At 43.2% G+C, this 144179-nt stretch overlaps 1 long non-coding RNA gene across 1 annotated transcript; it reads left to right on the plus strand.

Moving 5' to 3' along the window:
* Positions 1-51412: 51412 nt before the first annotated feature.
* LOC106739270 (uncharacterized) lies at positions 51413-84437 on the plus strand. Its single transcript, XR_001372500.2, has 3 exons — positions 51413-51697; positions 65163-65295; positions 77849-84437. It is a non-coding gene; the product is annotated as an uncharacterized LOC106739270 (long non-coding RNA).
* The last annotated feature ends 59742 nt before the right edge of the window (positions 84438-144179 follow it).

Here is a 144179-nt window from a genome sequence, read left to right on the forward strand (position 1 = left end):
TTCCTTAAATACCAGAAAAGGCCTCAAGTGATTTCAGATGATGGAAAGGTTTTTACTACTATGGAAAATAATCCAGCTCAAATTCTTTGCAAAGGGATTACATATCTATTCCCAAAACATCATTTTCCTTCTTTTCACATATTTACTATGTTCTCTCAAATCCTTTCTTGGGACCAAAGTATCTATTCAACAAGTAACAAGCTTCAGAATATGTTATACTTATGAAGGGTTTTTTTTCGGTTGGTTTTTTTGGGGGGTGGGGGGTTGTTTTGTTATCTTGGAGAACTCAGGGAGGATTGGTGGGGTCCCAGAAGAACAAAAATGATGGCTTAGTCTAAATCTCATACATGGAAAGATAGTGGAGCATAGAGAAGAGTTTGAAAACCAGCATCTATTTGTTCAAGAACAATCAGACTTAAAGAACATAATTTTCTCCAGTGACCAAGAGAAAGGTGGTTAGGTGGAAGAGCAGTAGATGTAGTCTATGTCTATTTCAGTAAGGCTTTACAAATATTTTCCCATAAGCAAGTTAAGAAAATTCAGTGATGGAGGGGTGTGAAGTGGGTTTCTTAGGGACACATCTGTTCACCATCTTAATTAATTAATTATTTGGAAGTTGTAATTAAGTGTATGATTTCTGCACATGCCACCAAGTCCTGAATCTGCTATGGTCTTATCATTAAAGTATAATATGTCTATATATTATATTATATATATATATAATAAAAACATTTCTACTGGTGGGGAGTCAGACTATTACTATTAATATATAATAAAAAATTATAATATACTATATATATACAGTATATTAATATAATATGTAATATGCATTGTATGAATATATATTAATATAATGTATTAATATAATTATATATTAAATATTAATTGTATAATATATATTATATATATATATACAATATATATAATATATTAAAGTATAATATTGCCTTGCAGATCTTTTAAAGGCCCATTTTCTAAAAGCACTTTATTTTAATTTTCTCTCAAACGGATTTAAGCCCAATCCTTTATTTTATGAATATGGAACTAATTTTTATGACTGTGCTGGATTTGTACATATTGGGCACATCCAGATGAGGACACATGTGCCTCTTGCAGCATCTCAAACTGCTTTGAGATGCTGCAAGACGCACTTGCAGGAACAAAAAAATGTTCCCTGCGCTGCAAATTTGCAACATGGGGACAAAATTAGACACCTGGATATCTAGGGGTCAAAAAATACTCTGGAGGAAAAAATCAGGGCAGGGCACAGTCAAGGACCATAGACCAGTCCAGAAGCAACCAGAGGTTCAGGTCCTCCACAAAGACACTCTAGGAGTCAGCCAGAGCATCTCTATGGTTGGCCCTTGCTCCGATGGTGAAACACTCTGCCTGCCCATGCAGGGCAGGCAGCATGCCAGCCACAGGGATCTAGACCTGGGCTTTGTGCTGATAAGTAGTGTGGGGGCTGGAGGAGGGGGGAGGGGACTTTGTGGGGTACCCCTGCCAGCCCCAATCCCCAACCGCTCCCCCAGCCCCCTGGTCAGTGCCCCACCTGCCCCCATCCCCCACCTGCCCACCGATCCCCCCCATTGCTGCCCCACTTGGTCCCATCCCCCACCTTCCCCTGAACCCCCCATCACTGCCTCAACTGGCCCCAACATCCTGGCAATATAAACAAACAAACAAACAAACAAACAAAAGCCCCACACTCACTAGCAGTAGTCACAGCCGTTGAGATCACTGGCGCCTCCTGGCCAGTAAGCAGGGGATGGGAAGGGACATGTAGGAGGAGGAGGGTACCATGGGGCAACCCCCACAGGCCCCATCCCCCACCTGCCCCCTGAGCATCCACAATGGCTGCCCTGCCCAGCCCCAGCATCCCGGCAATAATATATATATTTTTTAATCCCAAACTCACTTATAGTAGCAGCTGCTGTTGGGGTCACTAGGGCCTCATGGAGAGCCCCCCACCCCCTGCACAGCATGGAGCAGTGGGGGGCAGTGGGGACTGGGCCTGGCCACCTGGCACCTGCACTGCTACTTCCTCATAGTCTATAGCACTGTCATGAAGTATTTTACAATGTTTTGTGCCATTGATTAAGATACCATTCAGATTTATATTTCACCAAAGAATCACAGTATTTTCCACCTTAAGCATGAACTTGTGGGAAGGCAAACTGTTTAGTGACAATCTGTTGAGAAGCTCATTATTACCATATTAAGTATCTACAATACCTACACTTAAGTAATATTTTTTTCTTCTCCAGTTCTGGCAATTCGGGCAATTATGTCCTCATTTATAGCATCACAATGTTCATTATGGGGCAAGGTATCACAGAATTTGAATTGTGGCAGATAGCACCCTCTGAAAAGTCACTGCCATAGACCCACATGATTAAATTTCCATCTCTTAAACTGCAGTTTTCTGGTACTTTAAGGAGATCAGAGTAACCTCCATGTCTAGGCTCCATCTGTAGGTAATATCCTTTGAACTGGTCATCAATTTTCTCACCAATAAAGTATCTTGCACCACAGTACTGGCAAACTAACAACATGTGTCCAATATTGAATAGTGATGCTCAATACAGGCTAAAGCATGGATCATGGAGTAACTTGTGGTCTCTGGACAGAATTGCATTGAACTTCCTTCATTTTTATAATATTTGACAACAGCTTTCCTGTGTTCCTGACTTTCATGGTTACCTGTTAGTAAATATCACTGCTGCCCTTGCCCCTCACTCTCAACCTACAGCCTGCGCCCCGCACCGGTCTCCTCTCTCCTGGCCCACAGGGCCAGGTATGAGGGTGAGGAGTTTGTGGGGGTGGCTTGGGGGTGCGGGGTTTTTGGATGGATTGTGGGGGAACTGTGGTTGTGGGGGGGGGTCATATAGGAGGGCTGCTCAGGAGGGGTGAGTCTTCTTCCCCCCACAGGGTGCAGCTCCCCCCACACAGCTGAGACTTCCCCCCCACAGGGCCACAGCCCCCCAACAAAGGCCCACAGCTCCCCAACAGGGGCCAAAGCCCCCCAACAGGGGATGCAGCCCCCCAAAGAGCCTACAACCCTCCACCACAAGACCCACTTGTCCCCTGTCTGGCTGCTGCCCCCACTCGCTCCCCCAGCCCTCCCAATTATTCTCCCACTTGGTCCCAGCCCCTGATCACTGCCCCACCTGGCCCCAGTGTCACTGCACTCACTGGCTGTAGGGGCCAATGGGGCCTCATGGAAGACCCCTACCATATGGTATGGGGCAGTGAGGGGCAGAGAAGATTAGCTGGCCACCTGGCACCTGCATTGCCACTGCCACATTGTGTGGATGTCACTGGCTTGGCAGGGTGCTGCACAGTGCCGCACACTGTTGGGCAGCTCAGGAACGCTTGAGCTGAGCAGTGTCTGACCCGGGTGACAGCCAGAACAGCGTTTTGCTGCCAGAAGGTTTTTTTGTTCCTGCACATGCATCTTGCAGTCTCTCAAAGGGGGTTGAGCTCATCCGGACGCACCCATTGACTATATTATATACTTAGTTTAGCCCTTCTCCAAAAAAAGTTTGGCAGGTATTATCAACATTTAAAAAGTTCTGACAACAAAAGTTTCATTGATTGATCAAGATGATCAATAACTGAAATATTGATACTTTAAAAAGTCAAATAAAAAGTAATATTTTGTCTGAGTTTTCTTTCAGATAAATTATAACTTTTCAAATACTAATTAAAAAGGTCCTGAACATTTTAGAAATATAAATCATCCTTCTGAAAGAAAGGTTGTTCCTTATTTGAATGGGATACAACATTAACAATGACATCATTTGGCATACATAATTAAAATCAGTTTGAAACTATTCTTTGAAAGCAAAAATGAAATATTGTCCAAATCATTCGTATTTGTATAGATGAACCTTCAGCACGAAGGTTGGATGGTCAGTATTTTTTTAAATTCATATGCATGTTTTGCTTAATAAAGCCTAACTTCCATGGAAGCATGTACTTACTTGATTGGCCATATAAAAATTGATTGCCTCAATCCTGCTAATAATTACGCAAACATTTTTACCTTTAAAAGCACATGAACTGTCACTGGAGCTACCCAATTCTGAAAATGATCAGACCAGCAAGCACTTTTTACTGGAATATACACATTCACTTTTCTTGGGGACAAGAAAAAAAATGGAAGCATAAAGATAGTTAATATTCTTTTTTTCCCCATAAAACTAAGGCTATGTTATATTTTCATTAGTAAAAGATCTATGGGAACTGGATTACAGATAAATTATATTCTTTCCAACAAGTTCAGAAAGATAAAATTTAAGGTCACAAACTAAAGAAGTTACTAAATGTGGGTTTATGGTGTTCATGACCACATTCTACTAAATATTAAAATACATAAGAATGGGATTCAACAATATCAAATCCTTTCTGCTATTTCCTCCATTACCGGAATAATTAGATTCTGTATATGCAATGAATATTCCTTTCCAAATGACTTACAAAAAGTTTATTTAATCCAAATATTATATCTGAGCAATAAATTTAATACTGTAACTGCAGGCAACCCCTCTCATATTAAATTAATGCATTTGACACTATGATAAATCTTAATTAGCTGAATTTACAGAGGAATTTAACTCAGGATTTATTTAATAATAAAATATGGCAATTTTTGTTAGAAAATGAAGATGGCACTGTCTATGAGCCAGAGGGTGTTGTGGGGAGTGAGAGTGAGACAAGAAGGGGAGCTACCCAGACTCATTATGGCATACTATATACTGAGAAAGTTTTTGACTATTGTAATTTGGGGAATTGTGTCATATTTATAAACAAAAAAATTCATGAAAATCTATGCCAGTTGAATTTAGATCTGGCCAAATTTTTGAGAATTCTTTACTCAAACTCATAGATTTAAGCATCCCAACACAATTGACAAAGTTTGCCAAGTAGTTTTGGCTGGAACAGGATGACTTTGGAGCAAGATTTATACCAAGAACAGAGGAGAAGAAAGAGAAGGTACTTTACAGTAACTTGTGGTCAAGTGATATGATCCATGGGCCCATTCCTTCTATAGGTGCATGTCCCCCCTCAAGTATTGGAGTTCAGACAATTTGCTTAGAAAACCTATATAAATTACTCATAGTCTTATTCTATTTCACATATTAGGCACATAGATGGACTTAGAACCACAAGTGCTGTATTGCAACCTGTTTGAATTCCTGAAAAAAAACAGTCCCAGCTGCTTTTTCTATGACTCAGTAGTCTAAAAGTAGATGCATTAATGGATGTCAACAGGGTGAAATAGAACCATACTTTGGCATCTAAGTGTACTTAGATGCCTAATAGGTGCAATGAAATCTGGTCCTTAGTCTCTGTAATTACAGGACCCACCCAAGCTGTCTCAAAACTCATATTGAGAGGTGAAACTACATTTATTTTTATTTTTATTTTTTTTTGTAATTTCAGCCTAAGAAAACAACCATAGGCATTTTAAAAGGCTTAGTTCTGTTAAAAGTGTGGAAAACAAGATCTTTCACTTGAACAAAAGTAGAAAACATTCTGGTTATGTCTGCTTCAGAAATCCAGACTTTGTGCTTGAAAATCACTTGTATGTACTCTCTATCCACTTAGGGAAAGATATGATAAGAGAGTCACTGAAGACAGAGAGGAGAGACAGAACCCGTTATTTCTGTTTTCATTGCATGTTACTGATGTGTTGTCAGTGTTGAAGTCTCATGAACTGTGGTGCTGGTAAAATGTCTCAGCCAGGAGATCCCAACATCCATCTTGCCTTTAGGAATGACTGTAGGCTTGGCTTGGTGGCAAGAGCTCTGGATAGGTATATTGTCTATAAGGCATGGCGCTAATGTGCTTGTGACCTGACAAACAGGGTGTTAATGCATGTATGTCCATGACAAGGTAGGGGCACAGCACCATGTAGGCACCACTAGCCCAATACAAATTCTCATCACTTCTAAGTCTTCTTTTATACAGTACTCAAAATAAATTATGTATTATATTCCACCTACAGTGCTTTAGCAAAACTTTTGTGTGAGCAGTATATATTAACAATGTTCCAGTGAGGCCTACAGAAATCACCCCCTAACAAACACTGAATGTGTTTTTCCTTGTTAGTCAGGCCTTTCCTGGAATGGTCAGTCATGCTACTACCCAGAGCCTGTCTCCCAAAGGAGCATCATGTAGGCTCAGGAGGCCAATATGGTCTACTATTGGCAGAAAAGGGTTTGCTGTGTTTGGGACAACCTGAAAGATCCCAGGCTTCACCTTATCCTGAGACAGGCAGGCCCTGACCAATAGGTCTCCAGTCTGTAAGCTGGGAACAGCTTCTGCTTCTAAATATAAACCTAACTCTTACTCTAACGTACTGTTGTTTGCTTTAGTTTATGCCAATTTTGCAATCATTTTTATCTATATGTGTATTTGCCATGATGACTTGAGTAACTTAATTTGCCAACTCTCTAGAAAAAAAATGATTCAACAAGTAACAAAATTTAGTCTAGCTAGCCTGAATTTCATCTGCTTCTTATAAAGGTTTTAAAGATGTTAAGATATTTTTTAAAAGGTTTAAATATTTTAGAATTTTGTTCATATAAAATCAATATAAATTTTTAATAGGGCAAAATTTAACTAAGATTGTGCTCAGAAATAGATAAGAACATCAATAATTGCTTTCATTTTTCACTAAATTCTATAATTCTACACCACCATATTGAAATTTTGATCACAGTATTCAACAAAGCACTGAATTTAATGCTTAATATTAGTTGAAGATTAAACAAAATATATTACATTTTTAGGAGCTATTAACACTTCATCGCGCCCCCTCATCCCCCAACTCTGATGAAAATAAAGAATTAAGCTGGGTTTTAACTTTTACAAATTAAAACTTTGATTACCTCTAGGAGTTGTATTTTTACTGAAAATTATGCCATGCACTGACACCATCCTAGTAAAAATAAATAACAGCTTACAGAAAATTGTCATTTATTGTTTGCAGGGCACTGTAATGGAAATACTTTTTTTAGTCCACATGTAGATGTGCTCCCTCTTGGCAGCAGATTTGCTCCCATCCTGCTCTGCGCCCTCTGCAGCAGCCAACAGGAGCTCCAGGCTCCCACTGGGTGCTAGCCTTGGGGCTGGCAGGGAGCACAGGGTTGGTCCCATAGTGTTGTCCCTGGCATAGACCCCAATAGAAAAGTCAAAACTGACTAAGCTAATTAATTACCTGTACTTAAGAAAACACATGTGAAAGGATTTAAGAAAAACTTGGGTAGATTTCACTCTTCAGAGCACAGAATGTGAGAGGGTGTGTTACCTGTCAGCTTTGTGTTCCTGGGGAACCCTGGCACAGTACGCAGCCTATCTGACTCAGGAAGGAGTACTCCCTCCCCCCCCCCCACACACCTCTGCCTGAACCAAAACTGATAAGAAGAAGAGTTTACGAAAGGAAAGCAAGATACAGTGAGAGACACACCTAAGCCCCCTCCCGATAAGGGTAAGAAGATCACAGCAACTTCCTCCAGTCTCCTTTACATTGAAGATGAGACAGGGTAGCAACTTCCCCCAGTCTCTTTTACATCAGAGATGGGAAAAAGAAGGCACCTTCATTAGCATCAAGAGTGGAGAACAGAGTTGTAAGGTGAGGACTACACTGAACCCTGGGACCAGAGAAACAGAGAAGTGCTGCATGATGGGGGTATCTCTGCTCCAGACATTAATTAAGCCACACCTGTACATATCCTGCTCCGCATTTATCAGACCATTTCTAGTGACAATTCCTCTATCAGTACCCAAAAATACTGTCTCTGCCTGATTGCATTATGAGCTCCCTCTGAGTAACAACTCCTAGAGCCAGGGGTAATCAGTTCCTATTGTCCAGCATAAATAAATCCATTGCTTTCCCTTGAACCATTGTTGTTTTCCTATAAGAACCCTCTCTCAAGCTCAAGTGTGTCCTGGTGCTTGGATCCAAAAAGCTGCACCAGTTCCACTGTGACTATACCCTCCCCTTTTCTTCCTCCATTGGTTGCACTGGGGGACTCTGCCTGTCAACAAACACCTGGGAACCTTGGAGTGCTGAAACCCCAACTCTTTCTCTCTCTATCCCTCTTTTGTTAAAGCCCACTTCCTAAACCTAAGATTTGATCTAATCTTTCTCTCTCCTTCTTTCTCACTCCAGGCATAGCTCTCTAAACCTGACTTTCATTGATCAAACCTGAGCTAGATTTCCCAAAATACCCAATTGAACATGTGTAATGTTGTTACTGTTTGTTTGTTTTTCCTTGTATGGCTATTACTACTATCATCATCCTAAGTTTCATATACCTGGCAATAAAATAACTTTTATGGTCAAGCTGGTTGCTATACTCTCTCTAAACCTTGTTTACTCTTCCTTCTCCACTTCCCCCCTTGCTCTACAGCAACACTTCTTTTACCTAAGCAAAAGATCCCTGTAAAGCCCAAAGATCCTGTGGGATCTACTCATCATGGGAGTTACTACGAGGACACTTGTGACAAGAGATTGGGACATGCTGAGTTTGAGGCACATAAGGGTATCAGCTGAAAGTGCTGATCAGACCCAGCCTGCTCAGATGTGTCCTGTTAACTTATGTGCGTGTGTGTGACTGCATTTTATTATTGTCCTGCTAAAATAAGTTCTGTGCTGGGTTGTGGTACATAAAGGGGTCAGCTGAAATGAAAGTGCTGATTAACCCAGCCTGCTCAGATGTGTGTGTGGGTGTGTGTGTGGGGGTGTGTGTGAGTGTTCACCTGACTCTGTGGCTGGAGGAACCCAGCCCTACTGAAGCTAAGCCCTGCAAGGTAGCTCCATTGGGAGTAAGGATTTGCAGAAGGGAGAAATACAGCTCTGTAGAGAAACACAAGTGACACAAGCAGCACATTGATAGAATTACAGAGATCCCAGAAACATAACTCTAGTAAATGAGTGCATCCCAAAGTGACAGCCAAATCTGGTAACAGGTGCCATCTTTGAACATGGCAACAATCACTTTTTAGTACTGATATCTTCTCTTCTAAGTATGACACAAAGCTCATCTTGGTGTCTAACCCAATGTTTTCATGGTCAAAGAATCCAATAAAGATGTTTCCAATATCATAGTGACAAAAGAAAGTAGATTACTAAGCTCCACATAATTTAAAATAATTGGTACCGTATACTGCTCTACCAAAATAAATACTGAGCTTGTCATATGTGTGAGTTTGCTACTGTCTTATTTTAATTCATAAATAAAAGTTACTGAACTGCTCAATTTTTTTGTACTTTTTTATTTACTGTGTATTACTTTAATCACCAGTTACTGTTATTGTATTAACTGTAGTTTAAGGCATTTGATTTTTTTTTGTTGTTGAGTCATTATGTTTACAGCCAAACTCACAAGTAAATGTTTTTGTCTTCTGTTTTTCAGATTAAAGTCTGATTGAAATACAGTGAGACCATGGCAAATCATGTGGGGAGAAAAATTGCAATACCTGGAAAGTCATGACAAGAATGTCATATTGATTTAAGCAAGTGATCTGTCAAGATGAAAATGATCCCCCCAAAAATACTACAACTTCAAATGGAGGAAAACAAATCATGGAAGCAGCAGTGATTAGGAACAATATTGTCATAAAAAGACTGAGACAAGTTTTGACCAATACTGAATATGTGTACCATGTAAACCAGTGTTATAAGTAATATAGATTGAAAAAAAGACTAGAGAAGGCCACCTTGTTCTCAGAAGAAGGTGACCATCAACCTACCAGTAGTTTTTCTTCTGAAGAGGAGACCCAATGAAGAACCCACTTTTACATCCAGCCAAAACATTTCCATCTTCATAAGAATCATCAGCAAATCTTCTTTCCGTTATCTGTGGCCAGAAAAGCCATAACAAACACAAAGCAGTTCCACATTTTTGGCAGCTGCTCTTCTTCTCCAGGATGATGTTTTCTCTTGAGCTGCAGACCTGGAATAAGACTCTCAAGTGTTTGGACCAGATGCACTTTATCACAAAGTATGCCTGGAAACGTACCTGAAGAAAGACGACACCACTCTTAAGTGATCTATTACCCAGAAAACGTCCTTCTTGAAGTACGGCACCCAAAACTGGACACAGTACTCCAACTGCGGTCTGACTAATGCCGCAGTTAGGAGGGGAAGTATCACCTCCTTGGATCTATTTGTCATGCATCTGCTGATGCATAATAAAGTGCAGTTAGCTTTGCTGATGATTTTGTCACACTGATGACTCATGTTTATTTTAACATCCACTATGACTCCAAGATCCCTTTCTGCTTCTATGCTGCTTGAAGGGTAATTTTCCAGCCAGTAGATGTGCTGAATACTTTTGCACCCTAGATGCAGCATTCTGCACTTGTACTTGTTGTACTGCATCCTATTGTGTACTGCCCACTTTTCTAACCTGTCCAGGTCTACCTGCAATTATTCCCTACCCTCCAGAGTGTGCACTTCCCCCCACAATTTAGTATCATCCACAAACTTGAACAGGGTACACTTCACACCTACATCCAAGTCACTGATGAAGATATTGAAGAGTACAGGTCCAAGGACCGAACCCTGCGGGACCCCACTATCCACATCCTTCCAGGTCGATACCAGCCCATCTATTACCACTCTCTGGGTGCAACCACTAAACTAATTTGCCACCCACTGGACCATGTAAACATCTAAGTCACAGCCTCTTAATTTATTTATGAGAATAGGATGAGATACCATATTGAAGGCCTTGCTAAAGTCCAAGAAAATGACATTCACCTCCACTCTTGCATCTAAGCATTTTGTGACCCTGTCATAAATGAAACCAGATTGGTCAGGCATGATTTACCTGCTACAAATCCATACTGGTTTCCCTGCTGCATTATTTTTTTCTGCAGGATTCCCACAAATATGATCCTTCATAATCTTTTCAAAGATCTTTCCAAGGATGGAGGTGAGACTGACTGGCCTTTTATTACTCAGTTCCTCCTTCCTCCCCTTCTTGAAGATAGGGACCACATTGGCCCTTTTCCAGACCTCTGGGACCTGACCCAAGCAACACGAGTGCTCAAACAGCTGTGCCAGTGTTTCTGCTATGACACCTGCCAATTCCTTCAGTACCCTAAGATCAGCTCATCTGGGCCTGCTGACTTGAACACATCCAATCCATCCAATTGACTCTGCACCAAATCAGCATCGACAGTTGATAGGCTGGTGTCCCTTTGATGCCCATCTAATAACCCCTTAGGAGACTTGAGTCCTGTTCAGGAACACTGAGGCAAAAACTCATTGAATAGCTGAGACTTCTCCCCCCTCTCTGTCACTAATTGCTCCTCCTTGTTCAGTAGGGGTCCTATGCACAGCTAGTCCCCTCACGGGGGACTGAGTCCCAGTGTCACATAAGGCAGCCCAAGCCTAGACCCTTGGACAAAAGGCCGAGGTCTTGGTGCATGGGGCCACGGGTGGGCAAGGGACCTGAGGAAGCTCCTGCCAGATAAGAGCAATGTGCCTGTAAATGAAGACCCCCCACCTGGGACCCTTGGAATTGTGAGTTGCCCAGAGAAAGAGATTCCCACAGGGAAGGTGGAGTTACCCTTATCCTTAGGTCAATGGGTGCTCTGAGGGGCCATCCCTAGAGATCTTGTTGGGACCTGGGGAAGCACTGAAGGGTTATGGGTATCTGATATTTCTGTGCTTCATATTTTGTATATTTGTAAATTTACAGTTATAAGATCTTTACTGGGCCTCTGCTGATCTGTGTACAAGTTATTTGCATTTAGTGGATGTTCCCCTATACTTACCTGCACATACCTGTACTTATTTCTTGTTCTCCTGTTACCCTCTATGTTTAGCAGTTTTTAAGCCATCCATTTACCTGTGCAGGGCCTGATGCCCTTTTGAGGTAGCAAAAATCCTTGGAATATAACATCACATAAGAATTATGCATTTTATTTATAGAGATGTAAGTATTATTAGTTTTGGTATTTTATTATATTGTGTAATATTATGCCTTATATTTTATGTACCTTTATGTTTGAGTATTTGGAGTTTAGAAGAGTCTATAACCCTGCTTGGGGAATCTTCTCGGACCCCTTGCTATCACATACCTGTATTTACATTTCACTTACCTGAAACCCCAGTGGTGGTGACCCATTGTAGAGAGTAAGGTATATGTATATATAGTTATACTGTTATCCATATCATAGAATCATAGAATCATAGAAGTAGGGTTGGAAGGGACCTTGTAGGACTTCAAGTCCAACCCCCTGCCTGGGCAGGAGAAAAACTGGGCTCAGGTGACCCCAGCCAGGTAGGCATTGAGCCGCTTCTTAAAGACCCCCAGGGTAGGAGCCAGCACCACTTCCCTTGTGTATATATATGTATTTTCCTATGTTTATATTTATGCCTATTTTAACCCATTTATATAAATATTAATTACTTCATATATAGTTTAATATTGTCCTTACCTGGCTCTATAGGGAGTGGGAAGACTGCACTTAACTTGCAGTTCTCTCCTGTGGCACCTCTGCCTGATGCCAATTCCCTTCCATCATAAAGGGGAGTACCCTGGGTATGCCTGGGCTACAAACACAAAGTTGAACTACAAGAAAAATCAGAGTGTGTTCTCTTCTTGGTGAAGAACGGGATTCCAGGTGAAAGCTCATCAGCCACACCCACTCTTACAAGGGATGGATGTCATACTTTATTTTTAAGAGCAAAAATGCCACTGATGCATATTGGTTTCTTGCCAGTAATTCCACAGCCTGTTACAGATTATGCAACTTTTTATACAGCCCTTAAAAACCTTTGAAGTGTTCACTCTCCATTGAATCAGACATCTCTACCTGTATTTTGTGATAAGCAAGGATTCTATATATTTGCAGATATAATACTGTGTAACCCATCAGAGTTTATAGGCATTCTTCCAATGATGGGAAATTTTCATTGCACAAAGGTTGTCATGCACATTATTGGGAAGTACCTGCGTCGGAGTGGTGCTCAGGGTGCTTTGATGGAATGTAGTGGATTTGGTGTTAAAGCTGTAGAATCAGTTATGAGAGGTAGTCACTATGTGAGGTTACTCAAGGGATTTCTCATCTTGTAAGAAGTCATACAAAAACTGAAATGGGATGCCTTCTGGAAAATCACTCCCTCTGACAAATATTTCACAGTACTTGAAAACGCAGAAAAACTGAAGACATCTCTCATAGGTAAGGATGCAAAGACACCTCAGGACACCTTTGAAAACTTTCACTGCTGATTAATGATCTCTATGAAGATTGCAAGGCTTTCAGTGCTTCCTGTCAGGTGAAATCTGAAATGTGCACGTATTGGGATGGTTTCATTAAGCTAGTTCAGATGCTGAAAATCTGGTAGCTGCTAATAGAAAAAGTGATTGAGAATCACATTTTCAAGCTGTACAGGACCTCCTTCCTATTTTTAGAGAATTTGACAACATTAATTACTTTCACTATGCATTTTGGCACCTTGGAAATATGAGAATCTCCAGGCACAAGATGCAAATGTGTACCAAAAAAGTGTAGATGGCTATTTTGTTGTCTGACAACAGAACAGGTCATTCTGTGCAGTTTCTCCTGATATGAATATGGAACAAACTATTCAGAGTGCTCACAAAAGTCCTGGTAGAGGTCTTGGACAGATGGGGCAACAAAGATATATTAAAAATATATTAATGAATGGGAACTTGTTTATCATGAAAGTCTCACAATCAGCAACACATTCTGAGAATTAACAGGGTCTGACAACTAGATATCATGAGATATCCACTCACCATAAGTTGCTTGGGAGTTTGGCCTCAAATATTACATCACGTGTTTCCTGTGTGTTCCAGTTCATGGAGGGTAGAGGGAACCCATATATCACATTCCATTAGATGCAACTTCACAATTTCATAAGCAAGTAATGTGTCCCAAGAGAAGTAGCTGAAAGACTGCTTTCTTTCAGAGAACATGCAAAGGAGGCTTATATGTAGGTTTAGAGATGAATGTTTCATTAAGAAAATAAAGCAGATTTCAGCTATCATTTAGAAGGTAAAATGTCCAGGATTTGTTTCTGATGGAGATAAACAGGTAGAAAAACTTAAAGCAACTGCAGCATCAGAAAAGAAATCCTGCTCTGCAGCTGAGAAAATCTTACACATAGCAAAGGATCAAGGAGAGTTTGTTAAGAACATACTGAAGTACAATCTACTGCCATCTAACATGCTATTTGATGATTTTGGCCTTCTTATTTAATCAACCAAGTCAGCTTGTTTAGGGGAGCTTGAGAAGAAACTGCAACCATCAGATAACAATTTTGATCACAACAGCAAAAAAAACCAAAACAAACAAAAAAACAAACAAACCACAAACAACCTGTGATAGTTGTAGACTTTATTTGAAATATACCAAATCTGAAGCAAAAAAAATCAAAACTTTTCAATAACTTTTTAATAATGTTTGGAGGAAAGCTATCCATGTCCAACTGATTCAGAGGGTAGATATCATGTCTGAAAGTTATGTGGAGAAGTCATTGAAAGAAGGTGTACAAGAGAGGAGAAAGATATTACGAAGGACAGACTAGGGACAGACATTCGAAAAGCCTGAGTTTGAATTTAAAGCAACATTTTCAGATTACTCTAACTTGGCTAGGTTAAATCAGTTTTGTAACCGGACAGACATCCCAGAAATGCAGGCACATGCCTGCAGTGGCTCAGGCTAGATGCTGGGAGGCACTAGCTCGGCCCTCCCTTCCTTCCACAGCATGGAGCTGAGGAGGACATGGTCAGGCTCCCCCAGGATGCTGTGTTTAGCTGAGCAGGGAGTTAATAACAGTGTTTATCTCCCAATTAAGAAAACAACAGAGGGATATTACCAGCTACTTGTTGATTCTTCCTGTTAATTCTACCTGTTGATTCAGCATGGACCATAGCCAGCGTGTGGTCTGCTAGCTAATACACAGAGACCTCCTCAGCAAGGCAGAGGGGAGGAGGGAATTCTGGCTTAGCAGGGGAGTAGGGGTGCAGCTGGTAGTCTCTGGAGCTGCAGCTAGGGAGCAGATGGGAGGGACCAGCCCTGCTGTGGAGCAGAGAGCCTCACTCAGCCCAGACAGCATGCCAGGATTCTGGAGGAGTCTGGTTTATCTTAAACCAGGATGGGGTCTGGGACAGACATTGCATAAACTGGTTTGAAGCAAATCAGTTAAGTCTGATACCACATTCAACCAGGTTTATCTCAAACTGGTTTCAGCCATTCTCAGACTGGTTTGTATGCACTGAACATTGGTTCCATTACAGGTTTAAACCAGTTTCTGATTGCTTAAACCAGCTTATGTATAATGTCTGTTCCTATCCATAGAGTTTATAAAACTGGATCCTGACACTCCTTTACCTGTTCAGATGGAGAAGTTTGCCTTCAGCAAACAAAGAGTTATTACAACTGTCAGCCAAACAATATTTTAGTGAAAAAGGAAGAGAAAGTAGCATAAATGCTAGTGTTAAGTGATATGAACTATGATAGGAGCAAGTGAAAGAAGGGAGGCCATAATGATCACAGATGATGGAATTCAGGTATGCAATCTTCTGTTTGCTGCTCTAGAAGAAGCAGATACTTGGTTGGTCATCCGTTTATTTGATGCAGTTTCATTTGGTTTCACATTTATCATAGTGCTGTCTAATGATATAAATGTTTTTGTCCTTCTTCTTCGATATCTGTTTAAACTGTTTGAAAAAGGACTTTTGGAACTTTGGATTAAAGTAGGCTTGGGTGATAAAATCAGATGTGTTCTTTTCACACACTTGGACAGAAACTAGGACCAACTTTGTGCCGTATTATTAAGGCTCAAATTCTCACAGGACATGATGTTACCAGCAAAATGGGAACAAAACGGTCAGCATTGAATGCATCACCAGAGAAATTCCTTTTAGGTTTTGCTGAAGATAGCATACTTTCTGAGGACATAGTTAACAGAGCCGAAGAATACCTTGTTAAGGTCCTACAGCCATCACTTAATTGTAAAACATTTGATGAGCTTTGTTTTGTGCTGTACAAAATTAAACCAATCTCACAGTTTACCCCCTAATCTTTGTCTATTCAAAATGGACCTCTCAGGAGATGCTTCTTTGTGGCATGTGAATGCTTCCACCTGGATGATAGCAGCTGCAGAAGTATATTAAATCTGAAAGATTTTGGGTGGTATGAAGACCTGAGTGCAGCTCTTTTTCTGGACAAATGTCTCCATTCTGTTCCTGATGAATTATTGCTGAAATGTAACTGCAACATTCAAAACTGCAAGATACAAGTGCCAAAAAATTACATTTCTTGTACTGAATACTGCAAATGTGGTGAAAACTGTATAAGGAAAACCAAGCAGTTTAATGAATAATGAGTCGAATCACCCCAAAAACATTAAAAGAAAAATGCTTTCAATAGTCACGTTAATTTGTTTAATATCATGTTGTATGTTATAGCACTTCTTATTAATTCCATATGTATATTCCAGTTTTATACAGCACTTAGATTTCAAACTGGTATGTGAGGAAAAAATGTCATAAATAATGTTGAGTTAATTTGCCTTCCGAGAATTGTGAACCCTACTTTCTTTTGTCACTATGACATTGTAAACATCTTTATTAGATTGTTTGACTGTGAAACCATTGGGTTAGACACCAAGATTACCTTTGTACCCTACTTAGAAGAGCAGATGCCAGTCACAAAACAGTGATTGTCACCATGTTCAAAGATGGTGCCCTCCCACATTCTGTGCACTGAATGGTGAAGTCTACCCAAGTTTTTTGGGATTTTTTATCCTTTCACGTGTTTTCTTAAGTACAGGTGGTTACATTAGTCAGTTTTGACTTTTCTATGGGGGGGTCTATGCCAGAGACTGAACTACCATGTACACAGGGCTAGAAGAGCTCTGCTGGCTGCTGCAGCAGCTGTCTCCTGGCCCTGTACAAATTGGGAGGGGCCTGATGTGCATGGGGCCAGGAGCCAGCTACTGCTGTAAAGCTCTCTTGTCCTATGCATTTGGGGACAAGCTCTGTGCTACCCCACTCTGGGGCAGTTCCCAGCCACCTCTGAGCTGGACAGGGAATTCTCCTCATGCATGCAGCTCCTGGCTCCCACTCTGGGATTGGAGCAGGGCTGGGACATTTTTCCTTACCCCCGACAGCTGTCTGTTGCTGGGCTAGACTCTGATCAGAGCCCGGCTGAGGCAGTGTCCTGCTGCCCCATCATCAAGCAGCTCCCAGCCATGGCTTCACAATTAGAGTGGGGGCTGGGAGCTGCCTGCTACTGGAGGCAGGTCCTCGGGGTGGGGATTGTTCTCCCATCCTCTTACTGCCCAGAAACAATTTTCTCCTAGTCAGGTATCTAACCAGGTGCTACTGCACAATAGCTACCACACAGTAAAATGACTACCTGTAGAAAACTGTGCAGTAGACTAATCTACTGTGCAGTAGCTCCTGTGCATGGTTACTTAGTGATGTTTTACTGTGCAGTAGATTAGTCTATTATGCAGCAATGCATCTCATGTACACAGACTTTGTTAGAATGCTAGTTATTCCATGAAGAACTTGAATAAAGCATTTTACATTGTAAGAAAACTGATTTTCTTTGAAAGAGACATTACTTTTTAGATTTCTTAATTGAGTTGAAATGACAAAAAGTTACATCTTCTTGCCTTGTCTTTATTACAATTCAACTTTGCAGAATTCAGTTGTTGAATTATGCTACACCTTTCCTGTAATAAGGTACCTCAGAATAATGATGTATTCATAATAGCTTGTAATGGGGGTTTATGGTGGCCCTAAAATAATTGAAAGCCAAAATAAACTGTTCTATTAATGAAAAAAAGGATTTTACGCACTGTGATTTTAACAGCCGGAATTTTTGCTATTATGTATGCAGATATTAGCTTTCAAAGCATAAGTATTTGCAGTTAAAAATGCTGATTGTTATGCAAGGTCTAACTAAAAAACATCAGCAAGACAAAAGTTAATTTTGCAGCTACTCCCAGATATTGTATTTTTGGATAAAGTGTTTTTTTGTTTGCTTTTAATGAAACTGGACAAAAAACAACCAAGGGAAAAAAAAGCACATGAAAGATGTTATCCTATTCTATATTTACTAGCAATAGCAACCATGAAAGAAAACACAATGGGTACCTTAAAGAAATCTAGCTAATGTAAGCATCAAATATCTTTCCAGTATTTCTGGGGTGAAATTTTTGCCGCAGTGAAGTCAGTGACAAAAAAGAAGCTATTAATGTCAATGCGGCCATGATTTCATCTATTAGCTTGTTCTTCACATACCCAATAAAAGTCCCACTTGAATTGTTTCTTTTTCACCTAATGTCTGATCACAGGAATATTTCTCTTGAGAGGTGGTGGCATGCAAGGTCTATAGTCATGCCCTAATTCAGACTTCATTTTTATAAGAAAGTTAGTATTAACTGAAACAAAACAACAACCTCAAAACTCCTCATGCCAGTATATGATGGCAATATCCTTCATCTTGAAGGATCCCAAACCCCTTGACAGTGGCAATGCACTTTGCAATCAGTACCAACAATCACCATTAAACAGTCAAAGAAATGATACTACATTCAAATGATGCTTCAGTGCGTGAGGAATAAATATTGTTAGACAAAATACAATGACTCAGATCAGAATATGGCCAAAGCAGGGTTCTTCATGGAGAAAGAATGAACTGAAATATTTAAAACAAAATTCAAAATGTCTGTTATCAATAGCATCTCATCTGAAAAACAGCATTGTTAAAAATCATGTAACCCCCTAACCATACGAAAAAGCTTTCGTCTTTCACACCCAAGATCATGAACTATTGAAGTTGCTGATACAAATTCCACTAGTCTGAATTTTCCTTGTAGGTCTGTCATCTAATTTCTGTGCAGTATGATTAAGCAACACAATGGAGCATAGTACCAATGTAATTACTCACTAGAGAGTAATCTGAAAGAATAACATTGTGTTGGCCCTAGAGTGCTGGGAGCATGACAAAGACAAAGGAAGTAAGGCAAAGGGAGCACAGCCATTATCACCTGGGAAATCTTTGATGTTATTAACTATTTGGCAGTTAATTAAAAAGTAATGTGATATACCATGATCTGACTTTAAAAGTATTTTTGTGTGTGTCAAAAAAAATGATATAATTCTTTATGAACAGTGATGGAAAAAAACAAGAGATGGTTCTTACTGAGAATCCCAGATCTAATCATCTAGAAACTCAATGGTGTTTAAAATATGATTTACAATATAAGCTTTGTTTAATTGAACCCAGTTCTCAAAAGTCATGATCAACAGTTTCAAGATATATTTGCACTTTATAGACTAAACAAAGTAGCTATATATTTAGAGTACAAGCTAAAGCTTACTTCATCAGATGCTGTCATCTGATGCATGCTGTCAGCTTCTGACTATGAGCATCAGCTCATGAAAGCTTGTGCTATATATTTACTTTGATTAGTCTATAAGGTGCAAATTTACCCTGCCTTTCAAGTGCCTCAAGCCCAGTGCAGTCTCTTTGGCAATATACAGACAATACATTTTGGATACCACATAGACTGTTCCTGTCACAATGTCTTGGATATTGCAGAAAAATTTCAGGTACATTCAAGTTCATCCAGAAGTTGTCAGCTATTGAATGGTAATGCTGATAAGTTTAAAAAAGCAGTCTGATTAAGTTTGACATAATATGCTATCCATCTGCATTTAATTTGCTGTCATTGATTGTTGCACAATATGTTGGTCACACTGAATACTGGACATAAATAATCTAATTTTTCACCCATGGTAATACTCAGTAAAGAGACAGAGGTCACCTACATAGCCCTACCACTTTCCTGATTATTTTCTGACAAGAGCCAGTGCTATTCATTTATTATTCCTTTAAAAATAATTTTGTATCAAATAATGCTAATAGTGTTGCTAATAGTCCTTTTTTAATTATAATAGGATTTTAATGTTTACAATGGTAATTATTAAAATGAAGCCAGACAAATGTAATATGAACCAACTATGACCAAAAAATATATTTTCCTCTTTACCTCATGAGAAAGCAGTTGTGTCAGTTTGGACTGGTTCATGGTGCTTTTGAAAACCATGTTTCTGGAGAGTGAAATATTTAATTTCCCCTTAGAAAAACATTTTGAGGGGATTCAGTATGTGACTTATTTTAGGCTGCTTTGAAACTGATGGAGATCTCTAGTCTTTAAGGCTTATTTTGTTAATCAGCCTCATTTGGTTTATATAACTCAGTAATCCCAATATGTTATTGAATAGATGAAACACAACTTAAGTCTTCTAAGGAGCTTGATCCAGTAGGTTCTAACAACTAAGCCCCAAGCAGACTACATTTAAGATGTGATTAAACAGTTAATCATGTTTTAAGTAATCTGACCACATGTTCATGCAATTAACAGTACAATAAAAACAGGCCATAATATGTATAATGGTGATTGGTTCCCACTACGTCTTAAATTAAATGTCTGGACAGGCTAATCAGCAGGTCCATGCTCCTAGATTCTAGAGTGCTCCTTTGCTCTGATTCATCCCCCATGACTAGTGCTCCCAGCCTTGGTAGGACACCAGAGTTAAGATCTCTAATGTGCTCATGAGGCTGGGATTGCCGGTCAGCTAACTGGAAATGACTGGAAGTGTTTTAAAATAAACCTGGTTGAATGTTGTATCAGACTTAACTGATTTGGGTCAAACCAGAACACATCCTGGTTGAACTGATTTGGGTCTGTCCCAGAGCCCATCCTGGTTCAAGTTAAATCATAGTCCACCAGCATCCTCGTATGCTTTGCAGGCATGGGATGGGCTGTGCTGGGCTGTGCTGTCTGCTCTAAAGAGCAGGGCTGGCCTCATCCCTCTGCTCCCTAACTAAAGTAGTGAGGGCTGACTGACAAGGAGGTGGGCGGGGGGGGCAAGCCCAGCTGGGGATGCAGGCCAGTCTACAGGGGAGGAAGGGACTGCCCCCGCCAAGCAAACCCCAGCTGGGGTGTGGGGCCAGGAAGGGGGGGGGGGGGTTAAATACCCCTTCCCCCACTCAAACTTACTGATGGCTGCAACTGTGGGCTACAAATCCCAGAGGTACCGGGAAGCAGTAAGCGGAAGAGATGAGCAACCCTGCAGAGTCCTGTTGCTGTAATTCTGGACTGCAAATCCCAGAGACATTGGGGGCAGCAAGAAGAGGAAGTGAAAAACATAGCCAGAGATCCATGCTCTAGTACCCCTTGGCTTCTGGCCTGAACTACTGTAGGCATGTGGCTTCATTTTCTGAATCAAAGGTAAATGTAGGTTCACTTCTGTTCCAATTTAATCTGTACAGTTTAGACTAATCTGCAAAGACTGAATCAATTCAGCCTCGGATTTTTTGACTGTCTTTACTTAGCCTAACTGAATGTCTGCCCAGGGCGCTAGAGTATCACATAAAAAGTGGCACCTCACTTTTCAGGCCATCTTCATTTTAGATGCAAACAATGAATTTGATGAACAGATATCTCCCCTTAGGAAAAATGCTAGGCTCTGGATCCTAAGCATATGGAGACATGGCCTTCCAATCTCCATTCATATACCTTAGCTCTGGAGCAAGGCAGGATGCATTTCTCTGCTCAGAATTTCCCAGTCTGGCTCTAGGCAGCTCTGTGCTCAGGGTCTGAATTCTGGATGCCACTCTGGGAATCATGCTGTACAAGTGAGAAACTGTAATACCACATTTGCAGATATTTAAGTGTTTTATAAGATCTAACCCTTAGTTCCCACATTCCAGTCAGGTTTAAGCAGGAAATGAAGGGTGTGCCACTCCCATTGTGGAAGTTCCAGACATGCAGAGAATAATTCTTGGTGTCTATTGAGTTTATATTGAGTTTTTGTATCTGGCCTTTAAGGAATAGACTCACATAAACAGATCCATAGCTAACTATTACAGTGACCTAGGCAGATCAGGGTGTGGGGGGAAACATTGTGCCAAGTCCAAGAGAGCAAGGAATAGGACAGTCCTACCTTGGGCTCACTGTACTCTGGCTCATGTTACTGCTATACCTGCTGTGCAGAATCAGGCTACTGCCACTGCAGGATAGGCTCCCTGGATGCTGGTAGCAGCTACAGCAGCATGGGCTGATCAAAGAATGGCATTCTGATGCCCAACTTATCCACCCTTATCTAAACTTCTGCCCATAAAACTTTTGTTTCCACAGTTCTTTTCCTATTGGTCAATTGGGGATTTTGTCCTGTTTTAGGAGCAAAGGTGGCATCATCTCATGAGGGAGGGGTCAAGAAGATTGTGTGCATCATGACAACTATTTTGATTTGGATTAAACCCTGTACAGGCATTCCATTTCTACTTGGAGAGCCACTGCTCTCCTGGTAATAGAAATCATTCCTGGGACAGTCTGTCCTGGGAGAATGAACAGTCTGCACATTTCCCATGACTTAATTCCTCCCAGAAATGGAGGAATGGAGCCATAGGAAAAGGCCCCTGTGACTTCCAAAGATGGGGATCACCCCACTATGAAAAAGCCTCAGGGGGCACAACTGTAATCTCTCCTGTTGACTGTCTGCCCACTACTCCCTGCCCCCTTCTCTGTCTGGAGTCCCTGGAGTGAGAAGTGGGCTGGGGTCCATACCCCAGTACTCCCTTCACTTGAGTGGAAGATCTGATTCCCCACCCATTCCCTACACTCCAGTCTTTGCTGTTTCACTATGCATGAAGGACCACAAGGAGTGGAGCAGGAATTGTTTCCCACACCTTCCCCAGACCAGAATCACTCATCTTGGAAAGGTACAGAAGGGGGTGGCTGCAGGCTAAACAATCTCCCAGAAACATTTTTACCAGTAGAAATAAATATCATTTTGTGGTCTTATCATCTTCAATACAGAGCCAAGGAAGAACAATGTGGTAGCATGCGATAACATTTTCCATTTAATTAGATCTCAGCTAGGCTTAAACATATATGTATAGACACACATAAGCAGGTGGTCTGAAAGAGGCAAAAATGATAGGTTCTTATCCAATTCACCGCTTTATTAAGGTTTATCCTACTGGCTCAGTTAATATAAAATGTCATAGCCCTGAGGTAGGGTTGTAGCAGTCGTCCAGTAGACAATACAGCATAAACCATACAACTTACTACCTCTTGATCTGGTTTTCCGCACCAGACCTCCTGTGCTTTCCTTTTACACATTTTTGCTTCAGAGGAGTACTCAGCCTATTATATCCTGCTTGGGCAAAGGATGTATCATTGCATCCACTGTTTTCATCTCCAGCAATTAACTAGCAGATTTCAATCAATCAGTATATAACTGTATTTTATTAAGGTTGCAGTTAGTAACAATGAACTTTACACATATTAACAGGCTGACTAATTGGCAATGTAAAGCACAGTTGCACTGATGTTTTTAATCACAACATCAATACATGACAATATCAAATAACCTTGCAGAGGAAAAAAAAAGGTTTAAATTAGAATAATGCAAATAAGTCACCTCTGAATATACACGTCAACATCACTAATTTAAATCAACTCTGTAAAGTAAATTAATATTATCTTATTAAAACACTTCTACCTGAGAGCTTCTTCATATAAATTAGTGATTAGAGTAGCAGCATGAGTCTGATGGTCATTGAGACTCTGGCCTCAGTCTGCACAGTCCTAGTATATCTTCTAAGTATACAGGCAATGCTATTATTTCTAGTGGTACAAGTCATGGATGGTCACCTAACTTAGTCTAATGAGTAGAGACCTACAGTACTCATGAACTCACAGATTCTGCAAAATCTGGCATTGTCCACAAAATCTGGGTAATGCCTGAAAAATCTGCTGAGTCCATGAAAAGCACAGGGCGGGGGGGGGGGGGGAGGGGGAGGGGGCACACACCTTATGGAGTGCTGCAGCAGCTCACTGGGCAGAGGATGGGGGAGGGAGTCTGCCTCCTGTAAGGGCTGCCAGTAAGATGGCATTTACCACTGACTGTGAGAGTTGCCTGTCATGTGGCCCTGCCCCTCTCTGACAATTGGCAGCAAGGGGCAGGACTGCATGATGAACAACCCTCACAGTCAATCAGCAGTGAGGGGCAGGGCCAACAGGGCCCCTTGGCCAATCAGAGGCATGGGGGGCCCACCATGATCTGCCCATGAAATGGATGCCCAGGCCTGCTTTCTACCCATGAAATTGGGTCACAGCCCCCACAAATTAGGAAGGTTCCTAGTAATGAGAAAAGGAAAAGGAGGGTGCATCTACATGTGCAATTAGTGTGCACAAATAAACTCTGGAGCTTAGTACTCTTCATGCACAGCAAATGAAGCCTGGTCAGAGCAGCCTGAGCTGGCAGGAGACCGGGACATCTGCCTATCAGCCCAGAGTTGCACCAACCAGGCTCCAGAGGAGCTGTGAAGCAGAGAAACTGGTTGAGGCACAGGGTTACTTTAGCATGGAGGCTGCTCATTCTTCCGCCAGCTGCTCCATAGCACATGGAACCCCGGGTCACCTGCCAGCCCTGGATGGTCTGACTGGGCTCCATATGCTACAGAAGGGCTGGCTGGGGCTGAAACAAGGGTGTTTCAGCATGGGGCCAGCCTAATGGTAGCCCCACACTGAAGCATCCTCATACTGCAGCCAGCCCCATCACCATCTACACATGTGCTGAGGTGCACAAAACAACCTCACGACAGGATAGTACTTGTGTTTAGCCAGAGGACCCTCCAGGAGCATTCATTAGTCTACTGTGACCGAATAGAGCTACATGTATGGACAGTGATGTCTTACTGTGGAGCTAATTAACCAGCTTTGCAGCAAAGGTCTCATGTAGATGCACCCAGAAAGTTTGAGAGATTCAGTCAGGAGAAGAACATACAGACAGAATGAAAAAAAAGTAGAGATGATAATTGGAATATATGGTATCAGTTTAAAGAGATGAGACCTAATCTTCTTTTCACACTGGGTTTACACTGCTGTGGCTTCACTAACTTGTTTCCTGATACTGGCATAAACAAAACCATAATCCAACTCCTGCTCTTTATCTAAAAAGCTATAGTGAAGGAGTTATCCCAGACAGTTATATAAAACACTTAGGTGATATTCACAAATACAATATAGAAGGCAGCCATTGTGCTTTAATGGCTGGCAAAAATTTAGGAGGGAATGACATTAATAAACATTTGCCAGTAAGATCTAGATAAAGGAGTAGTGATATTTAGGCCATATTATATATGGAGCTTTGTATATAAAGCATACTTAGCCTAACTAATGGATGAAATCCTGTTTATGTGAGTTTCAAACAGGACCTACATTTATATCAATTGCTGTATATTAAAGGCTTTGCATAGTTGCTAACTTAGAGTTTCTTGCAGTAAAGATGCAAATGGTATACTTGAGTAGTAACTTAAATTTAGCAAGGCGGGATATTCTACATTCCATAAATTTGTTTATGTTTGTAGTACAAATATACTACTAATTAGATGCATATTTTCAGTCTTTGATTTCACACTGACGGTCAAACATTCTCAAGAAGGCAGATGCCAAGCTTTGGGCTAGAATCAACAGAAAAAGATCAGTTTGCATATGGATAGATATTGTGGTTCAGATATATTCTCTTTAATTTAAATGTAACAGGAACACTTTTAAATACAAACACTGTCACATCTCCTTCCAACATGCATATTTATATGCTGCTTTATAATACACCTAAATTTTACCCTGCTTTTAATGATATCACATGCAGTATTTTCCAGAATATATATGGCAATCCACTGTTGAGAATATCTGCATACGTACAATGAATAAAATACATAAAAGCAAATTAATGTCATATCTTACAAATACTATGTAAAACAAAACTATAAAATGAACAGCGGGAACGCTGCTCTAAATGGATAAAGATAAATCACATTTTAAGAGTGTAAACTGCTCAGATAACATGTTGAACATTCCCTGGATACCAGAGTTAATAGCAGCCAAATAGATCACTTACATTAACCACTGCTAATACATTTTAGGATGCTTTAACCTTCCATTTTCCTAAAAGTTTCTTTCACACACTGGTCAAGAGTTTAGCCCTTTTACTGCAAGTATAAGAAAAATAAACTAATGCTTTGTGACAGACATTGATGAAATAGGTATGCTTAGCTGTAGTTCTTAATAGTATAGTTTCATAGTTTCATAGATGTTAGGATCGGAAGGGACCTCAATAGATCATCGAGTCCGACCCCCTGCAAAAGCAGGAAAGAGTGCTGGGTCTAGATGACCCCAGCTGGATACTCATCTAACCTCCTCTTGAAGACCCCCAGGGTAGGGGAGAGCACCACCTCCCTTGGGAGCCCGTTCCAGACCTTGGCCACTTGAACTGTGAAGAAGTTCTTCCTAATGTCCAATCTAAATCTGCTGTCTGCTAGCTTGTGGCCATTGTTTCTTGTAACCCCCGGGGGCGCCTTGGTGAATAAATACTCACCAATTCCCTTCTGTGCCCCCGTGATGAACTTATAGGCAGCCACAAGGTCGCCTCTCAATCTTCTCTTGCGGAGGCTGAAAAGCTCCAGTTTCTCTAGTCTCTCCTCGTAGGGCTTGGTCTGCAGGCCCTTGACCATACGAGTGGCCCTTCTCTGGACCCTCTCCAGGTTATCCGCATCCTTCTTGAAGTGTGGCGCCCAGAATTGCATGCAGTACTCCAACTGCGGTCTGACCAGCGCCCAGTAGAGGGGAAGTATCACCTCCTCGGACCTATTCGTCATGCATCTGCTGATGCACAATAAAGTGCCACTGGCTTTTCTGATGGCTTCGTCACACTGCCGACTCATGTTCATCTTGGAGTCCACTAGGACTCCAAGATCCCTTTCCACTTCCGTGCCACCCAGCAGGTCATTTCCTAGGCTGTAGGTGTGCTGGACATTTTTCCTCCCTAGGTGCAGCACTTTGCATTTCTCCTTGTTGAACTGCATTCTGTTGTTTTCTGCCCACTTGGCCAACCTGTCCAGGCCTGCTTGCAGCTGTTCCCTGCCCTCCGGTGTGTCCACTTCTCCCCATAGCTTTGTGTCATCTGCAAACTTGGACAGAGTACATTTCACTCCCTCGTCCAAGTCACTGATGAAGACATTAAAGAGTATAGGTCAAAGGACCGAGCCCTGCTGGACCCCACTGCCCACACCCTTCCAGGTCGAAACCGACCCTTCTACCACGACTCTCTGGGTGCGACCCTCCAGCCAATTCGCCATCCACCGGACTGTGTAGTCCTCCAAGTCACAGCCTCTTAACTTGTTCACCAGTATGGGGTGGGATACCGTATCGAAGGCCTTCTTGAAGTCTAAGTATACGACATCCACCCCTCCTCCTGTGTCCAGGCGTTTCGTAACCTGGTCATAGAAAGAGACTAGATTGGTCAGGCATGATCTGCCTGCCACAAACCCGTGCTGGTTTCCCCTCAGCATAATTTGTCCTGCCGGGTTCTCACAAATGTGAGCCTTGATAATTTTTTCAAAAACTTTGCCAAGGATGGAGGTGAGACTGACTGGCCTATAGTTGCCTGGGTCCTCCTTCCTCCCCTTTTTGAAAATGGGGACCACGTTGGCCCTTTTCCAGTCCTCCGGGACTTGGCCTGTGCGCCACGAGCTTTCAAATATTCCCGCCAGTGGCTCTGCAATGACGTCAGCCAGTGCCTTCAGCACCCTCGTATGGAGCTCATCCGGGCCTTCCGACTTAAAGGCATCCAGTTCTTCCAAGTGACTCTGCACCATCTCAGGGTCTACACATGGAAGTCTGGCGCCTTGCTGCTGCCTCTCTACAACCCCAGTGAGAGCCTTGTCTTGTCCCTCGCTGAGGAACACTGAGGCAAAGAACTCATTGAGGAGTTCAGCCTTGTCCCCCCTGTCCGTCACCAATTGCTTCTGCCCATTTAGCAGGGGTCCTATTCCTCCCTGGGTCTTCCTTTTACTCCCTACATATCTAAAAAACAATTTCTTGTTGTCTTTTACTTGGGTTGCCATCCTCAGCTCCATGGTAGCTTTGGCCCGTCTAACTGCCTCCCTGCAAGCACGAGCAGAGGAGGTATATTCATCTTTGGTGATCTCTCCCTGTTTCCACTTTTTATGTGCTCCCCTTTTGGCCCTTAGGCTGCCCTGGATTTCTGTGGTCAGCCAGGGAAGCCTCCTGGCCCCTTTCCCTCTTTTGCCTCGCTCGGGGATTGTCTTGCTTTGTGCCCAAAGGATCGTTTCCTTAAGGCACAGCCACCCTTCTTGGGCTCCCATCACTTCAAAACTCCTACTCTGCAGTGCTTCCTTGACTAATCGCCTGAGTTCATTGAGATCAGCTTTCCTAAAGTCTAGCACTTTCATCCTACTAGTTACCTTACCCACTCGATGTCTTATGGTGATTTCTATTATTAGGTGATCACTGTCCTCCAGATGGCTACCGATCTGGAGGTCCCCTACCATGTCATCCCCCATTGCCATTACCAGATCCAGTATGGCATTCCCCCTAGTGGGTCCGTGTATCTCCTGTGTCAGATGGAGGTCCTGTACACAGGTTAGAAACCTGCATGAGTGGTGGGACTTTGCTGTATGCACAAGAGGTAAGGAGAAAATGAACTACCCACAATATTAAAAGAAAAAGGAATCCCAAACCTGTAAGCGATAGCCAATAGGGGCATGTAAAAACAAGCCATATTCAATTTGGATTCAGATTCGGCCTAAATTGGGGGACAGTGATTCGATTTGATGGTTTGGATCACTGTCCCAATTTGATCCAGCCAAATCCAAAGATTCAATTTGGCTGCCACTGAGCATGTGGGGAGGAGGCATGCCCCTCCCCGGCTCAGTGATTGGCTGCAGGGGGACCCCGGGTACCCCACCAGACCCAGGAGGCACCAGTCGCTGAGCTGGGGGGGGGGCGGGGGGACCGAAGCACTTCCAGTCCACTTTTGGGTCCACTGCCAAGAGCGCTGGGGACCTCCCCGTGTTCGTGTGGGACACTCTATCTGTACTAGCATCTCAGCATCCATGACCCGTCTGGTACCTTGAGATATGTAGAAAAAACATTTAAAGCTGTGCTATGTCCGGATCATCAAATCTCTCCAATTCAATTTGGAGAGATTAAAGGGTCTCCTAATTCAATTCAGATTTGGAGATTTGGCCACCGAATTGGGCCAAAACTCTGTCGAATTGAATCAGTGACCAAAGCTTCACACAGCCTTAATAGCCAAGGTGCAGCAACTGATATTTTATGCTTCTATTTTTTCACCTCACTAGACCAGTGGTTCTTACCATTTTTTGTACCCAGACCCATTTGTAAATATTGATGGCTGCCCCAACCCAAAAGCCACAGTTTCCCACATTTTTCTCCTTTATGTCATGACCCAATGATTGTGTGTGTGCTTCGGCACTGCAGAATTATTTCCCACCACATGGAGCTTTCTTTGCACGGTGCAATTCTTAGCTGCAGAGAGAAAACCCCAGTGCAAAAGGAGTTCCCGTCACCCGTATGTAAATTTGTTTCCCACTATTGGCTGTTTCTAAATTATTCCCACATGGTGGCTAGCGATTGGCTTGCTAGTCGTATAAGAAGTTTGAGCAGTTTCCGCCCAAGTGGTAGAGGACTCCACAACCATCTCGTGGGGACTCTGAGCACGCGGCAGAGTAATACAAACTTTGTGTGCGTCTCAGAGGAGTTCGGCGGCCTGATCAACCATCAGCCTCTTCCCGTCTCGTTCGTTAAATTCTTAAGACATATCTACGGTTTTGCGCACTCGTCAAGGATATCCAGAGCTCTGTCGTGTTTGTTTTTGCAGAGCCTAGCAAACTCCGTGAGTGTGTCTTCGGTGGAGCCTAGCAAACTCCACTTGTGTTTGTCTGTAACTGCAACTCAAGAAAGTTTTTCCTGCCTGCACCGTGACCACCTACGGTGTAAGTAAAACAATCTTTAATTAACTGCTACGAGTCTGTGCCTAATTCTAGTCCGTCGTGCAAAAGTACCAGCCCTACCGTTGTGGGCTTCTGGCCACAGCCCGCCGCGCGCCCCCGAAAGCCTCGGACCGCTCCCGGCCCACACACTTTAAAGAAGAATCCCCTTTTAACATTTTTGATCCATTTTTAAAGTATGCTCACAACACCTTTATATATTCTTGTGACCCACTTTTGGTTTATGACCCACGGGTTAAGAAATGCTGCACTAGACTACAAGGATGAGATAAAAGAACTAAGAGGCCCATAATTAAAAGCATTTTAATTGTATTTGTGTACAGGCAATACTTGGGAACTGCATAACTCAGTTGGTAGAGTGACTGGCTATGGAGTAGAAAGACCTGATTTCAATTCCAAGTGAAGACAGTGGGTCTCCATTCATTATTTCTACTTTCACCATGTCCCTAAAACCCAGCCTCCTATCCAAGGGTACAGAGAGCTACCTAGAAAGTAAAGGCAGATGGAATGTGATGATAGCCACATAACTTTCCTTTTGTGCTGAAGTTAAAGAAAAAGAAGAGTCCTGCCTCCTCTTCCTTAATGTAAACAATGATACTTTTGCCTTTACAGCACTGCCACAGCATGTCTACAGTATGCTGGACTGTACTGAGGAGTACTGCCATGAAAATACACCCTGCCTACTTGATCCAGCTTTGTGCACCCTAAATCAGGGTCAGATTAACACATAGGCAAACTAGGCACATGCCTAGGACCCTGAGTTGTGGAGAAGCTGTCCTTCCCTCTGTGGCAGCAGTTCAAATGGCCTGTTCTGCCTCCCTTCCCTTTCCTTCCCTTCCCTTCCCTTCCCCTCCACCAGCGTCGCTGCCATGGTGGCTGCTTCCTAGTAGCAGCTCTGAGCCCTGCTCCCCAAGGGCGGCAGTGCCAGGGTGGCGAGGAGGGTCTCAACTGCCCAGGGCCCATGAGTGTTTGCCTAGGGCCCACTAAAAGGTTAATTTGGCCCTGTCCTAAGTGCCAAAAAAATGTCAAGTAGCCACCATCGTACAGGTCCTCTAGTATGCACATTTACCCACAAGAGACTCAGTGGCACTGTACACACCCTGGGCACATGCCGAAAAAAAAATAATAAAAGATCCATAACACACTGTCAGCACACAGCAATCTTAGAGTGTTGTTTTTCAGTAGCACTAGTATGGTCTGATACTGCACAGATATTCTTCAGGAGCCTTTAGGGGCTAGGGGACAGAGGAACTAGAATATAATTTATATTAAGTTCCATATAGAAAGAATATAATTTATATTATATATTATTATATATTTAATTTATATGATATATTATATATAATATATTATTAATATAATATATACAATATATATTGTTAATATATATATAATATATATCTATATTGTGTATTATATATAATATAATAAATAATATATTATATATTATATATATTATAATTTATATTATATATTATATAAATATAATTTATATTAAGATCCATATAGAAAGTTTCTTGTTCTTCATATAGATAACTTTTCAAAAGTCTCCTACCAAAGGCCCTGACCCTACAAGTGCTTAACTCCATATACTCTGACTATAACAAGACCGTTCAGGGAATGTATATTTAAGCATGTGTGTGCAAGTCTTGTACAGAATAAAGGCCAAAAGTATAAAGACAAAATATAAAAAACACTACATCAGTTAATTATGATAACGCAGCATTTTTGTTTAATGTGAAACATGACTGAAATCTGTGTAAATTCTCATTTATCCATGTAGCAATAAAGGGCATGTTAGGTGTTAGTTTTTCATTCATTTCTGAGGAAAATGTTCAGTACACTAAATCAGGATCCTCATATTTTAAAGCTTCAAACCTTTTTCCTTTTTTGTGTGTTTCTATTGTTCCCTATAGCGTGGTGTTCATGTGAAAATCTTTTACATATTTGTACATATATTTACATGTTTGCAGAGCAAAAAGACTTGTTCAGAAAACTCTGGTCCATAGTGAGGAATACTATGGGATTCAGTGGAAGTTTTGCACACACAGCAGTTACACAATCAGGCTCTTCAAAATTAGAAGGTAAAATACCAGGTTTTTGCTAAAAAAAAAAATCAAGCCATTAAGTAAGATAGCTCTATGACTTCATAGAAAGCCAGAGCTCATCCCTATAATCATAAATCAAGCATATTATTATTGAAATAAAGGAGATTTCCCAGTACAGAACTATTGATGTTTCCTTATGTAGAGATAAGGTTTGTTTTTTGTTTTTACTAATCTCAGTAATTTAATATTGTAGAATGAGCAATTAAAAATACTGTTCACATACAGGGAGTTTTCACTTAAATGATTTGAAATGTGCTACCTTTCACGCTTGGATCACATTCACATACTGCAGAGAGTGAAGACATGTAAAAAATATGGAGATCAAGTCTGTCTTTATATGGGCATTCACTCAGTCCTGTTACTTTAATGAGAGTTTCAAAAGGGAAAAAATAGATTTAAATCTCATGGATTAAGTAAGACAACTGCTGAAATGCAAAACTACAAAGGCATATAGAAAAAGATTGATTGGACAGAACAATAGTATTAACATTATGATTAGCTAACTAAATTAGTCTCTAAATGCTCTGTGTAGAAGAGCAAATAAAGCAATTTATATAAAAATATATTGTCAGTATCCTTTCTGTCAAGCCCAAGCTGTTTCTGTAATGCATGCTTGAAGTAGAAACAGTCTGTGTATTATAAAGCTTTATCATATGCAGAGGTAAAACTCAGCAGTTTGCTGAGGTAGTGGCTTAACATTTCATGTTAACCTCCTAGGTGTCTCCATCCCATGTGAAAAAAATATGCCTCCGTGGTCTAATCCATTTTAAATATGCACTAACCAAGGCACTAAAGTTATGCTGATACCACCACTAAATTATGAATAGGCAAATTAGAATTTGAATTGTGCAGCTCCAGCTGGAAGTGGGTCAAGCCACAGAGAGTTTCTAGTAGTTAGGTGATCTGGAAGACAGTGTTCTGACAGATCCCCTTGATAAAGTTCTGCATTTTGATGAAGGTTTCAAAAGTATATTGATTTAAACTCAGATTGGGTGTTCAGAGGAAACTCTTTTCTCATGTAAATGAACAAAAAAGATTTCTGACCTGCTTACGGAAAGGTCAGACTTTTCAAAAACAGGAGCCTAACATGAATATCCTTTATCCATATTTAGTACCTAAATAAATAATGTGGTTTTCAAAACTACTGAGAACCTAGCGCACTCCCACTGAAGCTAGCAGAGCATGTTGGATGCTTATCACTCGTGAAATTAGGCAATTCAACTAGATGCATAAATATGAACATAGGAATCCAACTTTAGTATCTCCTTTTTAATCTTGGCCAATGAGATTTTTGTTTGTTTTGTTTGCTTGGTTTGATCTGGGTTAAATGGCTGTGGGTTTGTTGAAGCACCTACAGTATTGAAAAAGGAGGATCCAGGGAACTACAGACCAGTCAGCCTCACCTCAGTCCCTGGAAAAATGGAGCAGATCCTCAAGGAATCCATTTCTAAGCACTTAGAGGAGAAAAACGGTGATTAGGAACAGTCAGCATGGATTCACCAGAGGCAAATCATGCCTAACCAATCTAATTGCCTTCTATGAATGATGAGATGACTGGCTGTGCGAATGCAGGGAGACCATTGGATGTGGTGTACCTTGATTTTAGCAAGGCTTTTGATATAGGAATTGTTCCTGGAGATGGTGTTGTTCGATGTCTTCATCAGTGACCTAGAAGATGGCATAGTGCACTCTTAGCAAGTTTGCAGGTAACACCAAGATGGAGGAAATAGAATATACATTGGTGAGTAGGGCTAGGATTCAGAGTGACCTAGACAACTTGGAGGATTTGCCTCAAAGGAACTTCATGAGGTTCAACAAGGGCAAGTGCAAAGTCCTGCACTTAGGACAGAACAATCCCATGCATCAGTATAGGCTGGGGGCTGGCTGCCTAACAGTGGAGGCTCTAAAGGATTGAAACAGTGGAAACGGTGGGGTTTTAAAAACCCACCATTTCAATTTAGGGAGAACTAAACTGTACTAAACCATCGTCATGTGTACAAGCACATGCACTTGCAGCATCTCAAATAGAACTGGTGCAAATTTGAGCCGGGGCTTTTTGCCTCAGCACACATGCTCATATATGCACTTTGTTGTAGAGCAAATTGTGCCACTTGGTGCAAAATAACCCTGCCTGGCTTCTCCCGGATCTTCAGCCAGGGGGAGCTTGAGTCCAGGGCCAGCACCTGTGCTGTCCCCAGCAGTATAAAAAGCTGCCCTGGTAAGTAGCTCAAAGCTACTCACTCTCATGAGCTCCTGAGGCCCAGCCAATTGGTACCTGGGGGCACTACCCCTTGTGCCAGCTGAACTGCTGAAGCAGCCCTTAATGATCCCTGCCCACTCTACCCACTGCAGCAGTCTGGCAGTGGGGGCTGCTGCCTTGCTGTGACCTGCTGTGCACCTGCCAGACTCAGATGGGGATTGCAGAGCCACTAGGGGCATCTACCCCCTCTGGGCCAGCTGCCAACAGACTGCGGTTGCAGGGTTGGCATTTGTGTGGCAGTACTGCCATTTGTGCCCCCTGCCCAGCCATCTGGGCAGCTATCACCCAGAAGATGTTTCAGTGTGGTGGCCTGCTTTGACCTGTCAAAGCATGTCCTCCTGGCCCCATTTGGCCAGGAGGTCAGCCACAGCCAGATGGGTCCAAGGTGCCAGCTCTGAGCCACTGGCCTCCCTGCAGGAAATCTGGTGTTCCCTATTGGAAAACTGAAAAATCCCTAATAAAAAAAAATCCCCAAATCATTCTCTAAAATACCCCCAAATCCATGTTCCTCCACAAGTAAAACAAAGGACCACTATAAAGAGAGAGAGGGTGAGACAGAGACAGCGATCAGTTGGACAATGTTTTATTGATATATCTGCAGTGGTAAAGCAAGTCTCTTATCATAATAATAAAGTGAACTCTAAATACAGGTTTTGTGAATTCATTAATATATATTTTGCTGCCCTCCCAAAGGGCAATGGCCGCCACACAAGGAGTTGGTTCCCCACACAAGGGGTTCAGCCCCCCAACAGAGGGTTCAGCCCCCACACAAGGGCTACATCCCCCAACAGGGGATTCAGCCCCCCAACAGGGGTTTCATCCCCCACACAAAGGGTTCAGCCCCCCCAAAAGGGGTTCAGAGCCCCAACAGGGGTTCATCCCCCACAAAAGGAGTACACCCCCCCAATGGGGGCCAAATGGCCCCTGCAGGGGCTCCCCCCTCCTGCAAGCCCATCATGCCCCACTCCAGCCCCTCTGATTGCTGCCTGACCTGGCGTCATCCCCCACCAGCTGCTGCAGCTGCTGCAGCTGCCCCCCCCACAATGGCTGCCCCACTAAAACCCACCCCACAACTTGCACCCACAGGCTCCCAAGGCTACCCCCACAACCCCAAGCACCATCACTTTAAAAAAACCCCAGAAAAAGAACAGAAAAAAAATGGGGAAACTTATAGGTGGCCATCAGATCACCCCCGAGCCTGCGCTTTTCCAGGCTAAAGAGCCCCAGGGCTCTCAGCCTGTCATCGTAGGGTCTGCTTCCCTAATCTCTGATCATGTGCGTGGCTCTTCTCTGGACTCTCTCAAGCTTCTCCACATCCTTTTTGAATTGTGGAGCCCAAAACTGGACACAGTACTCCAGCTGCGGCCTCACCAAGGCCGAGTACAAGGGGAGAATGACGTCCCGGGATTTGCTTGAGAAGCATCTATGGATGCAAGCCAGTGTTTTGGTCGCTTTACTAGCCACAGCATCGCACTGCAGGCTCATATTTATCTTGTGGTCAGTGATGACCCGCAAGTCTCTTTCTTCCATAGTGCTAGCCAACACAGCAGTGACGAGCCTATAAGGATGCTGCGGGTTTTTATAGGTGGGAGACAGAGAAGAAAAGGCCCCTCCCCACCCCACTATCAGCTGCTCCACTCCCAGTTCATCAACCTGTCACCCTGATCAGCCCAAGAGCAATGGCAGTGGTAATGGGGCAGGGATCCCCGCTCTTAGCTAGCTCCTCAGCTCTGTGTAGCCTGAGCCAGTGCCACAAACCCAGATCCAACCCCTACCTGGGCCTCAGTGGAACATGACAAGAGCTTCTTGAGATTAAACTGGTGCTGATCACTCCAGATTAAGGTTAAGACTTGGGCTGGGAACAGACATCATGTGTGATTTGCTGTGCCATGATGTGTCATAGCACAGCCGACTGCACTCCAAAGATGTCTACAGATGTCACTGGCTGCTGCTCCCCAGCTTGGGGACTACATCCCCCCACCCCCAGATGCCTTCTGTGTTGCAGATGCCTTGTGCGTTAGAGAATGAAGGAATCCCCTGAAAGGAATTTTCTTGGTGCAGCTGCACATGCAGAGGTGGGACTCCCATAAAGAGTCATCCCTGTGCATTTGCAGGGGGAAAGAAGGAAGGAAGGACTTTTAACAAATTTATTTCACAAAAGATCAGGTACAGAAAGCAAAAACCATCAAACCACACCAGAGAAAAACCATTCCAGGACATTAAGAAAATCACACCGTGACAAACACCTTCGCAGTAATACACATCATGTCTAACATGCTATTTATATATATAGCCCTGGAGAAATGAACAATTCCACCCTTCCCTGTCCCATAATACACGTACAAAACCCTTCAACTTCTCACCCCGAGAAAATAAACAACAGCAGCCTGGTGAGGGCCCAGGGCACGGCACAAGCCAGAAGCCACAGTCCGCCACCGCGCCCGCCCGGTCGCCCAGACCGGTCATGACATCAGTGCGCGTATTTGAGAAGGCCGTCCTCCACGTGGCACAGCGCTCCCTCAAGGGCCCAGAGTGCCTCGAAGGTGGGCACCCCCCGCCGGAGCACAGCGTGCTCAAACTCCAGCGAGAGGCGCGCCTGCACTAGGAGGCCGAAAAGCTGCGGGGCATCGTCTGAGCCGGTGCCAGCAAGCCGGTTACGGCGGCTCTTGAGGACGGCCATCTTGGCCTGGCCCAGCAAAAAGTTGGCCAGGCAGATGGCGCCCCGCTCGGCCGCCCGGTACGGGTAGGAGCATATGTAGGTGGTCTCTGAGAGGCTCCTGCCCAGCGCCCGCAGGGGCAGCTTGAGGGTGGCAAAGAGCGGCCACAGGTGGGGACAGTCCAGGAAGGCGTGAAGGAGATCCTCCTCCACGCCCCCAGGGCAGAAGGGGCAGGCCGTCGAAGCGGCTGGGTCAAAGTGGGACGCAAACGTGCCAGTGGCTAGGATGCCGTGCAGCAACTGCCACTGCAGGTCGCCAGTCTTCTTGGCGGTCGGCGGCTTATACAATGTGCGCCACGCCGGGTGGGCTGGTGGGGAAGCCGGTGGCCCCAGGCGCCATTGCCACGGTGTATCGGGGCGGCCCGCCAGCACCTGAGCATGGAGGACACAAACCACCCAGGCATACAAGCTTCTACGCGATACAGAAGCAAAGGGACAACCCGTGTCACTATCGGGAGGCATGGGGAGCCGCAACAGAGTGCCTGGCCCACCGGCCAACTCCGCGGCCACAGCCGGGGTGACCGGCAGCGAAGGGAAAGCCTCGCTCGCAGCATCCGCGGCCCGCGGGATCTGGCGCGCACGGAGATGTTTGTCCAAGGCGGCCGCCGCCACCAGCAGGAGGGCGGCGCGGATGTCACGCAGGAGATGACCCATGGTGCGGATGGAGCGCACGCCCAGCCGTGCGGCCAGCGCCTCGGGCGAGAGCCAGGCTGACCGAGCGGGGTCCAGGAGATGGTGCAGGCGGAGGACACGCGCCTGGATGAGGGTGGCCGTGAGGCTGGCAGAGGCCAGGCTCGGCACGGAGCCCCACAGGGCTGAGTTGTGCACCAGAGGCTCCCTCAGCAGCTGCGGGAAACACAGTGTCCGGGCTCGAGGCTGGAGGCGGAAGGCGACCTGCCAGGCTCGTACCACGCTGCGATAAAAGGCCGGAAGCACCGCCCAGTTCAGGAGCGTGGGTGTCAACAAAAAAAGCTCCCGGTCAAAGCCAAGGGCGCCGACCCTCTGTAGGAACCGGCACGCCAGTTGTTGCCATGGCAGCTGCTCCTCACTGTAAAGCAGTCGCTGAAGGGCCTGCAGGCGGAAGGCCGCCACCCTGCTGGCCAGGTCAACCAGACCCTGGCCCCCCTCGGCAACAGGCAGGTGAAGGACGGCTCGTGGGAGCCAGTGGCGCCCATCCCAGAAGAAGTCCACCAGGTTGCGCTGGAGTCTCTCCAGGAGATCCGGTGGGGGGTCGAGCACGGCGCACCGGTGCCACAAGGTCGCTGCCGCCAGGTTGTTGATGACAAGGACGCACCCCCGGTAGGAAAGGCTGGGCAGGTGCCAGCGCCACCGCTGCAGGTGGGCCTCCACCCCCTCCTTGAGGTTGTCCCAGTTGCGCGCCATGAAGGTCGGTGGCCCCAGGAACACGCCCAAGATCTTGAGGCCCTCGCGGTGCCATGTGAGCCCCCCCGGCAAGTCCGGGGGGAGCGTGCCAGTCCATGCGCCAAGCAGCAAAGTATCGCTCTTGGCCCAGTTGATGCGGGCGGAGGAAGTGCGCTCATAGGCATGCTGGCAATCCGCCAGGGCCCGCACGTCTTCCTGAGTGTTGAGGAAGACGGTCACATCATCCGCATATGCCGACAGCCGGAGAGGAGGCCTAGCGGACGGGCCGGTGGCCACTGGCAGGGCCACACCACTCAGGCGGCGTTGCAGCGTGTGCAGCAGCGGCTCGATGGCCAGGGAGTAGAGCATGCCCGACAGCGGACAGCCCTGACGAATGCCCCTGCGTGCGGGGAACGGAGCACACAGCACACCGTTCACCTTGAGCAGGCTGGAAATGTCTTGGTACAAGACCCGGAGGGCCCCGGTGAAGAGGGGTCCAAAACCAAAGGCCTCCAGAGTCCGGAAGAGATAGGCGTGGCCCACCCGGTCAAAGGCCTTCTCCTGGTCTAGAGAGATGAGGCCGATGTCGAGGCCAAAGAGCTCACTAGCCGTGAGTAGGTCACGCAGCAGGAACAGGTTGTCTTGAATGGTCCTGCCCGGCACGCAGTAGCTCTGCTTGGGCCCGGTGAGAGAGACCATGACCGCGCGGAGGCGGGTGGCCAACGCTTTGGCCAGGATCTTATACTCCGCGCACAGCAGGGAGACCGGCCGCCAGTTCTTCATGTAGCCCAGGTCTCCCTTCTTGGGCAGCAGGGTCAGCACCGCTCGGCGGCAGCTGATCGGCAAGACCTTGTCAGCGAGGCTCTCCTGGAAAACATGCAGGAGGCTGGGGCCGAGGAGAGGCCAGAAGGTCTTGTAAAACTCAGCAGGCAACCCATCAAGGCCCGGGGCTTTGCCGGGAGCGAGGCCGGCCGTGGCGGCCGCCAGCTCTTCCAGGGACAAGTCCCGCTCAAGCTCTCCGGCCTCCAGGGCATCGAGACGTGATAGGCCCTCGTGGAGTTCCCGCGTGGCCTCAGGGCACGACGGCTCGGCCGCAAACAGGTCACGATAGAAGGCGACGGCATGTTTGCGTATTTTGCCGGGCTCTGTAATTACCCAGCCCTCAGGAGTCTTGAGATGGTCCAAGACTTTGCTCGCTGCCCTCCGCCGCTCCAGGTTGAAAAAAAAGCGGGTCGGGGCGTCAGTTTCTGCCAGCTCCTGGCAACGAGCACAGATCCTCGCGCCGCGGGCCACGCTCTCCGCCAAGTCGCGCAGACATTTCCTGCGGAACCGGAGGCTCTCGCTCAGTGCCGCGTCGCTGCCAGCGGCCAGCAGAGCAGCCTCGAGCTCCGCCATGTCCTCCTCCAACTCCCGGATACGTCAGCGCGTCTCGTTCGCGGCCAGCTGGGTGTACTGCTGGCAAAAGGCTCGGATCTGTACCTTGCCCACGTCCCACCACAGCTTCCAGGAGGAGTGGCTCGATCTCGCAGCCTCCCACCTCCTCCAGAAGTGGGCAAAGCAGTCCCGGAAATAGGAGTCCTGAAGCAGGCTGACATTGAAACACCAATAAGGTGCCCGCGGACAGGCTCTCCCCGGCATGCTCAGTTCACTGAAGGCTAGGTCATGATCTGACAGACCCGAGGGAGCGATGCAGCTGCTGCGCAGGAGTGGCAGGTGGTGCCTGGTGACATAAAGGCGGTTGAGGCGAGCCATGGTGACACCACTGGCACCCATCCTGGCCCAGGTGTACTGGCGCGCATCAGGATGCAGGGCTCGCCAGATGTCCACGAGGTCTGCCCCCTCCAAGGCAGATTGCAGCTTGCGAGCGGAGAGCAGGTGGGGCTCAGGCCCTGTGCGGTCGAGGCGCGGGGCAGTGGTGCAGTTGAAATCCCCACCGAGGAGGAGCAGGTCATCATCCTCACTAGCATCGCGCAGGAAAGCAGCCAAGGTCTCGAAGAAAATGACCCTCTCCTGTCCATCGGAAGGCGCGTAGACGTTGATGAGCAGCAGGCGGTGTTGTGCGAGGGTGATGCGGACGGTCAGCAGGCGGCCGGGGATGACCTCCCGCGGCACCGCCGCGTCAAGCTGCAGCTGTGGTTATAAGAGAGTCGCGACCCCAGCACTAAGGTTGGTGCCATGGCTCGGGAACACCTGTCCTCGCCAGGCAGCCCGCCAGGCCGCCTGGTTGAATCTGTCAGAGTGTGTCTCTTGAAGGAAGGCGACGGCCAGCCTCTTCTGTCGCAGGAGCTCCAGGACGGCTTCGCGCTTCACCGAGTCTCGACAGCCGTTGATGTTGAAGGTGCCAAAGGTTGTGGCTGCCATGGATGTGGGTGTGGGAGAGGAAGAGCAAAGCAAGGTACGGGTGGAAGAACGAGCACCCAAGAGCAGAGCAAGGCAGTACAGACAGGTCAAGGAAGGCCTACTGTGCCCTACTCTAGTCGAGGGACCCGCCCAAGTCCCACTCAACTCTCACCCTCTGGGCAAGCTTCTCCAAACGGTAAGCCATCTGGCGTGTGCCCAGATCCCGCTGCATGAGCTTGGCAGCTGCCCTGGCACCCTTAACAAACACTTTGGGGTCTGTGCACCACTGAGTGATGCGTCCCGCTACGTTCCTCTGCCCCTTAGTTAACTTCAAGAAGGACAGGAGTCCCCCATAGTCTGGAGGGACCCAGGGGGGCTCCGCCAGCTTGGGGTGGATGTTGCCTAAGGAAGAGCGGCGAGTCCGCACCGCCGGCGGGAGCTCATCCGCAACCGCAGCATCGACACCCTCGATGTCTAGACGCATCAGCCGCCTCTCGTCGTCTGAGTCAAGGACCGGCTCCACGAGGGCATTCCCTGTCTTCTTGGGGGGGGAGAGGCCATCCCGCTCACGACGCCTCTTGTGAGACTCAGTGAGCTGGACCTCCATCTCACCAACTTCTCCATCTGATTCGCCAGGCTGGGGCATGACCAAGGGGGTAGCAGACTCTCCCGCCACTCCCGAGGCCAGGCCACCAGAAGAGAGGCATTCGCCACCATCCCCGCCGCCGCCCGACTCCGGAGGCTGGGGGACAGGCGAGGGGAGAGGGACCCCTGAAGCCCCCTCCCCCTCCGCTAAGTCTGCCCCGCCGATGGCTACATCCAACGGGGTGGGTGGTATGGCAGCCAGAGCGGGGCCAGGCGCTCTAGTGGGGGGTCCCTCGGCACTGGCCGAGGAGGGTCCTGACAGGGATAGGGCATCCTGAGAGGCCCCCTTCATCTTCCTCTCTTTGTCCTCCTTCTTCTTCTTCTTGGTGGTAGTGGGCAGCTTCCCCTGTGCTGGGGATGGGCCAGACTGCCCCGCCCCCCCAGCCGGCGGGGCCCCCGCACTGAGGGCAGGGGGCGCCACAGACGGGGGAGGCGGTGGCGGGGCCTGGGTAGTAGCACCATCCTCTCCACTGGATGATGGTTTCACACCAGAGCCCCCAGCCCCCTGAGATGGAGTAGGGGTGGAAGGAGGCTGGGAGGAAGAGCTCCCTGCCTCCCTGGGCCTGCCGCGTGTCCCAGAAGTCGACACGCCGTCTCTCGTCGCTGCCGCAAGTGGCGATGGTCCGGCCGCCTTGCCCTGAGGGCACTGAGCAGCCAGGTGGGAGGAGCCACCGCACTTAAAACACGTAGTCTCTCCCACAGACAAATAGATAATATACCTCCGACCCTCGAGCGTGAAGCTCAGGGAGCGAGGTAGAGCCTGGGGGCCCTCCTTGAGGAGCATAAAGACCTGCCTCCGAAAAGACAGGACGTGCTTCCGCTGAGGGACCTTGCCTCCCATCGGCAGCCGGCGAAAAGGACTCGTAGGAACTCCATAGGCCTCGAGTCCCTTGGCCAGCTCCCGATCAGAAACATGTGGTGGGATGTTAGAGATCACCACCCTCACTGCCTGAGTCTCTAGGGGCGTGACAGGGTAGTGGATGCCCGCAATGTCTAGGCCCTCAGCACACACCCTGTCAACCAAGGCAGGCGTGCTCAAATAAATCATCGGGACCGTGTTCACACGACCCGCATAGCGGATGGTACGCCATCCCAGGAGTGCAGCCAGAGCCTCCATGCAAACCTCGAGCCCCACATGGAGAGGGGTATGAACCCTCAGGCCATGCGTCAGCGGGAGGTCCCGAGAGACATCCTCATGCCAACTGCCAGGTGTAGGAGCAGCCATCCTCACTAGGACAGGGTTAAACTGCAAAGCAAAAAAAAACAACTAAGGGAACGAAAAGAAAACTTAAACACAGGAGCTCAAGGCCAAGCTCCCAGGAATGCTGCCAAAACAGAAAGTGAAGATAAGCCACTGAAAGGGAGGGAGGGATTTGGGGGGTGAAAAAAAAAGCGTGGATAGAACAAAAAACAAGGCGGGGGAAAGAAAAAAAGCACCCCTCAAGCGGCAAATGATAAGAGAGACCTCCCCACCAAGGGGGAGGAGGGTGGGGGGGGGAAAAAGCGGCAGGGGAAGGAGGGGGGTGGTTAAAACAGTGAAAAGAAAAAAGAAAAGGAAAACTAAGGGGTGAGGGGGGGATGGAGGGTTAATTAAGAGCATTTCTGGAAGGCAGGCTAATGGAAAAGGTAACTCCCCATAACAAGCAGACAGAAAAAAGAGAAAGAAAGGGAAGGAGACAGTAAAAGAGAAGGCTGCGAGAAGCGTCTCACAGACAAAGAAACCGGAAGCAGAGGGGGAGGGAAGAGAGAGGAGAGAAAAGTGGGGGAAAAAGCTACAAAAAAAGCAAGAAAAGAATCAGAAAGCGAAATAAACAGAGGCTAGAGACCTTTAGACAGGTGGGAGTGAAGGAAGAAAAGAGATAGGAAGCCGGGGAGTCTTACGCTCGGGATCGCCCCACGCAGCTCCAAGCGAGCCTGGTCCGAAGCGTCCAAAGCGGAAGGAAGGAAGGAAGGAAGGAAACTAAACACAGGGAGATAATTAGCTCTTAATAATCATTTCAGGATATGTACTGGCAGGGCCATCAATCATATGAGTAATAGTCATGAGATCTGGGATATTGTTAATGAAATGCTAATAGTTTGCTACTCTGCCCTGTGGGTTTTCTGTGCATTGGGACTAGTATAATATTGATCCTGGGAGGCAGTAATGCAGCTGGCAACAAAGATTTCCTCTGAAAATCAGTTCTAGGAAGTTCAGCAATTATAAACAATTCTTGTGCAATTACAATAATTACCCAAAGGCCTTTTTACACAAGGGACATTTTCAAAATATTTCTCATTCCTGTGTTCACAGTAGAAGCAGGTCTAATCAACATAGTGAAGTTTGCAACTGCAGTCTGTCTATTAGGAGCCTCAAAAAATTGTATACAGATCCCCAAAGTAAAATGCATACATGCAGATGCATATATACACACATATAAACACATTAATATATTATTCCATGCAAAGTAGATGATTCAATGGAATATGTTGACAGCATCCCTCTGCACATCCCCCAGGCTACAGAGATTAGGGCACACACGTATCCCTAGGTAATACCCAAATCTTTTTCTTTACTTGACCTCCAGTAACTTGACAAAGTACATATAGGAAAGCTAACTGTCAGAGCACATAATGGTACCCCCCCCCACACACACACATTAGATTTCTTAGATCCCCAAGGTAATATATACATAGAATATATATAATAATATGGGGATTTGTCTACAATTCTAACAATTATATATATATGTCTGGGTCTTAGGAGATTTATTTCTAACCCTAAATAGGTGCTAGAATAGATTCACAATGGGACCTTGTATTCCTGCTTTAAGAGACCATGTATCTGCCTGGCTGTTGAGTTCTATTTCTGCACATAGGACAAAGTCACCACCACCACCGCCTCCACCTATGTCTCCTCCTCCCTCCAAAACCCTCTAATTCTTCACATACCTAAGTTTCCACTATAAGGTCCCATGGCACCTAAATTTCTGCCACTGGATATACACAGAACCAATACACAACTCTGATATCACAATACACTTTGCTGTCTATGTCATATATGTGCCTTGCTGAGATTCACAAAGAATTCATTCCCATGCCTCTGCCACTTGCAGCCATGTTCAGAACATGTCTACCAGAGCCAGTAGGAGGAACCCAGTGACTCAAGTAATTGGAGCATTTATATGGGATCTGAGACACCCAAATTTAATTTCTTTTTCTATCTAAAGGGACTTTGATCCATGTCTCCATCCTCCCAAGACAGTGCCCTAACAACTGCCTATACATTGGAGGATGTACAGTAGGATGCTATTAACATCCTACATAAAAACATCTACTTTACATGGAATAATTAAATATGCATTGCACCAGAGGAAAAGGACCGTCTATTCTACTGGTTAGGGCAGTCACATGGGAATAGAGAAATCCTGGGTTCTAGTCACTATACTAATGAATATTTAAATATTTTGTGCAACATTGAACCACTCCAAAGGAGGACTGAGAGACTTCATCATCCATCCCTTTTTGCTCTGGTCACTGGATACTCACCTGAAAGTTTAGAGGTTTGGGTTCAAATGCAAGGAGCTGAACCTAAATCTCCCATGAGCAGGGTGAATATACTAGCCATTAGACTATTGGCTAGGAGTTGGGGAGGTACCTCCTCCACTTGTTCTTTTCTGAGAAAGGGCTGCTTCATATACCTACCAGTTCATATCTGAGAATCTTAAGTGGGGTTAGATGAAGGAGGCTGGGATCACCTCTCCTCAACACTTCTTCTTGCTTGCAGTAGGCATTTCTCTAGCCAGTAGGTGGTTTCTTAAGTATCTCTTTCATAGGGCATGTGTAGACAAAACGGGGGCCCTAAATTGAAGTGGTGGATTTTAAAAAACACCACTTCAATTTAGGGCTGATTAAACCCCCATGTTGTGCACACACCCTGCTGACTTACCTGCCTCTCCAGCGAGAAGGGCAAGCTGCCAGCAGGCGTAGTGGTCCCTGGGCTGCAGGGGGAGGGTGGGTGGGTGCTTCCCTCTGTGGCATCCCCCCCAGTGGCACCTGGCTCAGGCAGTCCTGGGGGGCACCGCAGCCATGAAGGGAAGCACTGGGTTCCTCACAGCTCAGGCAGGCAGGCAGGCCTGGGGGGGGGGATGGGGGGGAAGATCAGGCTTGCTGCTTTTCTTGGGTGGAGCCTACTTTCCCAGGCTGGTGCCAGGCTCCCTGCAGGACTTCCTGCAGAGCCGTGGAGCTGCACAGAGCCTGGTGCTTCACTCCATGGCTTTAGGGGCAGCCCCTAAGCCCTCATCAGAGTTTTAGTTTGCTGCACCCTGACTCATTTAAGATGTATTATGCCACTGCATTTCCTACAGCAGCTGGAATTAATGCACAATATGCCACCAAGGCATCACTATATGCCACCACTGACACCACTATAGCGATGGAAAAGCATTTATCCTGCTTTAAAGTGTTGTGCACACGCACCTTTTGTTTCATCTACACATGGACTTAGGTGGTAAAATCAACCCAACAATTACAACATAGGTGTAACTTAAAATTTTGGCTCCCTGGGTGATGCAGGGAGGGGAGAGAAGTGAGTACTTACCTCCTTATATGGAGGCTGCTGCCACTTTGGGTGTGGGGGTGGGGGGCAGGGTTGGCACTCAGGCTTTTTGAGGGCTGCCATTCTGGTGCAACCTCTGAATCAGTGCCTGGGACTGGGGATCCATTCCTCTCCCAACTCATGCTAGTGCCTAGTTGCCTAAGTTCAGGTGGTGGGTTCCACTATAGGTGTGTGCCCCCCCACGACAGAGCTGTCCCCTGCCACCAACACTGCCAGAGGCTTCTGTGGGTGCTCGCCAGCCCCATCCCCACCACTGATACTGGCTTTTGTGGGTTCCCCCCCAGACTCAGGAGGTGCCAGTCATCCGTGGCAATACCCATATCCTTTTCTTAATCTGGCCTTTACCAACTTGACAGTATAGATGTAGGAGAGTTAAACGGTGGAACACAAAATGGACTGTAGGGCTAAACTAATTCTATCCTTTCATCCTTCTCTTTCCTTGCCTGGCCACCCTAAAGAACTATACAACAGAAACAGGAACAACTAACTCTTCAAACAAAAGAAAATAAGGGTAGTGTGGCATATAAAACTGAAGAATTTAGACCAAACATTTCCAGAACTCAAGATCTGCCACTACTCTGTGAATTGCCTGAGAAGGGCTCCCAAGGTCACAGCATCACCTTAGTGAGATGTTTTGAAAGCTGCAATCTTTCCACATCCCAGCTCCCAGTCACTCTGTGCTATTTGGCTATGATAAGGTTGGCTTGTTTAATACAATTTTATTGTCATTCAAATTGCCCTCATTATGTTGTGTCCAAATGCACACTAACAAGTTTCTCTCCTGTGTTGTGTAAGTGAATTGGAAATTGCATGAGTCAAAAGATTAGTTTAATATCTGTATCGATATGCATCTGTCACCTATTTCTTTTTTGCATATTGATCATTCTGCTTCAGCTACCAAGTTTGTGAAATATGAAATTAATATATTATCTGAATAAATTGCAATGCTGTACTTTTTTCTCTATATCTCTGTCACGACTTCTGAGCAATCAGCAAGCACTGAACTTTAAGACCAGTTTCATCAGTAATATAAAACTGATGTAATTTATCCTCTGTGAGGCCAGAAGGACATGGAAAAGGATGTAAATTAAAGAATGGTAGCAGCTACTTATTGTCACCTTTGGGCGCTACCAAAACATAAACACTGACTAATACAATATCCTTTACCATCTGGGTCTGGTGCAATGGCTTATCTTTATGGATTTGTCATTCTTCCTGTTTGTTTAGTGGTAAAACAACTTAGCAAGCAAATTGGTTTTCTAAATATAATAATAAGCAAGTCTTGTACCAAGGAAGAAAAATCACTCTTGAAAATACATTAGCATAAACTATTAATGAGCTAGGATGAGCAGTACCACAGAGGTAGAAGCAAGGAGCAGCTCCTCAGACTCTTTTTTATAGCTGCTTCAGGGTAACCAAAACCAGGATTATTTTTTTCATAAACATGCCTCTTTAAGTTGAAAAATTGAACACTGGGGCTAATTACAGACATAAAAAACCCTGAAGTGAAATTGCTCAAACCTATGCAGGTTTCTATAAGGCATAGGTTAGACCAGGATTGAACAAAACAGAAGTTTGCCTTTGGCAGAGAGAGGGTGGTGAAGGGGGGAAGGAGGATGGACGGATGACACATGACAGCCACAGTACCTCCACTGGTCAGGTCAGCAGGTAGGGGATGATCCTTCATACCTCCTGCAGCCCTATGGGCTCCTGGGGCTGCTAAGTAGATCTGTGCAGAGTTTGGACACCACAGCAGCTGCAATCTCCCAGTGTGGGCATTTCACATAGCCCAAGGCTGGGAGTTCTGGCAGTTTCCATCTCCTGGCCCAGCACAGCCCTGAGCTTGGGAGACCATGGCAGCTGCCATCTCCCAGCCAGGGAGATGCATGCAGCCCTGAGGCTAGGAGATCAGAGGTTCATGCAACCCTGAAGCTGAGAGACTGTGGCAGCTGTCATCTCCCAGCCTGGCACATCCCTGAGACTGGGAGGTCCAACAGCTGCTGTCTTCCAGCCCTTGAATCTCCAGCAAACAGCCTGGCTTGATTGGAGGAATTGCACCAGGTGCTTACTGCTGGGCATCTGCTGTTTCCCCAGAGCTCTGAGGGGCCCAATCCTCCCTTTTGATGAGCACTGCCTCCTCTCTCCACCTCCCCTCCCTGCGCCTAGGGACATTGTGTAAAGATAGAAAATTACTGAGCTACACCCACACCCTTTGCCCACTTCTCCCACCTGCAGCTGACAGCTTGGAGCAGCCAAACTTGACTGAGTTTTAGTGCAGCTCCATGTGAGGATGGCATTAGCAGGAAGGAGCAAAGCATTCTGGGATTCTGGAGTAACTTGAGTTGGGAAGGGATCTGGGACAGAAGTTTGATAGACTGGTTTAACCCAAATCAGTGAAGTCTGCTACTACATCTATCCAGGTCTATCTTAAACCAGGTTTGGCCATTTTGAAACCTGTCTATGTGCCCTGAACTTCTGTTCTGCTACAAGTTTAACTGGCTTCTCATCACTTATACCAGCTTATGTGTATTTTCTGTCCCTAGCCTAGGACACTGTTGTTTTGATACCAGAGAGACAGATGGTATTCATTTTAAAAGGAGCATATTTAGCACTGTTTAAATAAGGAAGAAGTTTAAGATTTCTCTTCATTATGGAGAAAATGGTATTTTAATTCCATACTTTCTTTTGGTTCAACTATGTGGTTGCAGCCTGCTCTCACCCTCCCGACCCTTTCCCTCCCCCAAAACAAATAGATTACCTGATATTTTTGTAGCTCTGTTTCTTGTTTGGATAGTGGACTAGTAAGTAATTATAAGGCTTTGATTCAGGAGTGTACTGCAACATGTGCATAATTTTAGACATTTAAGTAAATAGGCTTAAAGTAAAGCATGTGCTGAAGTAGTAACTGCACCCTAATAACATGTGTGGAATATGGTTTAAGAGAGATGAAGACAGTGCTTGGCAGTAGTGTTAATATACTTCCTTGAAGGAAGAAAAAGGGTCTATTATGTAATTTATATAAAGAGCCAAAATATTAGCTAAGTTCCACTTTATGACTGATCAGAAGTCTGGGTGCCCGTGTCAGTGTGATAGTAGTCCAGTTATAATTTTCTACACAGTAATGGTGGTTTATCTGCATGCTCATATGTACGTTAACTTTCCACTCAATACAAAATGGAAGCTAGTCAGACATTTTATGCTGACAGACTGATAAAGGATATATGTTCTTCAAGAGGGTTATATGAAAAAAAAATAAGGGTATCACTGCTGGTAAAAAGTAGATTATCTTGTTTAAAATCATATTTTTCCATTTGTGAAAACTGAGGTTTTTTACTCTCATCACAAACATTTTGACAAGCAATGAAAATGTAATTTTGAAAGAAATCTCTCTCAAAAGAACTGTTTCTGTGAAAATGGCAAATTTCTGCCCTGAGCAATTTTTTAATACTCCTAATTCTGCTATGGTTAGCCAAAAAGAGCAGGTTTCATGGGACAAGTGATTAGCATAAACTGTGCAGACATTGATGCCTTACATACATTCCTCATGCAAGTTCAGTCATCACATAAAGTCTTTAAAAGGGGTTGTTGGGTTTTTTTGCATGGGTGAGAAACATTTCATATGATAAAATAATTTTGTCACCTTTAACTTCACTTAACAAATGATGCTCTACCAATCCCCCCAACCATTTGTATATGCCTATGGCAGGGATCAGGTTGGGAGTTTTGTTGTATATATCACAGTCAGTGTTACAATACCCATTGCTTCTGTTTATCTCTTTTTTTTTCTTTTTTTTTTTTTGCACAGAAGGGAAATTCTTCTTGGCCATGGAATCTCTTTTCTGAAGGGTACAGAAATTGCTGCCACAGGATATTTTGTGGCAAGCAGCTAAGAAAGATTTTTTTTTAAGCTTTTGTATGAATAAGGACAGCACCTGCGGATACAATGCCCTAGTTAAAATTAAATTACAAGGGCTATCAAGTCTCATGGCTAAGGGCATAGACTATTATTATTATTGTTATGCATTTATGTAGACCCGTAAACATAGCCTATGCTTCAGGACACTTGGAATGTAAGCTACTCAAGGCAAAAATGTCTCAAACAAAATGATCATCATTAGGGGTCAGGACAAATTTTCTCCTATGCTGCACAATTTTCTGCATACATTATGAAGTTTCTTCACCTTCTTAAGAATCATTTGGCTTTAACTCCTCTTGAAAAAAGGATATCAGATTAGATGGATCATTGGTCTTTACTGGCATTTTAATCACTTCATTTATAAAAGGGAAAAAAAAAACTGTTAGGGAGGGTGGAATGAGATGCATGAATGTTTTTAGTTTTTATGTTCAAGGAAAATGTTTTAACCTTCACCTGCCCAAACACTAGCTGTGTGCTGCATATAATCTGTTGCACAAAAGCTCTTTTTTCCCCACACTAGTTCTGCTATAGTTTTTAGGGCTACAAGCCTGTGCATGCTGTTTTCTCCCAGATACTTTACTACAGTTAACTGTGATATGAAACATAAGAGCAAAATGTGTGCTGTAATAAAAGTGTCAGGCCTTTTCTGAATCCTAGTTTTAAGCACTCCCCGCAAAAGATGTAGAATGGGTTCAAACATTTTAGCAAGGTTGAATTTAAATGAAAATTTCTGAATGATTGAACCAGAAAGGTATTGTCCTTTGGTGTAGAAAGCAGAAGCTGGGGACCTGTGTCTGGATTCATGGTAGGCTGTTGAAATCCCTGGTGCTTCTCAGCTCTACACAGGGAGCCCAGAAACTCTAAGAGCCCTGGATCTACAGAGGGCTTTCAAGAATCTAGGTTCCCTCATACAGATGTAGAAGCCAAAGCCCTGGTTATAGTCGAGGACTGCCAGGATTTCAGACTTTTCGCTCAATGGTAGCAAGCCTGGAAGCCTTTATATGGCTGGCTGCCCAACTACTGTGGAAGCCAATTCTAGCAGCTGCTGAATGAAATCGTCTTTCTGTTAGTTTTACCAATACTAACATCATTTCCCTCAGGATGCATAGGGTCTTGTGAAGCATCATACTTTGTTCTGGAAACACAATGCTTCTGTGTTTTAGGATCTTTTATTTATGAAATTAAATTTATTTATATATGTATATATATATATATAGAAAGAGAGAGAGTCCAATTCAGACCAAATCAAAGTTTTAAAAAATCTCACAAGTGGATAATCTTGCATTTCAGACAACTCTAATTATATGAAAAGAAACTTGACTAATATTGTCACTCTAATCTAGCAGGTAACACACTGTGGGGGATGGATTATAAAAAGATCTTTCCCAGGAGGGCAAAAAAACAGAATGCTAATAATGTCAATACTAGTTAATTTATAATGGCTGCAACAAAAGTAGAGAAAACAAGAAGGGAGCATAGGTCATCTGAGCTCACTTTGAAATGCTCAAGGGACATTTTAAAATTGCCATTTAGCATGCAGCATATGGGTGAGAGGCATTTGGCCTACATCTCCACAACAAGTGAGAGAACACCTGCAACAAGCAGCCTCTGGCCATTCTAACTAACCTTATGCCTGGATTCTCTACTCTGTTATTCTGGTTTTAGTTACTTAGGAGCTGATAACATTGCAATTGAATAGAACTTGTGCACCAGAATGGAGAGTTACATGTTGTGCTTTGAGTCACTCAAAATGTTGATCAGTGTTAGTGCTGGCTTGAGTTTGGAGCAGTTACATGTTCAAGCTATCAGGGGCCTTAAGGACTGAAAGGTAAGAATCCTCCCCCCTCCCCTCCCATTCCTGACTTTTCCCCTGCCTCCTGGGGCTCCCCCCTGCCCCTTGGGGTTCTGCCCTGCACCCCCACTCCCAGGGCTCCTCACTGCCCCCCCCCCCCAGCTTACTTTCAGCTGCCAGCACTGTCCTGGGGGAGCAGGCAGGAACAGGGACCCCCCTACTTGGTCCCTGCTGCCGCTGCTGCTGCCACTGTTGCTGCTGTTACCCAGACAGCAGCGGAAGCAATGGCAGTAGTGGGGCTGGGCAGGGAGGTTCCCCTTTCCTGCCTGTTCCCCTGACACAGCACTGGCAGCCAAAACTAAGCTGGGGGGAAGGGAAGCAAGAGTAGGGATCTAGGATGCTGCAGGGTGGGGGACGGTGGGCCCACTCCAAGGGGCAGGGAACAGCAGGCCAATCAGGGCTGGTGGAAGAGCGGGGCAGTAACCGGATTGGAAAGGTCAGGGGCAATGGGCTCGGACCAGTGCGGGGAGTGAGGGCAGATTGGGTCTTTACACTAATGTGTAGCCTACAGTAGCTACATATTAGTGAATTACTGGGCTGGGTAACATGGATCAGGGATAAACCTAGTCTGGACTGGTGTAACTTGAAGCCATCTAATGGGTGTTTAAAGCTAGTCTTAGGTGTTAATGTGTGGACAGTCCAGGGGTTAAGAGCTCCAGAAACCATTTAAAGTTAACATGTAACATTCTTTATAGTGAGTTAAAATCTGTTAAGTATACCTTTTGGAATAAATCTAATCAGTACTGACATTCAATGACAGGAAAACTTTAACTTAAATAATATCTTGTAGGGTCCAGGCATTCTTGCAGGGCTTTTTGTGAAGTCTTAGTTCACTGGAGCTTCCTTTCCCAATAGATTTCTGAAACATGTCTGTATCAAGCTTTGGAATTGCTAGTTATATTTTTCTGCTTTCTAAGTGTTTTTCATAAAACGTTTTAGTCTACAAAGCTACTCCTTTACAATGTAGAATCCTCTGTCTGGTTTCAAAAATACTTCTCCTACTACATTTTCTTAGTATAAGATTCTATTAGTATTTGTAGTTATATTAAGTAGGCCTGTGAAAAGCAGCTAGTATTTGCTTTGGATTTGGATTTGGCCGATTCAGGGGACCATGATTCGATTTGGTGATTCAAATCACTGTCCTGAATCCATTTGGCCAAACTTGATTTGGAGATTCATCCACCGCTGAATCAGCCGAATCTCTGAATCAACCAGGCCCCATTCCCCAACTACTCTCCCAGCCCAGTCAATAGCTGCCCTGCCTGGTGCCAGCTCCCAGCTCTTTAAAAAAAAAAAGCCCGGCACACAACGGCTGCTGCCAGGTGGGGGGAAGGCAATCCCCACTGCCCTACACTCTGCAGGGGGCTGTCACAAGGTCTCATTCCCACCTGTTCTTCCAGCTCCAGCTCCCAGCTCTTAAAACAAAAAAAAAGTCCCCACTCACTGTCTGCTGCCAGGCAGGGGGGGGGGAGGGGGGAGTGATCCCTGTTGCCCCTGCTGCCCCACACTGCATGGGGGGCTCTTCCATGAGCCAAGCCCCCAGAAGCCATGAAGCCACTGCAGCAGCCAGTGAGAGGGGGCTTTTTTTTTTTTTTTTAAGAGCCAGGAGCTGGGCTGAGGGGGGCATCCATAGGGGGCCTGGGATACTGGGTGGGGGTTGGGGGTTTCATGGCAAAGCCCCCCATGCAGCACAGGACAGTGGGGATTGCTGCCTGCCCACCACCTGGCAAAAGCTGGTGAGTGAGGGCTTTTTTTATTATTACTTTTAAAGAGCCAGGAGCTGAGGCCGGATGAGGCAGCCACGGCGGGTTGGCTGGGAGAGTGGGTGGGGGTCAGGGTACTTGGGGGCTGGGGGAGCAGGCAGGGGATGGGACCTGGTGGGGATCCCCCTATGGTCCCCTCCTCGCTCCTCCATCTCCCCCTCTCCTACCTGCTACTTAACAGTACAGAGACGGGGTCCAACTCCCTGCAGCAGTAAGTGGGGAATGCCTGAATCTCTGAAGCTCTCTGAATCTTTTCTGAATCATTTCAGAAATTTTTATTGGTCTCCTGATTTCATTTGGTTTTGGAGATTGAGCCACCAAATCAAGCTGAATCTCCTCCGAATCGAATCAGCATCTGAAGCTTCACATATCCCTAATATTAAGTTAAAATAAGCTATAGATTTTTGTTTGTTTGTTTCATTTTTGATATAGGAACATCATAATTTCCTGGACCAGGCTACTGACACAACTAGTTCAGTATCTGATTTTTTTTGACAATGCCCCATACCAGGTGCTGTGAAGAAGAATCCTTTTCAAAGCTCTATACTGGCTGTCAGAAGCGCAGTATAAAAGGAATCCCTTGGAAAGAATCTTGTATCACTTAATATCCCTGTATACTTCTGGGGAGGTGCAAAGAGGATGGCATCAGAGACCAAGATCTGTCCCTAATCTTTATTTTGCTGAAAAAGTTCTGACCAATAAAAACTGATGAGAACTTTATTTTGAAGGGTGGGGAGAAAACAAAAAGAAAAGATTAAAAATGTATAACTAAACTGTCAGGACCCTATTCACATTGGTTGGCACCTGGCTCTCCGTTTTATTTTTATTTTTTTTACTTTTTTTTGCATTTTATCTGTATAGTACCATGGGGTTGTTTCTTAATTTATTTAGATATGCACTGAAGTGAGTACTTCATTTGAACAAAAAAATGCCTGGAGTTACTCTCTACTCTGTTTACTATGTCCTTCTTCTCAGCACACTTAATCTAGGTGTAAATTACCTAATTACAGGCTGCATCCACATGAGATGCTGACTGCACCATAGATTATGGCTACTGCCCAGTAGCATCATGTGGTAGGAAGTGTGATGTATCAGTACTGTGCTGTAGTAATGAGCTCCTGTGCAATCATCATCATGAAAAAGCCATTCGGTGATGCTACTGTGCAGTAACTCTGGTTATTGCACAGACATTTAGTACTAGTTTATGCAAGTAGTAAATGACTGCATAATAATGACTGCACAGTCAGTGTCTCATGTAGACAAGGGGACACTGTCATAAAATATGCTGTCATGGATCAGACCAGAGGTCCACCTCTCCCAGGATTCCATATCTCACAGTGGTGAGCTCTGGGTACCAGTAGCAGTCTGGCTGGGACAGCATGGACTACAAAACAATATACTTAAAACTATTTTCCTATTTTACTTCCACACATGAAATCCAGTATCATAGTGAAAGCACAAGATCTAAACATGTCTGACAAGCAAACATCCTGAAATGTGAAAGCCTAAAATGAAAAATGAACTAATTTGAGATAGTTTTCTTGCAAAGCATAAGGAAGTCTGCAGGGGCAGGTACATGGTGTGTTGTAATTAGAGTTAGGCCCAAGGCATGAAGTGGTGATCTGAATCTGAACACATCCAAAATTTGGATTATTTTCATATATCTAGTGTTCTAAATCAAGAGCATTTCTTATTGCAGGACACTCTACTGGCTCCTGAGACTTTCCTTAGACTCCTGTATGTTGATTTGTGCACAAGCCCAGAGCCTCATTGACTTATATATGGCTATACATGGATTCATCATTTTATATGCATAAAGCATATTGCAGGATTGATCATTATTTAACAAATTAAAATTAAAATAATAAGAAAAAAACATATTCATCTCTGGATTTGGAAGTTACTGAATAATGGTTTATGAATCTATGTGGATTGAAATGGAGGAGTCTCACATAGGTATTTTAAACCCCATGTGATTCATTTTATGTCCAAATTGTATTAACAGTGATGATATAAAAATAAATATTATTATTCTATATTGTACTTGATTAAAACACAGCCACCTATGACAGAAAAGTAATGTGGCTTTATGGAACATTTTGACTTTTTGCCATATCAAGCCCCTAACAAGACAAATTATTTTTATATACAAATTTCATCCCAAGTGACATCTAGAAATCTGCTGCTTATAAGGTTAACATCAAGCCAAACACTACAAAACTCAAAAACAGTTTTATAAGGCAAGACAAGAAAAAAGAATAGAAGGATGTATCTAGCTTGAAAAAGCTTAGTTAAGAATGGTAGTATGAGAGCTATACACATTCTGAAGAACATAAGTAACATGAACATGAACAAAGGACTGTACTACCTTAACAAATTACATTAATTCAGTTGGTGGAGTAACATTCTGATGGGAAATTTGTCATTGTCACCCAAGTATGTGGCAAAGCAAGACGATTTTAAATGTGTTGGTGATATTTTCTGTGTTGTAATACTTGTCCAGGGTTGGAAGAAATCAACTCTTCCCATATTTTAGGGTATGGACACACAGAAAAATTGAACTATTCCCAAATATCACTGATTGGAAACTGCTTCACAGTTTTCATTGGTCAGAGGTGTCCACACATACAGCACCCTAGCATTTCAGGTTGAACAGTCAGCTTTTAGGCATTGAAGTGCTGTGGATCCAGTGCTAGGCGGTGCTGTGCTTTGAGGGTCCCAGTGACCCTTGTCTGGGGACAGTTTCATTTTTCTGCTTTTCTTGTACTACTGAACATGAACTCAATAAACTTTAATAGGTTGTAATTGAGCAAAGTCTTCAGTGTGTTTAGCTGACTTAGTGTGTCCAGAGGAGACTGCTTGAACCCACACTTTTGGGTTTCCAGGGGCTGAGCATGATGTGAGACCATGGTCAGTGACAGTGGTAGGGGGAGGTTTGAGGGGGCTGTAGCCCCCCGCCTCAATAGCCACCCATCTCAGTGCCATTGGTACTGCCACCACCTCCCCACACAGGTGAGCCCACAAAGTTGCAACACTCCTGGCAGGGGCAGTGCCAGCCTCTTCCTGGTGGGGGACTAGGCTTAGAGTAGATGGGAGCAGGGTGGGCTCAGCTGCATGAGGCGGGCAAGCAGCGGCTGGGAAGGGTGGCTATGGTGAAACTAAGGCAAATTTTGGGGTGGCTATAGACACCCAAGCCACCAAGCCCATCCCCGGCCCTGGCCCAGCCCCTCCCCTCCAACTGAGAAGAGGTTGGCACTGCTCCTGACCTGGCTGAGCGAGGAGTAAGGACATAGCACAATATTAGAAACATAGCTTTTACTGAACAAATGTGCAAGCATGGGTGGATCCAGGATTTTGTAAAGGGACATGTTGGAGCAGTGATCAGTACTGCAGGAGTGGTTGCACACCCACTTGTAGCCTCTCTTCCACCACAGCGGGCCAGCCATGGCATTGGAGCTGGAGCCAGGGACATTTTTTTAAAGTCCCTGAATCTGACAAGACTCCTGAGCGGTCCCTGTTCTCAGTACTCCTCCCTTCCCCTCTGTGATCAGCAGCACCTACCCTCCCCACCCCTTGTCCCTTTTTCCCCAACTGCTGCAGATACTGTCCCTGGCTGAGCTAGTAGAAGCACCAGAACTGTGTCTACCCCATGCCAACCAAGTTGTAAAGGGAGTGGATCTCAGCCAGGGACAGCAGTGGCAGAGGGCCAGTTCCCCCTCCCTGAGTCTGTTTCCAGGTGGTGGGGAACACTCAGGGGTACAGAGCAAGAATGGCTAACCTGGCTACTGCTGCCACTGGCCCAAGCTGAGTCCATTTTCTTCCACAGCCTGGACAGAGTGCTGTAGGTATGGCCCTGGATCTTTGCTTGCCTGCAGCTCAAGCTGAAACAGTGGCAGAAGTGAGTGCAGGAGGGAGAAAGAAGGGAAGAGGACATGCCACCGATCATAGATTCATAGATGTTAGGGTCAGAAGGGACCTCAATAGATCATCGAGTCCAACCCCCTGCATAGGCAGGAAAGAGTGCTGGGTTTAGATGACCCCAGCTAGATGCTTATCTAACCTCCTCTTGAAGACCCCCAGGGTAGGGGAGAGCACCACCTCCCTTCGGAGCCCACTCCAGACCTTGGCCACTCGAACTGTGAAGTTCTTCCTAATGTCTAGTCTAAATCTGCTCTCTGCTAACTTGTGGCCATTATTTCTTGTAACCCCCGGGGGCGCCTTGGTGAATAAAACCTCACCAATTCCCTTCTGTGCCCCCATGATGAACTTATAGGCAGCCACAAGGTTGCCTCTCAAACTTCTCTTGCGGAGGCTAAAAAGGTCCAGGTTCTCTAGTCTCTCCTCGTAGGGCTTGGCCTGCAAGCCCTTAACCATACGAGTGGCCCTTCTCTGGACCCTCTCCAGGTTATCCACATCTCTCTTGAAGTGCGGTGCCCAGAATTGCACGCAGTATTCCAACTGTGGTCTGACCAGCACCCGATAGAGGGGAAGTATCACCTCCTTGGATCTATTAGTCATGCATCTGCTGATGCACGATAAAGTGCCATTAGCTTTTCTGATAGCTTTGTCACACTGCCGAATCATGTTCATCTTGGAGTCCACTAGGACTCCAAGATCCCTTTCCGCTTCCATGCCACCAAGCAGGTCATTTCCTAGGCAGTAGGTATGCTGGACATTTTTCCTCCCTATGTGCAGCACTTTGCATTTCTCCTTGTTGAATTGCATTCTGTTGTTTTCTGCCCATTTGTCCAACCTGTCCAGGTCTGTTTGTAGCTGTTCCCTGCCCTCCGGTGTGTCCACTTCTCCCCACAGTTTTGTATCATCTGCAAACTTGGACAGAGTACACTTCACTCACTCGTCCAAGTCGCTGTTGAAGATATTAAAGAGTATCGATCCAAGGACCAAGCCCTGCGGGACCCCACTGCCCACACCCTTCCAGGTCAAAACTGACCCATCCACTATGACTCTCTGGGTGCACCCCTCTAGCCAATTTGCCACCCACCGGACTGTGTAGTCCTCCAAGTCACAGCCTCTTAACTTGTTCACCAGTATGGTGTGGGATACCGTATTGAAGGCCTTCCTGAAGTCTAAGTATACGACATCCACCCCTACTCCTGCGTCCAGGCGTTTTGTAATCTGGTCATAAAAAGAGACTAGATTAGTCAGGCATGATATGCCTGCTATGAACCCATGCTGGTTTTCCCTCAGCATAATTTGTCCTGCCAGGCTCTCACAAATGTGGGCCTTGATAATTTTTTCAAAGACTTTGCCTAGGATGGAGGTGAGACTGACTGGCCTATAGTTGCCTGGGTCCTCCTTCCTCCCCTTCTTGAAACTGGGGACCATATTGGCCCTTTTCCAGTCCTCCGGGACCTGGCCCATGCACCACGAGCGTTAGAATATTCCCGCCAGTGGCTGTGCAATGACGTCGGCCAGTGCCTTCATTACCCTCGGATGGAGCTCATCCGGGCCTGCTGACTTAAAGGCATCCAGTTCCTCCAAGTGACTCTGCACCATCTCAGGGTCTACGCATGGAAGTCTGGTGCCTTGCTGCTGCCTCTCTACTATCCCAGTGAGAGACTTGTCGTGCCCCTCGCTTAGGAACACTGAGGCAAAGAACTCGTTGAGGTGTTCAGCCTTGCCCCCCCCCATCTGTCACCAATTGCTTCTGCCCATTTAGTAGGGGCCCTATTCCTCCCTGGGCCTTCCTTTTACTCCCTAGATACCTAAAAAACAATTTTTTGTTATCCTTAACTTGGGATGCCATCCTCAGCTCCATGGTAGCTTTGGCCTGTCTAACTGCCTCCCTACAAGCGCGAGCAGAGGATGTATACTGCTCTTTGGTAATCTCTCCCCGTTTCCACTTTTTATATGCCCCACTTTTGGCCCTTAGGCTGCTCTGGATTTCTCTGGTCAGCCAAGAAAGCCTCCTGGCCCCTTTCCCTCTTTTTCCTCGCATTGGGATCGTCTCCCTCTGTGCCCGAAGGATCATTTCCTTAAGGCACAGAATCATGAAGGAAAAGAATTCCTACCCGCTTTGGAGACTAAAAATATCCCCAGCTGCTGCTCCCACAACACAAAAGGGGTACAACCATGCCACTGAACCATGTTTGAACTTCCTGAGTGCAAGAGAGCTCATTAATTAAAAGTGTCTACAAAAGGCGGGAGAGTGCATACAGGAATTCTGGCTGCATACCAGAGTGGCCATATGCAGTACTGGGGGTGGTAGAAACAATTCATTGTTGGATGCCTGGAAGACTGACCAGACTCACATCAAAACACTTGGTATCCACACATAAGAGTGAACTGCTGTTGAACTGGTTCAAACGTGTAACTGATCTTCCACAGAGAACTATTAGAACAGAGTTCCTGTGAACTATTACAGGAAGATTTAACCCAGTTTAATGGACATGTGTGTGTATATATATATATATATATATATATATATATATATCCAGTTCAGGTTTAAACTACTTGGAAATTGAGCTAAGCATTATGTATATCCAGACCTTTAGTTTTCTTTTCATTTGTTTTCTTTTCATCCTTTCTACATGAGACTACCAGGTTGAGTTCCAGTGCTGGCTCCAGGGAGGGAGTAGAATTATTGAGACAAAGGACGCTTAACATTTCTGGGTGAGAAAATACATTAGAGTAAGCAGGTGCTAATTCTAAGGAGTGTTAGTCTGTATTAAGGTAACTAACCTTAATCAGTCTCACATTCAGGGTTAATACCTTCTCTAATGTGCAGTGCTCAGACCTGCTGCTAGAGGGCTGGAGAGCAGGGGTATGGCTAAGGCTTACAAGTCTGCTCCATGTCTGCCTTCATCATCAGCTCTCTAGTCATAGCCTAAGCTGGAGGTAAGAGGGGTAAGGGGTCCCCTCTGCCCCCCAAATCACCCTGCTGCCCCCCTATTGGCCCCCAGACCCTCTTCCACCCTCCCATTGGTGCCTCCATCCCTTGATCAACCCCAACCCCCTATCAATCCCTCTACCCCTGGATCATTACCCTGCTACTGCATTCAGCCTGAGAACAGTGGGGGAAGCCTGGAGGGGGGGGGGGGGTGGCAGGGCAGGGGGAGGATTTACTGTCTACTCCTGGGCTCCCTGTAGCCTGTGTTACCACTGTGCACCCAGATCCCCACCAGGCCCTACAGCTGCCCAGAAAGTTTATTTTCCAACCTGGATTTACAGTACAATGTAACAGATTTAGAAAAAATAATCTTTAAGTGCCCACATTTTCTTTAGTTCTATGCTAAAACATTGCCCTCTCATTAGGAAGGAAATAACCACGCAAGGAAACAACAACCACAAAATGAAAAATTTCACAAGTTTGAACGGGGCTGAAGTCCACGACTGACTTAATGAAGAACTTAAGCAAAATAGAGGCTAGATCTGAGTCTAAACTGAATCTGAGTGTACTTGTATATAGGTTCTCACTGCTACACTTGATGATGGATTTACAGACCAGAACCATTGCAGAAGCCCCAATCTTTAGTGAGGAAAGCATCCACTGTGCAAACTAAAGAACAAAATCAATATTTTCTCCCTTTAGAAATCTTGTGAGTTCCCAAATACATAATTGTCTTGGGAAACAGTATAGTGACTAAAGCTATGAGCTCTGCTAGCTTCCCTACCAGTCTGAGAACTGTTTTCAGGTATTACTGAACATTTTATGCATTACTATCCATAGATATTCTTGGTCTTAGATATCATCTTCATCCTTTTAAAGGAAACAGAATTTTTTTCCGGAAGAGACCATTCAACAACTCAAGCTGCTTACACATATGAAGAAGCCAAAGTGCGTGCATAATTTTCACACTTCAGTGGCAGCATAGAGATCCACTGGTCTCAGAGGAGTTTGGACCATTTACAGGAGCAGCTTATTTGGCCCTCTTTTAACATGTATGAGAGTTTTGATCAGTTTTTCTGGACCTATGATGAAAAGCAGGCTTAGGTTCTGATCCCATATCATTGAGATAAAGGGGAGTTTTACCCCTGACTACACAGAAGCTGATTGGAGACCCTTAATAAGTGTTATTATAAAACTAAACAGTTCAAACCTGCCAGGTAGCTTGTTCTTTTTTTGACACATGGAGTTTAGTGAAAGGTTTTTTTTAACCTTAAAAATTAATGTTAATATAATCCAGTTATACTTCCTCTAGCAAAGATTCCACGTGCCTATATTTTTTTTTCATAAGTCATTAATAAAGTTAAACTGAATAATTATTTTAGTCCCTGACCTTTAACTCTCATTTTCAACAAGGAAATGTAATATATGGCATTGGGGTATTTGGCATGAAACGAAAATGGCCACAGATTTAATTAAAATATAAGTTATTGTTAGCAAGAAAGGTCATGCTAAGAAAATGTAATTTCAGGAGTATATTAGCAAACACACTCCAGTGTTATTTGCATGTAAAATATATATTTTGTACTTGACATTTAGAAAGGAAATTGGAACTGTTTATAATGGATGCTTGAACACTTTTGTGTTCTTGTGCTGCTTTTGTTCTCATTTTGTGTAATTGCTTAGATGTTACATACAGCAGTAGTTACATTTTGCTCTTTATGCCTGAGTGTCTAATTTATCTGAAAATTAGTCCAGAAAGACATATACATCTTGGAATAAAGGAATACTCTATTCCTTAAAGAATTATAGCTTCATGGGACATCACTGGGGGGCAGTTAATGTCGCAAGTTGTTTGCACTTTTTTCAATGCATTTTAAAGATAAGCAACATTCCTGAACCCACCTAGCTTATTGAATGTTGAATAGATGCTGGTGATAAAAAGACAGGTTTTCTTTGGAAACCAAAGTACATGTTTTAGGGCATGCCATGTAAGTAACTGAAATACACAGAAGGTGTCTCTATCTAGAGATGTTCTTTTGCAGCAAAAAAGATGCGTTGATCCTCTAAATAGTGACTGTAAAATTAACAGAATGAAGTTTTCATTTAACAGTTTGTACAAGCATGTTACTTGTTTAGAAAGCGGAATGCGTGCAGGTAAAGTATCATAAGTAAGCTTTTGCTTTTTTTGTATGCCTTTTAACTCTCTGGAGACTACACGGCTGTGAGTGAGATGAATTATATACCTTTTCCTGACACCTCAGCAGAGTTGTTTATTAAATTTCAATAAACCTGCTGAAAGCTATAGAATACAGCGAATGTTGTTAGGGGCATAACCAGAGATGCAGTTGCACAGCATGATGCATCACCATGAGAGACACCTATGCTGTTTCTGCACAAGCTAGCTTTGGTACTGAAAGTGGTATAGTATAGTGTAGCACTTAGGCCAGGCTAATTACCTCTGGTGAGAAATGGGTGATATTAGACTAGGTGGGGTATCCTGCCAGTGCAGCTATCCTACTTATAGCTCCAGAATAGTCACTGGAACAGGAAAGCATGTTGTATCATGTGGTAGAAGCCTGTGCATGACTTTATTTAATGTGAGGAAGTGGTGTATGGAAACACAAACTACATGATCTTGACAAGATGGAGATCTAGGCCCACTGGCAAGGAAGACTACTAGATGGAAGGAGACCTCCATCTTGCTGCAGCCTTCTTCCATCTATACAGCCATTGAGATCCTGACTTCTTCTTTCACCTGATCCACTGTTGAGGACTTGGGGTTGGTCTGTATTTTGTCTGGAACCTCCCTTTATGCCTGTTTGCCATGGGTGGCCCCGCCAAAAGTGTCAGACTCCAGGCAACATAGCTCTGACTCGAGCCTCTCCACCACTACAAGGTCTCAGTCCATGGAGAGGGCACCGGCACTACTTCTTGCAGAGCTAACTTAGATTTATCTATGCAGCACAACATTATGCTTTGCAGACAGCCTTGAAGTCAAGACAGTTGTAAAAGGAGCAGTTGTTCCATGTGGTGAGTGAGTTGAAGGCAAGGCTGCAAATAGCGAAGGGTGTTTTTGTTTGTCTGATTGATAATTTGCTGATTATGAACTAAGCAAATTTGATATGGAAATGATTGAGTAGACCACAAATCTAGCACTCTACAGTGCCATAGCTGCACATTCAAACTGCTGAGACTAGAAATGCACTTAGAACTGATGACTAAAACATTAAAGAAATATATTAACAAGATTAGCAGAACATCCTCCATGTTTAGGTCACAGAATAATATTTTTACAGTATTGTAATAAAAAAAGGCTAGGTGGCTGAGTTCTAGCCTGCAGTTGCTGTGGAAAACACTGTGGGGTCTCACTATGAGCAGATTTTGCTATAAATAAGTTTTGTAAATAGTTTCATAAGAAGGACACCTGTATGTCTTCTTCACCCCAGGCGCTCTGAGACTGCTTCTTGATTAGTTCCCTATGATTTTGTTTAATATTATTGGGTGATGCTAGAATTCTGCAACTGTTTTGTTAAAAGTGTGGCTGACTGGGCCTAAGGAGAAAGAGTGAGGATCTCAAAGAACTACACAAAGGAAAATAGGGAGGACAGAATAGAGAGATAATAAGAGTACTAGGGAAGACAGGGGAAACTGGAGCAGGACAATAAAGTCTGTTTTGAAGCAGAGTCTGCAATGTTGTTTTGGACATCAGCCCCTTACTCTTTGAAAAAGAAAACACCCCCTTCCCAGGAGCCTATCAAAAGGAAGGAGCTCTCAGAGGTGGGGATGCTATGAATTGCTACTGAAGCCAAGGACTGATAAGAACTAAGGTCTCAAAGTTGGACACTTGCCTCTTGTAAAACCATGCCAGGGTTGGCTTCAGGGGGTCTTCTCAGGAGAGGGAAATTGAATAAGGATGCTTCTTGGGGAGTCCTGAGGCAAAGCGTGCCCCTTGCAAAACTGGCATTGATTCCATGAAATCTTTTTTTTTTTTTGCATTTTCTTATCAGCCTTTAATTGACGTATTTCATAGAATAACACAAAATTAGGGTAGGAAGAGACCTCAGGAGGTCATCTAATCCAACCTCCTGCTCAAAGAAGGACCACCCCCAACCAGATCATTCCAGACAATTTGATATATTTGATATACTCTGCATTTGATATAGAGTAGACCAAATTATTTCCTACTTTAATATGGAGTATATAATCAAAATTCTCTTTATTTATGAAGAATATTGAATGTTTAAATAATGTATATGTATATGGATAATATGAATAATATACCTCCATAAAGAAATGTCACTGTATCAATTAAAATAATAATTCTAGTTAAGTACAAACAACTGTCTTGTGTGATGAAAGTTGTAGAAGCAATTGCATTTTATGGATTAATAGAAGAAAAAGTATAGGACAAAATAATAAGGAAAACTCATCGTTCAAGGAAATCTTCATTCTCTGTTGTGTCCCTCTTACTGTATTTCATGGTACCCATGGACTTTATTATTTGCTATAATTTGAATGTTAACTTGTACTATTATTGTTCAAGCCTTTAGTAACACAGGGACAATGATATGGCAAACTTTTTAATGGCAAACTTTTCCAGATATTTTGTCGCGCTTCGTAAACAGTGTTTCTGTGTTGTTCCCTATCAATATATGCATAAAAGCATATATGTCAGTGCCCAGGTACAAAATCCCTGTGTACTTGATAACTGTGTAATAGCAACCTTTGATAGGAGCATTTGTCCTCAAACTATTGGAAGCAATAGCTTCTCCATACCCAAACTGCTGTCATTAACAATAAAAAATATCCTTTTCGATTTGTATTGTAGGTTACCAGAGGACTCTACTGCATCCTTTTGGATTCATATTCAACAGGTGGCCTCCATACAAGCCTGTTGGCGATTATGTATTGTACCTATGAATGAAATGAGAGATGTCTAGAAGCTTCAGCGACTTAAGAAGGTAGCATATCCATTACATTATACAAATTAATAATAATGCCAGATTCAGAGGTATGGCATTGGCCATCTTCTTCAAAGTGCTCCCATAAAACTGGAACAAGTGTTCCAAGGGATCCATTTTGAATTTGTTTTTCCATAGTGCCACCAGCAACAAAAACATTGGTATTCCAGCAGTGTTTAGGATGAAAACAAAATGAGAGACGTGTGTGCACACTTTAATAAACTAGCACAACACTAAGTCTCATAATTACCTAAATCATCATCATCATAAATCCCAGCTTTTCCTGATCAGCTACTAGTAGACACAATTTAAAAAATAGATTAACTGGGACATTCTTATGTACAGAGAAGAAACTATATATATTGAATATTCATTCTGAAGCCAATTCACTCTTCTTCCCATGGAGAGAATTTTTAGAAAAGGCAAAAAAAAAGGTATGTAGATGTATGTCATTTATACCAGAGTGGACCCTTAAATGTGAGAAGAACATAGTTTTAATTTTCCATTAACTGTTTCTGAGGGAACAGGCAGAGCTGACTTAAATATTTGAATTAACTCTGAAATTGTCAATTTCTTATGGAAGGAAATTAAGATGCTAACACATTTTCAACAATATGAAAATAACAGCTTTGGGTTGATTTATTCTAGATGTTATAGGTCTAAAACAATAGATTCCATTAATGTTAAATCAAAAATGGTATAATAAAATCAAGTCCATCATGAGACATAAGTGATTTACTGCCTTGGGGTATATGTGAGTTTAGTATTACAGATTCTTTAAAGGAAAAAAAAAAAGTTCAGAAGACTTATGGTGTGTTCGTCATAGGCTGTTTATGCTATTTGTTAACAGGATCAGTGCTGTAGGTGCTTAATTGCCTGAAGCAATTGCTTGTCTGTGAAATAAGGCGCTTTTAATATTTGCCTCTGCTTTTCCACCGCCTCAGAACAAACCTTGAATTCACCCTTGTCCCAATGAGAGAAAAACTGCTGTGAGCAACTTGAAGATAGGGACTGAACTGATTAACTGATTAGCATCCCAGAGCAGAAGGTTAGAAAGTGAATTTTCTATTATATAGAAATTGCCATTGGAAAGTAATCCTGTTTATTTAACTGCACTGTTATCTTCTCTGGAGGGATGCTTGACATAAGATAATGGAATTTACTCACTCTTTATTGTTTAAAACTACAATCATATCAAGAAAATAAGCATTTACTGTATCATTAAACCAAGGTAGAGAAGAGTAACTTGAAGAGTTCTTGGTTCCTGTAAACCCTTTTATCATTTCAATTAACACTGCCAAATGCTGTTTTATATTATAGGCATAAATGAGGTTTTACAGTCTTTCTAGGTGTGTTTATAGCCTAATTTATTTGAGTAATAGAGATTCGAAACAAGAATAAGTCTTTGCACAAAACTACAGAAACAGATATTAAAGGCCAAGGCATCAAAAGCCATGCTACAAATGACAATTCAATAGTGGTATATCTAAGAAAGGCTGCTGATATGCATTTGCAATTTGTTGTCTATATGGGTTATATTTATGTTAATTTTATTTATACTTATATTAAACTAATCATTTCTACATATGTATCTGAATGTTTTATAGTCTCTCCCTCTCATCCATTAACAAACAAATAATCCTCTTAGAAGTAACATGTCTGATTTTGTAGACAGTGTGACAGATGAGTAATATTGCAGCTAAGGGTATGAACAAGCATTTGTGGGACCCGATTAAGGTTTAGCTGCCTAAACCTAAACTAGAAATGGCACATACAGGGGTTTGCCACTGTCAAGAGCAGTGTGGGCAGCATCAGGTAAATAATTCAGGGGGAGGGGCTGGTAGGTCTATAGGGATGGCTGGCAGATCCGGGGGTCTGGCAGGTTGGTTGGTTTCCTAATCTGGGGAGTAGTTGTGGGGGAGGCAAAAAATAGCCCAGTCAGGGTTGGCAGCTAGGAACAGCACAGCTTCAGGACTGGGGCAGGTAGGTGGGCTTTCTTAGCCCCCGGACTGTGCTACGAGTGCATATAGGCATTCACTAGCCCAGAGGTTCCTGACTTTTGTGTGCCCAAGGGCACATTCAAATTTAAAAGAAAAAGCAGTGGATGTCAATATGACAGCATTTTTTGTTGGAATAATGATTTTTACTGATCGGGAAAATGCACACGGGTACCTGAAAAATCCTTGGGGGACACCATGGTGCCTGCAGGCACTGCGTTGGGAACTGCTGCACTAGACTGAGTAAACTCATTTTAGGTCAGGTTAACCCAGGTTGATCTGAAGTTAGTTCACCTCAGGAGAACTTCATATTAGGTGCACCATTTTTTTGGACAATTTAAGCCCTATGACCACCTGCCCATGGGAGCATTTAGATCGACCTAACCTTGGTTAGGTCGATCTAAATGTAACACTTGTATGTATTCAAAGACTCCTCCTCATACCACTGCATTAATATTTTTTTTTTCTGACTTTGATCAGGACTTAGTTTAGTTTTGTTCATAAGATGACTTGGTAGTCAGTAAAATCAACTTGAGTGCATGAAGGGTGCTTACAATACATTTATCCAAAGGGTGTAGAATCCATTCATTCCTTGGTCAGCTTTTATCCCTTCCAGTACTGTTCTTTGTTATTGGGGCCTAAAGAAAATAGTGACGGACTTTTCTGCTTTGTACTTCATGTGCGAGCAGTAGGGTGTTCTCCATATGGTCCCTTTAAAGATGTGATGATTTGGATTTGGGTTCAGTCTGAGGGAGAACACTGATTGATCTTAACATTTTGGTAAGACCTGCCTTAAGGCTAGGAATAAAAACAGCATTTCTCAAGTCGTGTGTTATTACTTTTCATTTGTTGCTTATTGATTAACTGTCAGAGATAAGATCTTAGTTTTTAAAATGAGACAGCTGCTGGTGGCCTTCTTTTTTCTTTAGCATATATAGAACAGGAGAGGAAAAGGTAAAACTAGACATCATTCAGCATGGAAGTGTTGGATGTCAAAATCCTTTGGCAGTACTGACCTTGTAAAAAATAGCATTGAAACATGCCTCCAAATAAAGTTCTTACTTCGGTACCAATTACCATTACTCTTGTGGAAAGAAAATAATGTTTACATTTTCCAATGTTTTCCAGCATTAAGTAAAATGCTTTCCATTGGTTTTATAATTTGTTTTCTGTTTTTTTTTTCCTTTATACTTTATAGGTATGACCCCTGAGCACATTTCTAAATAATGAATAATTTATTTTACTTAATACAAGGTGCCTAACCAGTAGCCTTATATTAATTCAGTGGTTTTCAACCTTTTTTTCATTTGTGGACCCCTAAAAAATTTTGAGTGGAGGTGCAGACCCCTTTGAATTGTAGGAGAGGGTATACACATACTTTTGATTGATCATAGTCATATTTCATTGAACCTTTAGACGTAGTCTGTGGACTCCCAGGGTTCTGGGGACCACAGGTTAAAAATCACTGGTCTTATTCAAGCTGATAATATTAAAACACTTTTCATACTACAAAGAAAGTCCTTCCCCACCTAGCCCAAGCCCTCAAATTAATGTAAAATGAATTAAAAGGCTCTGCAGTTATCACCAAAGGCCATCCTGTTTCAGCTTAGTTTGAAAGGGGTGAATGAGTACCCGACTCACCACAATGAAGAACAGCACATAATTTTATGAGTGCTACACTATGTATTAGGGCTGTGCAAAATTTCACCTGGCATTTCGTTTTGAAGCTCTTTCAATGCATTTTTAGCTCGAAACAGTGAAATTGAAACAAAACAAAAGCCTTTAAAACAGTTTTGAAACGAAACAAGGGAACTCCAAAAATTTTGTAAAATTTCAAAACATTTTGAGTTTTGAAGCCAGGCTTACTGGTTTCAGTGAGGGTCCCAGCTGGCAGCACCCTCCTCCTGTCATCCAGCAGGCATGTTGGGGGCTCCCTGCACCCCGAGGAGGGCTTCAGGGGCTGTGCCAGTCCTCCCCAGGGTGCGAGCGCCTGATCTGCCTGCCAGACGACAGACCAGTGCTGGGCACAGCCCACACACAGCCCTGGGAAGGTCAGAGCTGCTGCTGGCCCCAGGCAGCAGCACCCAGCTCCTGTTACCTGGAAGACAGATCGGGGGCATGCTGATCTGCCCTACACCTTACTGGAGCTGGCCAGGTGGGGGCTCAGGGAAGATCAGCTGGTGTGGGGATGCTCCCCCACCTGGGGATCTTGGTGGTGGGTCCCTGCCTGAGCTGATCTGCCCTGCCTGCTACCAGAGCTGGCCAGGTGGGGGCCTAGGGCAGATCACCTGATATGGGAACCCTCCCCTGCCCTGGTCCCTGCCCTGTCAGGAGCTGGGTGCTGCTGCCTGGAGCCAGTGGCAGCACCACTCTTCCCAGTGCTGGATGTGGGCTGCGCCCAGCACTGGTCTGTCATCTGGGTGCCTAGAGCCCCAGGACAGATTGGGTGCCCAGAGCCCTGGGAGGACTCCAGCAAAGCCCCCAAAGCCCTCCCAGGGATGCGGATGAGCCCCCAATCTGCCTGCCAGATGAGAGGAGTCAGGTGCTACCACTTGGAACCAGTGGCAGCAGCGATCTTCCCCTCACTGGTCCCAGGCAGCAGAACTCAGCTTCTCTCATCTGGCAGGCAGATCAGGGGCTCACACCCCTGGGAGGATTTGGGCACAGCCCTCCCAATCTATCTGCCTGCTGCATTTTACGTTTCCCCATAATAACTTATGGGCAAAACATTGAAACAGCAAAACAGTTTCAACGAAATGAAAGGGAACAATGCTTTCAAAATTAAATGAAACTCGAAACAAAACACTGTTCCATCAAATCATTGAAATGGAAGTCAAATCAGAACGATGCTGTTTTGCACAGCCCTACTATGTATCAGCTGTAATGTAGCTTCCTTAGAGGAATACTGGGCATGCACCAAAGAGACTCTCTCTCAGGTATGTTAACTGGCATCTGTCCAATACCACACTAAGGCAGCAACGTTCTTTCTGTTCTGGTGTGCAGAGTAGGAGAGTCACATTTATGGTAAGGTTATCTAAGAACATAAGAAGTGCCATACTGAGTCAGACCTATGGTCCATCTAGCCCAGTGTCCTGTTTCTGACAGTGGCAGAAAGGGATACTTTAGAGGGAAAATGCTGACCTAGATACATCTAGAAAAATCTATCCCCTGTCCATTTCTCTCCCTGACATTCACCATTATTGGTTAAGAGATGCCAGAGGAAACATCTTCAACTTTTCTGTTCAGCAGCTATTAATAGAGAATTGCGACTAATTAATAGACTATTATCTATGAATTTGCCTGCTCCCCTTTTGAACCTGGCCATGAATTCCACAAGTTAACTAAATGTTGCATAAAAAAGTGTTTTCTCTTGTTAGTATTAAACCTGTCTTGTACCAATTTCAGTGCTTGTCCCCTATTTCTAGTATTCTGGGAGCTTGGTGAATACCAGTTGCCTGTTCACTTTGTCCACACCCTTTATGATTTTAGACATCTCTATCATATCTCCACTCAGCCTTCTCCTTTCCACACTAAAGAGTTTTAGCTTTTTTAGTTTCTCCTGGTATGGCAAAGGGTCCATTTTAGTTGCCCTTGCCTGTACATTTTCCAATTCTATTCAATCCTTTTTAAAAATGTGTAGACCAGAAATTGACACTGCATTCAAGATATGGGTGTACCATGGATTTGTATAATGGGGTAATTATGTTCTCCATTTTGTTTTCAATTCCCTTCTTAATGATGCCCAACGTCTTCCATAAATATATAAACAAATACATTGTAAAATGAACATTAACAAGAATAAGGGATTAAAGAGGAGCTTGTTCTTTAGTGTTTGCAGGACTGGCACGTTAGTACAAGAAAAAATGTGCTTTTATTGGAGGAAAGTGCTGACCTTTCCAGTATATGAATTTCTATTGACAGCAAAAGTAACATCCAGGGGTTCAAATATCAATTAACAAATTAAAGCCTTTGTACAAGGAAACAGATTAAGTTTAATACAGTCCTCCAACAGTGTTAACATTCCTGAGGTGAACAGAACCCTAGTTCCCTTGGGTATGGTACAACAGTGGTCTGATATTTATCACTCATATTTTTGTTCAGTGTGGTGCTTGTGAGTCGGCTACTACACCACACCTGGCTGCACCATTTCACTCTTCTCTGGTAGGGAAGGCAGAGCAAGAGTGAGAAGAGGGAAGGGGGAAGTAGTTGCCAATGTCAGAGAGAGGGAAGGTGAGGTGGGAAGGAGAGAGTTTAGCTCCACTAAATAGTACCTGTCTAGAGGGAAAGAGAGAAAGATGGCGAGCAAACAGCCCCTGCCATAGGCAAAGGTAAAGGAAAAAAGCAGGGAGGGCTACAGAGAAGATCAGCATCACAGCCCAGGGCAGGGAATAGGATGTGCCAGGCTGAACTGCTTGCTGCTGATCCCCCTTGCCATGGACAGATCTCACTCTAGAGGACAGATCTTTCTGGTAAGTCATAGCCAAGGGCCACTGCCTTGGAGTACAAGGACTTACCGTCTGTAAGCATAACTCTGACTGGGCCATATTGCAGGTTCCCTTTCCCTTCTCTTGTTTAGTAGGAATTTTTTATCCATTATTCCTATACATATACTTTGTTTTAAATATGTTGCAGCTACTTATTCCCTGAAGTGTGCATGGGGCAGAAACAAGGTAAAGGCATATGTTGACTTAGTTACTCCTATACTACCTGTATTTTCAGCCCTGTTGGGGGATTATAATTCCCCATGGTAAATCAAAGCATATTCAGAAAAATCATACTTATGCTGGGTTGCAAAGCCATTTTGTAGCTGAAGATAGGAGGAGATCTATTCAATGTTCCTTTTTTCTCTAAGGTCCATGGTACAATTTTAGTAAGTTTGCAGTGCCCAAGGAATGCTTTATCTTTGTACACTTTTTTTTTTTACTAGGTTAGGGTTTTTCATATAATATTGGGTGAAAACCAGACACTTGTAGAAATTCCATTATTTCAACTGTTTTCTTGCTATGTTATGGAACATAAGCATGGAAAGAAAAAAGGGAGGGGGGGGAAATGGAATTAAAATATCACATTATTCAGGGCTTTTTGTTAGGGTAAAATCTAGAGATTTACTAAAACTTGTATTATTTGATTTTGAACTAAAAAAATCAAAACATTTATTTTTGAAAATATTGTAAGAAGTTGCTTTGAATATTATTTGAATGTTTTGTTTTATTTTTTTCAAAACCAAATATCCTCAAAACAAACACAATTTTCAAAACTCTTTAACTTCAATGAAAATTATACTTTTTAGAAAAAAAAATTGACAAAAAAATTCTAACCAGTTCTATTTTCATACTTCTAATGAAAAATAAATGGACCAAAGCTGCAAAAAAGATGATGGAGAAGAATTTGTTTTATTAATTTTTTTTCAGTTTACCCTCTGTGGATGAACCCTAAGCTCATGTCGATGAGATTCTGGAGTAACTGAAGCAATAAAATTTTTAAATACCTTCATATATGGCCCTAACAACACTGAAAGATGTGCAGCTCCCCAGTCTAACTCATGGTGCTTCACAGGAAGTGCCATTAGTTACACCAACCCTCTGGGCCCAACAAGCATTTGCTGTGGGTTAGGAGGGTTGGTGAACCAAACTCCAATTTGGAGTTGATCCAGCCAAGGAGTTGCAACTTTTCTCCCCTAGCCCAGCCCCCTTCTTCCCAGCTCCGATGCTATCTACACAATGGGAGGAGGGGAGAAGGCAGGCGAGGGAGCTCAGGCTTGGGTTTGCCCAGCCTGCACTGCAGTGGGGGCAGGTGGATTGGGACCCCCAGCCTCATGAGCCCTGACTCAAACCTCACCTGTAGCCCAGACTGAGCTCCCTCCCTTCTCCTCCCCTCTCATCATGCAGACAGCCCTGGGGTCAAGGCTGGGCTGCATCAGCCCAGCCACCCAATCAGACACTAGTTAATGAAGGCACTCCACCTTGGTGTGCCTTTATTTAAATCCTTGTATAATGAGGGTTAATTTGGATGGAATGAAAAGTCCATCCAGGAAGAGCACACACCAACTGCTGAAACTTCCTTAGCCTGACGAAGGGTTTTTGAACCCGAAAGCTTGCTCAATAACTTTTCTCCAACTATTTGGGTTGGTCTAATAAAAGATATCAAATTCACCCAAGGAACCTTGTCTGCCTATATCAATCTTAAATGCGTTTATCTTTGCAGAACGTATGTAAAGTAAGGAGTACTATTATTTTAGAAGTAGAGAACTGAGTTAGGGAAAGACTTCATTCACACAGGAAGTCTGTAGCAGAGAGAAGGGACTTGAAATCCAAAGTCCATGCACTGAGCTCATGAGAGGATACATTACGGAGTTATTGCTCAGGAAGATTTCACATGATCATCAGTGGGAGCTTTGATTAGGTAAGGATTGGTTTAATGATTTTTTAAAAGAATAGCAAGTCTATCCTCAACCTGTATAAGTCACAATTCCATTAAAATTAATGGAATTACGCTGATTTATACCAGGTAGAGCCAGACTTATAATTTATTTACATTTTTGAAAATGTACTGATATCTACCACTTTTTGCTTCTTCAGGGTCTGAAGCTCACTGATAATTCTTTTATCATTATAAAGGAGAATGCTAAATATCAATGAAGTGTGCAATTCATGTTTAACTACAAGACAGATTTTTATCTTCTTCCTTTCTGTACATGACTTTTGTTGTATAGATATAGATACAGATATACCTTCCTACCTGCCCTCACACATACACGCACAAGTAAATGTCCAGGTTTTGAGACTAGAACTGTGTGTCATCTTTTTCTGTTGATGAAGCCTTGCTCATATAAAATACACATACATTACACAAGCAACCAATGAATTTAGGTAATGAATCAAACCTTTAACAAGTTTTTTTTTTCTCCTTTGGCATAACAGTGTGATAATGGCTAGTTTTGCAGTTCTCAATATGAGACTTTAAAAAGTAGGCATAAAATACAGACTACAACAAAAGCTCTTCAATTCATATTCATTCTGTTGTAATTAAATTAACTCAGTAAATTACCAACAAAGAGCAAATATTTATAGAAGACTTGAAGCTCCCTGTGGTGTTATATGCACTGTAGAAACCCTAGTGTCATTTTTTTCTCCTCTTTTCATCAATAAGCAAATGCTATTATTGCAACATTGCTGTTCTTTTCTTCTCCAAGCCAGAAAATGGCATTCCAGGCTTCAACTTTGTGGATAAGAATGAGAACAAGTAGCCATGAAAATACTCCAAAGTAATATATTTTAAAGGTTAGATTTCATTACAAATCCAATATTTCAGCTTTGTTAATTTACACCATTTTTCAATATATCTGAGGTAAGATTCATGACAGTATATTCAGTAACAGAAGTCATTCAACATGGCAGCAGAGAAATTATTTTATTGTACTGTAAAAAGGAACTGCTATAACTCCAATCTATTCATACAACTACAATTAGATAGAAATAGATACTGTCGCTGATTATATATGTTGAAGCTATATGAAGACAAAGTATAACACATGTGTGTAAAGCAGCAGAGGGCAACTATTATTTTGAGGGAAAAAGGGACATCCCAAGCAATGCTCTTATACTCATCCCTATGTATTTGTCCAAGTTTCCACTTATAGGCTTTTTCTATGACGTAGTTTACTGAAGAGTTCCCTGCTAAGCCAAGCCGGTCTTCTGCCATACTTGCTAGTCTTCTTTCACATTGGGATGTTTGTTCCTGCACTCTCAGTAAGGCTTCTTTAATGTACAGCCAGCTCTCCTGGACTCCTCTCCTCCTCAGTCTGGCTTCCCAGGTGATCCTGCCCATGAGTTCTGTGAGTGAGTCAAAGTCCGCTTTTCTGAAGTCCAGGGTCCTTACTCTGCTGCTCTCCATCCTTCATTTCCTTGGGATCCTAAACTCAATCATCTCATGGTGACTGCTGCCTAAGTTGCCATCCAGTACTACATTCACCACCAATTCTTCCCTGTTTGTGAGCAGCAGGTCCAGAAGAGCATGGCCCCTAGTTGGCCACTGCAGCACTTGCACCAGGAAGTTGTCCCCAACACTCTCCAAAAGCTTCCTCAATTGCCTGTGTACTGCTGTACTACTCTCCTAGCAGTGTCAGGGTGATTGAAGACTCCCATGAGAACCAGAGCTTGTGATTGGGAAACATCTGCTAACTGAAGAAATCCTCATCCACTCCTTCCCCCTGGTATGGTGGTCCATAACAGACACCCCACCACAACATCCTTGTTGCTCTCACCTAACCCACAGACTTAACAGGCCTCTCTACAGTTTCATACTGGAGCTCTGGGCAATCACATGGATCTTTTATATAAAGTGCAACTCCTCCTCCTCCTTTTCCTTGCCTGTCCTTCCTGAACAGTTTGTACCCATCCATGGCAGGGCTCCAGTCATATGAGCTATCCCATCACAACTCGGTTATTCTGATCACGTCACAGTTCCATGACTGTGCAAGGACTTCCAACTCTTCCTGCTTGCTTCCCAGGCTCCATGCATTCATTTACAGGCACCTGAACTAACTAGTCAATTGCCCTGATTTCTCAGGAATTATGACAATACCCTTGTTCCCCCTTCCTGCTTGGTCTTCCTCCAGGTCTCTTGCTTCCCCACATACCTCATGGCCTTGGTCTCCATCTCCCAGTGAACCTAATTTAAAGGCCTCCTCACTGGGTTAGCAAGCCTGTCTGCAAAGATGCTCTTCCATCTCATTAGGTGGATCCCACCTCTTCCCAGCAATCCTTCATCTTGGAAGAAAATCCCATGGTTGAAGAAGCCAAATCCCTGCTGATGACACCACCTGTGCAGCCAGGTATTGATCTGCAGGATGTACCCATCCCTGCCCGGGCCCTTTCCCTTGACCAGAAGGATCAAAGAGAACGTGACCTGGGCTCCAGACCCCTTCATCCTTGCACCCAGATCCCTGTAGTCACCTTTTATCTCCTCAGGGTCTCCCCTAGAAGTATCATTGGTGTCCACATGGATGAGCAGCATAGTATAATAGTTGGAGGGCCGGGTGCATCTCAGTAATCCTTCTGTGATATCTCAGATACAGGTTCCAGGCAAGCAGCAGACTTCCCATGACAATAGGTCAGGTCAGCAGATGGATACCTCCATGTCCCTCAGAAGGGAATCTCCAACCACCACCACCCATCGCTTCTTCTTGATGACAATTGTCTCAGTCCTTCACACCTTGGTGCAGCCTGGCCTGTCCTCCTCCACCAATGGAACATGCTCCTCCCTTTCTGTGGCCAGGGCTGCATATCTGTACTCTAGATGAACTGCTGCAGATGGAAGTGAAGATTTTTGTTTGCTGCCAGAAGTCACAAGCTTCCAGCTTCCACCCTCCTGGCAGTCCATGTTCTCTCTCTTTTCTAGTGCTGCCTCTGGCAGTTCTTGCTTCACAGTCCCAGAGGTCTCCTCCAGCATCAAAGACTTCAACTTGGGTGGAATAGCTGTGGGAAGTGGCCAGACAGTAATGGAGCAGAAACAAAATTAGGCAGTTTAAAGATAATTCTGCCCTGGAGTGACATCACTTTGAGCTGAGTAATAAGCATTTTAAGGTGTCCATGTGCAGCCAGTTAAGAGTTCCAGAAACCTCCTAAACTTACCATGTAATAAGACCCTTAGGAAAGATCCTATTTTATTGGATTTATTTTTGTGCTTGGTTAGAAACAAGCCAGGAATGACTTTCTAAAGTATCATGGCCCTTTTTGATTCATCTCTTACTCCGTTAAGGATCCGCATTAACAGCCTGATCCAAAGCCTACTGAATCAATGGAAAGCTTTCCATTAACTTTAATAGCCTAAAGGTTAAAGAGAGGAAAATATCCTGATTTTATGTCTAGGTTTGTCTTTGAAGATCCCCTGCCAGTGAATGAAAGTTGAACAATATGTTTCACCAGCCAGGCAATCTTTCTTTCCTCATCTAGTCAAAACAAGGAGAATGAGACAGGAGGAAGTTGTGATCAAGATAATTAAGACAGGAGACAAAGGCAAGGAAAAAGAGTTGTCTAGGGAACAAAGAAAGGAAGATATCAGGCACAGATAATGCTGTTCCTTTACTGAATCTCCTATGTCACTCAGCTGAATAAACTGCTCCTATAGTCTGATTGTGTGCAGTAAGTTATCAACATGTTGTAGTTCTTTCAAGTGGATTTAAGTTACTGTTGTAAGATGCCCCCATACATTCACCATACATCTGACTTCTCCTGTCTCCCTGAACCTGGCCTAAAAAAAGTTGAAATGCCTGGTGATATTTTATTGTATCTGTTGTAACTTGTTACTATAAAGACCATTAGTCTCACATTTTGAAGCATCAGAGAGCTTGGAAAATGACTAACTGGACTTGTGAATAGTATAAAACTATTTTTATTATTTACTTGATAAAGTATTTGTAAGGCAAATAGAATGGAATATTTATTTTATTCCCCACAGGCATCATCCACTATGGTGTTGCACTACAAATCTGTACCCATTACTACTTGCAGCCTTGTATAAACTCCATTGCACTAACATTGAAATTATTCTCATAGAGGAGGTGAAACCCACGCTGTGAATCAGAGTTGGAACACCAATAAGTAATTCCACCACCTCCAGATGCAAGATCAAGGGCATTCCAGCTGACACTGCAATTTTTCTGCATATCTGCTCCTGCCAGTTACTGGAATCAACGTAAGGCAAAGCTTGGATGGGGATTTCCCATTCTGCTAAACAAAATACTCTGTATAGCACTATTCATTAGAAATATATATTTATGTTCATGCTTTTCCCTTCATGGTATAACAACAGCAACATATAATCAATTGAGTTTCTTCACAGTTCTTGCAAAGTCAGACTCAGCCCATGGTTACTTCTAGAAACACATTTGTTTTATAAGTAGATTACAATAAATCTCCCCTCTCCCAGATTGACAAATTATGTATTGGCAATAGTGTTTCAGATCAATTTCAATGCCCTCAACCTTTTTTTAAGCTTTCTGTTATTTTTTAGATTTAGGGGAAACATACCCGCTTGGATTTACCATAAAACTATCCCATTTTTTCCCTGCATGCATAGAAAAAAGAATGCATAATATTTTATATTCACATATTTTTAGAAGGTAAATTTGCAAAATATACCTTATATAATAAATAGGAGTAAGGAACATAGGATGATAGAAAATAGGGGCTGGAAGGGACCTCATGGGGTCCTCTAGTCCAGCCCCCTGCTCAGGGCAGGATCATCTTTGACTAAACCTTCCCCACCAAGCGTATATCCAATCTGTTCTTCAAAATTGCCAAGGATGGAGATTCCATAATTTCTCTAGGCATCCTGTTTCAAGGCTTGAGCACCCTCATAGTCAGGAAGCTAATCCTAATCTTCAACCTAAATTTCCTCTGCTGCATTTTAAGGACATTGCACATAGTCCTGTCCCCTGTGGCCACAGAGAATAGTCTATTTCCATCCTTTTTGTAGGAATTCCTTTAACCTAGGTGAGGTGATTAGTGGAGTAGGAGGGGGAGAACACCTTTCAGGTATTTGATTACTGTAATCAACCCCTCCCCCTCAGTTTTGTCTTCTGCAGACTAAATAACCCTAGGTCTTTCAGGCTTTTCTCATAAGTCATGCTTCTCAGGCCCCTAATTTTTTTGTTGCTGTACACTGCATTTTGTTCAATCTGTCTGCATCCTTTCTGAACTGTGATACCCAAAACTGCATACAGTACTTCAGTTGAGACCTCAGAAGTGCTGAATAGAGCAGAAGAATCATTTCCCTTGATTTGCAAATGACACTCCTACCAATACAGACTAGTACGCTGCTGGGTCAGAAGGTAGTGAATCTCAGAATTTTATAAATGGGGAATTAGCATATTGTTTTCCACTCAAAGAGGAGGCCCTACTGTTTTGGTTTTTTTTCTATGTTTATGTTTCATTATGTTTACATTTATTTTCTGTATGTTTTATTCATTAACCACATGAAATACAACATCAAACATGTCATTTACGTATCAAACATGTCATTTACCTATCCTGTTTTGCTAAATAATATCATTAGTAGATAAGAAATAGGAATAAAAATGCTACAGTTCCCTTATAAATTAACATATTATGTTTATTTATACTTAGTGTAAGAGTGGTTTAAACTTGATCTTAGTCCAAGGAGGAACTTCTTTCAATCACATTTCTTGATCTCCCAATTGTGGGGAGAGAAGGTGGATTGACAAAAACGTACGAGGAAGTTTATTTTTAAAGATTTAGGCTTCTAGGGTGCCTGTACAAGAGCTCTGCTGCGAAATGGGGGGTGGTGTTTTAATTAGAGAAGCTCTCAGAAGCTGCTCTAATTCAAATGCCCACAGTGTCTTGTGTATTCAGCATTCCACATTTCAAAATGGTGGTGGGGCACTTCAAATAAAGCTTGTTCAATGAGCTTTAGTTAAAGCACCCCCACTGCCACTTTGAAACACAGGACACAATACAGGAGATGCTGCAGCGCATTGGAGCATTCTGATTTGAACACATCAGAGAGGACTTGATTAGTCAAGTCTCCTTCAATGTGTTTGAATTGGAACACATCAGAACATGTGTAAAAGTGCTGCTAGAGACTATGTTGCCAACCAGGACTGCTCCTAGGCCTACCCTCTAGCCCAGACTAACTGACCTGACCATCCACAGTAGTTTTCCACCCTGTCCCTAAAACAGTCCAGCCTGTCTCCAAACGGTTTCTTGAACCTCAAAATTCAAAGTTGAGTTTCTACATGGAGTCCCATTCTCCCCTCCTCCCCCCCACCTACCACACTAAGAATCAGGAGATCCTTAAGCTAAAGGAACCCCTACATTTTTCCTCCCTAGATACACTTTTTGGATCCTGGGCCTAAGAGGGAAAGAAAAAATGTTTTCGATTTATTTTACATCATTGGACATTGGCCACTGGCTGGAGCTAGAGTAGGATTTTGGCTAAGATATTTTGTTGCTCCTTATGGTACTAAGAACATCTCGGATATCTAACTCATGGGTCTGGTACTTATTGCCAGGTCAGGAAGGAATGTTAACCCCAAGGCAGTGTGTCATGAACAGAGGAGGAGTTTTCCCTTTCTAGTTTGGGACATGGTCTTCTTCATGGAATATGTCAGCACATTTTTACCTATCTGTTTTTCTGCCCTTGTAGTGGCAGAGCACTAGCAATGGTACATATCTCCTGTTCTGTAATGGTGTCATGTTGTGGGACATTTTATAGGACCTTTACTGGCTATGCTGTGTATCAGTAGTCAGAAGAGATATTCTTGTGGACCTTTTTGGATAGATGTTTTCCTGTAAATGAGGGCGGCAGGAGTCAGTAATCCAGGATCTCACTTTCATTCCTCTGTTCTTATAGTCCTGAAGACTGAGGATATAGGAAATCTGCTAGCACCTACCTTCAGACTATTTGCTACCCTACTTTCTGTCTCTACTGCCCATAATCAGAGCAGGGAAGATAGGGGGGACAAATAGTGGTATGACTAGGTCCTAGAAGGTTGTAAAGTATATAAATGAAGACTGGATCAGGCCCACAAACCAGTCCCATATACCAGAGCCAGTGCACTGCATGCAGCAAACACCAGACCAGCTTCTTGTGCCACTTGCAATGCATGTGGCTTAGGCTGGTGAATGCTGCATGCAGTATGTGGGGTTGGTCAGAGACCTACAGGCCAGATCATAAGGCTTCAGAGGCCAGATTCAGCCCATGGGCCTCATCTTTGACACCCTAGTATAAACAGAATATTGATATAAAATAAAACTTGCATTCTATGTTAAAAGTGAACTTTAAAGAAGCAAACCTAAAAGCAAGCTTTAAAGAAGCCTTATTGATAGTGCAGGAGCTCACCACCCCAATGCGCAGGAAGATTTTCAAGTATGGCAGAAGACCAGCTTGCTGTAGCAGGGAACTCTTTAGTAAACTAAATTTAAAAAAAGGAAGCTTATAAGAAGTGGAAACTTGTACAAATACCTGGGGAAGAACAGAAGAGCATTGCTCGGGGATGCAGGGATGAAGTCAAGAAGACCAAAGTGCAATTGGAGCTGCAGCTATCAAAGGATGTGAAGGGTAACATGAAGGGTGTCTACAAGTATGTTGGTAGCAAGAGGAGGATCAGGGAAAGTGTGGGTCTGGGATACTGGAGGAATACAATGATAGAAAATTAGTGTTGGAAGGGACCTCAGGAGGCCATCTAGTCAGTAAGGACTGAACGGGGGAGGCAACCTTGTTTCAGGGTGATGCCTGACCAACTCGATTGCCTTCTGTGATGATATGGCATCAAGCTGAGGGGAGGGGGAGATACACTGGAGGGTAGGGCTAGGATTCCAAGTAACCTAGATGAATTGGAAGATTGGACAAAAATAAATCTCATGAGGTTCAACAAGGATAAGTTCAAAGTCCTATACTTAGGATGAAACAACCCCATGCATCAGTACAGGCTGTGGGCTGCCTGGCTGGGCAGCAGCTCTGCAGAAAAGGACCTTGGGGGTTACAGTGAACAATAAGTTGAATATGAGCCAATAGTGTGCCCTTGTTACAAAGAATGCTAATGGCATACTGGTCTGCATTGGTAGGTGTGTTGCCAACAGGTCAAGGAAAGTGATTATTCCCCTCTATTCAGCAGTGGTGAGGCCACATCTGGAGTACTGTGTTCAGTTCCCCCCCTCCCCCCCCAAGAAAGGATGTGGACAAATTGGAGAGTCCAGTGGAGGGCAACAAAAATGGTGAGGGAGCTGCGGGACAAGACATACAAGGAAAGACTGAGGCAACTGTGCTTTTTTAGTCTAGAGAAGAGGAGACTGAGATGGGATTTAATAGCAGCCTTCAACTACCTGAAGGGGGTTCAAAAGACAATGGAGCTAGACTGTTCTCAGTGGTGGTAGATGACAGAACAAGAAGCAATTGTCTCAAGTTGCAGCAAGGGAAGCTTAAGTTAGATATTAGTAAGAATTTTCTTACTAGGAGGGTAGTAACACACTGGAACAGGTTACCTAGAGAGGTGGTGGCAGCTCCATCCTTGGAGGTCTTTAAGACCTAGCTACCCAAACCTTTGGCTGGGATTGATATAGTTGTGCATGATCCTGCTTTGAGCACAGAGTTGGACTAGATAGCCTCCTGAGGTACCTTCCAACCCTAATTTTCTATGATTGTATTTCTCCAGTATCCCAGAATTCAGTGGCCTCTCCTGACACATGGCAAATGGGGATGCATTGTGCTGGGCCCTGCTGCACCCCAACATCACCCCTCAGAGAACGTGGGCATAGCAAGTGCCACAGGCCCAGAGGCACCCAGCAGCTGTAGTGTCGCCACCACGACCTGGACCAGCTGTTTTCCTGCCAGTGGCTGTGTTTGTGTGTGTGTGGGGGGGGGGGGGGCACCACCTATGCTCCTGAGAAAAAAGGATAAGGCCCCTCAGAGCTCAGAGTGAACAAGGCCTCCAGGCTTAAGCCTTGATAGTCCTGCTGTCAGCATAAAGCTGCTGCAGCTTGACCAGACCACAAAATCCCATGGAAGCAGCTTGCTATCATAATGCTGCAGCTGCTCTGTGCTGAGAACAGGTCTGCCAGGGCTTAAACCCAACAGCCCCACTCTCAGTGTGGAGCTGCTGTGGCATTTTCAGTAAGATCAGAGAGCCCTGTGACTTTCTGGGTTTACTTCAACTGACATAGTGGTGGGCCTGCTCTCTGCTGGGTGGAAGCAGAGAGCTGATAATGATCCTAGTCCTGCCCCTGTGTAGAAAAAAATTGCATGGGTGTGGCAAGGCTCAGTGCAAGCCAGAAAGCTGAAGTGGCTTTCTGTAGGAGCAACCGAAAAAATACATCTACATATCAATTAATCTCAGTGTCACTAAAGAAAACAAAATAACTAAAATATCCACTGTAAATATATCCTGGTGCTAACTGACTTACTGTCCCCAGTAGCCTTTGATCCTCACTACTTCACATTGCATTTTTATATATTTCTAACAGTGCATTTTCATGTTTCATCTGTCTCATCTTTACCATGGCATTTTGTATTTTATATTTTATACTTTTAAACTCTGAAGGAGTGTACTCCCTATAGAATGAATTTATACCCTGGAGCATTGTTAAAACTGCATTGAAATTGTAATTGTAAAGTGATAAAATCTGTTGAGTGAATGCGAGTGAATGATGATCATCAGTAGACAATAGCCTAGCCAAAGGAACTCCATTTTAAGCTAATCAAGCTAAAGAACTGATTTCTGGAACTAAGCACTCACCCTATGGACTATTCCTGTAATCCATGACAATACAGCCATTAAGTCAATAAGTCAAGGGTGGACTCCCGAAATTTCAGGTACCAGCAGGCAGAGACCCCTGTGACTAGCAGCTGTCAGGTACTACTCAAGACCCACGTGGGACAGCGACCTCTGGATTGGAAGCCAAGATGATGCTGGGGAAATCGCACAATTCTCAGTGGCACCCTCTCATCCAGCACCTGACCTACTGAGACTGAAGGACAAGCAGGCAACCCCCTTCTGAAGAAGCCATCACCTTGAAGGAAGCTATCCATCAACAGCAGACTCTAGGGCCTCGGCTAGGTAGATATACTGACACCAGTGCTCTCACAATCACTACAGCAGCCACTACACACTATACTACATGGGTTTGAATGAATGCGTGTGTGTGTGTGTGTGCGCGTGCGCGCGCATGCACGCGTGCGTGCATGCGCTAAGGTGACCAGTACCACCCATAACTCAAAGTTTGCATTTATTTTATTGGTAAGTTCACATCCTGGCCAATAAACTAGAATTTATTATGATCCCATGAGTTGGTCCTTTGTAGCCAACACCTGCTCACCAAGCCTCTAGTGGCAAGTTGCAGCTGTGCCAGTGAAGTACAGTCAGAGCAGGGTTTTTGCTTTAACCTGCGACTCCTCCACTAAGTTGAACAACACTAAGCTTGTTAACATTTATTCAGCTTACAGTGAAACGTCTAAAAAGGCCCCGAGTACACAGGGAAATTGTAACAGTTGATGGTGGGAGGGCACAGTTTAAAGGCTGTGGTATTATGCAGTGAACTTCAGGGCAGGTACTCAAAAGACAACAGAGCTTTGATTTCTAGAGCTACTTTTGATGTCATGTTTTGAAATAAAACAGTGGTTTGTTAATCTTTTTTTTTTAGTTGTGGAATCCTAAAAAAAAAAAAAAAAAAAAAAAAAAAAAAAAAAAATGGAGAATGGTGGCATGGACCACCCTTAGATATCTCTCCCCCTCTCCCTCCCTCTCCCCCCCTCCCCCTCCCTCGTGTCAGAATGAGGTGCTACTACCCAGTCATGCTCTGCTGCTGGTGCTCAGTCAGCCTCTGGGCATGGAGCCACCTAGGACACACTTTCCTCTGCCACTTCAGGGGGCTCTGATATGACTGGCAGCTCCTCAGCCTGTGGGGCTTCTCCCTGCAGGACCTGCAAGTGCTGCCAGATTTCTACCAGGACCTCCTCCAGGCCTGGAGGCTGGTCTCCACCTCCAGGTCGCCCATGATGCTCACCCAGGGTGCCGACCTGCTTGTCGAACCCCTCCTCTGGAACCCCCAGCTGGAGGTGCTGATGGCAGAGGTGCATCAGTTGTGGCAGAGGTTGATCTTGGCTGGTGTCACCCATACCGGAGACCTCCAGGACTATGATAGGCAGGAGTGGGTGGACCCCGCTGTGCTGGCTAAGTGCATGGGTCTACCCATGTGTCACAGAGCACGGAGGTGCTCTGCTCCTAGAGAAGGGAAACTGCCAGGGAAAGAGCCCTAGCAGAGAATAAGGAGCTCAGCTGTGGGTTGCCAGGGCAACCAGGATGTCAGCTGACTGAAAGGGGCAGGGCCTGTCTCCTATATAAAGCACAGACAGGAGGCCAGAGGCAGTTCCCTGCCAGTGGCCAGAGAGACAGGAGCTTCCTAAGCCAGGATGTGGGAAGAAGCCTGACCACAGGTACAGCTCATGGCAGCTCTAAGATGCTTGAGCAATGTTGTTAGTCAGGCGGCTTGTTTAAGTTATAGCCAAGAGGTTTCTGTTTCATTTTGTTGTTACACCGGTGGTTTGGGTGAGGCTATTAGGGGTTGGAGGAGGCCTCATAGGGAACCCAGTAGCATGGGGACCCCAGTGCCAGTACGGGTGCAGCGTACGGGATACATAGACCCCAGCCCCAGAGAGGAGCATTTGAGAAGCCCCAGTGCAGGCGTGGTGAGCCCCAGAGAGGGGGCACTATTCAGAAGCCCCAGTGCGGGTGTGGTGAGCCCCAGAGAGGGGGCACTATTGAGAAGCCCTAGGGCGAGCGTGGTGAGCCCCAGAGGAGGGGGCAACACTTGAGAAGGCCCAAAGAGGGGGGCAGCATTATGGAGAGGGCCCCAGAGAGGGTCAGCTTTACTGAGGGGTCTTAGAAAGGGGGACAGCCTTACCGAGGAGCCCAGTGCGGGCACGGGGAGCCCCAAAGAGGGGGCAGCATTGCTGAAAGCCCCAGAGAAGGCGTAGTGACTGAAGTCCCAGTGTGGATGCGGAGGCCCCAGAGAGGGGGCAGCACAGTTGATCACTGGAAGGAAGGCCCGGAGAGGATAAAGAGGGAACCAATTGTGATAAAGCTGAGACAACACCTATTCCATCGGTGAGGTGTGGACTGCGGTGTAGGGGAGGAAACGGAGCTGCAGATAGCGCCCCCTGGCAGCAGGGTAGTACAAGGGCAGCCTCCCACTAATTAACATTAATTAATTAACAGCAAGGCATGGCAGACGAGAAGGTGGGTGGTTGCCCCAGGAGCAGGTGTGCGGGCCACATTTTAGCCCGGCCCCGAGCGGCCACCTGTTATACCATGACACATGCAACCTGCCATCTGGTCCAGGAGGAGAAATCTGCCCCATCTCCCGAAACACTTGCCTTCATTGACCAGGTCCTGCACAGTGGTGGTCCATGCCCCCCCCCCCATGTCCTCCAGCCCAGCACTCCCTGCTCCACCACCTGAGATGGCTGGAGGACACCAAATTGATATGCTTTTCCACTGTCCATTGCTGCCATCTCTACATGCTTGTGCAGTGCATGATCCATCATGCCACCCGCACATCCCGCCCAGACACCAAATGGTGGGACCTGCTTAGTGAGGACATAGCTGGGGCACCTCAGTGGTTGAGCCTATACTCCACCCTCATCCCATTAGCCACTGGGGACCTCAGCTGGTAGCTCCTCCATAGAGCCATTGCAATAAGTGTGTATGTGGCGAGCTTCACAGATACCCTGGTCTCCTTCTGTGGGCAGAGGGAGACCCAGTCACACATGAGCCTTGAGTGCACCAGGCTGCAGCCCCTTCACCTACAGAACCTCTTTCTGAGGTCCTGGTTGAACTTAACCCCCCACCTTTTTATTTTTGGGCACCCCATCTGTGGCCCCACCAAGTCTCAGGACCTCAGGACCAAGTCTCAGGTCAGCCTCCTCCTGGCCCTGGCCAAATGGGCACTGTACATGACCAGGAAGGAGGCGCTGTCCAGGAAGGTGCCCGGATACTGTGGGACTGCTTTCCTGTCACTTGTTTGTGCACGTTTCCAGGAAGAGCACCATTAGGAGGTGTCCACCAGCTCCGTGGATGCCTTTGAGGACCGGTGAGTGCACCTCAGGGGGCTCTGCTCGGTGTTCCCCCTCGGGCACACTTATTTTCATCTTTTTACCCTTTGACCCACATGACACTCCTATCCTGATTTATTCATTAATTGTCCCACAAATGTAGTTGTATCACTCATTCATTAGCTCCACATGGGGTTACTAGTTAGCCAGGGGGCCTTAGGGCCCATGATATGAGTGTTACAAATAGGCAACCTCTGGCTATGGAGGGAGTTGCAACAAGCTCTGCCTGCTGTCCTTTGGCTGCCTGCTGCTGCAGCTGGCCCAGCCTCTGGCTGCAGGTGGGGAGCTGGAGCAGCATCAGTACAGCAACCTTTCATAGACCCCCTAGACATGCTTCACAGGCCCCCAGGAATCCGGGGGGGGGGCATGTGGCTCCCCACCCCCACAACCTTTTGCCTTGTCCTAAAAAAACTTATCCTCAAGTGGAAACTGAACCAGAACCAGAGGTATAACTTGGCAGTTCTGCACCGTTGGTAGTGGTGGTGCATGGGACAACCCAATACACTTCCAGTGGCAGCAACTTTGTCTGCAAGTCAGTGACCAGGGCTGGTGCATGTGCATTCATGTGTGTGAGAAACATACTGATTTCTCCATACTGTCTTGTACTGAGCAGAAACAAAAATAAGAACATATGAAAGAGAACAAAATTTAGCTATGATTTTTGTAAAGCATGTAGTGATTTGCAGTTCTTCGATATGTAGCTGAAAGAACTTAACCCCCCCCCCCAAATATTGAGACAACATACTCTGAAAATCAAATGACTTTCAAGTATCTAAAGGTGAATATCCAGAAACTCTTATCACTTTTGAAAATCTTGGTCTTTGTATCTATTATAGTCTTATCTTTTTGCATTGCATGCCACATCCAAAATGAGCAATCATTTTCTAAATACTATTCCTTCACTGTTTTTTGGGGTTTTTTTAATCATTTATCAAAAAGGTTTATTTTTGGTCAGTATCTTCCAGGCATGGTAAAAATATAACATTTAAAATAAGCTTTCTTCAATACTAAGGAAGGTTCCACATAAAGATTTAATCAACACATTTTTGCATTCTCACTAGTTGTAACAGATTTACTACTAAGCACAAAACTCCAAAGTGACGAAAGTAAAGAAAAAAGGGAGGGGGTGGGAGGAAGGAAGAAACACATTTATGGGCTTTCAGGTTTAAAAAAAAAAAAAGTTAGCAACACTGAAAACAAATCCTTTAAAAGAAAAAAGCAGTATGTAGATTTTGGTAATATTCATGGAGTTTAATAGTTTTAGGGTGTCTCAACTGCAGTGCAGTACAGAAATAGTTTACCTACATCTAACTTTTTTGCAGGGTAAATCAGCCCATGGAGAGCTGTGTGCTAGAGTAACTAAACTGCTTTTGACACTTGGGTGGGCACTGTAGACAAACCCTTTGGTCTCTGGCGAGTGGTGCTTGCTGATGAAAGAAGTTTCATAGGTCTGCTTATGCATTAAGTATTTTAAGGGTGAAAATATGATAAAACAATGTACTAATAGGCCCCAGACCAAGAAGAATACTGAGACTTCCATGCTAGCCATAGAAACAAACTGCCTCCTCCTCCTCCTATATAGCAGATCTGCTGGTTGTCAAGCTGGGCACACAAAACCAAGAGTTCAGCTATCCCTTGCTTTCCAGTTCTCCTTACCTACACAGAAAGGGTTGGTAACAGCCCTACTGATAGGCACTGCAATGCGTAAGCTTCTTGATTGACCTCATTTATACGGAGTAAAGTACTATACTTGGTCAAGCACAATCTCAGCATAACTGACTTTCACCAATTGGATGTGCTTAGAGTATTAGCAAGAGAGTTTTCTAGCTAAATTTCTAGGAAGTTTCATCAAAGAATCACATCTTATATGACACTCCAAGTGTATGTCTCAGCAAGATAAAGTCCACACTGAACTCTATCCTACCTTGGCTAGATTGCCATGGTAGCCAAATTAGCTTTTTTTTAAAAAACCTTTACAGTATATTGCAGTCACTTCTGTGACTTCACTATAGGCATATGCTTAATTTATGATAATCCTGATCTTCTTCAATGGGTGAGAATTCTAGTAATAACTACCTATAAATATAAGGCCATATTTCCTCCCATCCCACTGCATCCAACACTTAGTAGGTTATAAAAGCCACAACAGGATTTTGGGTCTTTTATCCTTCAATAATCACCTGAAAATTCTCTTGAGTGAGGAAATCCATAGGTGACACATAGGAAATCCCAAGAGTTATGGCAATTTAAGGACATCCCTTAGCACCTTAACAAAGGTGTATCCTGGTGTCAGTGATTGTTGTTCAGCCATTTTGTTTGTTTGTTTGTTTGTTTGTTTTGGGGGGGAGGAGGGTGGTTCTTGCCAAAATGGAGAAAAAGAGAGGGAGGGAGAAAACATTTGCAAACAAACAGTTTCACTTGGCTCTAAACACATCTTTCATTTCCTTCTCAGCCATTTTTAACAAAAGCAAGACAATGTAAATCAAAGGATTTGATATCGGCACTGTCTACAAAAACAGTGAGATAATAGTACCCCTTTCATTGTGTACCAGTCACCCAGAATACAGGAAACCCAAGGTCCATTCCTGCTCCAATTGAGATTTTCAGATTGTATAGAAAAATGGAACAATATAAAACAGAAGACTAAGAAAATGCTCACCTAGAATGGCCTAGTGGTTAGCACACACTCCTTTGAGGTAGGAGACTAATTCAAATCCCTATTTTGAATCAGGTTAAACTGATTGTAACTTGCATTTTTCACATTTGTTGGTCTATCCTAGTGGATCTATTTTATATACTGGTATGAGGCAGAGGCTGGCTACCTCTGTTTTACCTGTTTTCAGAATTCAAATTTATATCAAGGATCAAAATAGACGTTATTGCAATCTGGGCATCCCATGATTTTTGATACCACCTGTAAGGGGGTTACCCAGCCTGCAGGTTTCTGCAGGCAGATTTTGCTCCTGAGGAGTTCCTCAGCCAATCCTCTCAAATAAAGTACAGTTTTTGAGCAGCAAACAAACAAACAAACAAACAAACAAACAAACCTTCTTGTTCCCTGTTCTGGAAACTCAGGGTAAAGTTACGCTTCATACTTAGACAATACTTAACTTTCCATAAAATTAGTACAGTCTAAGTCAGAACATTGTGAGCAGCCACCTGATAAGGGTTAATACCATTTCTTGTCTGTACAGGTCTGTCTGCCACTAAAGGACAGGCAAGTAGGGGTGTAGCTGGGATGCTGGAGGCCTGCAAATTTCTCATTATATCTCCATGGAGCAGAGTGAAGTTAGTCTAACACAATCTAGGTAGTATGGCCCAGAGTTAAACCTTGCCTGATGTGTCATATCTTTGAGACGTGCTAAATGGCACCTACTGCAAGTTAGAGAGCTTTAAGGGATCTTGGAGTCATTATTGATTCCAAGATGAACACGGGCCGCCGATGCGAGGACATGGTCAGTAGGGCCAACCGCACCTTGTCATGCATCCACAGATGCATCACGAGCAGGTCCAATGAGGTGATCTTCCCCCTCTATGCGACATTGGTCAGGCTGCAGCTGGAGTACTGCGTCCAGTTCTGGGCACAGCACTTCAGGAGGGATGTGGACAGCATCGAGAGGGTCCAGAGGAGGGCCACTCGCACGGTCAAGGGGCAGCAGGGCAGGCCCTATGAGAAGAGGCTACGGGACCTGAACCTGTTCAGCCTTCACAAGAGAAGGCTGAGAGAGAACCTAGTGCTGTCTATAAACTTACTAGGGGGGAACAGTGGGGAATGGGAGAGACTTTGTTCCCCAAGTGCCTCCCGGAGTAACAAGGTATAACAACCACAAGTTGTTTTAGAGTAGGTTCGGACTAAACATTAGAAGGCACTACTTCACAGTCAGGGCGGCTAGAATCTGGAACCAACTTCCAAGGGAACTAGTGCTGGCTCCTACCTTGGTGGTCTTTAAGAGGATGCTTGACGTTTACCTGGTTGGGCACATTTGAGGCCAGTTCTCTCTCCTGCCCAAGGCAGGGGGTCGGACTAGAAGACCTGCAAGGTCCCTTCCAACCCTACATCTATGAAACTATGAATGTGCTTTGACACCCACATTTTAAGTGCTTTCAGTATGGTCTAAGTGTAATATGTAACTTCATCCTAAGAATGGAGCCCTTTGACTCCAACCCCAGCACAGCAGCCTGACCCCTCCTTGGTAACAAGCTTGTTCTGAACACTGCTTGCTCTTGCTTATAAATCATTCACTCATTGTTAGCTGCCTTTCTACTCTCTTCAGGGGTTTTAATCTCCCATTAGGACATTGATTTTTACTGTTCTATATTGTATTATATTATGTTCCTATTATGTTTGTATTGATTTTTACTGTTCTATATTGAATTTATATGACTCAGGCCTATGTCTATAAAGTAATGTCAAGTAATATCAAGTCTCCATCTTGTATATCAAGCCTCCATCTTGTGTCCTTTACCTGGGTGTAACCTATGTTGTAACTGTGACTCATGTCTAACCAATCTCATGTAAATTGGTTCCTGAATGAATGGGGATGAATGAGGGTGCTTTAGGTACAATGGTAGCAGGCCTCTACTGAATGATCAACTCAACGACCAGACCATTGTCTTGCATTGACTCACCTAGGAACCATGTACCTCACCCAGGAACAGGACGGAAACCCAGAATTTGAAAGACAAAGACCCTACAGAAACCAGCAGCCCCACCATTGTGTCCTACCAGACAATAAGGACGCCTGGATCTTCACGTAGGCATCTGAATAGGACTGTCCTTGCCTGGACATGTCCCTCCCATAGGAGGGACACAGGTAGCCCACTCCTATAAAAGGGGTAGTAGAGTGTGACCTCCTTGGGACGCCCTCTCCATCTAGACCAGCACTATGCCACACCACCTATCCACCCAGAGACCCTGCTGGGGACCCGCTCTGGACAACATCTTGCTGGAGAAGACCTCAACTGGCCATCGAGGATCAACTTGCAGCTCAGGATAGGTAGGTATCACCCACCTTCTTCCCCCAAATACAGGATCTGGGCTCTGTTCATACATACTTCAATGTCAATCAAGCCTTTTCCTCCCTTGCTACCATTGTGTAGGGGTATGTGTGAGTGCTTGTGTGTGTGTGTAGGAACCAATAACTCTGTGAGCTGTACAGTATACCGTTTGTTTAATAAAACTGTTACTTTAGAACCCGAGTTGGGTTTTGTCTTACTGACCTCCCAGCCCTACTCCAATTCCTGTTCTCTGCCCCTTGGATCTTCCTCCTGTGTGTCTCTCTCTCTCTCTCTGCCTTTTCCTTCTCCCTGATCCCGGTCTCTTCCTGCCTTCTCTCCATGATCTTTCCTGTCGCTCTCTCTGTTCCCCTGCTCCCCATCTCTGCCCTTCTGCCTCCGTGATCTCTCTCTCTCTCTCCTTCTGTTCCTAGCTTTCCATTTTTGCCCTGCTGCCTCCACTTTCTCTCTCCAATCTCTCTCTGTCTCCTTGCTTCCTGTCTCTCTCTGCTGTCTCTGCCTTCTTTCCCTGACCTACCACACAGCCTAATTCCTCCCAGCCTCCCCACAGCTTTTCCCCATTCCCTGACAGTCCCTGCTGTAGCACCCAGAGCCCTCCTCCAGCTCCTCTGTAGCCTCCCAGTTTCCCCTCTCCTGGTACCTTTTGGTTCCCCTGCAGCTCAGGCTCTGGCCCCAGCCTCTGTGCCAGCTTCTCCCTGGCATCTCCTCCTGATCTGCCCACTTTGGGCATTTTCCTTTAATCAATTTAACCTCAAGTAATCCCAAATCCCCTCCAGCTTGCTAGTTCTAATGCCAGCCCCAGCAACATTCACTTCTGGCACTTTCACTCTGTTATTTTTCCCTTCTCTCATCTTAACCCCCATCCATCTCCCTTTCATAGTCACCAAACATCCTAAGTATCCCAAGTACCCTAAGCACACACACAAACACCACACCACCCAAGTTAGGAACTCACCTGTGTGTATGTGTAGGTGGGTGGTATGTGTGTGAATTGGCGGATATATAATATCTCATGTGTGTGATATTCAAATTAGTGATCCATGTATGGTTTATTGGGTGTGTGGGTATTGACAACTGATTTTGGTCTAATTTTGGGTGTGTATAGTGTGTATGTGCTTGAATTGGTAATAACTATACATGTGCTTAGACTGGTAATCCTGGATGTGTATGAGCCTAGTGTGTGTGTGTATGCACATAGCACTTGTGCACACATGCGCCTAACTGATTTTTGTGTGTGTGTATATGTGCAATTGTGTCACACCTTCCCACCTAACAGTGCAATTTTGAGATCCTGAGAGTTGGTCTGGCCCCATAGGACAACACTCTTTTTTTATTCAGTGAGTACTTAAGCATTTCACACAAAATAGACAAGATCAAAAGGTTTGTTAGTGTGGTCCATTTGGAGATGGCAGATGTGAGTTTCAATTATCTTTGCTGCAGGAGGAAATTTTGATCTGGTTTTCCCACAGTTTGGGTAACTGTTCTAAACACTAAGCTATGGGGTAAAAACAAATAACCACACTTTTCTGAATCAGTCTTTTCCCTCCACTGAGCCCATTTCTTTCTTAGCTGAAATTATATGACGACTATTTGGTGAATAGTTTCTAGATTACCAGAATTTCAGTTTTTAATAAATAAGTTACTTACTTAAAAATGTTATCCAGCTCTCAGTATTGGAGAAAAAGATGAAAGAAAAAGACCCTTGACATTCATGCTGAACTATGATATATGAATCACAGCTGCGGGAACACAATAAGAAATCCCTCTCCCCACCCCCAATAGCAATGCATACTCAGAAGAGCTTTGTGTGAGCTCTGAGCTCACCAGAGATGGTCTGGCCAGAGCCCCAGATTTCTATAGGCTTTGGAGCCCAAGGGATGAACCTTGATGCTGTTTGCCCTTTCCCTCCTTCCCACCTCCCACTGAGTTCAGCAGCGGGGAAACGAGGGGATGGATAGTGGTGATAGCAGTCCCTGTGCTCTGGAGCTTTAAGGAAGCAGGGGCTTCAGGCAGACACTGTGTTACAAACAACACAGCCAAAGCAGGGAATGACCACCCCCTATGGATCCAGCCCTGGGGTAGCATCCACTTAAGACTGTTAGTAGATAAGCATAAATTAGAGCATTCATGAGTATGACCTAAGCCAGGGATGTCAAAGATAGCCCATCACAGAAAACTGGTATATGGAATCACACTGGGGATCAGTACCAGTGGTGGTGGAGTGAATGATGTGTAACCACTGCAGCTCCCTGAGTCTTCTTGCCCTATCACAGGAAGTAAGATCAGATCCCATCTGTGAAGAGCCTCATCACCAGGGATCCTGGTTTTCCCTGATAAAATATTTGCAAATTCTCCGATTAAAAAAATGCAAATTGTCTCATTAAAACCCCCAAATCTGTGATGAAAATGAAAGCCAACTATATATACATATCAGTTGGACATGATGTTTTTGTAATCTATTTACAATTTTCAAGCAATTTGGAAGCCTACCAGTGCCTCAAATCACTATAACAAAATACATTTGAAATGTCTATACATTTTGGTATTTGATTTTGGGTTTTTTATCATGGAAAAATCAGAGCTCCTTTTGTCCCCTAAGCTCACAGAATGCAGGTCCAGGCCCCTCACTCCCAAGCCACAGCCCCCTCACTTCCTCCCCCCCCCCCCCCCCGCAGTCCTTGCTCATGCCCCTCACTCCCCCTACAGTTCCCCAGCCCTGATGGTGCCCCTCACTCCCCCATAACTTGCTTCTGGCCTTACTGATGGGCCTCACCCCCCCCCCACAGCCCCTTGGTGCCCCTTACTACCCCCAGTCACCTGGCCTTGCTCATGCCACTCAGTCCCCTCTCCACTGCTCCATGGCCCTGCTGGTGACCCTCACTCGCTCCCCACAGCTCCACCCTTGCATGCTGCTGCTCCTTGTTCCCCACCCACTGCCCCCTACCCCCCCAGGCCTGCCAGAGGGGGACCCCAGCTGCCAGGTCTGTAGGGCCAGGGACCCAGATCTGTAGCCCTCTGCCCCCTGCAGCAGCACCCAAGCCCCAGCTGCTCCTTGTAGGAGGCAGCAGCTGTTGTAGTGGAGAGTAGAGCCTGACCCTCACCACACTACCTGCTGCCTGCCCACTGGAGGCTCAGGCAGGGGGTAGGTCCAGCTCCCCACTGCTGTGTTTACTCCCAGGAGGCAGGGGGGACCCATGACAACCAAATCTGTCTGTGAGGCAGGTGTAGGCTGCCTACTGTGGACTCAGGCTGTAGCAGAACCCCCAGTTTTTTTCTCTTTTTTTTTTTTTATATTTATTTTAAAATGCATTCCCTCCGCTTCCCCAACCATTTCTGACTTTTTCTCTCCTTCTCTATTTCCTATAGGTAAGAATAAATGAGCTCAGACTTGGGATAAGCTTTAAACATTTTTAGTTTGGTAGCAAGTTTTTGGTTTTGGATATCCACTGTTTTATATTGTATCATTATTAGGTTTGTATTGATTTTTACTGTTGTATATTGTATTATTATCATTTTTGTATTGATTTTGTTGTTTAATATGGATATTGTATGGTTTAGGCCTGTGTTTGTAAGTGAACCAAAGTCATGTCAAGTTTCCATTTTATATGTCAAGCCTCCATCTTCTGTCCTCTGCCTGGGCATCCCATGTTGCAACTGCATGAGTCATGTACCCCTCCCATGTAAATTGGTTCCCCGATGGATGAGTGTGATTGGAAATGATTGAAATACAATGGTAGCAGGCCTCTATTGAATGGTCTGTAATGACTGGGCCATCACTTCACATTGATTCACCCAGGAACCATGGACCTCACCTAGGAACAGAGACAAGACCAGCATTTGAAAGAGAAAGGATCCTGCAAAACCAGCAACTCTCACCATTACAGACACCCAAACCTGCACATCCCTGCATGGAGCACATGCTCAGTACTCCAGGGACTGACCCTTGCCTGGGCATGCCTCTTGTCACTAGGGTCACACAAGGTCTGCCCCTATAAAAAGGGGCAGTGAAGACAGACCCAGTGGGAACATCATTTCCATCTGGACTAGCACCATGCCATACCACCTATCCTCCCAGAGGCCCTGCCAGTGACCCCCCACTCTGGACAACACCTACTTGACAAGGACCCCTTCCAGCCTGGATAGGTAGATATTACCTGCAAACCTTCTCCTACAATTTGGACTCTCTCTGTCTTTCTCTCTCTCCTCTTGGACTTCAATGGACTTCAGCCCCTGCACCAAGCCTCTTTAATCCCTGCTGCCACTGCGTGCGTGCGTGCTCGCGCAAGGGAACCAATTTGGCATTGTGTCACCATCTCCCCTGTTCAATAAAACCACTGTCATTTGCAACCCCGAGTTGGGTCATGTTTTACTGAATCCCAGTCCCTTCCCCATCTTTAATTCCAGCCTCATTCTCTGTCTCAGCTCCAGTTCACACCCTCTCTGCTAGTTTCCCAATCTCTTCCCAATTCCATCTCCCCTTTTCTGCCACCTCTCAGCCTCTCCTTGCTTTCCTGCTGTCCCTGCTGCTTTTCCTGTGATCTTCTACTGTCCATCTCTCTGTTTTCAGGCTTCCCCTGCACCTTCTGTAATCTCTCCCCCCTCCACCCCTGCAGCTTCCCATCTCTTATTAGCTGTCCTGCATTTTTCTCCAGCTTCCAGTACCTACTGCCACTCCCTGCAACTTCTCTAGCTGCCCTGGAGCCATCCCTTGGCTCCCCACACCCACAGCCCCTCTTTAACACCCACACTTTCTCCTAGTCCCATTTTCCCTGTCCCCATCTACCTTTTCAGCTTCCCTGTAGCTCTGGCTTCAGTCTCAGACTCTGTGCCGGCATGTTTCCCTGTTCTACAGGCTTTGGGCAGACTGTGTGATGTCTTTTAATCAATTAACATCAATTAACCTAAAGTTAACCCTGAGTCACAATTCTTCAGCCCAGGCCCCTGTAGTCTACCGGTTCTAATCTCGGTCCTGGTAACTTTAACTCCTTACACTTCTACTTTCTTACCTTAACCTTTCCCCAGGTATCCCAAGTACACCAAGCATATACATACGTACATACACACACACATCACAACAACTCACCTGTGTGTATGTGTAGGTGGGTGGTATGTGTGTAAATTAGTGAATACACATATATATACATATACAGATATCAGTGTGTGTGTGTGTGGGGGGGGGAAATGGTATATGAATTAGTAATCCATATATGTGTATTGAATGTGCAGGTGCTGGCAACTGGTAACTGATTCTGTTTAAGTTTGGGGTGTGTAGCACGTATGGGCTTAAACTGGTGATAAGTGTGCATAAACCTAAACTAGTTATTTGGAATGTATGTGTATCTGAGTTGCTAGTGTGTGTGTGTGTGTGTGTGTGTGTATGGCATTTTGTGCATGATATACAAATTAGTGATCTGTGTCTAACTTTTGGGCTGTATAGTGTATGTGCTTGAATTGGTAATAGGTAAGCATGTGCCTAGATTGGTTTGAATGTGTATGTGCCTGAACTGGTAGTGTGCATGTGTATGCACCTAATTGATTTGTGTATTTGTATATGTTCATTTGTGTTACACCCTCCTGTCTAACAGTGCAATATTGAGATCCTGAGAGTTGGCCTGACCCCACAGGGCAACAGGGCTTCCCACACTGCAGCCCTGTCCTGGGTCCTCTGGGTCCTTTGTGGACCAGCAGATGTAACTCAGTGCAGCAGGGCAGAGCAGGGCCATATGGGGAAGCTTCTTGCTGCTGCAAGATCTGTACTGCCTTGGTGAGGTATCCCTTGTCCATGTGGCAGCAGTAGGGGCAGCAGTGCAGGGTTGTGCCCCTCTCTGCTATGGGGTGTGCAGGAGATGCCTCACCAGGGCAGCACAGAGCTTGCAGCAGGTAGAAGCTTCCCTTCATGGTCCCACTCTGCTCTGCTTTGCCAGATCACACCCACTGGTCTTCAGAGACCCTGGGAAAGGGCATCAGGACAGGAAGTCTGAGCCCACAGTTAGCAGCCCTTGCCACTCCTGTCCCCACCCCATGCATAGATCTGGGAAGCACAGGTCTTGCTGGCCCCTCAGGAGTGCACACAGCAGTGGGGAGCCAGCCCCAACCCCTTTGCCCCGTCAAGCCACCCATGGCCCCATCCCGCTCCCTGCTGGAGCCCTATGGCTATGCATTCTGGCCCTGGGCCCCAAGCCCAATGCACTCCCCAAGTTGGGCAGTGGCAGCAACCCCAGCTCCAGCCCCAGTCCTGCCCTGCCTAACCCACTCCTTCCCTCACTATGGAGGTCTAAGCCCCACCCCTCCTCTCCTGGTAGACTGACCTGCAGGACATGCTCTCCAGGCTGCCTGGCAGCTATATGCATATACATGCACAAGGTGCCCCCTGCCTGACTGCCCTCCTCCTGCAGGCTGAAACTCTTCCAGCGTGCAGACAGCTCTTTGCAAAAATCCATGGCTTTCTTCATTAAAATAAAAAATCCACATTTTCCTTGGGTAAAGGGAGAAATCCACATTTTTCTCCATTTTTCCATGGAAACAGAAAATCCAGATCCAGCCCAAAGTGAGTTAGTCAGTCTGTGTTCATAAGCAGCTTCCAAAATTGAGACTGCTGGTTAAAGGCACTTTGCACCCTATTGGGTCCTACAGAGGTCCAGCTTAACTAAAATGCAGTTAGGCTGCATGTTCCTAGCAGAGAAGGATTAATTCTTTTAGGTCAAAGAACTATTATATCCTTTAGTGTTTCAAACTTCTGTAAAACTCTAAATCTATACTGATCAGTCTACCAAGATTTTTTTTTCCCCAGCAAGCCACTCCTTTTTATACTTTGTAACATTAAAACATTGTTACAACAATTAATGCGACAGTGATGCAGTTCTTTGATTTTCAGAATTTCTTTGGAAATGTTTCAATTGAGCTTCTCCTTTTTTATTACCCTTTCACACTGAAAATCCTACTGACCACTCTGTAGTTCTCTGGATTTTTGCCTGATAAACCTACAGGCAATTCATTTCATTTTGCAATTTCAGTCCTGCCACCCTCTGAGTAAAAGAAAAGACTCCATTTTACTTACAATCAAGGTAAAAGACAATACCTTTCATGCATAGAGGATTTGCAGGCACCGTCACAATATGATTTAATATTTTAATGGACAATGAATGATGGATATACAATGCCTAATCTACCCTTTATTTCTTATATCCTGCTGGCTGTGGCTATTACCTGCCATTTATAAACAATATGAAATTTATGTTTTCTTTTCTTCACACTCAAGACAAAACAATTGAATCAGTCTTATTTCCAGGTTTAGAACATTTAACTGTACTTTTCCACAATTTGCTCTTAGATTAAAAAACATGACTCACATGATGACACATGATTTAAAAGAAAAAAAAAAACTTGAATCCTAAATTTATTTCCTAATAATCTGCATTGCTGCTTGCCTTAGTATTACCTCAAAGTTGCTATCGGTCATGGAGAGCAAGTCAGAAACACATGTTGAGTCCTCAACCTTTTATGAAAAAAGCTGTCTCATGACAAATCATGAAAAGATATTGTTCAGTACTATTATCATGCATCTCTTCATGAGGAAGTCATGGAGATAACAAGAAGTTTCTAAGTGAGCAGCCTATAAAGATGTTATGCAGTTTATTGCCCTCTATCCAATGAGAGTCTTGAAAGTTGTCAGGGAGTTACACATATGACCCTTCCGCTTAATAATATAAAGCAATATATAGGCAAAAAATGATTTTTTTTCCCCCTCAATCAAATCTAGTCACCCCAGATTTCAAAGTCATGATCCCCTGAAGTAATGCACATGGTGAAATCTGTTTTGTATTGAACAAGGTCATCTATTATGCTGTACTTTATTTCTCAGTAATCATGTAGTGCTGACTCCAGCTGGTAAGGAAATAAGTCATTTATTCCCTCTTTCCTTTTCAGCACACCTATTATATTCAAAACTCTCTGTTTAATTATATTCATTGAAAGGGAGTCTGTGGGAGAGAGATATGGTTGTTTGCTTTCATACCTGAATGAGAGTGATTGTGTAACCCACTGGTCAGCGGGAGTTCCATTCCCCCCTTGTACCAAATCTACAACACACTCACATCATCTATGGATCAGGCAGAGAGAGAGACGGTGGGTAACACAGAATACCTAGCGAGCTACAGGTGGCATCACTTGTTAACAGGTCCCTAGAACAGAAAATGTAACAGACTACTTCAGAAAGTACAGTTGATAAGTGCTTTCAAAAGCTAACATTTTAAAATGGCCAAACTACTTTGCAATTATGAACAAAGATTTAGCTCAGTCCTCCATCTCTCATTTTTACAAAAAAAAGGGAGCTGTATTTTTCAAAAGGGAAGAAATAGCAAATACTATGCATTCCAAAAAAAAAAATTACCCTCAGGTGTTTGGTCAAGGGAATATTTCTTTCTCCTGAAGCACCCTCTCCCCCCTAGAAAAGGCATACAAATGAAAATAATATTCCATATTTAATCCATCTTTCTTTGGGCAGTACACTTTATAAACAGTAAGTCACTGAACATATATGAGAGAGAGATAAAGAAGCAGTAATCACTCCTATATATCTATTACAAGTGGGTAAATCAATTCAAGCTCAAGTGACTTATTCAAGGTCATAATAATTCCATAGCAGAACTCAGAAAATAGTTCTAGAGTATCTAAAAAGTAAAAATGACTCTTAAAAGCATATGCAAGTGAAAACCATCTACCTTTTTCCCATTTTTTTTCACTTTGCAAATATAATCACGGTAATTTTTGTTTTTCTCTTAAAAGTTAAATTACCAGCTTTTTTTTTTTTTTTTTAATTGCATTGGTATTGACAACAAGGTACTGGCCAAGCTACTGCCAAGGAAGGAAAATAGGATGCATGCATTAGTATTTTAGTATTAGCATGCGCTGTAAGTACCACAGAAATATTATACATATTTGGAAGAGAACCAAGAATAAAAGCTGAAAAGAATCTCTGAAGATAGCAAACAAGTAGAAGAAATGGCTTATACATAATATAAGCTATCACTAGGAGAACCCTTTAGGAAAACTGAGGGTGTGGTCAGACATCACAGTTGTGCTGGTCTGGAATGTTACTTGCACAGACTGTTCTGATATAACTGTTATGTTTGTATGCTCCTAAAATAAAATAAGTAGATAAGAACCATTGCAGCTTTAACCCCGAGAAAAACAAGATTAAAGCGACAGCAAATGAACCCCCTGGCTAAAGTACAGATAATTAAAAAACCTGGGGCTGAATCGATTCAGTCTTTGCAGGTTAGTCTAAACTGCAGAGATTAAATTGAAACAGAAGTGAACAGACATTTACCTTTGATTCAAGAAATGCAGCCACATGCCTGCAGTGGCTCAGGCCAGAAGCTGGGAGGGGTGGAGGGGGGAAATGCTACAGCACAGCTCTATGCCTATGTATTCACTTCTACCTGCTGCCTATTCTGGGATTCTGGGTCTCTGGGATTTCCAGCCCAGAATTTCAGCAGCAGGATTCTGTAGGGGTGCTCATCACTTCCTCTTCCTGCTTCCAGGTGCTTCTCAGATTTGCAGTCCACAGTTACAGCCAGCAGTGTTTGAGGAGAGGTAGGGGTGTTTAACTCTGCTACCTGGCCCCAAACCAGCTGGGGTTTGCCTGGAGCGGGGCTATCCCCTTCTGTAGACTGGGCTGCATCCCCAGCCAGTTTTGCACCCCTCCCCCCCCCATCAGCAAGCCCTCACTGCCCCAGCTAGGGAGCAAAGGGGCAGGGCCATCCCTGATCTCTGCAGCAGACAGCACAGCACAGCTCAGGGCTGGAAAGCATGGTGGGATGATGGGGGACTGTGATTTAATTTGAACCAGGAAAGAGTCTGGGACATAAATTTCATAAACAGGTTTGACCCAAATCAGTTAAGTCTGATACTACATGCAACCAGGTTTATCTTAAACCAGTTTCAGCCATTTTGAAACTGGTTTGTGTGTGCCGAGCTTCTGTTCTGTTACAGGTTTAGACCAGTTTCTGATCACTTAAACCGGTTTATGTTTCTGTCCCTAGACCCTGAATATGCCTCTATAGAAGCACGCAGAAATAATAGTTATATTGGAACAGTGAATGCGTGGCCCTAAGTCGCAACTCTCTCTGTTTTAAAGCACATAAAAGTTATATGCAGCCACAGCCACAGACATAAGAAAGTAGAATTAGGAATAAGAACACGAGTGGAAAATACCAAGTTTCTTGTTCTTTATCCACAGTATCACATTGAACAGTTCACATGAGGGGTTATATTCCTGATGGGAATGTGGGAAGGATTGGGAGTCACCTTTAATAGGGAGTTCATAATCATTCCATAGCAATACTTTTTGGATTCCAACCATTCTGGCTAAAGATTACATTTCTTTAGTGAAAGAATCAATATTTCAGTCAAATGAGGCTCAGAAGTCTAAAAGCACTGAAGAATCACATTTGAGCCAGATCCCCAGTTAGTGAAAAGGAGCTCCATTGAGAACCTGAAGATAGATTAATAGAGTAAGAATTTTCAATACCTTTTTGCCCACTAGTAAACATTGTTGGAAACTGGGTGGGCAGGGAGAAGAGTTATAGGTCATGCAATTATCTATTGTATCTCTCTTTATTCTAGGAGGTGGTCTTTTTGCAAGTTGGCTTCCTGTGGTTAGCAATGCAACAATTATAATTAAATTTGCTTGCGAGCAACAGATCATTTTTAACCTTATCTTACTTTCTGCTCCCTTTCTCCTCCCAAATGGACTTTTATTCTTTTTTTCTCCTTATGAAATATATGCATCCAGGTACCAGCCAAAGTTAAGGAAATACAATGCCACATCCCCTTTTTAGAATCACAGTTTAGGACCATTTTTCTGATTATTGGCAAATATTAACTTGAAGTAGATTTCTTAAAGCATGTCAACACAAGTACTTTTTAGACCAAGAACAATCAGTTACAAGCTGTTTTGCTGCTTTTATTTTAAGCAAAATGTGTTAAGATTCATCTAAAGCTGTGTTCAGGTATGGGTAGAAAAATGCTTCTAGCTCCCGCCTGTGACAACATAAAACTGTGTGTTTCCCTCCATACACATTCCCCTGTTCTCCTGCCTTTCTAATTAACGATTACCTAATGCAAAGGTGTGACCAGAAGCTACTCAGTGTCAGAGTCTGTACAAACTTGAGGAAAAAGTCTGTTTTCTTGCTGAAGCTGGAATTCAATAAAAACAGGTTTTTTACTTCTACTGGGAAAAAAGAGAGGACCCAGCTCACATTAGAAGTATATGTAATAAAAATCTTAGGAGTGGCTACGTTTAAAGGAAATGAGAGGAAACTACTTTCCTCTTCACTGGGCGTACCTACACGTGCCAATTTTAGGCACTCTAGCCATTTTTAATGTGTATTAAAGGCATGAGTCTACACATATATGCCCGTAATGTGCCTTAAAAATGGCAATTTTAGGCTATCCATGCCTCGATTTGATACCTATGGGTATCAAATCGAGGCATGAGTAGCTAAAGCACCTTAACGCATGTATAGACATGCTACAGCACATTAATACTGTGTATGTCAATTGACTTGAGACTGTACACCATGTTAATGTGCCTTAGAGAGCATGCACTTGTAGAATTATGCCTAAATCACGTTAATGCACATTAGACACATGCACATTAAGTGTAGGTACGCGTAAAAGCATGTGCAGACACGCCCACTATGTTAGATGTACTCATACCCTCGTGGTGCAGTGTCCATTCCCAGTTAAAATACTCAGTTCATCAAAACACTTAAGCACATGTTAAAGACTTTATTCTTAATTCAGGAACTTATTTGTTTTTCTACACTACATGATGTCCATAGCTAACCAGGAGTGTCAAATTACCAGAGGCCCCAGAAGCATACTGAACAGTAGTGCATGATCAAAAAAATAAAAGCACTGAATCCTGAACGTATTAATTTGTATTTACATGGGTCAGGAAACATCATTGTAAGGAAGAATTGTAGAATTACACCAAAATAATTGGGCGTAATTCTACAATTCTCAACTCCTGGAGCACATGTATAAACAATCCATGTAATTAATCCCATTCTGTTCAATGGCAATTACCTATACTTACAGTGAAGTTTACAGATTAATCAAGTCTGCTGGGGCCTAGTAATTACCATGCTCCAGCAGCCTCCAGGGTCTCATGTATCTGTGTCCCCACATGCAGATGGTGGTGGTGGCATTTTATTTAAACCTTGTTTGACAAACTTGAGATACAGCCCCCTCTGCCCTTCCATTTTTAAGCATGGGGACGCTGATACAAAAGATGCTCCAGGCACTTGAATTAGAGCAGCTCTCAGACCTGTTCTAACTAAAGTGCCCCACCCCTCAACTCCTGGAGCATGTGTATAAACAATCCATGCAAGTAATCCCGTTCTGTTCAATGACAATTACCTATGCTTAAAATGAAGTTTATGCATATATCTTGATGGAACAAGGACAGTAGCTTTCTAAATAAGGCTATAATAGTCTGTTAAATCATTCACCTTTGTTATTGGCATCTTTCCTTTCAGTTATCAGACTAAAATAAATGAACTGTTGAAAAAACTCAGACTCCAGTGGTTCATTATCAATATAGATATAACTTTTATGATTTGTAAATACAAATGTCCAGAAATAATCTTATGTAATTAATTTTGTTTTCATATAAGAAAATGTAATTAATATTTATCAGAAAAGTATTAATGTTCAGGATATAATTTAATGTATTCAACACATTTTGCATGGATAAATAAACATCTTAGACAACTTTCTGGAGCAAACAGTTGAGGATTTAAATGAAATTTGCTTTCTGAGAATATTTGATAGCTTTCCCCTAAAATTTGCTCTTTTGGTCACTTAATTTGTTCACTAGAGTAGTAGTACAAAGGGGGGAAAACATAGAGTATAAGGAAGAGGAAATTGTTTTAAAAACAAATGTACAAAATCATGTAATTGTTTTCTACGTTAGCCCAGCTTTTGATGGAGTTGTGTCGAGTTGAGTAGGTAACATGAAACATCTATAAATAGTAGCATTCATTCATAATTGGAAATTTAGCTAAAAGCATGAAAATGTTAACATGTAAAAAGATTAGCTTTAGGTACTTAATAATCTGTACTGTGTTTAATCTAAAAATCAAGTTTTACCTCATTTGTAATCAGGACTACTAAAACTTGAAGCATGCCTCTATCATTATAAAAGCTGCCTCTAAACAACTAGAGCTTGTTCACAGTCACTGCAATCTGGCATCCAATGATCTCTGCAAGTTGCACATTTAATTAGAGTCAGAAACTCATTAAGGTATCTGGGAATATTAAGATGATAGTATTGTTCTAAATACCTGTGTGCACAATCAAGTACAGCAGATGGCTGAGATTGCTGACACCTGTCCTAGTTGTGCTATCTTGCTGACTGATACAAACAGTCAGCAGTATAATTGTAAGATACATAATAATAAAAAAAGAACTTACAATAAAATGTTCAACAAATCCTTGCACTATTTCTAAGCATCAATTTATAAACATTCATATTATATTCAAACAGTTCATTTGGAACATAAGTGATGCAAAGGATTTGTTTTAAAGGTACCCAATATTTTTATGTGCATAGTGTTCTGACATTTGAACTAGAACACGATAGGGTTATTTGGGAGGGTGGAATGAGGGGATGAGACAGTATCATGCTTACATGTACAGACTGGGAAAGGTCTTGGCTGCTTCTGCATCACCACTCCACCTTATTCCATATCTCTGTGTACGTTTTGGCATCTACATCTTAGAAGGGCCATTGATGAATCCATTTAAAAGTTAAATCAGACTCAGCTTGAAAGAGCTCCTGGGTGTGTGTGGACATGAGAAGCTTTACTGCACAATAGACAAATCTACAGTAAAGTAAAGCATCACTATCTACAGGTGCACATCTTTTACTGTGCAGTATATTAGTCTATGGTGCAGTTAGCTACTACCTGTAAATACAGGTAGTAAAACTAACTGTGCAGTAAATACTGTGCAGTAACACATATGGATGCTGACCAGAAGCAGATTTGCTCCTCGTCAGCCCCAACATTAGGGGGCCAAAGGGAATGGGGAACTCCCCCAGTCCTGGCACTACTCAGCTCCTGGCTCCCTGCCAAGAGCTGGGAGCTGAACAGCTCCTGGAGAAGGCAGCTCTCTGGTCCTCCCTGTCCTGGCATTTCTCAGCAGCTCTCTGCTTCCCTGCTTAGCCAGGAGCAGCCAGCTTCAGGCTGCAAGAGGATTTCCCTGTCCAGCCCAGAACTGGCTGGGAGCTGTCCTGCTTCTGGGGCAGCTCCCAGCCAGCTCCCTTTGCAGTCCAGAAATAGAACAGTTTCTGGCCAGCCCCGGGCTGCTCACAGAAATCCCTACCCAGCCTGAAGCTAGATGGAAGCTGCCTCAGAAATGAGCTGCACAGAGAACTGCTTGGCATGGGACTTGACCCATGAGAGAGCTCTGTAACGGCAGCTCTGTCCTGGCCCCTGCACATCAGGATCCCTCCTGATACGTACAAGGCAAGGAAACAGCTGCTTCTGCATCCAGCAGAGCTGTCCTGGCCCCATGTACATGAGGACCAGCCCCATTCTCCCTGCCAGCCCCCAAGCTAACAAACTGGGGGAGCTTGGAGCTCTCCCTGGCTGCTACAGGGGGCCAGAGCACTTTTGGAGTATTTCTGTACTGGGCTGCTTCCAACAGGGAGCATGTATAGATATGCTTCTAGGGATGGATTACTGTGCAATAAGACTTTATAGCATATGCATCCCCTCACTCATTGTGTAACTATATTAGGCATAAGAAATCACCCCACTGCTGTTTAGAAAATGAGAATATTTTCCAATATAAAAAATAAAGCATCCCACTCCCCTTTCCCTCCCAATGCCCCACCCACCCCCAAAGCCCCCTCCACCTAGAAGATTCAGTAGAAAAAAAATCTACATTGAAAGAATATTAAAATATCAGGCATAGAGGCAAGTAAAGCTTTCAAATGGCTGGAAATGCCAAAGGTTCCTACAGACATTGTAAGCTGACAGGGAGAATGGCAGAGCTGTCTTGACAGTGACATGAGTCCACAAAATAACCATAAGAGTTCTCATACAAGAATATGGCAAGTAGCTAATTATTTCATATCCTGAGTACAATACTTGCCAAAATAGCATGCTACACTCACAAAAAAAAAAAAAAAAAAACCTAATAGTAACCAATAAGCTAATAATTCCAGCTAGGATTTGCAATGTTCTACAGTGAAGTATTTATCCATACAGATAGATAGAAGATAAGAAGGTTTACCATCACATGAGGGATAAATACATACAGACTATTTTAAATGATCTAATCAGACACTAAGTATGCCCCTATTTGCATGTTAATTTTTATTGTTTCATTTCAATGTTTTTCAACAGATTTAATATGATATTTGCATGTGTGGGTAACCTGTAGATAGTAGTATGGTCACAGAAACATTAAGTAAGAAAAGACTGATCTCAATTTACATTTAGCTTCTAAAAAGAATCACACCTCCATACAGCTGCCAATAAGCATTTCTTTGTAACCTAACTGCATCTACATCCAGGGTGTAGACAGATATCACATTTGAAGTGTTTCAAATGCCTTTAAAGAATTTCAAAGTGCAAGCTATATAGATGCAGACAATCTTTGGAACGCTCCAAAGCAACTGAAGCACTCCAAAAAGTACCTGCCTGAATGATGTACTATTTAGACCTGTTTTGCTGTTTTTTTGACATCTCCCCACACTGAGGAAGGGAGACGGAGAGTGAATCAGGCTGTCAGCAGCTGCTCTTCTGCTGCTGTGCACCCTACCAGAGTGCCCAACCACAGGGTATTTTTACACTTGCTCCGCAGGTGGAGGAGGGTGGGGGTGCTTTAATTAAAGCCTCTCCAAAAGCCACTCTAATTAAAGTACCCACAGCGTTTCATGTATCAGCATCCCGTGCTTGAAAATGGTGGTGGGGACACTTTAACTAAAGCTCTTTAAAGTGCCCTTGCCACCATTTTGAAATGTTGGGATGCTAATACATGAGATGCAGAGGCTGGCTGAAGCATGCTAATTAGCATGGTGCAGCAGACTCGATTAATCTGGCATGCTGTAATTACAGCATGGCAGAGCTGGCTCCCCACACATCTACAGGCACCCACAGAGCCCAGAGATCAGAGACCCTGCATTGCTGGCCCCCAAAGCCCCCTGCCACTGTTGCTGAGACCTCCACCCACCTACCTACACATTGATTCTGGCCCAGAGTCTTGCCAACTCTTTTTAGGGTCTGCTATTTGTTGATCAGTCTGAAGTTTTACCTTTAAAAAAAAAAAAAAGGTAGGGAGAACCTTTGATTTCTGAAATTATATAAATATATTTATATCATAGATTTGCTTATAGGTGAGAAGGACGAGTAAAGAAAAAGAATGTTACTGTCACAAAGAACTTACTTTAATAAAAGCTTCTCTCCTGAGATTCTAGTCTTTATCTAATAAAATGACAACATGCATGTTAGTTTTCAAAACATTCACATAATTTTGTTAAGGGATTGCTCAAACATCTCTCTTTCTGGGAGGCATACAGACAGCTCAGTTGGAATTTCAACTGTACATTTTGATGTAGTAATGCCTTTTTTTTTATTATTGAAATAATTGTGGATGCATTCCACTGATCAAAGTACGAAACAATAATAATTCCTTGTAGTTCCTGGCAGAGAGATGTTTTATCCACACCAGTTTTGCTTCTACTATATTCCCAAAAGGCAGAGTAGACCCATTTATGCATGCCAAAGGATTTGAGATTACCGATAACTAGTGTTATATCAGAATCTCTTTGAGTATCCGCATCTTTGAGACAACTATGAATTTTTAGAATACAATTTATGTGTAATCTATGGACTATTATCCAACTTGCTGATATTGTCAAACTACCCATTGTTTCAGTTTGACAAGGGTCTGTAGGCCACAGACAATAATGAATAACCTTGTCATTACCAAATATTCCTTCCCTACTAAAAAGACAAGTTCACTGTCCCATTAATCAGTGAAGCCACCTTTACTTGGAGAACAATCTGACAAAAGAGACAGTGCTATGTGCGTGAGACAGTTAATGTTGCATTTTCATACATTAAAAAGATGTGATATAGTGCATAGAAAATAATACAACAGCTAAAAATGCTAATAGATTGTACTTCTAAGTTTAAGAAAACAGAAATGTCTAGCTGAAGTGGTTTAGAAATGAGATTTCAATTACCCTTACAATATTAGCTTTAATTCTCCATTATTGTGCTATCAATTTATTATAAGCCAATAGTGATTATCCACTCAATTAGTTTGGCCAGATATATATGCAGTACTAATCTTGCAACTTAATTTGCATGGTATTCTGTTACTGAAACATAATGATTTTCCATTTTGGATTCTAAGATAGGGTAGTCTATACATTTTGTGAAGGATAGCTTTTGTTATTAAAACTATATAAAGAAAATTAGTTTACAAAATAAACTATTCTATATTAGTTAGATAAATTCTCTTTTAAATGTATTGGCTAGATTAAACTGATGTGTAGTCTTGTGTCTTATACAGGTCTTATTTGAAAAGGCAATTGTTATTTCCTTTTCCTATTTATTAAAATAAGGAAATAACTGACCTGCAAAAATACTAGAAAAATCTGAAGAATTTATTATGTAACAAAAGACGTAATACACTTCTTCTTTCTTCTATCTCCTTTCTTTTTTTTTCTTTTTTTTTTTTTACCTACTTTTCCTGCTTCTTTAGTTTAAAATTTACACCATTTCTACCCAGAAAAAATCTTGTCCATGGTCTTTCGCCAACATGCAGCATCACATAGTACAGCAGATTGTTTTCAGTTGTAAAGAAACAGCTTAATATGGTCATCTTTCAGTGCTAAAAAAATGTAAACAACCCCTCCCCCCCACAAAAAGACATCACTCTTACCATTTAATCTTTGACAATAATTTGTTTCAAACAATACGTTTAGAATCTATATATTCCAATAGGCATTTTAAGAAAAGCTGAATCCTGTTTCCTCTGTTATTCATGGCAACATGCCTAAGAAAGTTCAAATGAATGAATAGTACACACAAGACTTAGGTGAAACAATGTGTATCAGATTTTTCTCCTTGGAATTGTTTTTTTTTTTTTTCTTTGTATATATCTTCTAAAGAAACTATGCACTTGTAATACTAAATTCATGTAAGTGCAGAGTGCAAAAAGAGAAGATTACTGAGAAAGATATTTCCAAGAATATTTACAAACTAGTTACAAATGGCCCCTAGTCTGATAGCCAAGATGTGTTAGATGAATAGATTTTTCATTTGTTTTATCAATTTGATGACATGCATTTGTATTTGTGTGTGCGTGTGTGTGTGTGCGTGTGTGTGTGTGTGTAACCCTTCTGCTGAGCACCTGTCTGCAACAACAAGGCCTGGGTTTAATTTTGGGGTACTAAATATTTCACCTTGGCTTGAGCCCCAATCCAGACCACCTGGGAAGTACTGAATGAATTACTAGGGTGCCCAGTAAAACCAGCAACCCTTCCCTCACAAGCAGTGTAAACACAAAATCAAAATTTATTGCAAAGAATAAAGAAAAAATAAAAGTAAACACTAAGTATAATTTTAAAACACTACAAACTACCAAACAAAGTCTATATGTAGCACCCTCTTGGGAAGGCTTTACCCATACCCAGTTAGTTTGGGACTTCAGACTCCCCAGTGGGTAATTCTGGGGGCTTACACCCCTATACCTGCCCTTCAGCAATGGGCTAGAGAGCAGGGCCCACCCAGAGAGTCCTAAGAGCTGGTCCATGGGTCCATTGTGCCACAAGGGCCCCTCGTTGCTCCCTTTGTAGCACCGATCTCCACTTCCACATGCTGGCTTTTAGGAGTTAACTGCAGTTATCATCAGCATATCACACCCCAAAATTTCTAGTCCTAATCTCAGCTCTGCTGGGAAAGAAAACAGCAAGTGAACTCAAAGAAATGCCAGCCAAACAGTGGAAAGAGCCTTAACTGCAACCAGTGCCAACTACTCTGGTTGGTCAGGACAAGATACAAAGGCAAAAGCATGTGGCAGGCCCAAAATGTGCCAGGACCCAAGTCAGGCCCAGACATGCAGCAAACATACAGTGGGGTTCGGCAGTACAGCTATGTGAGACAAAACAGCTGTAAAACAATAAAAGGGGGACTCTGTCCTGAACCAGAGCCTGATCATACAGCAAAAGAGCACCAGACCTATTTGGCTGTGGCCTGAACATTCAGTCTCAGCTACACTGCTATGCTGAGACCTAACAGACAAAAGCAGGCCCACACCTATTTCCCTCGGCCTAGAGGGACACTGGGCAACAAAAAGCTGGCCAGGTCTATATACCACTGAGGCCTGGAAAACAAAAAGAAGTTCCAGGACTTCACCCTTGCCCAAATCTGCCAGCTGAACATATGGCTGGGTGTCAGCCCCACACAGGTGGGCTGAAATGCAACAGCTGTCAAATAGCAAAAAGGGCCCAGGATTATAGCTGCACCCTGGACATGTAGTCTCAGCCATACCACTATGCTGAGACACTACAATCTCCAACCCAGGGGCCAATGACTGCCAGGATCCTGTTTCCTGGTCAGTCTGCACTAGGAAAGAATACAGTCATGGCATCATCCCACTCAAGGCCTGCATAGCCAAAACTGCCAGCAAGAGTCACAGCTGGGGTCCAGCGACACAGCTATGCTGAATCCAAAAGAACTTGTTATAGCAAGTAAAACATGCCAGGCTCTCAGAACTGGTCCAGAGCATGCCAGCAAAACTTCCAAGCTCCAACCTTAACTTGGTTGCTTCAGGGATTGATACCACCAACACAACATCATCTAATTCAAAACTTGGAAAAACAGAAGGGGAAAGAAAAGGGAGAGAATAGAGGTCTCAAGCCCTGAGGGACTCTCTTTCTCCCTGTACCTGGGGCTTTCCCCTCACATAGCTTCAGTTTGCTTCTCCAGTGACAGGAGGGGAGACCTCCCCACACACACAATGGGAAGTAGGCTTTTCTGGCTCCCAATTCAGCTATCAGGCTTCAGCAGCCCCAGGAGGAAAAAGAGACCCAGCCCAGGTGGCTTGACCCTTAAATCACTTTTCTGGCATCATCACCTGGTTCTTACCAGAAACAGCGTCATTTAAACACTGCTAATACAGACCAATGAATTCAAAGATGGTCAGCACTCCCGGTGAAGTGGCCAGAGTCACCAAACTCGTTTCATAGGGCCCTTGAGGGGAATCTTAAGACAATGGCCTGCACACATTGAGGGGGAGGGGAGGTGGTTCTCTTTCAGTCCTAGAGGAGGCAAAATATACAGCACAAACAAGATACACAGGACATAAACCCAGAACACACTTTAGCACCGTGTGTGTGTGTGTGTGCGCGCGCGCGCGCGCGCGTGTGTGTGTGTGTGTGTGTGTGTTATATTTGTTTCAAGCTTTGGGATTGAGTGACATAAAGCAGTGTATTCCAAAGTAAAGAACAGTAGTCAAAAGGATTACTTTCTTTGCTGTCCTCATATCACAGGATTTTTTTAAAATTCTTGGTAGAAGATTATCATCAGCTGCATGCCATTGTATTTGTCATTATCATTGTCATGGAAAACCCTTTTTTGTTGGTCACCATTAAAGAGTGGTATAAAACACCTAAGACTTTTTTTTTTTTCCTAGCAGCTCCATCAAGCTCCTTTAAAACAAATTTAGACCGCCACTTATCTGATATCATTGTTCCTGAGCTGTAGAGAACTGTGTGTGAACAAAGGGTTCTGTTGGCAAGAGGGGGAAAATAGCTTACCAACTGGATAGAGGCAGGCAAGTTCTTTGGGTAAATGTAATATCTTTTATTAGATCAAATAAATAGTTGGAATATTGTCCTTTGCAAGCTTTCAGGTACAACTGGATAGAGGAATTTAAGGGTACTTCAGTAGTTGCAATAGGATCAGTGTTCATTATAATAATCATTCATCACCGTTCACTGTTTTAGCTCTGTACTACAATGGACAAGGTACATATTCAATTTCTTCTTCAAATATAAATATTTTATTAAATACTGGCTGTCTTGGTGTAGTGGTTGTCATAGACTTTGCCCAAAAGGACTATAACAAGAAATCTTCTTGAAGAGGCATGTTAAAATTAAACAATTCCTTTTTGGGGATGATTATTTATGTAAATTTTTAAAATAAAACCAAAGTTAAAAATCACTGTGATTTATGTAACATAGGTGTGGCAAGGCCATAATTATTATATATGGACCAGGTTTTCCTCTCCCATAACAGCCACTTAAGCCACAGCACAAAATGACCAGAACAGGTCAGTGTAAGATTCTCCTTTGATAAGGCAGGTCTCCACTGGTGGAAACTGCAGAGCTACCTTCCATGTCATGCCTCACGGCACAAAATGTGTGGATATGTTTCTAAGGTGAGGTGATGACAAAGAGGGGTGAGGAAAGTGATGGCAGGACTCCTTCCAATGTACATATGTGATATTTAAAATGTTGTACACAAGCCACACACCTTTTCTCATTCTACATCAGGAATTGGTAATCTTTTACTAAGGATGGGCCACTCCTTGAAACACAGCCAGCACTTCAGGCTGACTATTCCCTGCTGTGCCCCACTTGCTCCTTCTCTGCGGAAAGGGGCTTTCTCCCCAGTATGGCCTCTTTTTAAAGACATTATGAGAGCTAATTTAAATAGGCTAATCCAGTGAGCAGAGGCTGATATATGGGAGGAAGCAAACAGCCTTCTGAATGAACTGGGGCCAGGATTACATGGAGTTGTCCACAGGAGCCAGTAGCAGTTACAGCCATTTTGAGTTGCGGCTTAAGTGGCTGTTGTGAAAGAGAGAACCTCTCTCTGGTCCATATAGCAAAATGAAGAACACAAAATATGGCCTGGATCCAATGGCTCAGCTGCAATAGGGGTATCAGGGTGCCGTTAATAAAATGTGGGTAAGACCGAGGGCCAGATCCAAACTCTTTGCAGGATAGATTTGACCCATGGACCGTAGGTTGGTGATCCCTGTTCCAGATAGACAGACTGAAGAAGTAATCCTAGAGTATTTTAAAATCATGTTATTTCAAAAGCAGGATGCAATTTGGGGTAACTTGTATGCCAGTTTTTGGAAGGCCCACTGGATAGAAATTACCAGTTGCAACATCCCAGAATAAGATTTAGCAAAAGGAGGTTTTGTTTGAGCCCAGACTGATTTGGACCAGCTCAACCTGTGCTGAGGACCTTTTACGCACCAGTGATCTTTTTTCTCTTTTTGCCCACTAGCCATTTGTACATGTGCCAGCCTGTTGTAGATCTCTATACCTCACAGTAGTACATGAACAATAAGAGATGATGTAGTAATAAATCCTGGATTCTATAATTACTGTGTTCTCTAGGCTTATTGTTGTTTCTGTGTCCAACAGAGGTAAAAAAAAAAAGTGTCATTATCATAGAAGGGCATGCAGATCCCTTCTTACTGATGGATTTATGTTCTTGTCTCCCTCAGGGAAGAGATATGAAAATTCTACAGCCACTGATCTCCTGATGGAGGGAAGGCTGCTGTTAGCTGGTGATTTCTATACCAGAGGATGGCCACTGTAGGAGAAGGTTTTCAAAAAACCACACTAATGAAGAAAGTGCACCAGTATTCCTTTCTCTGAAAAAAGTTGGTAAAGGGAAGAAACTTTAGCATGAGGGAAGGACTAATGATAGTAGTCTTCTAAAGTATTGGCGCTTGTGTAAAGCCTATGAAGACAACACAATTCCTATGATGAGAATTCGTGAAAATTAAGACTGTATTGGTGTTTGTTGGAGTGTGGAGGAGAAAAAGAAAGGACTGAAGCAGGTAACAAAGCCAGATCATGTTCCCTACATACATCACATGAGATAGGGGTATTAGCCTGTCCACTCAGAAGAAAGAAATTATCCAATAAGTGAAAGGCCAAATTCTTATTTGAACAAAACTGTAGCTTTGATACTTATGAGGGGTGAGTTTTCCACCCTACTTATTTAGGGCATTTATAGATGTGCTCTGGGAGTGGCAGGGAGGATGCTTTAATTAGAGTGGATCCGAGAGCCGCTCTAATTAGAGTACCTGGAGCATCATGTGTATCAGCATCCCTGCACTGAAAAATGGTGGTGGAGGCACTTTAACTAAAGCTCATTGTATGAGCTTTAGTTATAGTGACCTTGCTGCCATTTTTCAATGCAGGGGTGCTGATACCATCACGCTGGAGTTTGCTGGAGCATGGTAATTACCACATTACAGAAGACTCAATTAATCGAGTTTGCTCCAATACGCTGTAATTACAGTGTGTCAGAGCAGCCTCAGTACACGTGTATAGGTGCCCTTAATGCCCAGTGTACTTTTTGATATTCTTGAGGCACTTGTGAACAACTTCCAAAATATGTCTTATTCCACGCAGATGAATCAATCTACAAATTCTCTTTTGTAGATTATTGTGAATATTGCTGAAGCATTGAAGTAAAGGTGAATTACATTAGTTCTACACACATGTGTAAGGTAGAATTTTTGAAAGGCCTATAACTCTGTTAAAAGCAAACCAATTTTCTTCAAAACTTTTTCAAAGATGCTTTCAAAGATGCCTCTTTTCAAGGAGCACTGTTTCTTCAACGATCTTCAACTTTCTTCCTACAGCTGTTTGGGATGCAATGCTGAATCCAGGACTAGGACACCCCTATTTTGGTAGAAAAAATGTTTGTAGATGTATAAAAGCATATCCTAATGCAGCTATTAGGTATTTAAGTATATTTTTAGGTTCCTAAGTGTGATCTCATTCCTCTAGGAGTCCCTGAAAAACAGTTAATGAAAAATGAATGATTGGAATAAGTACTGACCCAGAGTTTTTTTGGATAGAGCAGATTATAGGTATATTACAGTATATGCAGTGTTTTCTACATATATCTCAGGCTATGAACAGGCATAACATTTAAAGAACTTCAAACATCTTTGGAGCCCTTCCAAAGGTGAACTGGCAGAAGTACATTCCCTTACATGCCCAAAAATTGCAGAATTGCTCCAAAAGTAAATGTGTAGGAAACTACTGTTATTTAGAAGTGTTAAACTACTATCCAGATTTAATATTTAGAGAGGGCTTGGTCCTCCAGCATCCCACAGCAATTTAGTTTCCTCCCCACCTTGCCCCACAAGGGGGCTGGAAAGAAGCTGACAAAACTGTCAGTGAGCCCTCTCCTCTGAACTCCACCTCCACTTCCCCATAGCAATCCTGGTCCCTCCTCATGCTTCTCCTGGACCTGATGGTGAGGAATGATGTTGCTCAAGGAGAGCAGAGGTTGAGTGCATAGCAAAGTATTCACTGCCAGCCTGCTTTGGTTCCTTACCCCCATGAAGAGTTTTGGGAAGTGGAGCTGAGGACAGAGCAGAATTGTTTCATGATAGTGGTTGAAGAACATGATGCTGCATTGTGATTGAGGCAAGGAAAGTAGCAGGAGGCTGCACATCTGTCTGTGGTTGAGGTCCTTTGAAGTAGAGCTGCATTTTGAAGTGCTTCAAATGGTACGTCTGGCTCTACTCTCAGTGTGACAGAATATCTAAGTTCTACTTTCTTTGCACTGGTGTACTAATTGCATTGCCCAACTCACTGTCCATGTTCATCACTTTGTACATAGATTTTCCAATTAGAAAAAAATACTGACTTGGCAATACAATAGCTAAGTACCAGGGAAATCATTAATCAAACACTTGAAGTGATGTCAGATTTGGATTCTGCCTTAGATGATTACATTCTTGCTCTGCTCCGTTTTCACAACACCTATTTTAAATCTAGCATTACCCACTATAGCTACAACAAGAAAAACAAATGCAGCTGACAGGGGTATGTTTTTAAGGTAATGCATTTTGAACCACAGTAAATTACACAGTTCATTTACTGTCTATTTACTTGTTAAATGATTCAGTCCAAAGCCTTTTCACATTTTAATTTTCAGCACTGTTGTCGTTTTGCTGCTTCATGCAATTTATTTAAACCATATCATATAGCTAAATACATGAAGATATGGGGTACTCATAAACAAGTTATCCTTTGTATTTCTTATGCATATATCTACATATTTTTAAATTCACTTCACACTGGGGTTTTTTTTGTTATTCATAACTTAGATGTTAAGTTATGCACTTCTTTTCATCTCTCTGAAGAGAGGGTTTTGAAAACCCATCTGTGTGTCTATTTTATTAATATATTTTACCAAGAATAGTAAAATGTTACTTCATAGGTAACATCCATCTTGGAAGTCCATGAGCCAAAATCATATGCGAGTCTATACTGTTGTAATCTGCACCCTCACCCATATTTTCACTATATACATTATTCAAGCTTAGACAGATTTATTTACTTATTTGTTCACTTCTTGCTATCCTGTTAATAGGGCAAGCAGAATTTGGCTGCATACTTGCAATTTTTAGATTATCTGCTTATTCTAAAATGCTTCCCATTTCACAGCACGGTCTCTCACACAATGAAGTTAATAACTTTTATGTTAAGCATCTATACAAAACACATTTCATCTATTATGTAATTGCTTTGCTTATTTAGGATCGTATTCCATCTATTGGGCATGTAAATGCACTTGGGTGCCCGGGAGCAGTCCTATTCCATACAATTCAAGTCCCTGAAAATCCATTAATGCAACCATTTTTGTAACATACTGAGCGCATTTACAAGTGTACTTTACTGCAGAGTTGACTAATTAGCTCCCCAGTAAAGAGAGACAGTCTACATGAACACCAGTATTAGAGGCATGTGTAGATGTACCCAGTATCACCCTACCCTTTGGAATGAGTCATAAAAAAGCAGCAGGAAGAGGATAACATACCCACCTTTTGTATTAACAGTGTTTCAGGGTCTTGAGCAAGGCACAATAAAATGTTACTTAGGCAACTAAGTCCATGTAAGCACCTAACAAATGGAATAGGATCTGTCTCTAAGTTGCCACATTTATTTATTTTGCTTTTAACATAAAGTAATTTAGACATAGCTTATGCGAAACTCCTAAATATCAGACATCCTGGACATTATATGTCACTAAACATTTAACCAATCTATACTTTAAGTAGTAAGAACTAAAGGTATGATTGAACAGGACTGGAAACACCTCTTATATGGTAGAAGGATAAAGGATGTGTTTTGCAAAGTAAACCTTAGGGATCTTTTAACAAGACATTACAAAGATACAGAGGAAAAAAGAGAAAAAATAGACTGAGGTTGAGATATTTGATGCTCATTTTAATGATTGAAGCTGTGCAAATGTGAAAACCCAAACAGTACCTTTTTATACAATATTTGTTTGAATAACATGATGCCAGCTAAAGAATTGAGGTGCATGTAGAGAGTTTTGATTCTACTCCACACTTCCCTACTCAACACATTTCCATTCAAATTACTTAAAAATCTAAACTATAGCAATCCAAAGCATGCACAAATACTTATATAAACTTAAGGAAGGGTTTGAGATCACATAGCCCCATGGGCAATAACAAAACAGACCCTTTGCTTTGCAGAAGTCCTATGCCAGTTTCTAACAGGAGCATGCTGGATGAGCACACTGTAGAACAATCAATCATGGTCTAAGATTAAGAAAAATAAATCTGAATATTTCATGGCTGCCTCTTTCTGAGTTGGATCAGATGACAAAAAAACGAATACTACCCACTAATCAAGGTGCGTTGGAGCACTATATTTTATGATTCAGAAAACAGGCAAAAGAAAAATCATTTGACACTTGTCTTATCGAAACTGGCAGAACTCAAAAAATCTGTTAAATGCCTTGAAGTTTGGGTGTTCTAGAAACTCAGTATCCCTGAAAAAAAAAAAAAAAACAATTGTGAAGGTAAAAAAACGATACCTACTGGACCCAGGTGTCATCCCCCATCCATAGAAGCAAGCTTGACCTTTGTCCTTTAGACAAACTGTTTTAACTACTAGAGCTAAGAAAAGTCCTCTACAATATTAAAATAAGTATATAGAAATACTCCAGGATATCTTGGTGAATATAATATTCCAGGATATCCATGTAACATGCATGAGTAATGCTCAGGCAAGCAAAAATCAAGCTCAGGACTAGGATTCCATAGGTTTGGGCCCCACTTATGACTGTGAGACTTTGTAGTACCTTATTTCACCCCTCTATGCCTTTATTTCCCTTCACATCCTTTGCACTGTTACATCACAAGCTCTTTGAGGACCCTCTGTCTCTTTCTCTCTGTTTGTAAAGGGCCTAGCACATAGGAACTCTGATATTATTTGGAGCCTCTAGGCGCTATCGTATAAATAATGTTTCCCCAAATATAGTGAAAATCTTCTCTGTCAAAGAAACCAAGATATTCCTTTACTTATAAGCATTTCTGGAATTTACTAATTCCCTCCTGAACTACCCAGCTGCAGAAATTCACTGATCATACCATGGTGATTAAAAATCATCTCATGCACAAGGTGGGGTAAGAATTCTGATGGTTTTCCATTTCATTCTCTGTGTCATTTTAGTTTCTATGTCTCTCAGGCTATTGTATTTTAGTTGAGAGAATTTCTGTCACTCAAGTATGCCCCAGGGGCAAGATGCAATTCACAAGGACCAGGGAAAAAAATGGAATATTCCCTGTACTACAAAGGTTAGGTAAGCCATTCAATAAAAATCCATGGATTTCAATTTAAGGTTATTCATTTTATTAATAGCAAAGGTGTTCTCTATGGGCTACGATCGATCGATAGATCGATCGATCAGAAATGACTCACATCAACCATGTTCCAAGAAATATTTTACCCAAAGATTTTCAATTTAAGTGTTTACATAAAGAGTTTCCTAGTAAACTATCTACATTGTAATGCCAAGGCCTCCTCTTTTTTGTAAATAAATACACACATATATACATGTGTGTGTGTGTGTGTGTGTGTGTGTGTGTGTGTGTATCAAAAGCTCTCTTACTAATTAACACAACACAATACAACAGTTTTTCTATGGCAAGAATGTCCTTTTTCTTTGTGGACATATAGTCATATAATAAAGAAGTACAAATATTCTATGATGATGCGTAATTAGTTTATATTTTTTTTTAAACTGACAGAAAAAAAGTATAATAAAATTAGACAATTTTTGTGGGGGGAAAAAGAACTTAGAGTAAATCTATTAAATTGAACATTATAACACCATATAGACTTTGAGTCCAATTTATACGGGAATGGAAATATGATTCTATATATTCCAATTCAAATCCTACATGGCTCTCTATAAATTTGCTTTAACTCCATTGCTAAGAGGCAAAGCATCAGTGTCTTCATTGCTCCTCCTGCAAGTAATCAAATCATTGATGAATCTAATGATACTATCAGTGGGCCAAATCAGACAACTGGCAGAACCTGGTCAATCAACTATAAATTTCAAAGTTTCTCTTAGCCAACCAGCTAAGCAGATGGCTTTTCAACCTATTGGCCCTCCACTTTGAATCCTCCAACTCAATGTCAAGGATCTTTCAGCAGCAAAATGTTCCATAATCAGTTCCAATATACTTCACCACAAGGCTGACAAAACCTGTCTTAAGGAGACCCACACTGTAAAGGATGAAGCTGGTTGCTTTGCTATCAGTGATTTTGATCTGATATGCTACACTCTTCATGCAAAATACAGGAGAGCCACCTACATCTGCAACGACATTTCTGAAGCAACACATACTCTGTACACTAATCATTGTTGTTACAAAGGTTGGAAATGTCAGTATCACAAGTGTCTGTAAACCACCAAGCAAAACCTGGTGAAATGACCTTGTCGATTTCTCCCCCATTCAGCCATATATGTTAGTGACTTTAATAGCTACCACCCAGGCTGTGGTTACTCACATTCCAATGAAGATGGTGACCTGTTACAAAATTAGGCATGCAGCAATGATCTTGCCCTGAACAACTACTCTAAACAGTGTGGCACCTTCCGCTCAGCAAGATGGGACCAAGATTACTCTCCTGACATATGTTGGGTTACATCAGTCAACAGCCATCCACAACCAGCATCTTGCACTGATCTTGATGATGTTTTACACAGCTAGCACTGTCCTTCACTCATCCACACTGGCCTGTAACACCCAGACATTAAATATGAAAATCCAGATGGAACTTCAAGAAAGCCAATTGGTTCCTATTCATGGAGACTTTTGAATGATCCACTGTTACCATCTCATGGCAAAATATCCCAGTTGACAAAGCCTATAAGCATTTCTGTGGTGCCCTCCATAAAGCAGCACAATCCTCTGTTCCCAGAGGATTTCGCCTCCTGTATGCTTCTTGCTAGGAGGGAGAGTGTGCTGCTCTACTAAACGAGTATGAAAAATCTGGCGATCCAGATACCACAGATCACCTGCTTGAATCACTCAGTACTGTTAATCAGAACTGCTGGGAGGACTCAACTTCACAACTTAATTTTTGCCACTCCAGTTGCAGGAGCTGAGGCCTCATTCACTGTTTGGGAGAGGCTCAGTGTCCCCCCAGCCCAAACTCAACCATCTGTGTCAGCCAATGTCATCACTAGCCACCTTCTGAAAGTTGGCAAGAGTCCCCCTTCCTACCCACTCCCACCCCCACCACCAGAACCCTATAAAAACAAGGATTTTGAGCAAAGAATACATGAAGAAAGGCATCATTTCCATTAAAATGTTCAGAACCAAGATCCTCTACAAACTCTTTTACCAACAAAATTCAACTCTGTGCTATGCAAATTAAAGTGTGATACTGCAACTGACTATGCAAATGTGCACCCAGTTTCTGAAACTGAAACATCTCGGTCCTCAAACTAATAATTGGTTTCTACTCTTCTTTAACCATATTGTGCATGAAGGACAAATTCCATCAGCAGAGTGCCAAGCAAAAAAAACTTTGGCCTACCCAAGTCTGGCAAAGACCCTCAATCAGCAAGTTACAACCTCCCTCCTGAGTGTCTGCTACAAGACATTTGACAGACTAGTTCTACAACATATTTCTCTAGTAATTTATTCTGCTCTAAGTCCAGAGCAGGTAGGATTCCACCATGGCCAGAACACTTGCAATCAAGTTCTAGCCTTAACCACCTTCATTGAAAATTACTTTCAGAAAAACCTGAAGAGTGGTGTTTTCTTCCTAGATTTAACAGCAGCATGGTAATTATGATATAGTCTTCTGGCAAAAATATCAAGAACACTGCCACATTGGGCCACTAATCTAGTGAAATTATTACTATGTGGTTGGCACTTTAGAGTCCACCTGGCCAACTGAATTCATTTTTGAAGACATCAAACCAATGGCCTCCATCAAGGATCAGTACTGGTGCCTCTCCTTTTCAACCTATATGTTAAGTACCCACCTGCAACTGGCTCATGGAAATTCTTATGCTGATGACAGTGCCTTTGACACCCAAGCTCATAACTTTTCAAGTGTGGAATTCACACTTGCTGGAAACATAAGACTGAGTACTGCCTAAATTGGTACCTCAAACCAAATATCTCAAAGACTATATCAAGTAGGGGTGCACCAATAAAGATTTTTTTGGTCAATACTGATGACCGATTATTAATGAGCTATATTGACCAATACCAATCCAATCAGTGATATGCAGCCTGGCAGCAGGAACACCATGGCACACCTGTGAGCACCATGTCTTCAGAGAACACCACTGAACCCCCTCCTTCTTTACATATACCAACAAGTCATGGCAGGTGGTTTGGTGGACCCCAACCTTGGGGGCGGAGTTATACTTGCAACACCTACTCAAGGTGTGACAATATCCATGATGAGTCAAGGCTAAATGGAAGGGTGTCATCTTGGTATGTAGATGAGTGGACAACTGCTTTCCAAAATGATAGTGAAAAGTGATAATGGATATTTAGACCTTAGGAGCTCAGGCAGCTTGGTAGTATTAAAAGAAAAAAAAAAAAAGTTGGGAATCAAGGCACTTGTTAAGAAAGAGATCAAATAGAGAGTTCAGAGAAAATAGTCCTGTGAGAATCAAGAAAGAAATGGAAAGAAATATTGTAGACCTTTACATAGGTACTGATGTGCTATATCATAGTTTACCATCTTAAATTCTCAAGATCTTTACCCCTAAAAACAGAAAAGCAAACTAAACTGGATTGTCACATTCTATTTTCCTGGATGTTAGTAACAATGCACACTTACATATTTGTTCATGTGTCTATGTTTATATAGTTTAATATAGTTTAGTAGTAGCAGTAGTTTCCTAATCAAACAAATTATATATAAATCAAGCATAGCTCTTCACCACTTTTCTATCAAGAACATATTATTTTTCATAGGTCAGATTCTTAAATATATGAGGTTAACTGCACATTGATCTTGCCAACTATTCTCAATTTCTGGACAGTAACAAATAGTCTGCTTCTAATCTTGTTATGAAGTGCAGGTTCATAAAACCCATGATTATATTTCTCTGAAAACTCACTATAGCCCTGAGGCACTAACAGTGAAGTGTATTAGATTAGGCTTCCCTTTTGTAACTGTTCATTTATATCTTTACTACTGTTCACAGAGTTTAAGTCATTGGGCCCATGAAATTCATTTTTAATTGCTTTTGTTTTGTTTTTCTGATGCCTCTCTTCTTGGTCTGATGTGAATCAATTTTGCCATCATAAAGTTAGCAATAAAAAAAAAAGAATGCCATTACTTTATTTTACAAAGAATCATTATTCTTCTAAGACAAGAAACCACTGATATTTAATGGAAGTAAATAGCTTTGATTTAGAAAAGATAAACAGTAATAAATCTGTCATATTTATGCAGGTGGTATTATCTGAAGCAGTATTTTTGGTAAAAAAACCTGGGGGTGACCAACCAGATGATGACTGATTTCCTCCTTACTGTATTCATATGTCTTATTTTAAATAGTTAAATGGAATATCTCTGTTTAATGTATGTGGCTAAGTACAGACACTCAAAAATCCTGAGGCAGAGTTGATTTTGGTTACATGGTTTTCTATAAGCAGCATAGTTTAAATCAGTAGTGAACAGAATACACATTTGCCTTTTGCTTGGGGGTGGTGGAAGGAGAACCTTGGACCAGGTTCTGCCATTTTTAAACCAGTCCATGTGTGCCAAACTTCTGTTCTGTCATAAGTATAGACATATTTTGTGTGCCAAACTTCTGTTCTATTACAGGTATAGACCAGTTTCCAATAATGTATACTGGTAAAAGTATAATGCCAGTATCTGTCCTATGCGTCTGAAATATTTCAGTTGTGCTAGTGCTCCAGGTTGAGATTAGCTCATTACACTTAAAAGAATCAGAATAGCCGATTGAGTTTATCAGGCAATAATAAAAAGATACAAGACTAGCTTAATGGTTCATTCTGGGTCTATAATCATGGCAAGAAGTAGCATGCTGCACAACACTGGGACTACTGACAGTTGAAAGAAGTTGCTTAACTAAGAAAAAATGTTTAGACTGCACATGATGGAACCCAAAAAATCTAAAGAAAAAAAGATTGGAGCAGGGATTTAATTCTGGACTTCTCACATCCTAGTTGAGTACCTTAAATGCTCGATTATAGAACCAGTGTTTTACCCTTCTCTCTGTACTAATTAATAGTAAATTACTTAACACAGAACTGTTCACCTCAAGTGCCCCACAAAGGGCCAGCATGTAGCCTGTGGACCACATGTGGACTGCAAGCAGTTAGCATACAGTCTTCAAGTCACCTCTCCCACTGCTGCATCATGGAAGAAAGCCCAGGTGCCCACACATGATCTGTACAGCCCACACAGGGGTGAACAGAGGCAGGGGGATCATCAAAGTTGGTTTTCCCATTTATACTTACAGAAAATTTGATTTACCTACTAGAAGTATCAAATTTAAAACAGACTGAAATAAATACAGCTAAGTAGTAAGACCAAACTAGAAAAAAAGCATAGAATCAAAACTACATTAAAACTATTTTATGACAGAACCCAAAAATAAATGAACATCTTACAGATTAGCAAATGTAAATGACAAAATGCAAAATGATTACCTCTGACTTTGGGGTTCAAATTCAGACTGCTGCAGATATCAACAGTGATGGAAATGATAGTTGGAATAAATAGTTAAGTGAAGGTGAACAATTTTGAAAATGTATGACAGAGTATTTCATACTCTTTCCTTTTTTTTTATTTTATTTTTTTTTACACAGATATTTGCTTTTAGCAAGAGCATTTGTGTTCTTATTAAGTCTGATTTTAGTATTGAATTTAAAATACTTAGCTCCATGACTCTACATGAAAAACAAGCAAAAGTGGAGTGCTAATGGAGCCAAAATGGTTTGTAAACAGAATGAGGCACTTAAAATATGTATTCAATTAACATGCATGAGAAAATGTATCAGCTGCACCTAGCATTTATGCAGACCAAAATATCTATATGCTTCTAAGCCGAACAAGGCCTGGAAGGTTACTGAATCTGGTTCTGTTGGAGGTCAAACAAATGACAAAAAGGGCTGAATTGCTGAGGAACAATTCTTCCTAGCCTCTCCTTCCTACCCCACTCCCATATAAAAGGATTAATGGCACCTCCTAGATATAGAATCCAGTGGAAAGACATACTATGCAAGTCAATTCTTGAATGCTAAAAGCTATAGGCCTTAATATTATTCCTTTTTTAAAAAAGTTTTACTGTTCAAGAAATAGAACAAGATAGCCACAAACAGTGCTGGATATAAAACAATAGAGGTGACAAACGACGCAAAATAGAAATCAATAGAAATATGGGCAATAAAAGGAAGCTAATGAGACATAACCAATGCAGCATATCCTTGTAAACATTCATGCTGCTTCCTATACACCTTAGGGAGAAGAATGTCTTGGAGACAGAGGTGCTAGAGCAAACCTTGGTACCAGAAAAGGAAGCCTTGGAGCATCTTTCTTACATTTGCTACCTTGGCTCTCAGGGACAGTAGGTGAAGAATGTCTGGGAATTACTTATGCACTAAAGTTCCCTTATACTGAAGTTGCAATGGGGGTCCCATAAAATCAGTTACAATCACCAAATACTAGGCAGGGATTCTCCCACTCAAAAAGCCAATTAAGCTGATTTAAAGTTGTGTTGTACTTGCACAATCTGGAAATGTCCAGATTCAAGCAAACAAATTACTTGAAAATTCATCTCGCCTAAAAAGAAAGTTGATAAGAAGTCAATGGCACAGGAGTTTGCAGTATTGATGCAGTGATGAGCTGTGTATTCAGAGGTTTAGCACATCAGATACCTTGATAAAGCTACAATTAGTTTTCTCTTTCACATACTTCACAAACACTCCAGTTCAAGAGAGATGTCAGGTAACTTGGAGAGATTCAGAGAAGAAACGCAAAAATTAAATTTTAGAGCTCTAGAGCATCTTTTGAAGTACATAGTATGAGTAAAGGTAACCAAGAGAGAGCTGCTGATACACTTTGAAAGAATTTGAAAAAAAAAAACCAACTAATATACATACACACACACACGGACTTTTCCAAAATGAAGTGGATGAAGTGGAATTAAAGCAAAATGTGAGTATGATAACAAGAAAAACTGCATAATAGTGTATGTAGTCTATTCAATACATTCCCTGGAATGGTAGTAGAAATTTCATCACTTGACTAATTGAATATGGGAATGGACAAATATCTTGAGAGTATAATACTGGGAATTATCTTGAACATACATGAACAACAGTAGCAGCAGATGACTTAATAGGATCCTTTCCATTCATTAATCTCATCTGAGACAATATTAATACTGCAGATGAAGAAAAGGGGCCCAACTTGGATATTTCAGTTGAGCTTAAGTATTTTTTTTTCCCAGGGGGAAAGGGGCTGTGGAAGAATGAAGAAGGGGCAAAATACACCTCTCTGGTTAAATAGCTCTTACAGCTTTAGATAAAAATTAAATATAGATACAAAAATTGCCCCTATAAACTTGTAAACAGAATCTCAAATTTGGGATTAAGACATAGTAAGCTTTTACCCAATTTTCTGCTATATGAAGATCTTTTCAAGCTCAGGCATGTCAAAATGGAGATATCTGCTTCTATCACAAACTAATTTGAGCTAGCATTTTCAGCTCTGTTTAGCACAGAGATTTAGATAGCCAAGGCAATTTTTTATAACAGGTCCCAAACCAGAAAGGCATGACTGCTCTTGGTGAGATTTATGGAAAGTCATTACTGATTAGTATTACTGATTGATACCGATTAATGTTGCTATTCCAGTAAGTCTTATTCTATAGTATATGGTTGCAAAATAGCAATTACAATCATGGAATGGGTGGTTATACACATCTTCCCAAAGTTTTCTAGAGTTGAGTGAGGGGCAAAACTAAGTCAGGTACTATGACTACACTGGAAAAAGCTGGAAGAAATACTATTTTTTTCACATATTTTCCTCTCTCTGCCTCTTATATAACCTATGTATGCAATGGCATTTACATTGCCTTAATGTTTATCTACTATATGTGCTATCTTCATGCTATGTTTTCTGAGACAGAATTTACATGCCTTAATTACCTGAATCATTATTGTGAAATGGTAAGTTAGATTTTGGCTGTGGAATCTAATTGGTCAGTTGGACATTTTCAGTATTGTCATAATGATGTCATAATTAAATAATTACTATTACTACCATTTTATGAGAAAGAGCCAACATAGGCCCTTAGACCCAGTACCACGCACAGAAGCAGCTGGGAAGAGTCCCCCAAGTCCTTAGATGGAGGTACCAGAAAGATTTGTGGAGATGGGTTTACTTATCAAATTGTTTAAATGTATGTTTTTCTTTAAATGTCAAAATATCTCAATGTGATTGGAGGATAGCCAGGGTACAATACTATCAACCAAGTCCTCCAGGTGATGACTGCTGCAGTGAGAAGGTTGGTAAAGGAATCTTAGACACAGACTTGCTTTGTGTAAGACACACGTACAGATACTTACTACATTACTCTGTGTATTTTCTGGAGCATTTGGTAGCCTTCCAACTTTGGGCAGGGCTTGAACTTCCCTGGGTCGCTTTTTGAGGTGATACAGCTCAGTTCAAATTTTAACAAGGGAGATATAAAATGAAAAAGGCAACATGGGCTGATTCATAGCCTACAGTTCTTGCACAGAGCTAAATGTCTTTTGGGGGCTCAGTGTCAGCATGTTTTGCTGTAAATGGTTTTGTAAATAGGATATCTAGAAGGCCTTTTCCCCTCAGGTGAAGATGGCAGTTTGGATCTGGCAGCTGGCCACAGAGATTGCTCTCCGACTGATTCCCCATGACATTATGTTTATTTGTTTTTGGATGAGTGTTAGTCCTTGTATTGACTACCATAGTTTGTAACAGGGTGGCTGTCTGTGCCAGAAAGCATGAGGCTCAGAGAGCTCAAGAGAGAAGGGGTAGTTCTGGAAGAACAGAACTGCAGTAGCATGGTAAGGATGGTGTGTTTGGAGCTGAGCAGTCTGCTGTGCTGGTTTAGGACATCAGTACTCTGATGCCCTTCCTCATTTGAAGAAGAAAGCACCCCCAGGAGATGACCAAAATGAAGAAGCTCTCAGAGCTGGGGCTACTGCAGATTGCTGAGGAAGCCAGGGATAGAGTAGAGCCAAGGTCTCAAAGTCAGATGTTTGCCCCTTGTAAAGCCTTACTGGGACTGATTTCAAGATGCTTCCTCAGCACTATGGTGCTGTCTTTCTTTCTTCTCTCTTTTGCATGAGTTCCCTGTCCAGATCTTGTGGTGCTGCCACCTCCAGCTCTACAGCCCTGGGTAGTTTGCCAGACCTGAGAGAGTCCTTGGCTCAGTTCTGCCACTACTAGCCAAGCACCTGGAGCCTTTAACTTCCTGTGGCCAGCTAATCATCCTCTTCACCTGGTCCAATTCTCCTAGGCATTCTGCAATCAGTTGATTGCCTGAAGCTGGCTATAGTCCCCACAGGCTTGCAGACTCCTCCAGCTTGGAGTGTGCAATCTGCTGCAAACCTTTGCCAGCCAGACTGCTAAAGAGACCAAACAAAGTTTCTTCTTGCGTACCCCTTAGGCAGAGCTTCCCTTATAAGGAACATGATTTGTGAAGTTAGTTTAGGTGGAGTTCAGATGCCTTTCAGCATCTATTTGGACCACAACAGAGCTTAAGCAGGAGTGAGATGCCAAGATGAACTGTCTGAATAATTTCTGAATATATAGTATAGCCCAAGTTTTCAGCCCAAAAAGGCACCTAATAGAATCTACTTATCTAGCAGTTTTGCCACCATGTTCTTGACTTATATTGTTTTTTTCATTGCTTGGATACCTAAATTCTACCAAAGCCCTGCCTTAGAGGTTGATTAGAATCTGGCCCTTAACTCTAGATGTGAATTCTGAATATAGATGGATACCTCCCCGTGTCACCAAATTGGATATCTAAAATGGATAGGGTTTAAGACCATTTCCTGTCACTATTTCCTGCTGGCTTACTTAGGAGGATCCCTGTTCAATACACTGAAGGTTTTGGATCCCATTATGAGTCTTCCTGTGCCTTCTAGAGGATTGTGAATTTCACTATATGGGTAAGTGCTTTCCAAGTGGTTTGCAAATTCATACAGTCTCTCTCTGGTCTAATAACTATGTGTTCTGTGATGTAATCTCAAGGCCAACATGTTGGCATATAAAGTGGCATATTAACATTTTTTTTGGGGGGGGGAAGTGAGAAAGCTGGAATAAGATCACATTTAAACAGATAAGTTAACTTAGGCACCATCAATAGATGGAATAGCATCTGGTGGCAAGTAATTCCATGCCCCTGAGACAGTGCAGTTACATATAAGTTAACATGTAAGCATCAAAGTACAAGCTATGACCTCATCCACAGCAAGCCACAGGTGACCATCTGGGTAATGGGATAATTCAGATATTTTCAGGATGGGCCATCTGAAGTTGAAATCAGTGGCAGCTTTGACTAAGAAATGTGACCTGTACAATTTATTTCTTAATTTGCTTTTAAATTCTTCCAAAATTTACCTTTGAACCTCTACATTCTAGCTTTGAATGTTTTAAGGATGTCTTCAACTGAACATCCTTTTAAAAAGTCACTGATTGTTTTTTAATTCCCAAAACTGTAGCAAGAGGACTTAATTCAATCATTGCAATAGGTGGTAGATTATGTGAATTTTAGAAACCATAAATGTTGCAAAAGTTTGCCTTCAATTTATCTTCTCAAAACTATAATTTCCCAAAGACAAAGTGGGTTCAGATCCAATAGTCATACATATGGTAGGCTATCTTAAAGCACCACACTGGCAAAATAATATGAACCTGAAATCTTTCTCCTTTTCCTTCTCCTCATTTCCTTCTCAAACTGGATTTTTTTTCCCCCCAGAATCATGAACATCTAAGATTGTTGATGAAGAGGTATTTAGCAGATCCACTGAAATCTGACAGAGGCCATAACATGAGTGGTTCTGCTATGGCTATTACATTTTTGCAATGACAACACACTGTTTTATGAACATCCTCTTAAACATATCAGATAGTAATATATTTTTCTAGTGCCCATATAAAAATTGTCAGTACAAAAACAGGTGTCAAATTGTACTGCTGTCCATAAAATAACTGGTATTTCAGAATTCTTGGGTTATTATTCACATAACATTGGATTATATATTCATATAATCCTAGTCAAATCTCCAAGGTGTTTGAATCTTCCTTAATAATTCCTCCACTTGTGCTGAAACACATAATTTTTTTGTTTTGTTTTGTTTTTACAAGTGGAAGTACCTTTCTTGAGGCAAATTTTTCATATATCTTCAGCAGGCCTTTGTTTATTCTATCCAGCTCTCTTTAGAATCAGAATCCATAACTGAAATACTGTACAACTCATACATAATGGCATAAAACAGATGTTTAAATGCTACTATAAAAGCTGTAAGTACAAGACCCTGAAACAATCTGTAAAAAACATTTTTTAAGTGTGTGTATATTTCTATGTAAGCTATGAATGTTTGCATTAGAAAGTAATTTGAATTATCCCTATTCTTTATGAAAACCTCAGGCAGTTAATGTCATGTAGACATGGCTGCTATTGCAGGGAAATAAACTGTTGATGTGGAAGTAATAGAGTAATATATACTGGAAAGGTCCAATTCATTAACAGGAATCAAAAATAGAGAACCCTTGAATGACTAATGATGTGGAGACAAAATGTGTGTATAAACAACCAGAGTAGGTAAGAGAAAAAAAGAAGGCTAGGAAAAGATGGAAAGATGTTGGGAACAAGTAAGTGGGTGACCAGTGGGTGTGTCTACATGAGATGATTTACTGTGCAGTAAAGCATCACTGTTTACACGTGCACAGTAATTACTGTGCAGTAGGTTAATCTAATGCACCATTTTCTAGTACCTGTATGTACAGGTACTAGAAATCAGTACATTAAACTAATGCATGGAAGCATACATGTAAATGTTGACCATGTTCAAATTGCTCCTGGTCAGCCTAGCCAGGGAGTGCGGAGAGCTGTCCTGGATCAGTGGGATGCTTCTTCCCAGTCACATGGAGATCAATACCCATCCCAATCTCTACAGGGTGGGCAGAGCTGTCCCAGGTGCTGGGCAGCTGCCTCAGCCGCATGGAGGAATATCGTGAGTCGTTCTGATCTCTCCCATGTGCCTGGGAGGCAGCCGCCTGGCAGCTAGGACAGCACTCTTCTGCCCCATAAGGATGGGGACCAGCTCCTGTGCCTCTTGCCAGCCTGGGGCTGGCACCCAGGGGAGCCTGAATCTCCCTCTGTCTGCTGCAAGGGGACAGAGCAAGGCAGGAGCATCCCTAGACTGAACTGCTCCTTTTGGGATCAAATTTGCTTCCAATGGGAGCACATTCAGGTGCATGTAGGAGCGAGTTTAATGCGCCTAAATTTTCTTCACAGAAAATTCAGGTACATTACATGTATAAACATGCCCGTGAAATATTTAATTTGGACCCCAAGCATATTCATGAGAAAACTATTACATTTGAAAAGCAATATGGAACAAGGAGAAGATTACACATTAGATTGGTTGTGGGTTCCCCCCACCCCCAAAAAAGCTACGGATCTACTCACATGCTCCCACTGCTGGTGATGCATATGCATAGGACAAAGAAAGACTTATTCTAATATGTTCCAGACAGATCATTTGTATATTCATGTCAAGGTGTTGCCTAACATTTTAGAAGTTTTGGAACCAAGTCCTCAACTGGCATAAACCTATACAATTCTCTGTACACAACCTGGGGATCTGGCTACAAATCCTGAATACAGAACAATCCATTTCCTTAAGGGATTTATGATTCTGTGAATTCTTAATAAATACTGATAAATGTATCCCTACAACCTTTCCAGGTGGAATTGCTATACTATTTTACACATACGGAATTGAGGGTCAAAGATAATAACATCATAAGTAATTCTGAGTGCTTCACTGGAGATGCTTCTAACCTTCTTCACTTCTGCTCCTGCTTCAAACTGGTCCTGCCTTACAGTTACTACTCATCCTCCTTAGCTCCATGTCCTGGCTTCTGTCATCCATCTAGATTTATAAACGTCCCTCAGTCATAGTACCTCCCTTTGCTTCTTCTCCTTTCTCCACTTTCAGGATCCTGGTAGCCTTCACTTTCCACAGCTGATATTTTCCACCTGCTTTTCCCCTCTGCATTTGAATGTAGTACTTTGTCCTTCTCCATTTTACTGTCTGGGTGTTAACAGGAGTAAGAGTCTTCTTGTTCTCAGGACTAGTGCCAGGTGCTTTATCAGCCCTCTTAGGACTGGAGCATTTTAATTTGCTCTGTAATTTTTGCACAGGCACAGAATGGTTCCAAGCAGGAACCTACTGGATCCTTAGTGCAAATGGAATCACCACAGATTTCGCTGCAGCTCTAACAAATTTCCCCTGAGCATGTGCAAATGGCCTAGAGACTTAGCTGGCCACATTTGGCATATCAAACAGCATTAACAAAAGACACATTCCTTAAAGAAATGCAACTCCTGGCCTGCTAAATTTCAAGTCTCTTCTCCTAAGCTTGGAAGTGCTAGGGCTTGGAATTCAATGGATTAGTTACAAGATTTTTTTTAACATGCACACAACCATATAGTTTCCCCAAATATCCCTTTCTGAAATGGCAAAATAATTCCTGTTGAAATTATCCAAAAAAGATATTCCACCTTAGAGGGTATCTGATATATAAACTGGAAGGTATTGTAAAAGTTAAAAGCAACTGAAAATTGTAATGAGATGTATTAGAAATTTAAATTTAATTGTTGCTACTAATTCTGCCTACAATTCCCTACATTACAAAAAATTCTCACTTCCCCAAATGTCCATATATATTTACAAAATATTACTTATACTATACTTTCAAACTTTGTGTTAAGATAATAAATTAACAATGCTAACATTAATTTCACTCCAATTTCTGGTTCCTTCATGGTGTTTTCATATTTCTATATAAGCACTTTTCAAAATGTTGCCAGGTGATCTTGTTGCTGGGATTTTAGCACAAAAATATACATTTTTTAATATATATATTTGTGTATCAACATTGCTTAATATACATTATATGTATATTTACATCTGAATATATATATTTACTCATTTCTATATTTCTTGTTTTCAGCTGACACTGGGACTGCCATTGGGCATGTCTACACATGTATTTGATCTGGGATCAGTTTACTTATGAGTAAACTACTCATGAGCAAATGGTCCTGGACAGGTGTCTACACATGCAGAAAAGCAGGAGTAGATTTGCTGCTAATGGCAGCAAACTACTCCTGCTTCCTGGGGCCCTGAAATGGGCCTCTTGCCACTACCAGGGAGAGCTCAGGTTCTCCTGGACTGGGCTGGGATATTACACCCTACCCCCAAGGGCTGCCTGTTGATTGAGTGGGGACAATGTCACCCTGCCCAGGCAGCAGGGAGCTTCTAGCAGTGGCTTGTTCCCCGCTCAGCTCCATGAGTGCAGAGCTGGGTGGAGAGCCAGCTGGGGAGCTTGGTCCCTAGTGAGCTCCACCAGTATGGAGCTGTGCAGGGAGCAGGCTGGGAAGCTTGTCCCCCACTGAGCTTCACCAGCATAGAGGTCGGTGGGGAGCAAGCTGAGGAAGAAGCTGGGGAGCTTGTTCTCCACTCAGCTCCATGAGTGCAGAGCTGGGCAGGGAATGGGCTGGGGAGCTTGTTCTCTGCTTAACTCCATGAGTGCAGAGTTCAGGGGGGTGGGGGAAGAGAGAGAGAGAGAGAGAGAGAGAGAGAGAGAGAGATGCTTGTCCTCCCAGGCCCTCCAGCTCCACCAGTGTGGAGCTGGGCAGGAAACAATGCTCCTAAGCTTGTTTTCCACCCAACTCTGCACTCACGGAGCTGAGAAGGTAACAAGCCCCCCAGCCTGTTCCCCACCTGCAGGGAGCTACCAGAACCAGCTCCGCACCATGGGGCTCAGGCTGGGAAGCTCTTATCGCCCAGTGTCAGCTCTGTGACCAAGGGGCTGGTACTTACTGGGAGATTCTTATCTCCCAGCACCAGTTCTGTGGTCATGGGGCCGGTGCTGGGAGATAAGGATCTCCCAGCCCTCATTTCCCAATCAATCTCACAGCAGGGGCTTGGTGCTCCCTGCTGATGAGGCAGGGGGACATAGTCCCTGCCTGGGCACCGGTGGCAGAGCCCACCCCAGCAGCAGCAGCTCCCGGGGTCAGGGAGCAATCTCTATCATCTACATGAGCACTACTGCACCATTAATAACTGAAAGTAAATATGCTACTTGCATTTGCAGGTAGAAAATTTACTCATGATTAGTAAGGTTTACTGTGTAATAAGCATATGTACATGCCAATGCACATATTTAATTCAGAGTAAACTAAGCTGCTGTGCAGTTAAGGATTTTGTGTAGATGTGTCCATTGAATGGTTCTATAATCCTTTCTGATTTATCATGTTTTTATTTCTCCTGTTGTACTCAGAAATAAATATTTCATGTTCTAATCTATGTGTTTCAAATCCTCTTGCTCTTAACCCAGTTACCCTTTAAAACTATCTGAAATTTGAAAATTGCATTTCTCTTACTTCCTGAGAGAAAAAAGGTTTCTAATCTAAATAGAAAAGGCAGATAAAAAAAGTGAAAGAAGAAACACTATTACTTCCTATTTATAATATGGGACTTGAGACAGAGAAAGTATATGATAAGTTCAATGTCACTGAGGTTAGCTGTAGAAGGTTCAAGAGCTCAGATCTTATAATATTTAGAGCAGAACCTTAATTTCAACTTCAGTCAACTCTCCAGCCTCATTCATTTCGCTGTCTGTAAAGTTAAGATATTTCCTTTTTGCACCTGTTTTTTGTGATTTTTTTTTTACAACAGAAATGTTATGTTGTTAAAAATTAACTATATTTCTGGTTGCATAAATTTCCCTGCTATTTTATCTTTAATTACCACATGGAAGACTTGATTCACTTCATGCACTAAGTCCAATTAACTGATTTAAGTAGAAGAAAACCTTCATTGTTATGGTTTGATTTGGTTACTGAAACTGTAATGGTTTTTTTTCCATCCATCCTCACTATCTTTGGTATTACACAGACATGCATTTCCCTAATAACATCTGGACTTTGCAGTCTATAATCAGTTTGCAGTTAAATAAGAACTTGCTTGGTTCATGCCCAATCTGAAAAACATGAGTCCAGCTATAGCATTTCTCTTACTGACAGTAGAGAAGAGAAAAAGCCTCTAATGGTTACCTGCTTGGACTAATATCTGCACCTGAGATACAGTGAGTCAGGAGTGCTAATGACTAAAATACGAAATAGAGTGCTGCCTGGATTTCCCCACTGTGGGGCAGTACAGATTCCCAGGGCTTACTGCACTGGTCAGAAGGCAAACTACAAAACACAGAAAGGTAAAAAGTTTTCTTCACTACCAGTACCACTCAACTAACAATCCTTGCACCTTCCCCAAACTAGGGTGAAAAAAGCTTTCTGACTCCCAAGAGTCCACTGGGATAGAAGGTATTTATCAGCAAGGAAATATATTTAACAAGAGTTTATTTTTTAAATATACAGAAGTGGTGATTTAAAGATAGTGAGGGAGGCATTCACTCTTGTTACTAGATATCTCTACTGTGAAGATGAGTCATATATTAATGAATAGACTACTGAAAAAAAAAAAGTCTTCCATGTTAGGTTAGTTGATAGGTGCTGATGTTCTGTTTGAAAACAATGACACAACAGGTAAGGTTGCCATAATGCCTATGGCTCTATAGCTATGAATTTGTGCTCTTCTCTGGACTTATGCTTAAGGTCACCACAATAAACCTAGCTATAAATGGGTACCTAATCACTTAGGCTAGGGAGTCAAAGATAGGTGTAATAACATGCTAACCGTAAGTGTGAACAAGCATTTGCCACACCTAGTCTAGGTTTTGGCAGCTTGCTTCAAATCACCTAAACCTAGACAAGAAGTGGCACACGGTTTGCTCCACTTTGAAGTCTCTGGGGTGCCAGATAGAGGAGCTCCAGGCCACAGTCCAGAGACTGTGCGCCATCAGGAATGGTGAGCAGGAGATAGACCTCTACTGCCAGGCCCTTCACCCCCTGGAAGTGGAGGGTAGACCAAGGTCACCTTCCAGGAGAAGGGAGGACTCGGGGATCTCCCATACTGTCCAACCAGAGGTGGTCTAAGGTGGTCAAGGACCCCAAGACCCACCACACCAAGGTCCCCTCCCCTTCAGGGTTTTGCAACAGCCCCAGTAGAACCTGCAGAGATGCCAGCTCCTACAGGCAAGAGAGGTTCACCCACCCCTACTCTCCCTCAGATGAAACACAGAGTGGTTATCGTGGGACCCTTCCTTCTTAGGGGGACTGAAGGGGCAAATCTGCCACCCTGACCCCCCCTAGCCTGGGAGGTCTTCTACTTCCACTACTAGTGGACTCCAAGATGAACATGAGTCAGCAGTGTGATGAAGCCATCAGAAAAGCTAATGGCACTTTATCGTGCATCAGCAGATGCATGACGAATAGATCCAAGGAGGTGATATTTCCCCTCTATCGGGCACTGGTCAGACCGCAGTTGGAATACTGCGTTCAATTTTGGGCGCCACACTTCAAGAGGGATGCGGATAACCTGGAGAGGGTCCAGAGAAGGGCCACTTGTATGGTTAAGGGCTTGCAGGCCAAGCCCTATGAGGAGAGACTGGGGCACCTGGACCTCTTCAGCCTCCACAAGAGAAGGCTGAGAGGCGACCTTGTGGCTGCCTATAAGTTCATCATGGGGGCACAGAAGGGAATTGGTGAGGCTTTACTCACCAAGGCGCCCCTGGGGCTTACAAGAAATAATGGCCATAAGCTAGCAGAGAGCAGATTTAGACTGGACCTTAGGAAGAACTTCTTCACAGTTAGAGTGGTCAAGGTCTGGAATGGGCTCCCAAGGGAGGTGGTGCTCTCCCCTACCCTGGGGGTCTTCAAGAGGAGGTTAGATAGGCATCCAGCTGGGGTCATCTGAACCCAGCACTCTTTCCTGCCTATTCAGGGGGTCGGACTCGATGATCTATTGAGGTCCCTTCTGACCCTAGCATCTATGAATCTATGAATTCCCAGAGGCCTGCTCTGGGACATAACAGGAGGGGATCCTGAAGATTATCCAGCCCTCTGGCCACTACTCTATGATCCTTATCCATGTGGGCATGACTGACATGGCTCAGAGGAATCCCAGCCAGGTCATGAGAGACTACAGGGCTCTGGGAGCAGGGCTTAGGGGGTTGGCAGCACAGGTGGTCTTTTACTTGCTCCTCCCAGTTGTCGGTCATGGGCAGAGGAGAGAGAGAGAGACGGGTCGAGGTAGTCAACCAAAGACTGTGGCACTGGTGTCATTGTAAAGACTTTGGCTTCCATGATCACGGTCCGCTCTTTGGTGAGAGAGGCAGTGGTCTGCTGGGGGGAGAGAGTCTCCACGTCACTCCATTGGGGAGGAGGCTCTTTTCAGCCAAACTGGCTGACCTGCTAGATCGGGCTTTAAACTAATCCCACCAGGGGTTGGGGGGATTACCACCGCTTCAAGACCACTGGGGAACCTTTGTAACTTCAGCAGGCTAAGGCACTTAAGGGAACCCACCCCTACCCTAGCCCCGGAATGATCTGTGGGGAAGACAAGGGCCCCCAATGGAACACTTGCCTGCCTGTATACCAATGCCAGAAGTTTGGGGAATAAACAGGAGGAACTGGTCCTCCTGCTAAACAAGAATGACTATGACATCATAGGAATAACAGAGACCTGGTGGAACTCCACCTATGATTGGGCCACAGGTATAGATGGCTATACTCTGTACAGGCAAGATCATGCAGATAAAAGGAGTGGGGGTGTAGCTCTCTATGTCAAAGACAGCTACACATCCCTGCAAATTGACATTGACATCCAAGAAGGACAACTGGAGTCTCTTTGGGTTAAAATGTGGGGAATGTGGCACAGGGGACAGCATGGTAGGAGTCCACTACCGACCTCCTAAGCAGAAACAAGAGCTGGACCAGGAATTCACCAGGGAACTGGCTGAGGCTGCACGCTTGCATGGGAGATGTTAACTACCCAGACATTTCATGGGAAGAGCACTTGGCCAAATCCAATTGGTCGCAAATCTTCCTCACATGCATGGATGAGCTCTACCTGACTCAAGAAGTCTATGGGCCAATGACAGGTAAAGCGCTGCTGGATCTGGTACTGGTCAAAGGGGATGACCTAGTCAGTGACCTAAGAATCAATGGAAAGCTGGGTAATAGTGACCATGAGCTGATCATGTTTACTATCCATCGCAAAGCTGGCAAGTCAGTCAGCAATGCAGAAGTGCTCGACTTTAGGAAAGCCAACTTCAACAAGCTCAGGAGGCTCACTGTTGAGGCCCTAAGAGACCATGACTCAACAGGAAGGAGTCCAAGAGAAGTGGTTGCTTCTCAAGGGAGTGACCCTGACAGCACAAGGGTTGGCCTAGAAGGAAGGGTAGCAAAAGGGCACAGCAACCCCCTTGGCTCAGCAGGGAACTTGAGTACCACCTACACCTCAAAAGAGAGACTTATAAAGGATGGAAGGCTGGAATTACCAACAAGGAGGAGTACTCAGCACTGGTCCATACCTCTATAGAGCAGATCAGGAAAGCCAAAGCTGCAACTGAGCTCCATCTGGTTTCACATATCAAGGATAACAAAAAGTCCTTTTTTTCAGGTATGTAGGGAGTTGGGCAAAAAGCAAGGGTAACATTGGACCCCTGCTGAATCAAATGGGACAGCTGATAAGAGACACCCAGGAAAAGGCCAATCTGCTTAATGGGTACTTCATGTTGGTCTTTCATCAGTCCAATGGGACCACCCTGCCTAGCAAGATGTGGGATGGCCAGGGTGAGGACATATTTATATCCAGCATCGGTGTTGATCTAGTAAAAGATCACCTTGAGAGGCTGGACACCTTCAAGTCAGCTGGTCCTTACAGATTACACCCTAGAGTACTCAAGAAGCTGGCAGGTGTCATGGCACAACCATTGGCAGAAATATTTGAAAACTCTTGGTGCTCAGGTGAAGTACCTGAAGACTGGAAGAAGGCCAATATGGTACCCATCTTCAAGAAAGGACAGAAAGTAAATCTCAGGAATTACAGGCCAATCAGCTTGACCTCAACCCCTGGTAAGAATCTGGAGAAAATTATCATGGAGACCCTTCTGGATAAGCTGGGTGAGGGCAACATCCTGAGGGATAGCCAGTATGGGTTTGTCTTGGGTAGTTATTGCCTGACAAATCTCATCTCCTTCTATGACCAGGTGACATATCACCTGGACAAGGGAGAAGAGATTGACGTCATATACCTGGTCTTTAAAAAAAAGCCTTTGATCTGGTGTCCCATGGCTTCCTTATGGAAAAATTGGTCAACTGTGACCTCGGCTACTCCACAGTCTGATGGTTAGGAAATTGGCTCTGAGGTTGTACCCTGAGAGTAGTGGTTGATGATAGTGAATCATTATGGCACTCCATGACCAGTGGCATCCCCCAAGGCTCTGTCCTGGGACTGGTGCTCTTTAACATCTTTATCAATGATGTGGACATTGGTGTCAGAAGCGCTAAGTTTGCCGATGACACTAAACTTTGGGGCAAAGTGTCCACACCTGAGGACAGGCTAGTGATCCAGGTTGACTTGGATAAACTTAGTAAGAGGTCGAATACAAACCTGATGATGTTCAATACCAATGTAAGTTACTCCACCTTTGGGGAAAAAAACTAGCAGCATACTTATAGGCTCAGCAGTGCTACGCTTGCTAGCAACGTGGCTGAAAGAGACTTGGGGATCATGATTGACCACAAGATGAACATGAGCCCCCAATGCATGGTTGCAACTGGTAAAGCAAACAAAATGCTGGCTTGCATACATAGATGCTTCTCAAGTAAATCTCAGGATGTCATCCACCTGCTGCACTCGGTCTTGGTGAGGCTGCATCTGGAGTACTACATCCAATTCTGGGCTCCACAATTCAAGAAGGATGTCAAGAAGCTTGAGATAGTCCAGAGGAGCCATGCACATAATCAGAGGGCAAGAGAATAGGCCTTATGAAGAGAGGCTGAGAGCCATGGGAATCTTCAGCCTGGAAAAGCACAGGCTCAGTGGGGCTGCTTGTAAGTGCATAAGGGGTATAACATCAGGATCTGTTCAACAGAATGCCCCAAGGAAAAACAAGGACCAACTCCAAAACCATTTTAGGCTAGACATAAGAAAAAATTATTTACTGTTCAAGCCCCCAAGACCTGGAATAGACTCCCCTCCAGAAGTGGTGCAGGCACCTACTCTGGATTCATTCAAGAAACACTTGGATGAATATCTTGCTGGGATTCTTTGACCCTAGCTGACTGCCTGTCCCTGGGTCAGGGGTTTGGACTTGATGATCTTTGAGGTCCCTTCCAGCCCTAAAGTCTATGAAATAGAATCATAGAAAATTGAGGTTGAAAGGGACCTCACAAGATCATCTAGTCCAACCTCCTGCTCAAAGACAGGGGAATGATTAGATTTGGACTATAATAATGGTCAAATAATATTTATAATACTGAAATAATTATGTGATAGATATCCTTCAGCATATGACAAACTGGAAAAATAACTTGCTGGTGTACTGTAAAAGCTTTTTTTCCCCCAAGAAATTTAACAGTACCCTCAGTAAAATATTTAAGGAGTAATTTATTTCACCATTTATTTAGGTATCTGGTTTGGCTGTTGTCTGATCTTTAAGATGTATTATTTTGATTTTTATGAAATTTACTTCACTGTATTAACAGCCTTACCTATGATGAATTTGGATGATCTCTGCCTTTATTTTCCACCTGATTACATTTTTAGAACAAATAGATAAATATTTTTTTGAATTGCGTATCAAGACTGAAGTTTGCTCACTGTCCCAGATGATGGCATTACATCAGGCCAGTCAAGGCTTTGTCTAGCTGGGTTTTACAAACCTCCAAGGATGGAAACCTCACATAGAACATTAGACTAGGATGTAGGAAATATATGTTCAGTTTCTTATTTGGTCATAAATTATTCTACCGTGAGAATCACACAATATCCTAATCCTCTCCGCCTAGTTTCACAGTTACATAGTGCTTAGGGTCAGAAGGGACCTAAACAGATCATCAGGTCTGACCCCTTGCCCCAGGCAGGAACGAGACATAACACCCCAGCCAAATATCTGTCAAGCCTCCTCTTGAAGACCCCCAAGTCTGAGACAGCACCATCACCTTGGGAGTCCATTCCAGAGCCTGGCAGCCCTAACTGTAAAGTAATGTCTCCTGATGTCTAGCCTGAACCTTCTCTCTAACAATTTGTGGCTGTTATTCCTAGTAACCCAGGTGGTGCCTGGGGGAACAGAGCCTCACCCAATTCCCACTGGTCCCCCCTGGTGAGTTTGTAAATGGCCACCAGACCCCCGCTCAGCCTTCTCTTGTGGAGACTGAATAGATTCAGGCCCTTCAGCCTCTCTTTGTAGGGCCTGGCCCACTGTCCCTTGACAATGAGAGTGGCCCTCATCTGGACCCTGTCAGTGCTAGCCACATCCCTCTTGAAGTGCAGCACCCAGAACTGGACACAGTACTCCAACTGCGGCCTGACCAATGCTGCATAGAGGGTGAGGATCACCTCCCTGGACCTGCTTGTGATGCATCTGTAGATGCACAACAAAGTGTGGCTAGGCTTTCTGACCGTTTCCTCACATTGGCAGCTCATGCCCATCCTAGAGTCAACAATGACTCCAAGATCCCTTTCTTCCACCGTGTTGACAAGAAGGGTGTTCCCTGCCCTATAGGCATGTTGTTGGTTCCTTCTCCCTAGATGAAGTACCCTGCACTTGAGTGGGTGGGGGAGTCAGGCAGCACAAGGTGGTTGAGCACCATGGACTCAAAATGGCAGCGGGTGAGCAGGACAGCTGTGGCAGGCCTCAGGAGCAGGGAACCCTACCCCTGTATGCCAGGGATAAGAGCTAGGGCAGGCAGGGCTGGGAAGCACCACTGCATCAGAAGCAGAGCAGGCATACGCTGCCTGTGTCTCTGCCACACTTCTGCTTTGACACAGGAAGTGTTAGCCCAGAGGTCACAGTGCTGAGGGTGTGCTTTCAAGATGGGTGCCAAGTGCTGGTAGCTGGCTCTGGTTTCAGCATGGCAGCCATGTGTCTGGATGCTGGAGCTTCCCCTGGTGGCCACAGGGGTACATGGCAGGGCTGGACTGACCTGGGACTGAAGTTAGTCCCAAGTCTTACCATGTATAGACACCTGCCAAAAAACTCTTAATGTGCATTAGCTTAATGCACATTAAATTTAAGCCGGCTTAAATTCACAAGTAGACATGTCCATACACACACACACACACACTTGTATATCAACAGTAAAGGTAGATAAGCAGGGCACCAGCCTAGGGTGTCAACTTAAAGGGAGACCAGAATTATGTTCCCCAGAGATTATACTGTGCCAACAGCATCTGGGTGCAGCGACATGGTGAGGCAGCAGCAGAAACTGGTGCAGGTAGGACTGTCCCCCATGCTCTCTGGCAGTTCTGCCCAGGACACAAAATCTCTATTTCCATCTCTCTTGTCAGCTAGTTGGCTTGTTAGGATGGAATATTAACGTTATTTTCTTCTGGTATAATTAAAATTAGGTCTATGAAATAAGTCACAGCAAATTTGGCCCAAACATTTAGTACAGGTATCTAACATTGAACCAGATGTCAAAATCTGACAGAAAAAATATCTATGATTATTCATATAAAATACTTAAATACATATTTTGCAAAGAATAATTATCACTTTTCACACATGAAGACACTCAATAAATATGTTTTTAGGCTTGTATGTATGGACAGGTTCTGCTAAACATACAGGGACATGTTATGTCATTCAGTTTCTCATAAGCTTCAAAGTTGAGCACACTGTAACAATAGCTAACTGACAAGTTCTGTTCACTGTCCATATTCTTTAACTAATTAAAGAGACTTTCCAGTCTTTTCTGTCCACTAGGTAATGTTATATGTCTATGTTTTCCATGTCGAGTCTCTTTTTTACCTTCTGCTTGCTCTTCCTTGAGGTATTGTTGCCCAAACTGGGATGGTTTATAGTATGGCCAAACTAACTCAATTTATCCTACTTTATAATGTCAAGTAGGTTTTCATATTTTCCAATAGCATCTGCAATCTCTCCTTTCACCAGCCTTTCTTATATATCATTTACTAATCTTTCAGATTCGTCTGTAGTATCTAATTTCAAATATAGGATATTTGAAATACTGGGAAAGGGATAGATACTATTTCCATTTTTCATGGGCCTTACATTATGCTTGTTACCGAGAGTGACCATACATTCCAGTTTGGCTGGGATAGTCCTGGATTCCATAGATTAGTCCCGGCCACTTGGTCAAAAGTCCCAGGCTGGAGTCTAGCAGGGAGGTGAAGTGGCATAGTGCACCAGGAAGGTAACTGGGCAGGCACTACAGCTGCATGGAAGCAAGGAATATTGGGACTTTGGATATGGATTCTTAGATAGAATGACCATACATCTTTTTGCTTTGCTCATGCACAGCAGCAGTGCCTGCCTAACTGCATGCCTGGCTCACCATGCTACTTTGCGTCTGCACCAGCTGGGACCAGCCTATGGAATCCATGACTGTCTTGGCTAAAACAGGACGTATGGTCATCCTATTGTTACCTAGCCTGACTTCTTAGCCAACA

Source organism: Alligator mississippiensis, chromosome 2 (genome assembly GCF_030867095.1).
Source record: "Alligator mississippiensis isolate rAllMis1 chromosome 2, rAllMis1, whole genome shotgun sequence".
NCBI lineage: Eukaryota > Metazoa > Chordata > Crocodylia > Alligatoridae > Alligator > Alligator mississippiensis.